The 144,179-nt window shown below is 38.4% G+C and overlaps 2 protein-coding genes across 4 annotated transcripts; both read left to right on the top strand.

The window, feature by feature from the left end:
• The first annotated feature begins 36,915 nt into the window (after window positions 1-36,915).
• On the top strand, window positions 36,916-132,954 carry palm2akap2 (PALM2 and AKAP2 fusion). 3 transcript variants are annotated; one of them, XM_081354812.1, is made up of 13 exons: window positions 36,916-37,014; window positions 37,147-37,192; window positions 52,245-52,325; window positions 56,823-56,953; window positions 67,802-67,916; window positions 69,463-69,484; window positions 70,013-70,114; window positions 71,975-72,640; window positions 82,094-82,176; window positions 119,127-121,266; window positions 124,249-124,442; window positions 125,548-125,571; window positions 127,912-132,954. In XM_081354812.1, exons 1-13 carry the CDS (start codon window positions 36,953-36,955, stop codon window positions 128,029-128,031), a joined length of 3,786 nt encoding a protein of 1,261 aa, XP_081210938.1. In that variant the 5' UTR covers window positions 36,916-36,952; the 3' UTR covers window positions 128,032-132,954. The 3 variants fall into 3 exon arrangements, with proteins under 3 accessions (XP_081210938.1, XP_081210939.1, XP_081210940.1); XM_081354813.1 differs by lacking the exon at window positions 125,548-125,571; XM_081354814.1 differs by lacking the exons at window positions 36,916-37,014; window positions 37,147-37,192; window positions 52,245-52,325; ... (4 more) ...; window positions 71,975-72,640; window positions 82,094-82,176 and adding an exon at window positions 109,766-110,047.
• Window positions 132,955-135,403: 2,449 nt separating this feature from the next.
• On the top strand, window positions 135,404-142,434 carry slc46a2 (solute carrier family 46 member 2). Its single transcript, XM_081354816.1, has 4 exons — window positions 135,404-136,689; window positions 137,893-137,976; window positions 141,373-141,529; window positions 141,627-142,434. The coding sequence occupies exons 1-4, from the start codon at window positions 135,726-135,728 to the stop codon at window positions 141,682-141,684; spliced, it is 1,263 nt and encodes a 420-aa protein (XP_081210942.1). The 5' UTR covers window positions 135,404-135,725; the 3' UTR covers window positions 141,685-142,434.
• The last annotated feature ends 1,745 nt before the right edge of the window (window positions 142,435-144,179 follow it).

Genomic DNA, 144,179 nt, shown 5'->3' with positions numbered 1-144,179 from the left:
GACTTTTTCGAGATTTAGATCTATTACAGTTTTCCCCTGTATATAGTAAGGGAAGTTAGGGAACTATAATTTTTGTAACATTAATTTGTTTTCAGTCAATATTGGAAGACGTACTCAAAAGACATTAAATACAGATATTCATCATATGTTATGTTGTTTCTTTTAGAACGGGGAAAGCTTTGACATCTTTATTGATCATTGTTCTGATAAAATTATTGACTAGCCAACAGTCGGGCACAACCTTCAACGATCAACACCAATGTAGACAACAGTACAGGCGACTGTAAGTCAATCCCCCACAGCCTCATTTTCATTTGTGTCAAATCTAATATGTCACCTACCCTGACTAACGTTCAGTGAATTTTGATATTGACGTGATACAAGCATCTTGCATAATTCATATTGGACTGCAAGGTTCAAAGTTCAAAGCAATTAAGTCAGTTTAATAATTATCTAGTCACATTCATTAAAATGGATAGGGGGAATTCTTGCAAAACACTTATAGAATCTTACACAGGATTCATCAATCAGAATGATTTTATTTAGATCGAAACAAAATTGTCCATGTAAATGTGGCTATTGTTGTCACATGACCTCAGTTTTATATTTAATCAAATTTTGTGTCAAATGTAATCATATTTGACTGTCTGTTCAAAAAATGTCACAAGTAAGAGATATTAAAGCTCCTGGCTGATATTACTTTTGTTCTATTTGTCACACTGGATATGTGAGGTAAGGTCAAGCACATTGCATTGTGGGATACAGTATTACATGTAGTGTGCTCTGCATATTTTGGCAAATGTAGAAGGGTATTCCATGCACTGAAAAATCACACACTGTGCACAATATACATATCCTGCAGAAATAGTATTGTGGTAGGGTGCTGTTTGATTGTTTGCAGTCGGTCTGTGCGTCTGAAGGCATGCGGCATGAAGCAAAGCTCAAACACACACACACACAGGCACACACACACACACACACACACACACACACACACACACACATACTCCTTTATTTAATGGCAATTCCTCCACTGCATTTTCCCATCTTTGTCACCATAGCAACGGAATCTAGCGGGCTGACATTCCCGTCTCCAGGGGCCTGGCCTTGTTCTCCAGCTCACATGCAACACAGCTGTTTCATCCCTCAACAAAGCAATTAACACACAGGGTCAAAACAGAATCTCTCCTCCAAATATCAGCCCGCGGTCAGTCTGACGGAATGTATTGCTCTCTGTCGTAAACGATCTGATCCCACTGGTATCTTGGAGACTGAGGGGGTTATGCTGCAAATGAGATTAAGGAAATCAGGAATATGATAAAACGATCACATTATCTTAAGCAACAGAAAGGCCATGATGCTTGCTTCTTACACATCTGTTTTGCAGTTTGTCACAAATGTCTTCATATTACAGAAAATCAATACACAATCTCCTGTATTACATTCATAATAAAGTTATTTCTTTCCAATCAAGCAGTGCGCTCATCCTTTCTCATGTTGTAGACTTCTTTTTCTGAACCATCTGGCTGAACTCTCTAATTCCTCAACAAAAAAAAAATCCTTCAGGACAGCTTTTAAGTATATCATAATGTAGAACTAATCTTATTGAAGTAGGTCAGTAGCTTCAAAAGTGATGACACAGCAAATAATGAAGGAAAGTAGAAATGTAAATGTAAAATCATTCAAATTCAAATAGTTTCCCAAATAATTCCGCCTTCTGCCATTGGCCAGCCAATCAGATCAGCCAATCAGCCTCGCCCCAAACTCATGACAGTGGTTGGGCCAATGTTGTTGTGTTTGACTGGGATGTGTGTATAACTCATTGCTCATTCATTCATCTACCAGAGATATTAACTAGCTAATCACAATAGTTCACCAAAACCGTATTAACTATACCATTAAGGATATAGATTGTACTGCATATTAGCTTGGTTATTTTGAGAGCTGCAGGCCTGACTCTTTCTTGACCCAAGAAATTATAAAAATGTGTTCTCATCTCGTGCAGAAGTACAGTCAAATGTTGCATGTGTAAATGCATTAGAGGATAATACATGAGTCCGTAAGTTTCATGCTGGCATGTTGAAATACCCTTCAGTTTTTAATGCTTTATTTAACACCACAACAGACATAACAACTGGAATACTATACGGATAAATTTGATTTGACTTCACTTGATATAGACCTACACTATATTGCCAAAAGTATTGGGACACCCCTCCAAATCACATTGAATTCAGGTTCCAATCATGTTGGCCACAGTTGTATAAAATCAAGGCATGCAGACGCTTCTTCAAACATTTGTGAAAGAACGGGTCACTCTCAGGAGCTCAGTGAATTCAAGCGTTGTGCCGTGATAGGTTGCCACCTGTGCAATAAGTCCATTCGTGAAATTTTCTCACTACTGAATATTCCACGGTCAACTGTTAGTAGTATTATAACTAAGTGGAAGCAATTGGGAACAACAGCAACTCAGCCACGAAGTGGTATGCCATGTAAAATACCAGAGCGGGGTCAGCGCATGCTGAGGTTCACAGTGCGCAGAAGACGCCAACTTTCTGCAGAGTCAATAGCTACAGACCTCCAAACTTCGTGTGGCCTTCAGATTAGCTCAAGAACAGTGCATTGAGCTTCATGGAATGGGTTTCCATGGCCGAGGATCTGCATCCAAGCCTTACATCACCAAGTGCAATGCAAAGCGTTGGATGCAGTGGTGTAAAGCGTGAGATGCAGTGGTGTAAAGCGTGGGATGCAGTGGTGTAAAGCGTGGGATGCAGTGGTGTAAAGCACACGTCACTGGACTCTAGAGCAGTGGAGACGTGTTGTCTGGCAATCCGATGGACGAGTCTGGGGTTGGTCAGGTTGCCAGGAGAACGGTACTTGCCTGACTGCATTGTGCCAAGTGTGAAGTTTGGTGGAGGGGTGATTATGGTGTGGGGTAGTTTATCAGGGGTTGGGCTTGGCCCCTTAGTTCCAGTGAAAGGAACTCTTAATGCTTTAGCATACCAAGACATTTTGGACAATTTCATACTCCCAACTTTGTGAGAACAGTTTGGGGATGTTCCTGTTTCAACATGACTGCGCACCAGTGCACAAAGCAAGGTCCATAAAGACCTGGATGAGCGAGTTTGGTGTGGAGGAACTTGACTGGCCTGTACAGAGTCCTGACCTCAACCCGATAGAACACCTTTGGGATGAGTTAGAGCGGAGACTGTGAGCCAGACCTTCTTGTCCAACATCAGTGCCTGACCTCACAAATGCGCTTCAAGAAGAATGGTCAAAAATTCCCATAAACACACTCCTAAACCTTGTGGAAAGCCTTCCCAGAAAAGGGTGGGCCAACTCCATATTAAACCCTATGGATCAGGAATGGGATGTCATTAAAGTTCATGTGCATGTAAGGGCAGACGTCCCAAAACATTTGGCAAAATAGTGTAGGTCTATCCAGCCTATATATCGTGGACACAAATTAAGAATTCATTTCCCAGATTTAGCAGCACGTACTACACAGTGTTCTGCCTGAAGCGACAGGAACAGGAACTTGTACAGGAACTTTATCTAACTTTATTACATGGCTTGGTTGAATTCTAATGTAGAATGTGGTCTGTTATTTCTTGATATCAGACCGCTGCGAAGTATAACACACCGTTGCCATGAAAAACAGCGCGTTGCTATGGACGCAGGATTCTAACCGTAGAGACGGAACGGACTATTTTCTTTAGCGGAAGCAATACAATCGTTTTTAAATCAATATTTTGTGTCAAATTTTTTATTTATTTGGTAGGTAGCCATGTAATAAGCGGGATAATGTAGAGCGAGGCGGTTGTTATAGCGACTACAACCCCTTCAGGCTGATTCAAGCTCTGCTTCGCGTCGGGGTCCTGATCAGGGTTGTATTCGCTATAACAACCGCCTCGCTCTACATTATCCCTTACTTATTCGTATTAAGTTCAACAAAACATTATCCAATCGATCGTTACTGAAATCGCCATGGTTATCACTTAATATTTCTGTAGTACGGCCAAACAGCGTAGTAGATCATTCATCAACTCGTATACAAAGGAATGAGCATGCTCACTGCTCATGCCTCAAGCGTCTACGTCAATAAGAATGCTGTATTAAAAAACCAATTAAATTGGGTGTCGCCCCGCCTTAATGTGTCGCCCCTCTCCAATCGTCCAGGCAGACTGCACTCTGGAGTTACTCAACCTAACTGGGTCAAGCTCCAACCATTCTGCTCTGCAGTGAGCACCACTTTGTCCCCAATATACTTCAAGCAGAATCGAGGAACAAACTGTTGTGACGTCCTTTCAAACAAAATCTGGCAAGTAACACAGCTTAACAAGTCCTTGTGGTGAACAAAGTCTTACATCACACTGGCTGAATTATTAAAACATGGTGATTGACAAATGCCTCTCTGAACCTGCATATACCTGAGCACATGTATCAGTCTGCATATCAAACCTGATCTCTAAAGTGATTTGTAGTTGTCTAATGTATGTCAGCCCACCAAAACATGTGATATACCTATTTTTTTCAATGGCCGAACTGTTGTTGTTGCTTAAAGTAGGATAAGGGGTCTTTCCTAAGAAACTATATAAGGAAAAAAGCTTGCACACTTTGTAGATCCAACTATTTGTTTCTGCATCCTATATTGTGGGATGCAGTAGTTCATATTTTGCATAATATTTAGTATTATACTATTTATGCAAATTAGGCCACAGCAATAGTTTGAAGAAAGTATGACCGTCTAGTATCTTGTTTTGAACACAATAAACTGTGATAATGAACAGTAAAACATTAGTTGGACTCAAAAGGTCAGCGAATTACATGCTGTGAATTATTCAGCTATGCATTCATTTATATTTAATCGCTCCAATAAAAGAAATAAAAATTTGAGATGAAGGGCATTAAAGGTGGCATTCGTTCCATGCCGGTGAAAAGATTGCTCTGTTTATGTGCGCAAATGCAATCAAAACAATAAAATGCGAGGGTGAAGAAAATGATTCAGCATGAGAAATCGATTGCACGTAGCGCTTGTTTTTCTGTGCATGCATGCACTCAGAATGACTGACTGATCTGGCCTGCTGGAGTGTGTGAATCTGGAAAGAAATGAATGCGACAGTTGGCCCATGATGCATCACACGTTACGAAATCACACACACTGTCTGTTTTAGGCTGTAAACCTCCTGAGACGCACAAACATAACTCATTAAACTGAATGCCTTACATTGCTTTTTACTGTGAAGCACATGATTTTCTTTCTTATAACACTGAGCTTTGAATGTAACCCAAGGATGCCCAATCCTGTTCCTGGAGATCTACCTTCCTGCAGACTTCAGCTCCAGCCAGTGGCGGACTGGCACCAAAAAGAGGCCCTGGCAATTTTAGCAGAGAGGCCACATTTGTCTTCTCAAGTCATCTGCAACCAACAAAGAAACACAAACAACACACTCTTCTTCACACGCTTCTTCTCTCTCTTTTTTTCTGCTCCACCCTTTTCTACTCGCCGTTTTCTCATTCCTCGATCCATTTTCTTTCACTCCGTGTTGTTGATATGCTCTCATTACCCATCATTCACTTGTCATTATCTATCATCTCATCAGGTCAATGATTGCAAGAAATTCCACTGACTAAAAACATTCAAAATACCTTATAAATAGAGAGATTACATACATTTAGGCTATTTGTCCTTCACAGGAAAAATAGAAATAAAAAGTCATTATTATTATTTAGTTCATAGGGCTATTATTTTTCAGAGATAGGCCGTGGTGTTTGTTTGTTTGCTTTTTTCCTTGTTTTTTTGTGGCCGCCTGCAGCTCCGCTTAATTTATTATTATTTTATTCATATTTACTTTTACATTTATGCATTTGGCAGACGCTTTTATCCAAAGCGACTTACATTGCATTCAAGGTACACATTTTTACATTTTGTCAGTTCATATACTTAGTCTGTTGATTTGCGACGGCCTATTGTTGCAGACACTCCGCTTTATTTATTTATTTAGCCTTTTTATATGGTTGTGCGCCACAAGTTGTGATGAGCTCGGCGAGCGAGCCGCTGGTGGTGCTGCCGCTTGCAGCCATTGCGCCAATAGGCGGCCGCTTCCTCGCTTTATTTAGCCTATTTATTTGTTTGTGATGCGGCCACAACAAGTGATGAGACCAGGCGGCCGCAGTGGCATTTGCCCACATTGCCCAATGGCCAGTCCGTCACTGGCTCCAGCCCTGATCAAACACAACTGAACCAGCTGACTAAGATCTTCAGGAGCACTGGATAATAAGACAGATGTGTTGGATCGGGGTTGGATCTGAACTCTGCAGGTAAGTAGATCTCCAGGTAGATCTGATGTAAGCAATTGCAATTACAACCAACTAGTTGTGACACACATAGTGATCATAATACATTTAGCTGGGTTTAGGTCGAGTTAAATTTCAAGTTAATTTGCATCAAGCAGTAACTACTGTAGCCTATGTGAGAAGCCACTATCACCAACAAATGGATGCTATTACAGTAGACTCAAGTTTGCGGTTCAAAGCCTGTAATTTGTATAGAAATACTGCCCTCTGCTGTTGTATCATTGAGATTAAAAAAAAAAAACAAAAAAAAAAACGGAATGATATTTCTGTAGACCTAAGTTTTGATCTCTATATAGTGGCATAAGACAAACCTCACAAAATAACATTTTGCTTAAAGAAAATTAAGCTATTTTAGGACATAAAGACGTTCTGCATTGTGACTATTTTGAAATAATAAAAAATAATGAATTATTACAATTATCAATTATTATTAATTAATTCAATATTATATATATATATATATATATATATATATATATATATATATATGATACATATATAGTATTGCATATATAGATATATGTATTACAATATTCGAATTAAAATTGTAATTGTATTACTTAAATAATTTACTGTATTAATTTTAGGCCAAAAAGATGTTGTGCATTGTGACATTATTTTAAACTAATTAAAAAAATGTATTTAAAAAAAAATATATAAAAAAAAAATGTAAATTATTTAATTTGGTATGTACTGTACTGGCTTTGGTAATTAACAAATTATACTGTAATCAAGTTTTGTTTTTTGTTTTTTAGTTATAAGAATCACCATTGAGAATGAAGTAGATGTATTGCAGAAAAGAGAATTTGAACGGATGTCAATTTCACACTCACTAACTACTTAACTAACTAAATACATATTTACATACATACACACATGCATAAAAAAAACTAGGTGAACCATGAATGCTTTGGTGAGATTTACCCACAAGGCCTTAATATTACACAGTCCCATGAATTAGTGAGCAGTCTGAATAATGAAATGTTTAATATTTTATAAGTTAACAATTGCTTTCCTTTTCTGCAGCTTTGTAAGTAATATAGCACTTTAATTTAACACTCTTCTATTAAGACTATAGTACTGTGTAAACTTTGGCACAAGTCCAACAGATATTATCAGTTGCCTGATGTTCTTAAGAGTTTAACCGCTTCTTGTTGGTACACTACACTCGAAGTCGATCTGCAATTGCCTACTGTGGCAGATTTAATGCATTCCAAGCTTTTAACAGTAAGAACTATTGATTTATAACCCCAACGCAATTACAACTTAAACTAGGTTTTATTGAGGGTTTTAAGAGACTGTAAATTACAAAATAGTCAGATATCCTAAAACAATTGGGTTTAAGCATGTTTAGTACAAGATTAGTCCTTTAAATAAGGATTTAAAAGCCAACATGTACAGTAGATTTTTTTGTGTTAGACTGTAATTTTAAACTTTTGCACATATAATCTTTAATCCTTAAAATAACCTATTGTATTTGTAAGGATTATCTTCTTCATCATCATCTTTTTCTGCAATAAAACTATCTGGATGTCAGAGACTATAAGTTATAGACATAACAAACTAGGTGGGATGATCAGAAATCACACACACTACTCAGGCACACAGAAACACATCCGCTGGACACTAGGTGGCGCTATGATAACAACCAAAATTCTTGTTTCATCTGAATCCTTGCTTTGGTCCCATTCAAGATAAAGTCTCATTGGTATGTTTATCTATAAACTTTATCCTCCATTCTAATTTGTAAAAGAAAAAACCTTCTTAAACCTTGCTCTAAACTTACTGTAATTTGCTCAAAACTTGGACATCATCTCCGGAACCTCATGTCAAAAATATATCAAAAGGATTTTGATTTGTCAAAGTGTTCCAAAGACATAAATTAATTTATGGGTCTGGCAATGCCCATTTGCACAAATGTGTCAATTTCTGCTGAAATGTATAGTTTTATAATGTCTAATATCTAATATCTATATCTTATCAGTTTGCAAAGAAAGCTGTGATTGTCACGATCCACACACCAAGGAAAGGGAGAGAAACAGGTGGATCCAAATACAGCGTTTTTATTTGTAGGGCAATCCAATTCGTCGTCATCCATGCAGGTGTCAAAATCCATATTAGCAGTCCAATATAACAAAATAAACAAACAAGGAACAAGAACATAAACCGGAAACACAGGGAACGGAAGTGGTGTGATATATTACAAGGACTCCGTGACACATACTAAAACAGACAGGGTATATATACACAGGGAACACAAGCTAAACAAGATAACAAGGGGGCGTGGTAAACTGAAACACCTGTGAAGACTAATCAACATAACAAGGAACAACTAAACATGACAAGACACATGGCAGGATCACATGACAAGCATGGAATAATATGACAGACACTAACAAGGAACAAGACACAAAACCCACACCGTGACATAACCTCCCCTCTACGGAGCGGCTACCAGACGCTACAAGACGTGACAGACCAAACAAAAATCCAGGCGGGAGGTGGAGTGGTGGAGGATCAGGGGGAGGGAAGGGGGGCCAGGTCCATGGAGGGAAACGGGGACAGGGAGTGACAGTTCATCTGGCGGCCAGGGCGGAGCAGACAGTCCACCGGGCGGCCAGGGCGGAGCAGACAGTCCACCGGGCGGCCAGGGCGGAGCAGACAGTCCATCGGGCGGCCAGGGCGGAGCAGACAGTCCATCGGGCGGCCAGGGCGGAGACTTTGCCTCGGGCGGCCAGGGCGGAGACTCTCCCTCGGGCGGCCAGGGCGGAGACTCTCCCTCGGGCGGCCAGGGCGGAGACTCTCCCTCGGGCGGCCAGGGCGGAGACTGTCCCTCGGGCGGCCAGAGCGGAGACTGTCCCTCGGGCGGCCACGGCGGTGAAGACCCCTCGGGCGGCCAGGGCGGAGACTCTCCCTCGGGCGGCCAGGGCGGAGACTGTCCCTCGGGCGGCCAGGGCGGAGACTGTCCCTCGGGCGGCCAGGGCGGAGACTGTCCCTCGGGCGGCCAGGGCGGAGACTGTCCCTCGGGCGGCCAGGGCGGAGACTGTCCCTCGGGCGGCCAGGGCGGAGACTGTCCCTCGGGCGGCCAGGGCGGAGACTGTCCCTCGGGCGGCCAGGGCGGAGACTGTCCCTCGGGCGGCCAGGGCGGAGACTGTCCCTCGGGCGGCCAGGGCGGAGACTGTCCCTCGGGCGGCCAGGGCGGAGACTCTCCCTCGGGCGGCCAGGGCGGAGACTGTCCCTCGGGCGGCCACGGCGGTGAAGACCCCTCGGGCGGCCAGGTTGGTGAAGACCCCTCGGTCGGCCACGGCGCAGGAACTGGAACAGACACCAATGGCTCAGGAACTGGAACTGGCACCAACGGCTCAGGCACTGGAACTGGCACTGGAACTGGTACCACCCGCTCAGGCACTGGAACTGGCACCACCGGCTCAGGCACTGGAACTACTGGAACTGGCACCACCGGCTCAGGCACTGGAACTACTGGAACTGGCACCACCGGTTCAGGCACTGGAACTGGCACCACCGGCTCAGGCACTGGAACTGGCACCACCGGCTCAGGCACTGGAACTGGCACCACACTGGAACTGGCAGACACAAACACAGACACAGACACAGACACAGGCTCAGACACAGACACAGACCAAGACACAGACACAGACACAGACACAGACACAGACACAGACACAGACACAGACACAGGCTCAGGCTCAGGAACAGACACAGGCTCAGGAACAGACACAGGCTCAGGAACAGACACAGGCTCAGGAACAGACACAGGAACAATCACTGGCTCCGGCTCAGGAACAGGCTCCGGCTCAGGAACAGACACCAGCTCAGGAACAGACACTGGCTCCGGCTCAGGAACAGGCACAGGAACAGACACTGGCTCCGGCTCAGGAACAGACACTGGCTCCGGCTCAGGAACAGACACTGGCTCCGGCTCAGGAACAGACACTGGCTCCGGCTCAGGAACAGACACTGGCTCCGGCTCAGGAACAGACACTGGCTCCGGCTCAGGAACAGACACTGGCTCCGGCTCAGGAACAGACACTGGCTCCGGCTCAGGAACAGACACTGGCTCCGGCTCAGGAACAGACACTGGCTCCGGCTCAGGAACAGACACTGGCTCCGGCTCAGGAACAGACACTGGCTCCGGCTCAGGAACAGACACTGGCTCCGGCTCAGGAACAGACACTGGCTCCGGCTCAGGAACAGACACCACTGGCTCCGGCTCAGGAACAGACACCACTGGCTCCGGCTCAGGAACAGACACCACTGGCTCCGGCTCAGGAACAGACACCACTGGCTCCGGCTCAGGAACAGACACCACTGGCTCCGGCTCAGGAACAGACACCACTGGCTCCGGCTCAGGAACAGACACCACTGGCTCCGGCTCAGGAACAGACACCACTGGCTCCGGCTCAGGAACAGACACCACTGGCTCCGGCTCAGGAACAGACACCACTGGCTCCGGCTCAGGAACAGACACCACTGGCTCCGGCTCAGGAACAGACACCACTGGCTCCGGCTCAGGAACAGGAACAGACACCACCGGCTCCGGCTCAGGAACAGACACCACTGGCTCCGGCTCAGGAACAGACACCACTGGCTCCGGCTCAGGAACAGACACCACTGGCTCCGGCTCAGGAACAGGAACAGACACCACCGGCTCAGGAACAGAAACAGACACCACCGGCTCAGGAACAGAAACAGACACCACCGGCTCAGGAACAGGAACAGACACCACCGGCTCAGGAACAGGAACCGACCCCACCGGCTCAGGAACAGGAACAGACACCACCGGCTCAGGAACAGGAACAGACACCACCGGCTCAGGAACAGACACAGGCTCGACAGCGGCCATCTTGTCAGGGGACACAGGCTCGGCAAACGTGACCTGAACACTCTCGGCGGCGGCCCTCTTGTCCGAAGACACAGGCTCAGCAGGCGTGACGTGAACAGGCTCGGTGGTGGCCATCTTGTCCGAAGACACAGGCTCGGCAGGTGTGACGTGAACAGGCTCGGCGACGGCCATCTTGTCCGAAGACACAGGCTCGGCAGGCGTGACGTGAACAGGCTCGGCGGCGGCCATCTTGTCCGAAGACACAGGCCCGGCAGATGTGACGTGAACAGTCTCTGGCTGGGCAGACGTGACATGAACAGTCTCTGGCTGGGCAGACGTGACGGATCGCTGGGGTGGTGCAGGCAGTGCGAGCAGCTCGGGCGGGGCCAGTAGAGCATGACGTCTGGGTGGTGCGGGCAGAGCAAGACGCCTGGGCGGTACGTCAGGGACGGTAGTCACCTCCGGGATGGTCTCCGTGTTAGGAGCCACCGGACTCGGGATCACTGGAACAGGGACCACCGGAAATGGGATCACCGGAACAGTTACGGAGAGAACCTTTCTCCTCCTCCTGTGTTTTGGTGCCACTTGACTCTGGACCACCGGAACTGGGACCACCGGTACTGGGACCTCCGGCACTGGGACCACCGGCACTGGGACCACCGAATTCGGAACCACCGGAACTGGGACCACCGGAATCGGGACCACCGGAATCGGGACCACCGGAACAGTCACGGAGGAGGTCTTCCTTCTCCTCCTCTGTTTCCGATGGCAATGTGCAGGTTCTGAGCTGGGCGGAATCAGTGGCGAAGGGTGCTTAGGGGAATTCAGCGCCATGGCCTCTTCAGTCTGGCGGGCCCATAAAGCCAGGCCCTGAAAAATGTTCATGCTGCTGGATCCATTGTGTGACGGAGTCCTTCTGTCACGATCCACACACCAAGGAAAGGGAGAGAAACAGGTGGATCCAAATACAGCGTTTTTATTTGTAGGGCAATCCAATTCATCGTCATCCATGCAGGTGTCAAAATCCATATTAGCAGTCCAATATAACAAAATAAACAAACAAGGAACAAGAACATAAACCGGAAACACAGGGAACGGAAGTGGTGTGATATATTACAAGGACTCCGTGACACATACTAAAACAGACAGGGTATATATACACAGGGAACACAAGCTAAACAAGATAACAAGGGGGCGTGGTAAACTGAAACACCTGTGAAGACTAATCAACATAACAAGGAACAACTAAACATGACAAGACACATGGCAGGATCACATGACAAGCATGGAATAATATGACAGACACTAACAAGGAACAAGACACAAAACCCACACCGTGACAGTGATCTCCAAATTACCTTTATTTTTACATATCCTTATGATACTGAAAACATATTTGTCATCTTGCCAGACATGACTGAACGTATTGCTGTCCAATTAAAATGAAGATACATTATTATTTGTGTATTGTAATGTAGTACATTCATACAGAGACACTAAAAGAATCATATTTGAAAAGAGACATGGTCATAAAACTATATTGTAACACGAGCCGTTTGAGATTGGACTCCGACAATCGCAGCTTGTGGCTATTCTTGTGTTTAAGTTTAATCATTAATAGAGTGTCTACACTACAGTTTAAAAGTTGACGTCGGTAAGATTTTTTTATGTTTTTGACTTAAGTCTGTTCACCAAGGCTGCATTTATTTGATCAAAAATACAGTAAAGCATTTATTGTGAAATATTGTTACAATTTCAAATAGCTGGTTTCTATGTGAATATATTGTAAAATGTAATTTATTCCTGTGATCAAAGCTGAATTTTCAGCATCATTACTCCAGTCTTCAGTGTCACATGATCCTTCAGAAATCACTCTGATATGATGAAACATTTCTGATTATTATCAATGTTGAAAACAGTTTTCTATGGTGTATATAACAATGTGGTGATCAACAGGACATTAAAGAAGATGTGAACTAGCTTTCTGGTCTCTAGTGCTGATGCGAGTCATCCTGAACGACCTTAAATAGATTACTGATGAAGTGACAGTGCAAACGGTGACTGCTGAAAGGCCCCTTCACTGCAACTACAACGGAAACATTCCAGAAAGAGCAGTCAACAAAGCTAACATTGTATCAGCGTGTGATATCTGTGGCTCTGTCGCTTACATAAATGACCTTGTCCCCATTTACAGTTTTTTTTTTATGCTGTATAGGAATCTATGCCACTTTTGTGAGAGTGTTTTTGTACTGTGATGTGTTGTGAACATGAGGAGCATGTCCAGTCAAAAGGTCTCAAGGTCTGCCAAAAACTAATCCAACCAAATTAACGGCAAAAGGTACAGCGCACGCTCCTGATACTCCTGGTAAGCCGAGACGGGCCTTGGGAGTCGGGACCACTGCTGTGCCTCCTCGCTGGGCAAACAACTGAGACGGACACTTTCAACTGTCAGCCATCCTAGGAATGCGGAGGGTCATGTAACACTACAGCGCTCGGGGAGAGTGGCTTACTGCAGACCTGAAAGAAGTGAGTATATTAGTATTAGCACCAGCTTTGCTCTTCTCAATTTGGTTATCCTTCACTTGCTTGTGTTGTTTTCTTTGAAGACTGAATTAGACACAGATCTAATCAAGGCTTGGAACATAATCTTGTTTAATTGTTCAAAGGTAGTTTGTTATATTGCTGCCACAGTCTTTCAGAAAATTATATTCAACCATTCAACTTTGAAATGTTATATCAACATAGGAGAGAGTTAAGTGTCAATAGTTCAGTCAAAAATTAAGATTCTGTTATCCTTTACTCATTCTCATGATGTTTCAAACCTGTATGCATGTATGTCTTCTGTGGAACATAAAATAAGATACTTTGAATAATATTTCAATGGTTTTCGTCCATACAATGAAAGGCAAAGTAGTCCAAAAATAAATTTGGACCCCATTGACTTTCATTAAATGGCCAAGAAAGAAAAAATCAGACACATTTTGTCAAATATAATTTACAGAACAAAGACATGTATGCAGGTTCAAAACATTATGAGAGTGAGTAAATAATTTATTTATTTATTTATTTATTTTTTTTTGGGGGGGGGGGGTCTATATCTGTAGTTTGTCTTGTAGAGCTGGGGTTTTTAAACAGGATGCTAGAGGGTCCATGGAAAAACTTAAAGACAAAAAGTGTACAAAATGTTTTTATATTATATATATAATAAAAAAATAACTATTGTACTAAAGAAATAAAATACATAATTATTCAAATAAACATAAATAATACATTTTAAAGTACTAGTGAGTAGGGCTGCACGATTAATCGCAATTTACATAAAATCACACTTTGACCGCAAAGGCTGTGATTAATTTTTATGCGCAGCTTGTCATTGATGTACGGCTCTGTAAACGCTGTTCCATCTGAAATCACTGTGAGTTTGAGTCACTTATAGCGTGCATTTGAAAAAGCGACACGCGTCAAACATCTTTCCAAACATGAGAAGGATTTATGAATTTAGGAAAAAAGAGACAGGTGGGAATTACATTATTCCCTCTTCCAAAAAAGGTGCATCCTTGCACAGTAACAGTCCAACGGAGGAGGGGGCTCTGGTGAATGACTCAGAGCTGGTAGGAGGAGACACCAAGGAGGGATGAGACGAAGAAGGGGGGAGGCAGGGAGTGAGCCCAAGTAGAGCCATAAGGACGTAGGCTCACACTGGAACCAATGAAGGGAAGAGCCATGGTGGAGCCAGGAGCCCGACCGACTGAGGTTGAGCCGAGAGTGGTAGAGACCCAGGCAGAGCAGAAGAGACGAAGGCCCAGGGCGACACCAATGGACTGAATGGCGAAGGCTGAACAGCAGCTCGGCAGGCCGAGGTGGAGCTGGTGGGAGTGAGGGCAACGGTGGAGCCGGAGGGAAGGAAGAGCCCTGTGGAGCCAAAGGAGTGGAGAGACGAGGCATAGCCGGAGGACCGGAAGTCTGTGACTGAACCACACTGTAAAAACTAAAGGAGCCTCAAATATCCTGTCGGATACTCAAGGAACTTCAAAATGTAATTTTGGTGCCTCAAAGCTCTTTCTCCTATAGTAGGGTTACTGGAGGAGCATTGACAATCTTTGAGGTTCTTGCTGGAACTTATGGGATCCTTTAACCCTCTGAGGTCGACAAACGCGCCGGCGCGTTTTGCTGGATTTTCTCCACATTGTAGCACTATAAACTTAAATTTCTCCGTCATTTATGGTCATACAGAAAAAATAAATATAAAAAAAGAATCTGTGGTATTTCTACTTTTGTATGTGTCCACTTCCAATCAAATCAAAACATTGTGCTTTTGTAAAATAAAGAAAATAAACAGTGTGTGCGTTCTGCCTCTCCGTCGCGGTGAACTTTTTTTTCTTGAGCACGTCTATAAACTGAAACAAAACTCAGCGAATACTTGTCACACATTTATGAGCCATACACCTTTATAAACATTTAAGTGTGTACTTTTAAATGATCGGATTCAAAACGAAAACAAATATTCTCTGTTTAAGTAATTTGTATAAAACCAACAAGATTTCCAGCTTCTCAAACGCTTCCTAATTATTTTTAATTCGGCCACGCCCACTCGCGCAAAAGACATTCACATGCAAATCTCCACATGGAACGCGATCGCCCTCATTACCTCAACAACAAAACACTTCACTTCACTTTTCGTCGAGTTTGAAAGACGTGCCTGAGCTTACATTGGATTTACATCAGAAGAAGAAGAACGATATTTGAAGACAAGAAAGATAAGGTAAGTAATTCTTACATATTAGTTTGCTATTGTTGCATAAATTTCACATTGCAGTTGAACTGTTGCTAGATATATGGTGAATATTATAATATTTAGACCCGTGTTTACTGTTACTGTGTTTGTGGATATCTGCTCAAACGTAGATAGGCTATGTATATGGTAGGCCTAACCATAATGTTTTATATTTGATCGCAATCGCGTTTTAATGTATCATATTTTTGATCGCGATCGCGTTTTAATGTATCATATTTTTGATCGTGATCGCGTTTGAATGTATCATATTTTGGAAAAGCAAAACGCTCCAAACGGCTTCATGTTTTTACTATTATCTCATTTCATATCATCATAACGAATGGAAACATTTGAAGTAACATGATAATCAATATATTTTTCTCTAGCTTAGTTGTTACTGAAATCTTTTTGAAAATATATATAGGCTGCTATATTGTTATTATTTTATGCAGCACTGCGCATAGCCTATACCTACAAGGCACAACAAACCTGGTGTTCATTATATGTTGTTGGAAACATTTGTGTGAGTGTGTGTGTGTATTCTGTGAATTTTAAAAAGCAATTTTAACAAGAAAAATCTAAAATGTATTCCCAAAATCGTGCAGGCCTTTCTCTTGATATTAGTATGTTCTTTTTTTTTTTTTTTTCAGGGCCCAGATGCCACTGAGTCCTGCTGACTTAAACATTCACAGTACATGTCTCTGTACATGAACATGGTAAAGTGAAAATCAAACACCTTAGAAAATGAAAGGTATGTACAATGTTTTTAGGAATGGCACAAAGGTCTCTTTCTTCAATAAGTGCTTTTTTGTTGTGTATCTTTGGATTATGTTGTGTTGTAAATAAATCCAAACAATTTTAAAAGCCATTCTTTTTTAAATCTCCTCATTCTTTGTGCAAGGTTGGTCAGAATGATGGGCCCTGATAAGCTCCTAATAGGGCCATTAGGGAGGTTCTTTGTCTTTCTCAGGTGTGGAAAGCTTTCATATTAATGAGGTGATCCGCCCCTTCGCATATTGCTTTCTAACACAAAACACGTCGTAAAATTTTTAAATCAATATATTGTCTTCTCTGAATGAGCAGTCAGGGTGATTCTCACATAGTTTTAGAGCAAATATTCTAGGCTACGTGATACAATTTTCAAAAGTCTTGTGAAGAAATAATCAGTATGGGTTTCATGACCTTATTTCAGTGAGAATTTATTTTTGTATTTTCACAAACCACGCATAAATGTCATTATCTCAAAACTACAAACTTTTACATACATGCTGCTAATATATTATTGTAGCAGAGTTTGTGCTGAATACAGTGTAATTAGACTTTAGCCATGAAAATGTCACAAGTAACAGAAATAAGCACAAATGTCAGAGCATGTCAGAACACCTCCAGGGCCCAGAAAACAGCTCAGACCTCAGAGGGTTAAGCACTTTGTATTTAGTTCAGAGGTTCTGGAGTCACCTTTTCATTACCATGAGACCTCGAAGTGCTTTGGGGGAAAATAGAGGAACTTGAATGCGATAAAAGGGTTATTGGAAGATCTTTTAACATTTAAGTGGTTCCTGGAAGATCTCTTATGTTAAAGCCAGCATCTGGAGGAACCCAATGGTTCAGTGAGGCCAGAATAAGATTATTATTATCCTATTATTATTATTATTATTATTAATATTATTATTATAGGCTATACTTAAGTTTGATTCACTATACATACCCAGGTGAAAAAGACATAGGCCTACTATTAAATGTATTAAAAATGTACTTGAGTGTGTTTTTAGTAGACCTACAATACAAATATACTTTAATGCATTTTTAATACATTTAACAGTAGCCTACGTCTTTTTCACTTGGGTAGCTTACATTTATTTAGTATAAGCCTATTTTATTGAGTAATTTAAACCTTAAACAACAACACTAAATAATAATATTAATAATATGAAGAAGAAGAACCAGGAGAAGAGAAGTTTTATTCTGTCACGAAACTGCTGCTATTCCTCTGCTGTCGTCACTTCAGCGCTGCTCGCGCGCAACAAAGCTCAGCTGATCGACGTCATCGAGTTTGAAAGTAACGGCTCCTCTCTCATCAACGCCTGCCGCAGCTTCCGCCGCTGTTCGGCTCTTCGTTACAAGGTTTGTAAACTCGCCAAATACATATAAATACAGAGTATACTCACTATATATTCAAACACACACATATATAAACTAAATGTATTATACATTACTACGTTTTTACAGTGTTACCACTCGTTTATTGCACAGTATCTGGTATGAAGGTTTTAGCCGCGATGTTAACTACGTTGATCTAACGTTAATGAACAAATGGAAATTACTGACTTATTGTCTTAGATTGATTTAGCCATTCAGTTCAACATATTCTGTAGCCTACAACTGTGTCTTCAAATTGCTGATATAGCCTAACTCATTTATTTCGTCATTGCCGTTTGTTATGAATAACAAAAGCAAGTTTGGTCTGTTTTTGTTTAACCTAACTTTAACTTACTTACTACATGTTCCCTCATTCACTCAAATACCATTTTAAAGCCATTTACTGGTCAATAAATATTTTGCTTTGTTCTTTTGTTTCCCCAGAACAACCATTACATTTCTAAAATAATCTGAACATTTCAGTGGCAACATTAAATTACAGTAAGTTACCTGAACCACATGTCAGTACTATGAACTTTATCTGTGTGAAATTGTATTGTTTGACTGTGTACTTGTGTTTTTTAATCTTTTCTCATGCTCTCAAATCTCATTCATGTTACTCAGAAAAATAATATCACAGGTTTGGTTCACAAATAATGCTATGCATTTTTTCTTATATCTTTATCATTTGCATTTGAATATAAGACATTTTAACTGAATTATAACTTCAAGTTTAGTCTTTTTTGACAAAAAAAAGAAAAAAAAAAGGAAAATGCTATTATATGGCCTCAGAAGACTTACAACACAACCCATAACACATGAGTTGTGAACTCATTGATTATTTTTAGGATCTTTTCTGGGACGTTTTTGGAGCTTAACAATTTTACATAAATTGTTTCATTGAATTGAACTAGACAAGTCTACATAAGAATGGTTTTTATGAATGATTTAAAAAAAAATTCTGCTTGTGTTTCATGCAGTGAAATTGAATGGTGACTGGGGTTGCATTATGCCTGAGATCTGCTTTTGGGTTCCACAGACAGAAAGTCAAACAGGTTTGGAACGTCACAAGGCTGAGAAATTTATTTAAATTTCATAACTATCACTTTAATAACCTTACTAACAGTACATTTTGTACTTTGCAGGGATCTCGGTAAGCTGAAATACAAGTTTGATCAAGAATAAAAATCCTCCTGTAGACCTGAAAATCACTGAAGTGCCTGGACCATCCACCAGAAAAGAGGAAAAACAAACGGAAAACGAATCTGCTGTACCTTTTCACTTTTCTAATTGCTGATCATGTGGATTCTTATTGAAATGACTGGAATTCACCAGTAAACATTCACAGAACAACAGATAATTTTACTGCACCTTAATACTGTTTCCAGGTTGAAGCCTCTACTTCCTCTATCTTGTTTCATGAGAATACTCAACAACCATTTATGAACACTGTTGATTCAAGTCACATATTTAAGCTTTTCAAAAGTCATAGTGTACATTACAGTCTCCAATCTCACGGCATCCCAGACTTCAACATTTTATGATTCAAAATAGCTGAATAACTTACCATCTGAGATTTCGGTATAGAGATAAAGGTTAGGATAATCATTTTCAGGAATATTACAGCACAATGAGTGCATATTAGCACTGTTTGTTTGTTTTTGGCATCTGATAGAGCTTTTGGACTTGGAAACAGTGATGTCAGACTTACCATCGGACTGAAACACAAATGTTTTAAAGTTAAATTTAAGACATTTTTAATTAGTCAAAATGTATTTTTTTACATTGATTTATTTCGTGGAACATATGTGTTTCCATGCATTTTGTTGAGATGTCATTTCTTGTTTATCTATTGTATATACATGGTTGATTATTCATGTTGCTTATGTATTATACTATTTTTTTGTGTATTCATTGATATTAATCTATATTTAGCTTTTTTTCCCATGTGCATGGAAGTGTATGTATAAAAATGAATATCAAATATGTAATAAACAATTCTTATTTTGTATTTGGTTCAATTTGTTTATTATAATAGAAGTCAAAGGTAACCATAGTAACAACATGAAATTAAATATAAAAAAAATGAAATTTGGTTCCTGGAGGCACCCAAAGTGGTTCCACACAGTGCCTAATATAAGAGTTCCTCAGGAAACCTGTGTGGTTCCTCAGAGAACCGCCCCTTTTTAAAGGGTGCCTAGAGGATCTACAGACGGTTCCGCCGGTGTGGCAAAGTGAAGAACCCCAAAAGGTTCCTCCAGGCACCTTTTATTTTTACAGTTCAGGGTGATGACTGACCAAGATAGAGCCAGATGGATGAGGGAGCCTGGTGGAGCCAGAGGGATAACGTACCACAGTGGAGCCAAGGGAACGTGGAGCCAAGATGGAGCCGAAGGGTCGACAGGCCGAGGTGGAGTCCAGGGCTCAGAGGCCCGAGGCGGAGCCAGGGGATCAACACACCAGGGCAGAGCTGGAGACCTGGAAGCCCAAGGAAGATCCGAGCAGCTGGGTGGAGCCAGCGAAGGAAAAGCTAAGGGGTTGGAGGGAGCCTGCGGAGACGGGACAGAGGAGCTGGCTAATATCGATAAAGGAGGAGGGAGTTGGAGGCTGAGTGGGACCATCAGCAATGAAGGAGGCTTGGAACTAGCCAAAGCAGGAGACTTGAAGATGGGCAGAACCATCAGCAAACAAGGAGACTTGGGCGAAACCAGTAGTGACAAAAGACACAACCGACTGGATGGGACCAGCGGAGACTGTAGGGATTGCTCTCACACCTGGTCAGACTCAGCTATAAGCTCGGGCTCTGGGATGAATATAGCATCTGGCATCTACTCAGGTTCAGGCTTCGTGGTGAGCGTGTGCTCGTGTGCTGGGTCTGTGGTGGGCTCTGGCTTAGAGTCAGTCATGCGTGTGGCAGGAGGCTGAATGGACTGTGGGTCCAGGGTGAGTTGAGCTCATTGAATGGCTGGTGAGTTCTTCCTCCACCTCTCCCACGGTGAACGAGGAGATACGTTTTGAGAAAACCAGTTCAACAAAATTCATAACTCGCCTCGAGGTCCATCAACAAGTAAGGGAACAAGTTGTTTAATGTGACTTATTAATCCAGTCCAGTAAAAGGAATTCAGGGCACTGTTGGGGTAGTGGGTATAGAAAGCTAAATCCAGAAACTAACTGGTATGGTCCTCAAGGGAGCGCTATTGATGTTACATATGGCACTGAAGCTTTAAAGCATGTATCAAGTTTGCAGCGCAATTTCTCACGAAGCTCCGTGCCGGAGACGTATTATTTTCAGAGAAACACGTGATCAATGAAAATCAAAGCCTCACTTTCTTTCCAGTAACGTGAATACTTGATTTAGCGTGTCGGAATGTTTGAACCCAGACCACCACTCTACAGGTTTATGGAAGTTAATTTACTAACATTTTGACATATTAGCCTATATCCTATATTTTATTATCATATATTCAGATAAACAGCTAAAAAACATAAAATAACCATTTATACTCTATTATATTTACTCTATTTATTTATTGCCTCAAAGTACTCTGTTGGTATTATTATAATTTGTATCATTATAAGTATTGTTCTTACATTTAATTTATTGCCACACTTTAATGTGTGAATTATATTATCAGAAAACTAAACACATTTAGCGTTCTCAAGCTTTTACTTGTGCTTAAAGGGGGGGTGAAACACTCAGTTTCAGTCAATCTCATGTTAATCTTGAGTACCTATAAAGTAGTACTGCATCCATCATATCTCCAAAAAGTCTTTAGTTTTATTATATTTATAAAAGAAAGATAGGCTGTACCGAGTCTTTCCGGAAAAAAACGAGCGGCTGGAGGCGTGCTGTGTGGGCGGAGCTAAAGAATCACGAGTGCTGTTCACTGTTTACTTGCTGTGCTTACGCGCCGCTAGCTAACAACACACAGACATTTGAAGCAGTTTTACTCACCGCCTGCGGTTCCAACGCACGGCCGTGAACCTTTATCGTTGGGACTGCTCCCTCCTTAAGCATTAGGTCTGCAAATCTGCGGATCTGCAAATCCGGCAAATACTTCCCTAAAGCCGAGCAGAGCGCTTTGATGGGCGTACTGCTTCGCTCTCTCGCTCTGGTCTACGGGTGCGCGCGCGCCCTTCCGGGAGAAGTGCCCTTAGGACCCGTATAAGGAAATTCCGCCCCATCTGACATCACACATGCCCATACTCGAAAAAAACTTTCCGAAACTTGTGACAAACCGGAAGGAGTATTTTTGCCACAGAAATACTCCTTCAAACGTACAACTTTATTTTTGAAACTTTGTCCATGTTTAGCATGGGAATCCAACTCTTTAACAGTGTAAAAAACTCAGTATGCATGAAATAGCATTTCACCCCCCCTTTAATGGATAAAGCAACGAGCTGCGCACTCTGGCTTACTTCAAAGCATTTGTAGCACTTCACCCCATAGCTACCTTTCTGGGAAAAAGTATTCATGTAATTTATATTAAAATGTGTATATTGGCAACTCACCAACGCATGATATAGTCTATATGCTTACCCATGTGCAGTTTGTAGATAGTTCTACAATGACAGGCATTTGTTCTGAATTTTTTTTCAACTGTGCTACTTACAGTAATTACAGTATTATTTACTGTTTTACTGTGCAATGAATTTAAACATTGCCTCTGTGCTGAAATATAAAGTTCTGGCATGAAACTTTAGATGGCTCAGGCTAACAGGTCCTTTTACCTGTTCATAATCATATCATTCTCTATGATTGGTTCCTGCTGTATCAGTAGCCAATGAGCTTGCTGTTCAACATTCAGATTCTTATTATAACATGTGATACCCATTACCATGCCAATGACTCTGAGAGTTGTCATGACAGAATTACTTTTAAGGCCAGATATATACATTTTCACGGACAGTATAAAGACAATTCACACACAGATTGCTGCTACAGATTTAAGCCGCATAGAGTCTTTAAATCTTTTAAAGGTTATGCTTTTCCACTTTTTCAACTTAAGTTAGTAATGTAACTAATAATGTGAGTGTAATGTTGCTGCTTGAGCATAAAAAAGATCTGCAAGGTTACAAAGCTCAAAGTCCACTCCAAAGGGAGATATGTTATTTAACAGAATTGTCACAGTGCGAAAAGGACCCAAAAGCCAAAGCTGGTTATGAACAAACAATGACGACAAAGAAGAGAGAACACGAGATCTAAATAGCAAGAAGATCAGGGCAAAGGGGGAACAGGTGTTAGATGGTGAGCGAGTGCGCGAACGCTGATTGAGATAGTGGACAGCTGTGTGAGAAGTGAGAAGGAAAGCAAGCTGAGAAATCAAACCTGACTCCTGACAAAAATCCCCTTTTCAAGAACTACAAAGAACGGCTCGTTTGGACTACAATGCGTTTTTCAGGATCTCATGAAGTCACAATGTTACTCATTTAAATAATCCGCGCCCACAGAATACGCAAAAAACTGGACGAGGCCTGGTTGACCTGCACTAGAGAACATGAAGAGTGTTGCTGCAATGTCAAAGAGGTGCTTTTTTTCCCACACCGGTTCCAAAACCCCTTTGTTTGGCCGTCTTAAAGCAGACAAACTTAGAGTGGTTAAAAAAATTATTTTAACACTGTTCATTATAACCCAAACATTATAACCCCAACATTTAATATTTTATGGAGAACAGCTTGTTTTCTGTTTCTTTTGTGAGCTCTCGCTTTTGTAAGAAGGTTCACCGCTCCTTAGGAAAGTTAACCATGGTTTTGTGATCGAGTACTGTTTGTATTACCTTAGTTTTCAGACAAATATCACGATATCATCGTATCGGTAATGTATATGAAAATTACAAAAAACATACCACTCTGAAACATCCTGTGAAATCCATGCTTGCAAAGTCTGTGCATGAAATCCGTTCTGCACGGTCCTCTTGTTTATTACCATTGTCAGGGTCTGAATCGAGCTTGAATTGGTTTGAAATTGACGCCATCCTCAATATTTACACTAGAGAAGTTAGTTAAGAACTCGCAGTTATGGAAGGGCGGGACATTTCCTGAACACGCACTAAGCTCTACCAATCATGACACACTGGGCCAGCTAACCAATCACAGTGTATTTCAGAAGGAGGGGCTTCATCGAAATCGGTATGTTCGAGCCAGACTGGAGAGAGAGGTGCAATAATAATGTAAAATATGTGAAGAATAATGTGTTTTTTGGAACAATCAAGTGTGAAAACATATATTCTAGTTCACCCCAAAAACAAAATCAAGACTTCCTATAAGGGCATAATAGGACCCCTTTAAATATATAGTTTTGTAAGCAAGATGCACTAAAAGTATAGCTAGTAAATAAGGCAGCCAAATAAGGCACAAACAACTGAAGTCTACAACAAGCATTCCAGACAGATAGATAACTCAAGGTACTAACTTCACACAATCACAAACATCCAAGTATGTGACACTCAAGCATGCAGATTGCAGAAAGTCTAAACACGTCAGCTGAATGTGACCTTGGTCTTGTCTTTTAAGAGCAGCCCATTTCAATCACACTGTCATAGGGAATATTGCAGCTTTATTCCAATTAAAATGACACTGAATTGACATGCAAAACAAGTTATTTGGTCTTGGTAAATGCTTCCTAGTCAAAGTGATTTATAGACAAAGTGTGCTTTCATTTTCTATACCGACACCTACGCCGATACACTTATTCCTTACTGCCAACAGTTGTTCAACCAGACATCTGGTCAAACTCTTTTGAGCCTCAAATTAACAAGGACAGGTGGCGGGGAACAGTGTATGTAGTATCACTAAGACACTGTAAAATTTATAAAAATAAAGAAAAAAAAACAGTTTTTACAACAAACAAAAACATTACAACTGTGGTTGCCAAAATAACTCTAAAAATACAGTGAAAATGTAAACATAAAAACATCCTGTAAATTTTACAAAAATAAATAAATAAATGTAAATTTAAAGGGACAATATGTAACTTTTGGCTCTCTAGCAGTTAAAAAACGTCTCGGTTACTAATGTAACCCTCGTTCCCTGATGGAGGGAACGGGAGACATAATGTCGACGTGACCACATAATTGCACAAGACCATGCAATCTCCATGGGCCCCTCTCGCCTCACAAATGCAGCCGCCGCTGGAGCTTCCAAAAGAGTGTGCTGGTCCTTCTCATGAACGACCAGTCGTGTCTTTTGGGGCTCCTCCTGACAATCAGATGTCGGTCGCAGCATCGGAGGGGGAGCTTCAGACCTCTGGAGATGAGGATTTGGCTTCGTTACCCCCTTCGGGGAGTGCAGTCCGATCCAGAATGGGCGGATATACTTTCCCTGGCCGCCAAGAAGGTCGGGCTTGAGTGGAACCCTCCACCACGTCCCGAACCTTCTCAGTTGGATGATTGGTTTCTCCTGGAGGTGCATGAGGAGCTCACTAGGTTGTGGTCGGCACCGTATAGTGCCAGACTATGGCCTATTGGCTCCTCCCTCCTCACCACCCTCAACGGTATGTGGATCTCCCGCTGGTGGAGCATGCCGTTGCGATGCAGCTATGTCCAGCGTCTGCATCCTCTTGGTGGGGGAATCCACGCCTCCCATCCAAGGCTTGTAAGATTTTGTCCGGTCTCACGACGAAGACTTACAAAGCCTGTGGACAGGCTGCTTCCGCCCTGCATGCCATGGCGCTCTTGCAGGTCCACCAGGCGCTCATGGACATGCACAAGGGTGTAGGGTCCTCTGGGAGCTCCGTGTGGCAACTGACCTCACCCTCCGGGCGACGAAAGAAATCGCAGGTTCCATCGGTCAGGCGATGTCCACCTTGGTGGTCCAAGAGTGCCACCTTTGGCTCAACCTGGCTGATAGGAGGGACACCGATAAATATTGGTTCCTGGATGCCCCTCTTTCCCAGGTTGGGTTGTTCGGCGATGCGATCGAGAGCTTTGCCCAGCAGTTCTCGGCCGCCCAGAAGCAGACGGAGGCCATCCAACACATCCTGACCCTCCGTCTGCTCGTCGCCAAGGGCAACCTTCTGCGGCGTCCTACGCTCCCACGAAACCTTAACAGCAGCAACCACCTATGTCTCAGCGTGGAGCAAGCTGCAGCAAGTCGACCCCGCCCGTCCAGGCCACTGCCAAACCAGCAGGCAAGCAAAGTCAAGTCAAGTCATCTTCATTTATATAGCGCTTTTAAAAATGTAGATTGTTCCAAAGTGGCTTTACAGTGATAATAGGATAAAAAGTAACAGAGATTATTTGCAATGTGTGCTTGTGCCCGCTTCCTGTTTATACCCACGCTGCGAGGTTGGGTGCATAACGCGATTCACGCACACCAACGTTCATTGGCTCATTCTGTAGATACTCGAAGATGATAAGGCTCCCTGAAGTGATCCCCATTACGTCGTCACGTTGACGTTACGTCGAAAGTGAGCAACTGAAATGGAACTAAACTGCATGCATTTTGTGGAAGAACATTGTTTTGGTTGTGCTTTGGCTCTGCGTGACTATGCGGATATGATTATCCTACAGCTCATTATCAAGCATCGCGTTAGTTCAGGCAGGCCACGTCAGCCAAGCCCGCATCAGCTGTTAGCCAGCTGTTCATGACGTGGTCCAATCCAGTGTCGACATCTATCTCAGCGGCACACATAAATCTCACACTCCTTCAGCATTTCCCACATAGCTTGCTGCTCACATCTAAACTCCCTCCTCCAAACCCAACTCCTCCTAATCAAACCTTCATCTTTCTGATCACTTGTTTTCTTTACAGTGTAATCTTGGCAAATTTTCTATTATGTATTGTATTTTACATGTAATTGCTCATTTCAACTCATGTAATTGAGAATTGTAATCATGCATATACTGGTTCTGTTCTGTACCCCATGGGGGGTTTGCCTTGCTGCTCTCCCGCTCTGTCCAGGCATAGCTGCATGGACAGGCGTGGGAGTTTTGCCCAGAACAGATCCATACCGCCAACACTAACTGTATGCTATATTATTGCAATAAATCTATTTATCCATACTTGGCGAAGTGGTCCTGACTGAAAAACATTCACTACAAGGCTTACGAGATATAACCAGTTTAGATGGAAAGATCTTAAGCTGACTAGATAAAGACATTACTGTACCCATAAATAGACACAGTACTTACTTGAAAATAAATTCCAGCACAGCGCTCCAAAAACCATAATTAAATAATCTCCACAATAGATAATGCTTTACAATCAACTCAGTTAGAGAGCTTCATATGGCAATTTATCTGTTCAATAAAATACCTTACTCACCTCTTGAGTAATAAAAACCCCATCATCTCCGCGTTGCTTTTACAACATTTCAGATCCATCAGTTCTCACCATCTCCGAAAAGTCAGAAAGTCAGCGGGGCAAAGCAAAATTATCTGCCAATGGGGTAAGAAATATAATCTTCTTTATTTCAATTTGAATAAAGATTATTAGAATAATCTTATATATCAGTTTTGCAGTGTAAATTACACGAAATGTAAGGTTGAATCTATTACAGTGTTTTGCATTTTTACAGTATTTTACAATTGCAATTTTTTTAACAATGTATAGCTTTTTAAATATATTAAATTAGTTTTTATTTTTGTATTTTCGGTTCTCATTTAAATGAAAATTTAATTTGATTTGATCAAAGTTTTAGTAAATTTGTTGTTTTTGGCATTTTTATTAGCCTTTGCTTTTTTTTTTAATATGTTATTAATATGTTTTAATATAGGTTTTTGTTTCAGTTTCAGATATTTTAGCACATTAAGTTAAACTAAACGAAGATGAAAAATTTTGTTCTAGCAGCCAGCTGAAATAAAATAAGGCGTTTTATATTGCAGTTTATTTCAGTTGTTATTATTTTATTTAGAGTAACACAAATATTTTTATATGAATTCATTTTAGATAACTATAATAACCATGGGCGGGGGTCATTTAAAATTCAGACAGTTTTAGTCATCCTTGATTATTGTATTTTGTGAAAAGAAATGGATCTTTCAGACACATATGTGCTAAATGTGCCCCTGAATTCATAAAAATTAAATCACAATTTCCACAGACAGACAATCAAACACATTTAAAATAACAATTATATTATGTAAAAAATAGGTATAAAAATTGCAGTGTCATTGTGATCAGAAAATTTAATCTTTTCAGAATGAAAACCCCTCGTGGTGTTAATTTTTTTTTTTTTTTTTTTTTGAAAATGGACAGAACGATGTTTAACACACTCTTTAGGTTTAGGGGTGAATGTTCATGGTTCACAACAAATCATACATTTTCATACTAATCTGATTTGTACTGATTCATACAAGTTGCCAACTCATACAATAAATACAAATTCCCATGAATCTGAGGTTTAAAGCTGCAGTATGGAAGTGTTTATGGTTAAACGTGAACAATTAATATAATCTGTATAATGTGAGCATGTATTTTTACTGTATATTACTGTATAGCAGAGTGAAATGGATTAAATATGGAATCATTAAATCTGACTCTTTCAGTGTGATATATCTGTTACACAGCTTAGGACTTTACAGTATTTAATGACATATCGCTAATCAGATCTGCTGTAATATTACATTCTCAAATTAAAGTTCAAAGAGAAGCCTGTTCTCTACCAATAAAATCAGACGTTAAACAAATGTGACCCTCCCTCCTTTCTCTCTCTCTCTCTCTCTCGTTCTCTCTCATCCTGCAGGCTAGACAGAGCGGAAGCAAGCTGCAAGCATCCAGCATCCATCTGAAATCTCAGGAAAAGCTGGAGAAGATCCATCATTCCCAAGGTGAAGCTGGTAACAGCAGCGGAGAGAAGACGAGGAAAGGAGGAGGAAGAGGGAGAAGACGCGACCATGATGGGCACACCTCTCCGGAGGAAAGACCCGGTATACGAGTGAGTTCTTCCATTTTTCCTCGCCCTCCCTCTGTAGGGTTGGACATCACGGACAGGTTGCCATGGCAACGGCAGCCAGGGCAGCAGGAGGATGATGATGATGATGATGATGCAGCTGCTGTCTGCAGTCATAGACTCCTCCTGAACAGCGCAAATGCATGTATTGTGTCACAGTGTCATTGGCAATGGAATTGTAAGAATAAATGAACATACATTATGATGAGATTGAATTAAGATAATGTAGACTTTCTACTATCTTATCTTTAGGGGTGTTGGCCCTTATTCAATAGTAACTGGATGGGCAATTAATGTCAGACTTGTAAAATAATAGGGACAACCTGGAATATTCTTAAAGTCACAAGGTTGAAATTGCAAGCTCCAAACAGTGTGGCGTTTCCTGAAATTATTGTTAGCCAACTACGGTCGCGAGTCCTGTCATTAGCAACATAGTTCAACGATTCGGTGTTTCCTGAAACCATTCTTTCTATGAACATTCGTGAACAGTACTGCAGCTTTATGCCCGGTACACATTGTATGATTTTGTGCTGTCCCAGATGACAGATGACCAATCGTGGCTCCTAAACGGTGGTCCTACATCGCACAGTTAGAGAGGTTCAAAGACAGCCAATGTCACGGTCTTGCGACCAAAGATAGTCTGCGATCATTTTCTGACAGTGTCATAAATTTAGCATGATCATCTCACAGTGTGTTTGCTGCTACGACCTATGTCTACTGACTCGAACATGAAATGGCTTATTGATCAACAACATGGCGCTAAATTTAAAACTACTTTCCTCAAGCTCCATTTGCTAAATATATTATGACTATTTTCCCTTGACATGACCACATCCATATTCTCCTCTTCGTCTTCTGTGGATTTGAGCGTTACAGAAGTATTAAACAGCAAATTTACTCTAGCCCATAAGCCGATAAAAAGCCAACTATGGCGACTTCTGCTTCTGAGAACCCATTTCGTGAGGTCCATAGTTTGGCAAATTTCAGCTGGTGAAATCCATTCATCCATGTGATCAGGAATTTCACATGAAAACAAAAGAAATTTTTCATCAGGTTCAGTTTGGTCATGTGGATTCATCATGTTGACTAACAGAAAGCTTAGTATGAAACGTGCACTATTGACAACAGACAATGGACCCTTTTTGACCCTTTTCACCAACATTTTGCATATACATCCCAAGTTTTGTTTTAGCAATTTTGAGCTAATAAAACATAATAATAATTACATATTTTCTATGTGTAGCTGTATTCTGTAAATAACCATGTAATTAATGGGTAAAGTACAACCAGTCATCAATCGTGAAAAAAAAAAGAAGTAAACGCCTTCAGGGTGATATGAGAACTACAGTAGTCGCTCTGGGGGGTTATTTTGCGATATTGATCAGCAGACTGTATATTAGTAATAAACAATTACTTACAAATGGTATTCAAAATGTAATGGACAAATGTAATCTCATTTGTAAGTAATTGCTTATTGATTATGCCACATCAGTGCCAATGTGTTCCCTTGAAAACGTCACAACTGCAATGTAACAGAAAAGCTTAAACTAGGCTATGGGCAAGTTTATAACTGTAATTCACGTTAAACTGTCTGAATTTCCATTCAGGAATTTGCACAAACCACTAAAATTAGCAATTTATCTCACCGTGGCTGTGTGACGGTGTTGCAGTCTCGTTTGAGAGTGCTGTCTTGATAATAAAGAAGGCCTGGAGCCATCTCACCAAAGAATGCCTTTGAGTTTGAACTGAGCACTTGTGTGACTGCAGCTGTCACATTCCAGACACATGCAAAATTAGCAGCAGTCACAGCACAGCAACTGGCGGCCTGTAGGATAAACACCACGGACAAATCCTCAGAGCTAAACACCACATTAATCTTATTTATAATGATATATGTGACATATAGCAGTTGTGTTTCCAAGTTGCTGTTCAAGTTATATTACCTGATATAGCAGCCCAATGAATGTCATTACATTAGATTAAACTTGAAGGTGCAGTAAGCGATTTCTGAGAAAGTGGATCAGACCGAGCAGCACAACACACTTGTAGCCAATCAGCAGTAGGGGGCGTGTCCAAACATGTTGGCGGCGGAGAGAGAGTGAGCCAGTCAGCAGTAGGGGGCGTGTCCAAACATGATGGCGGCGGAGAGAGAGTGAGCCAATCAGCAGTAGGGGGTGTGTCTAAACATGATGGGGGCAGAGATAGAGTGAGCCAATCAGCAGTAGGGGGCGTGTCCAAACATGATGGCGGCGGAGAGAGAGTGAGCCAATCAGCAGTAGGGGGTGTGTCTAAACATGATGGGGGCAGAGATAGAGTGAGCCAATCAGCAGTAGGGGGTGTGTCTAAACATGATGGGGGCAGAGAGAGAGACTGAGCCAATCAGCAATAGGGGGTGTGTTCACTCATGCTGAGGGAGCAGAGAGAGTGAGCCAATCAACAGTAGGTGGCGTGTTCACTCATGATGGGGGAGGAGAGAGTGAAGAGAGACTGTAGAAAGAGAGATGGCCGAGAGACATTACAAAAGAGAAAAGGTCAGGGGAATATGGTTATGATCAGGCAAGAGACAAAGAGGCAAGAGACAAACCCGAGACAAAATTAGAAAAGCTTTCCAGCGCTGGAGAGACCTGAGCGGGAAGGCCTGAAAATTGATGTGGAGGTTGCGTTGTTTCTGCTCCATGCGTGAGTAATATTGGTTTTGAGTGTCATTGCTTGTATGGAGCTGCTAGCCACTAATACCGAACACTTGCTTGCATAAACTCTTTTGTACTGAATGTTAATTTTTTTGTTCTTCTTTGTCATTCGTTCATCATCTACGCTTTATTTTTCATGAAGCATTATTTTGCTTCACTTCAGCTATGATGAGGAGACATCCACTCTTGCATTGTGTTCGTGCATTTTGGGGGCGGAGCAATTAAGGGAGGAGTCTGTTTCAGATGTCAACAGGGTTTCTCATGAATCGCTTACTGCACCTTTAAGTGCCATTTATTTGAAAGAAAAACAGCAAAGCGCACTTTTCAAGTGGTTCACAGTAGTCTACAAGAAATGTATTAGGTTTTAAATGATTAAACAACACATGTATTGTTTGAAATGAAAATAATACAATTATACAACCTAGATGCTGCCATCTTTGCTCAGTTTTGAATTGTTTTTGTAACCAGTCACCTGAGTCGGCTCGTAAATGACATTATCATGACGGAACTGCACGCAACACGCATCTCTCTCCATCGTACACAGTGTTCCATTGAGATGAGTTGTAGATATAGACGAGTCTGATTATAGATCTCTTTGGGAGGTACTGGAAAATGACAGTATGACAACACTGACTGGTTGATGGCACCACAAGTCTAAAGCAGCAGACTACAAAAATATCAATTGAGACCTCCAAAAAAATCAAGGAATGGTAAAATATCTGCTATACAATGAAATTATAAAGTTAAAATGTTAATTCACTGAGAGTTAAGTATTATAATCCCAACTGACAGCACACTATTTAAACTGTTCAAAAGAAGCCAGACCAAGAGATGTGACAATCTCCAGAACAACTGCAGCCATAAACACAGAAAACAGCAGGCCACCGTTATCATTACAGGAGACAGACCAGAGTTGCATGTGCTGCTTGCTAAAGTTTTGGAGAAACTACTCTCTCCCATTAACACCATTCCAACAAAGCTAAACTGTTTGCTTACCATCCTCTTGGAAAACAGCCCCTTGTGATTGTTGCTTATATTACACACACACACACACACACACACACACACACACACACACACACAAAAAAAGAAAGAATGAAAAGCTATTTCCTTAAAAGATTTGAAACACATATTTAGGCCTCACAAACTTGTATTCCATTTTTTTTTACTTTTCTGGAATACGCATGGAAAAGCGGTGGCTTGATTTATGATTCATGACAGAAAAACAATTACATACTGAACCACAAACTAAACAAATCATGAATCATATGTGATCACTGTGGATGATGACTGTGTTTTCAATCACTGTTAACGAATGGTAATCATAATCACCCCTAAATCAGTGATTACTGCAGTCTTGACTTATGCAACTTCCAAACCAATATACTGCAAATAAATTACATACATTTTACAAGTACAGTAAATGATTGTAGGTTTAAAAAGTAATATAACTATTAATAAAAATTAATAAATATTGTCAGAGTTAATTAAGTTTACATAATTGTCACGATTTGTTCTCGTCTTGGTCACGTTTCATGTCATTGTCATGTTTCTGTGTCTTGTCATGTGATCCTGCCAAGTGTCTTGTCATTGGTTAATTGTCTGATCATTGTTCACAGGTGTCCCTTGTCTTGTAATTATTCTGTGTATTTAAGCCTTCATGTTTGTCATGTGTCTTTGTCAAGTATTTTTTCATGTAGATCTCTGGTTGTAAGTCTATGTTCATGTTCCTGTCTTCATTTTGAGTTTTCATGCCACGCCATGTTTTTGTTTCATGTTTGATCTTGTTTGTAATAAACTGCACTTGGGTTCTCAATAAGCTTGACTCCAGTGGATCCATTACAATAATACAAAAATGTAAATACATTCCTTAAATGAACAAATAGACTCACATTCGTGTCAGTCCAAACCCATAAGCAGAATGTCCAAGCTGCTCTTTTCCATACAACAAAAGTGAACTGGTTCTCATATTCAGTGTAAAACGTGCTCTGTAGAGTCAGCTAGTTATATAATTGCTAGCTAGTCTACTTATAATTTTGTATGAGGAACAGTTTTATTCTACCTTCATGTTTTTGTCAAAGACTACATCCAGATCGGATTCAGAACGATGATCAAAACACAGATGGAGTAGATCGAGTCCATCAACACCTCCAAAACGTCACAGTCCTAGCTCGTCCTGGGTCGACATTTCATTCAGTAACATTAGGCATTTTGATGCTGTTTAATATTGATGTACATCTGCTTACATATAACATGGCTTGTTTCTGCATCTTCTTCGCATGAGTTTTGATCAGGAAATTCAGGGCTTTTTCAGAGGATGCGTAATAGCGCCCCCTACCGTATAACAGTGAAAACACGGAAAGCCAGAAATTTCCGTCAATGGCGGGGAAATAGTTAAACACCATTGTCAGCCACACTGTACAATCAACTAATTTAACATGTTAAGGAAACAAAGGTTGTATGCACAAGTTTTTTTGGGAAATTTGCGGTCTAAATTTTAGCTCAACCTAATGTAGAACAAAGGCCCTTTTGCTAAAGCCGGATCGGACACTGGCCTTTGGGCAACTCTTACATCAGTGCCCTTGAGAGACAGTTACCAATTTGTCACTTACTTGTGGCTCAAGAAGGTAATTTGCGCCAAATGCCAATGCGAGCTCAGCACTAATGAAGTGCTGTTAGTGAGCTCTCTGAGAGGCTCGTTTGAGTATGTTTGAGAGCCACTAGAAGGCATGTGGAGAAATGACTAGTTCTACAGCTCAGATGCCTATAATTACTTTTTGAACAATAGAAAGGTCTCATACATTTCTTCATGCCCTGTCAGTGTGGGGTCATTACTCATCAAAAACTGATTCAAATATTCTGCATAAGTTAAAAATTTCTCAATATTTTGCAATTATTGCATGAAAGTTGTTCAAAATGCCTATGAATGCTTTATAATGCATTAGTAAATGAGTTATTAATCATTATCAAACATTTAACAAATGAAAAAGTTAATGTAGTGTTACCACGATTTGTTCACTGTTGCACAAAGTAACTAAATACCAAAAAACTATCTATCTGTCTATCTATCTATCTATCTATCTATCTATCTATCTATCTATCTATCTATCTATCTATCTATCTATCTATCTGTCTGTCTGTCTGTCTGTCTGTCTGTCTGTCTGTCTGTCTGTCTAAATATTGCTTTTGTTATCAATAAGTGCTTGAATAAAGCAAGGCAGCCCACTAATAGTGTGTTTCACTTTAAAAGTAATTTGAAAGTAATTTTGCTGCGCCTTTACTAATCTTGGATTCCCAGCGTTTGGACTGCCGCACATCTGGAAGGCATTACTGTGCCTCGCTGGCTCATGGGATGAGGTCACTGTGCCAGAGAAACAATGTTGCTTTTGTCTGTTATGCCGAATGATGACGTTGCAGCCGCTGGTTGGAAATGGAAAAGTAAAGCGTGCGGCGGGGGTGAGAAAGCCTGAGAACTAGTGCTCTGAAGAATATATAGTACTTTTGAGATTGCTATTAATTCTCTCTCAAATGTTGTCTAGCGTAAAATCGTCGACATTGAAAAGTCCGGGTGCAGGAAAGTAACTTCTTAGGTTAAAGAGAGGCCAACATTAAGCGGTTTGGAACTGAAGTCTAAATTAAACTGACAGTCAGATGCTTAGTTTAAAAGAATGGAGTGTAGACTTGTAACACAGAGTGCTACAGTAAACAGACTGGCCCGAATGTTTCACAGACCTCTGTTGAACGATTTATCCTGAACCTCTAGAGCTGGATGAGTCGCACCGCTTCTGAAGTCTGCCGTCTGTGAGCGCCGTGTGTTTTGTGGCTTTAAGCCTATTTCCAGCAGTTACGTGAACTTCCAGGAATTTCCTCCATCTACTGATGTTCACTGCTGCTGTAGGGTTTGATTCTGTATGAATGACTGAGACATCATGTTGAAATTCACCTATGAAGATAACTATTATTTACTGCCTGACAGATAAGAAAACTCAACATTATACTTTACATACAGATACCGGTTTGCAAAGTCTTTCTGTGCATTGCACTGAAACATTTGGAGCGAAGTGCTATTAATTCCACTAGCACAAAATTCACAAGGCATCTGAGATAAACAACATTAAATGGATTATAAGACATGTGTTTTATTTCTATGGTCAGTCTACATCATTGACTGTTGCAGTACAGCTTGTACTTGCATCTTTGCATTTATTTCCTTCAGCTCAGGAAACAGTTGTTTATAACAGCTGATTCATCTTATATACTGTATAGCAGCAGTACTTGTACTGTACAAACTCTGAAGAGTCATTGCGTTTAGTTAAAATTTCATTCACTGAGATTTTTTACAATTCCCTTGAGTTTTCATCTTGCAGAACACTCCAGACTCTGTTAGCTCGGCCTGTTCTCCATATAAGGAGTTTTTGTATCCTGAATGTGAGGTTGGATGAGGGAAAGCGGTTGGACCCCCATGTTCCCATTCCCTACTGCACACTTTGGCTTCACTGGAGAAATAAATTAGAACTAAAGATGTTTAGTACAGACTTTTGCAGAGATAGTAGACATGATTAGAGTCAGCAACTTCTGCAGATGTTTTTATGCTCAGATTTTGTCATGGTCTGAAGAGCAAGGTGAATCATTTTACAGACGGACAGACAGACAGACAGACAGAGATAGATAGATAGATAGATAGATAGATAGATAGATAGATAGATAGATAGATAGATAGATAGATAGATAGATAGATAGATAGATAGATAGATAGATAGATAGATAGATAGATAGATAGATAGATAGATAGATAGATAGATAGATAGATAGATAGATAGATAGATAGATAGATAGATAGATTTCATTTTAAGGGTGAGCTATTCCTTTAACTCGTCAGATGTTATTAAACAATAGCCTAGAATTAGCAGATGCATGTTTTTGAATTTCAAACATGGAGCAGATTTCCTCTAAGCTTGCAGCCTCTCATGTCCCCAGTGTAAGGCACACCTTTATTTTCCATCCCAGCAGGCAGGCACACACACACACACACACACACACACACACAGCAGTCACAGTTAGGTGTGACAGTATTGTCCAACCCTCAGTGACATCTCTCTGCATGCTCGCCTGTAGCTCTCTTCTAAACGCAGGGGGCGGGTTCAAGACCCTGTCATCTGTCTATAACCCGGCCAGTGACAGAGAGGGAGGGATGTAGGAGGAGAGAGAGAGAGAGAGAGAGAGAGAGAGGGGCAGTCTGGCAGACACATGGCCAGTGAATGAGAAGATCTTTCCCTCAGTACACTGTGTCTTTCACTGGCTCAGAGGACCAGGGCAGAGAGTGTGTGTGTGTGTGTGTGTGTGTGTGTGTGTGTCTGTGTCTGTTAACCTGCTCACCCACGCCCCACACACACAAACACGCTTGGGATTACCAATCTCACGGTTACTGAGAATTCTGCCTTTGTTTTTCCAGGATGGCTGAAGCTGAACTTCATAAGGAAAGGCTCCAAGCCCTGGCGGTAAGTTCTGCATTGCTTTGTTCTTACAGTCTCACCAAAAACGTATTTTTTTCTTTTCTTTTCTTTTTTGACACTAACATACATTGTTTATGCGCATAACTGTGCTCCTCTTTGCTATAAAAGCATTTCAGTACTAGAGAACTAGTTTGTTTCAAATCAGTCCCAAACAAACGCATTATGGAAGCTCATAGACCTGATGGTTTTGGTGCTGTTACTTTGCCATTGTTGATGTGTGTTTGTCACAAGTGTGTTCTCATTAAGAGAAGATTTACTATTGATGAATCACCCTATGTGACCCAGAGGGCAAGAATTTGAAATGTGGCTAAAATAGAGACTAAATTTGGCACCAGGGTCAACCCCTCTGCGTAGACTAGAAGTGAGCAACAGATGGAAAACTATTTTGGCTACATTGCTTACATCTTTGTGATTCCATAGAATACACACTGCAAAAATAGTCTGTAGGACCAGCATGTGTTAGTATACACTTGGAACTGTCCTAATAAACTGTTATTGGACTCAGTTCATGAGAAACAGTTTTTTTTCTGAAGAAGTTTTTCTTTGAGTCTATCCAAAACTTACTGCAACAATGCTAGGCCATTCAGGGTGGTTGCTGAGGTGTTCAATGTGGTTGATTAGATATGGTCTCTAGATATGGCCTTCCTTCAATAAAAGTCAATAAGAGCTTTTGCCTGAATTTATAATCCAAGTTAATCCGATGGTTTGTAAAAGTAATAGTACACCTCTCCTCTTTCAAATCACTATAATTTATTAGCAATATAATGATGCTTGCCTTAAGAAACACCACTAATTAAAAGTCTGTCAAGTCTAACAATGAAAATTGATTCTTGGCAGCAAGAACTGCAGCAAGCTAATGCCTTTTGGATGAGGTTTGCTAAATGAAAGGTGAAGTGTTGAGATAGAGGGCCTGTGGTAATGCTGCCTTGCTCAGAAATATAAATAATTAAAGTTATACAGTGTCTGGCTGCATCTCAAGCATTGACGGATGACTGGTTCTCGATACAAATGGAGATAATCTAAATAGTGTCTACTTAATTGCTTTTGCATTGAGAGTTTGTTTGGCAGAATGGCTGTTACCCTCGAATAGCTCAAATTAAAGTAATTATGTGACAATTTTCCCGCATTTTAGCAAGAATTCAGTGCTTTTATCGCATCTGATAGTTGTGAACGTAATATACACATCATTTTCTTGACATCTGTTTTTGGTGCTAAGTTAATGTACATAGTAGTAATGTGAAACAGTCTTGCAGCATTATTACGATGTCAGCCACATGCCTGCAACTGCAAATGTATTCAAACGCTTGAGCACACATGGCAAAGACCTTCTCACAAACCTGGTATTTGGTGTGTTTTGTGTTTGCAGTTGTAACATTTCACAGTTAAGTTGATTCAGGTAGTGCGTCAAGTTACACCAAGTAATTCCCTTCTAGTAATCTATTCCCAAACAGTCAGACAAAGCATTTCATGTATAATAAAAATTACAGAAGCTCTGTGACTGATATCTGACCAGCACAGGCTGAAACAGCATGTGGGTTTCCCCTTTTTTAATACTAGGGAAAAAGACTGACATTAATGAGGTGGTGAAACTTTATTGCGCTGTCTGTTTTGACGGTAGCTCTATGGAAAGCCCTCAAAGTCCCACGCAGTACTTTTACTGTTGTCTGGTAGCTTAACAACTTCAGTCAAATGGTTCAAATCAGCCATCTTTGGCCCATTGTGTTTTAAACAGTTTATTCTCATTTGGTGAGATTTGTAATAGATGTAACGAGTGGTGGTTGCCAGTGCGGAAGTCACGCCACAGTGCTAGAATGTAGTGGGTGATAGCCAAGACATTGTGATGAGATTGCTAAGGTGTTCTCAGGGGTTTCTCATGTTGCTATGTGGACTTCAGGGTGGTTGACAGTGTTACTAGATAGTTTTCAGGGTGTTTTCTGTTGTTGTGTACTGGCTCATGTTGAAAGTAGTGACGTGTGAAGGCCAGCCCGTGGTAACCCATACTCAGAATTTGTCCATCCAAGTTAGTGCACACACATCAAGAGTAGTGAGTAGTGAACACACACACACTGCAAACCGTGGACACACACACACCCTGAGCAGTGGGCAGCCATTCACTGCATCGCCTGGGGATCGATTGGAGGTTAGGAGCCTTGCTCAAGGGCACTTCAGTAATATCCTGCTGGTATTGATAATCAAATCCGCAACCTTCGGGTTAACAGTCTGATTCTTTAACCATTAGGCCACGACTGCTCTGTCGATGACGTTTGGCTTGAGCCAATAAGACTGTCTTCACCATGAACTTAAGTCTAATAGTCAGGATTAGGGCAGGAGTGTCAAATCCTGCTCCTGGAGAGCCATCTTAAGAGTTTCTCCAGCACCATTCTGGAATTTGGTCTGAATATACATACTTTCCAACTATGTATGTGAAAAGCAGTATGTCAAAAGAGTATTCTGCCAGAATGCATAGTATTTGAATAACAGAGATTGTGAAATATGCATCCAGTGGACAATTTACTACCCCATGAGGCCATAGAGCAGGAGTAGGTCACATGACAATGACAACATGGCTGATGTAGTATGCAAGGATTACATTCATAGTGCACACACATGCTCTATATAGAACATAGATTTTAATGTTCACAAACAAAGTTATTTATCAAAGAACAGCTATCACCCTGTAGCCCAAGACTGGTTTCCTACTGAAGCTAAGCAGGGTTGAGCCTGGTTAGTACCTGGATGGGAGACTCCTGGGAAAACCAGGTTGCTGCTGGAAGAGGTGTTAGTGAGGCCATCAGGGGTTACGGCTCACCCTGTGGTCTGTGTGGGTCCTAACGCCCCAGTATAGTGACGGGGACACTATACTGTCAAAAAAGCACCATCCTTCGGATGAGACGTTAAACTGAGGTCCTGACTCTGGTGTCCTTCAAAAAAAAAAAAAAAAAAAAAGCATCCTGGCCAAATTTGCCCCTTGGCCTCTGTCCATTATGGCCTCCTAATCATCCCCATATACTGATTGGCTTCACTCTGTCTCCTCTCCACCAATAAGCTGGTGTGTGGTGGGCGTTCTGGCGCAATATGGCTGCCATCGCATCATCATCAGGTGGTGCTGCACATTGGTGGTGGTTGAGGAAATTTCCCTCTTCCAAATGTGAAGTGCTTTGAGTGCGGAGAAAAGCGTTATATAAATTTAACATCCATTTAAAATGTTTTTTATTAGCGAGTTTCCTTAAAAGCAATGAAAATGTGAATTGCACGTGCAATTTTATTATCAAAACAGACGTCTGGTATTGTGACTGAAACTAGTTTGCTGTTCAAAGATCTTATAATGGTCAGTACTCTGTGTAGGCTGCTCTCGTTAGAAAGCTTTTAATTTGGACTTGCCCTCAAGAAGGAAAGCACCACAGGACTATGCCCGTGGATTTTCAATTTAGGGTTTCTAGTTTCACTCCATATTCATCCAACATCTGTGTTACCCCAACCACATATTTTAAGTCTGTGGGCTGCTCGATGTTGGCCAAGCAGTTGTGTTTTTGAAATGAGCTCAACTAAATGCTATACCTCAAGTAGATTACTGAAATGTAGTGGAGTTTAATGGTTGTTTTATTCAAATCATATGCTGACTTGTTGCACTGAACATTTATAGCTTCATCACTATTTTCTATCATGCTGTTTTGCTGGGAGTGCATTATAAATATCGGTTTCTGTGAGTGGTGTATATAGACTCCCTGCGTCAACAATGCTAACCACAAACTGACTGCATGACTGACAAACCGCTTGAATACCACTTTACTTTTCAATAAACATAGGCTACCATTAAGATATACAGTAGAAGAACTGATTTTTGGGTAATTTTGCCTGACAATTCCTTGTACAGTAAGTGAATCACTCCCATACTGACTGTTTGCTAGCTTGCTATGTTTCTGGTCTATTGCCTCAAACCACAGGCTGCTGCTGCTGCACAGGACAGTCTTTGGGTCCAAATCTGTGGCTTTTCTTTTCAGTCCAACAAGTGAGGGAATGTCGCTAGCTCAAATGAGAAATGGGTTAGCGGTTTGCTAATTGCGGTACACTGGGCGGAGAAGATTGCACGTGGACAGACTTCCCTCTTGACTTAAATGACCCTCCCTGAGCAGTTGTGACTTGTTTACACAGATTCATTTGGTCAAGCTCAGGTCTAGACCTTTGCTATAGGGCTCATTAACACTGTGCTCTTGCTAGCATAGCACTAGTCTGAGCCTCAGACGTTAGACACAACCGCCCGCACTCTGTTCACTGATCATCTGATGCATATGGCACACAAAACTACAATTCTTTCACAAAGGTAAAAGTCTTAAAGCCCGTTCACACCATGGACGATAACTATAACGATAATGCTAAAGATATAGTTCTAAAAATCATTCTAAATATAAACGAATAGTAGAGTCCAGACAACAACTTCAACAATAACAGCAGCTGATGAACGATTAAAACATTGACAGCCAATCAGAATCCATCCTGCTTTAAAGAGCTTGAGCATTTAAAGCGGCAGGCGACAAAACTGGAGCGCGTGGTTATAGTAAACAGAGCGATATTGTGTGTTGGCTTGGATGCTAATATAGTTATCGTTACAGTATCTTTATAGTTATGGTTCTTGGTGTGAATGGGTTAATCTGATTGGCTGACTCCTACAGGTTTTCCAGGACGTTTTTAACGGTCCGCCAGGAAACTTAAGCCGTGTTTACAAGTTCTGATACTGCAAAAATGAACGCTTCAGATGAGTAACTAAAAGCTGAATTTAAAAAAATTGGTTTGTGAAGTTCATGGCATAGAAACTTCAAGACATGAAGCGTTTTGTTTGAGCTGAATTTTAAAGAGATGTTTTCGCATGTTTACCAATGGGAAATGGGAAAAGTATTATTTTGTGAGCTAGGCAAACCCTTGGGATTCCCAAGTGATCCCATTTGATTAATTGTGTGTCCTCTCACATCTATAGTGGAAAATCAGGTGACGAACTTTACTGAGAAGGGAATATCTGCGGCATATTCAGGTAAACATAAAAGTATAGATAGTTTGTAATTGCATCAACATTTACACGCCCCTGAACATGACACTGAGAAAGAAACCTATGATTGGTCACTTTACATATCAGTCAGAAGGCATCTTCCTGACTAAGTGGGCAGTCCTTGGCCAATTCAGTTCGTCAAAGGTCTGGCTACATGACATTAGCTTAGTGCAGGTGTCCATTACTAGCGGGTTAAATTTAGCAGCAGCTGTCTGTGATGATTTGGCTCAGGGTTCACATTTTTCAGGGAGGTGGGGTGATCCTCAGGTGGGTTTGGATCCCCAGAGCTCTCGGGTGTGGTGGCTCAGCTGCATTTCCGAAACAAGTTTTGGGAATTAACTGTGCTGTAACTAAAGCCTTTCGCTAACTAGCACAGATATCAGTGCCAGATAATTCAGATGTTTCATATCTCTGTATTTCTGTGATTTTTAATATGAATAGCGCTCAACTATTCTAAAATGTTTAAAAAGTGTTCACTTACAGGGTCATTTACATTTTTGCTTTCGTTATACTCAGATGTACATCACGATACAAAAGAAAAGATCTGTCGCTCTATCTGATTCATTGCTACTATTTGATCAAATCAGACCATACGACAATGATTGAAAAATATACGAAAACTGAAGTAATAATCTCTGTAAATTTATTACGTTTTGTCATCAGCTTCCTCACTGCATTTTCATCTCTGTAATAGATTTTGTTAATGACAACAAGCTTGATAAATACTTAGCGGAAGCAAAGCAACTTACAGTAACACTAGTTAAAAGTAACAACCTGAGGTTAAGTGTGTCGATCAAGGGCACAGTGGTGACCAGATCTCCCCATGTGGGATTTGAAGCTCCAAACTGTTGGTGGCCCCCACAGATCTTTTAACCAGTACCCTATCCTGTTCTCAAAACAGCTAGCAGCTGTATAGGGGTCGAACCTTGGAATGCAAGTCATGCCACTTACATTCAATCACAAATGTTGAACATTTTTGCTTGACCAGAATATGAAAATAATGTGACCGGTCATCACCTGCTGCTGTTACATGATCCAATTAGCAAGGCTGAAGTAACCACCCTTCAGTTTCCCTCCATTGACAAGTACATGCATTAAATATTAATAGTCAGAGTTTGTGATATGAAGTTTAATGGTGATGTTTGTAATTTCTGTGCCATAAGCATCATCAAAAGTAATTGCAAAAATAATATTTTTTTCCAAAACAAACCCCCTATTTCGATTGGGCGAAGAAAAAGACCAAACTCGTGCCGTTGTTTGGGCCAATGTTGCTATGTCAAAAAACAATCGCACACATATAGTATTTGAAGAGTGTTCAAATTATTGTGACAAGAAATGACAAAGTTCACTTAGAAGTGAAAGAGTCCATCATAACGCAGTCCGTACTGGATGTTCTAACAGCAGGGCGTAGCTCTGCAGACATTGGAGAAAACACAGAGATCTAAAATAGCTTGTGGGCACATGAGAACAGCTATGCACTCATATCAGAGTGTATGTTTCTCTTTAAATATGTTTATAATGTGGACACTGTATTCGTAATTCACTTTAGACAATTTGCAGTATGTGGTTTGCACTAATGAAATGAAACCTGGTTTCATCTGGTTCTTTGCCACCTTGATAGACTTCCTCATCTAGTAATTGAGTGTAGCTTTCTACACATGATGTAATTATGGTTTTATGATTTTTTTTTCACTTTCACAGGATGTTTTCAGGGATAAACAGGAGGGGAACGTAGAAAGAAGGGAGTTATCTTATAAAGTTTACTGTAATTTATGCAGTCATGTTTACTGCTATGTGTGACCTTTTGCAAGAGCAGAAATCGCCACTGAACTTTAACTGTTCCGAACCATCTGTTCTGTTCAGTTCACATTACTATCTTCATATTTGGTGTCCCAGAAATCTCTTCTCTATCAATCTCTCTTATTTTATTTGTTTTATATGTTCTCTTGACCTAGTCAAAAATATTGTTGGAGCTTTAACCTAGGTGTGTGCGATTCTGAGGTATTTGTAAATATTTTTTTAGATTTATGCAGCACTAGTATTTCTGTCGGGATTTTAATTGTTCTTTCTTAGAAAAATTACCTTCAAAATTACCTTCAAAATTGCTGCTTATTCCAGTTTACATCATTGCCAAACAAAATATAGAAATGAAGAGAGGGTGGGAGAAAGCGAGAGAGAGAAAGAGAGAAAGAGAGAGAGCTGTGAAAGTTGTGCCCCTGAACTGAAGCCACAGGCTATTCATCTGCAGCATGGGGGCGTGAGTGAGAAAGTCACACACTCGTGGACACTTGTTGCATTTTTACGTAATTCACAACTAAATTGTGCTATTTTGCCGACAAGCTGGAAGTTCTTCCACACAGTTGAATTTGAAACTGTCATTTTCTGTTACACATGTAAATTTCACTATGATACAAGAGGCAGACATAAGTGTGAGTGCCACCAATACTCACTGATCTGAGCCAATCACAACGTCCTGTTTAAAAAGATATACAAAGTCATAAAAACAAAAGTATCAATTCAGACTACACAGAATTGAGGAACTGCTTATATCTTTACAATTGCATTTATTTATTTATTTTTAAGATTAGCAGTAACACTTTTGAACTCTCTACTAACTATAAGTAACTTTGCAACTACATGTGAACGAACTCTTATTAGAGTATTAGTAGACAGTCTGCTTAATATCTGCTAACTCCTCAACATACATTTTTTGCAACTACATGTCAACTTATTCTACTAACCCAAACCCTACCAGTCTACTAATACTCTACTATCACTATAATGAGAGTTAGTAGACATGCAAATTCACTGTGTTGTCTAACAGAAGCTGTGCTTCATACATCACTACACAATACACAATATATGGACCTTTTTGCCTGCAAAATTTCACTGATATTTTGCTAATGTGACCGCATCTTTAAACTGTATGATTGATGTTGTTGAGTGATTTAACTTTTCTCATTTTAGTATTGGTTATAGATCAGTATTGTTTTTTGTAACACTTTGAACTTCATTATTGTATATTTCATTATCAGTTCATGTTTACCACAAATGTTATCCTTAATGTGAGGCAGGCATCCAGTGTGTTGTGTAAGATTTTCTGCTCAGAATGCTTTATTAATGCAGATCAGGTTTGTCCAGATTAAAAACTGGACAATTTCAGATTTCTGTCTAATTTAAATAATGGACTGCAGACCTTCATATTGATGTCAGGGAATTTTTCGATAAATCACCACTGCCTTAAGCATCCATTACATGTGTTTGGCTGAAATTATTTAGTTTTGGTATACATGTTGATTAAACGCAGTGACTTGTGGTTTAATTGACATGCAAGAGATGCAAAGCATGTTAATAAGGTCAGTTAAAGAATGTTATTAGCAGTATTATACTTTTTAAGACTGTATGATCTATCTAATGCCTTAAAAGTTAATGATGAATTTGAGTCACAGATGAATCGTAACTTTACTCTTTAAGATCATAATTTCAAGACGTTGCATATACACTATGACTACACTAGTATAAAGTGCCTTTTGACTGATTTGGATGCTGATAAAAGGTAGGAAAACTTGGCTCAGGTGCATCCCTGGAAATAACAACATAGCGAATGAAGGTTTTTTGGAAATGCTTCCAGAAGAAAGAGAGATTCAATAAAGCAGTTCCTACAGTTTTTAACAGATTTTCATTTGCCAAGTCTACAGCATATACTGTATGACTCATCCAAACTCTTTTACGTTGTAGCAATTTCATATGAATTTGTACAATGTGATTCGTTCAGAAACATGAGATTTTCAGAAATAAAGTATAAGCATGAAGGTCCACCTTGAAGCAGATCATACGAAAATGAAGAGATGAGAGATACATGTTGAACGACACAATGTGAATACTAAAATATCTTCATAATCCTGAGATCTTCATAATCCTACTATTAATGAGGGAAAAAAGGTGACATAACTTACAAATATTATTGTGGTATTCCTTATGAAGTGTCATCACTTCAAATGAGTTTCGTAATAACTGCCGAAACCAATAGTACAAAGAACTTCTTGAAGACTTCCTTTCCCAAAGTGCTTTCTGGGAAAATGATGTCCAATCTATTTTTGTCTGTCCTCTGGGACAAGACTCTTGATAAAGAGCCATCATCAGTAAAGACATTTTTGGTAGAAAAGCGACACAAAGAATACAAGTGATATAGCTTACACAATTAGTCTGTCTTTGTTATAGAGCATTTCGATCAGAAATGTCAGCATTGCTTGCGTTGGAGGCGTCAGTTGTAGGAGTCAACAGAGACAGACACTGTGGCGGCTCGGGTCATTGGTCACACACAATAGAGGAAATGGACCGTTTCTTGACCTCAGGGAAAGTTTTCAAGTCGTGTCCATCGGCTTAGTTCACAGCATCCCATCTGGTATACTTCACCAGTGTGTACTTCTCTGGTAGTGAGCAAGTAGGCGTACTTGTATGACAGTACATGTTCGCAAATAACAATTTATTTTCAAGTGGAAGCATCTAGTAAAAATCATTACCCTAAAATAAATTATCTTTAAAATGCATTACCTTAAAATGCTTATTTGCCTTTATATTTCCCAGCTTAATATGCAGAAGCAACTACAAGTAAAGCAGTAATAGTTTACTTGCAAGTTTAGTGCAGTACTATCTGTTTGCCCAACCAAATACAAAGTGTTCTGGGAATGTTTTTGACAGAAGTCGCCATTTTTCCTATTCTGGGGTGCGTTTCCCGAACAATGACGTGACTCGCTGTTTAAGAAATCAACTAGTCTAGTCACGACTGTTTCCCGAAACCATACTGTCGCAAATTGGTCGTTCAACCACGTTGGTTAATGATGTCACGCACGTGGTGGAGTAAAAACTTCTTTTAATGAAACTGTTTGAGATCGAATTAACGCTAAATGTTTTGATATAAATTACAGACATGGCATGAGGACTATTTCTCATTTATCTCAGTTATTTTGCTTTATTTCCAGATTCAATCATAGACTCGTTCTTACATAGTCAAGGACGTTCACACATGCCATGTCTTCAAAAATGACACTTTAAATCTCTTGACAAACTAAAAGACGTAAATGACATTTTTATGTATTCTAAATTAAAGACACAAAAGGTTGTACTGAATGTCAGCTTGCTTATTTGGCTCAAGATAAGGATTTATTAAGTCCACGTCATGCAAACTAGAAACTCTGCTTCTAACCACAGGTCGAGAGCTGCCATTCCAAACACACAACTTTGCGATGCTGTTTGCGAATGTTCTTTGGAACGATGGTTTTGGGAAACACTGACTCGTTGAACTACGCTGATAACGACGGAACTTGTGAACATAGTTGGCCAACGATGCTTTTGGGAAACGCACCCCTGGTTGGTACACAGAATTTCAGAGTCAGTGTCAAATAGTTTAAGCTTTTATCATATTTCATCAACCTTATCTTTTTCCTTTCTTTATTTCTTTTTTTCTTTTTTTTTCTTTTTTTTTTGAACACTACTTTTCATTTTAGTTTGGCTTAAAGTTTGGCCAATTTACTTTGTCAATGAAAACATTAGTCATATTTTACTCACATTAAGTAATGCTGCACAAATAATGGTTAAACTTTTAATCACGATTAATTTGTTCCAAATGATATTTGCAATTACTGATCAGAACTGTTGTCGTTGTCATTTGGAAAAATGTTACATTTCTTCAAAATTATTGTACTTTCATGTTTCACAAATTAAGAGAATCTTACCTCATAGACATGCTTTATTTTAGTGTGATTTATTATATTTATCTTATAAATTAACACAATTTCTACATCGAGACAATGGTAAAGTTTCTCTCAAAGAGCTAAAACAGTGAAATTCCTAATATTAATTCCAATGAATCCAAAAACATGTTTCATGATCACACTTTATATTATAGGTGATCATAACTTAGCCATTTGATACATTTTACTTATTAAAAGTGCACATGTTGGTGTATTGTGTATATTAAAGTACTTGCATTTAATTAGGGGCCAAGCGCCGAAGGTGAGTAGGCACCTATTGTATCCTTTGGCGTTCTTATTATTCTTCCATTTCTTCTTCTTCTTCTTTCCCTCTGTCAGCCCATAGAATCGCTTGCGAGAATGTTATGAAATCTTGCACACAGATAGAGGACAGTCTGAGCTGTCAACAGAGCAAATTTGGAGTCTCTAACTCAGCCCCTCTAGCACCACCAACTATCCAAATTTGTACTCCTGTTTATGCTAATAACTTTTGAACGGTAAGGGCTAGAAACAAAATTTGAACCAGATCATCTTAAGACCTTACTGATAAAAAGTCATGGAATTCAAGTCGATTCGTCGTACAGTTCTCGAATAACTCGTGAACGAATTCAATGAAATGCCCGCCAAAATGAATGTGAGGCTTTATCTCTGCAACGCTTTTGCATATTCTGACCAAACTTGGCATGTGTTATGACAACCATGACCTGAGTCTGTCTGCACAGTTTCGGCGAAGTGCCACCAAGTGGTCAGGAGATATGAAAAATGGAAATTTTTGCTCATAACTTCTGAACACTTTGCCCAGATTCGGTGCAGCATGCTGAGTCATGCAATACCCAATTTTCCCATATCGGCCATTTTAGGCATTGGCCATCTTGAATTTTGTTGAAAAATGCTATATTTTACGAAAGCATTGGTGTATCGGAATGTGTCTTCAGCACCATGCCCTGACAGTACTCAAAAAGTTTCGGGGCAGCGCCACCGTAAGGTCAAAGTTATAATGAAATTTCCAAAAATTCGGATAACTTTTGAATAAACCATAACTCAAACTCACTAGCACGTTGTCAAAATCATCCCTGTTTACAGGGATCAGCAAAAATGATTAAAAACGCTGTATTATTCATGCCAGTCACTGGCGCAGTCACTGAACTCTAGTCTGTTGCACACAATCAAGGAGGGGGCTATATTTATCAAATGGGAATGTGGCCTGTGTTTGAGAACATGGCCAAGATTTTCACCCTCTGAACTTGGACTCAGCTATAGTGATTTCCAGTTATTTTTGTCAAGCTTTGGGTCTCTGGGAATCTCTTATATTTTGTCTGTAGCAAAAGAAAAGCTAATCAACTCAAGAAAGGCCCCGGAGTGTTTGGTCTTTGAGGCTTGATGCCATCCGTCAGGATGGAGGGGGTGGCTTCAGTAATGCCATGCAGATGTTTTCCATTTGAGCTGGGAAACAAATCTTCATTGTTTGGGTCTCACCAGCCCAACAGGCTCAACGTCACAACTGAGCATTTTTATTACCTGTTTTAATACTCAACTCACATACCGAATTCTTTACAGATGCTACGGTCTGTCTGGAAATTAGCCTCCACATGAGTGATATTTCAGGATGATTGGGTCACAGATTACGCGTCCGAGGAGCGTCTCTTGCTGCTGGCCTATTTCTGTATGTTACTCTGAGCTCTGGTATGTGTCAGCATTCTTGGTGTGAAATAGATCTGGCTTCAGTATTCTCTCCAGATGAGAGGGACGTGGAGTGTCGTGCCAGTCTTTAGGGCATGTAACCGGTGACGAACCCACTGCCGGTGTAATTACAGCCCTGCGCTCACATGAGAAATTGCTTGCATAGATTCCGAGTTTAAGTTGTTTTGATGCACATTAAATAATCATCTGCAGTTATAAAGGACGCAACCACAATATTCAAAAGGTCATAGAAATATCAACAAGAAATTAGCTTGGCATTTTCCAACTGTTTTGTGGTTTATTGTCACTGTTTTGTATCTACATTTACACATTAAATGTATTCATTTAGCCAACACTTTGAAGAACGTTGATTTGATCATTTTTTTCAGTTGTGTGTTACCTGGAAATCAAACCCTCTATCCTACAAACAGTGTTGGGCAGGTTACTCTACTTACATGTACTTACAATGTATTTACCTGAGAAATTACTGGGTAATAAGGTAACCACATGGGTTAAGGTTAAGGTCAGAGTTAATACCTAGTTATTACACAGTTATAATTACTGTAATAAGTACATAGTATGTACATGGGGAACTGGACTGTAAAATAAAGTGCAACCATTACTAGCTACTAATTACATCTTCAACAGTGTGATTAGATTACTATACTAAAAAGTATTGCATTAGTTATTAAAATTTCTAAATCCCATATTAACCTCGACCAGTTTAACAATACAAGGATAGACATGAAACAGCTCTTTTAATTCTTTCAAATAAATAATATAAAACTGTATAAATTATTCTTTAACTGAACAAAGTATTTTTAGGGAGAAAGTTACATTAAAACAGAAATGTTAACATTACACATTACATTTTGATGTTATATCCACTATTGTTTTATATAAAATTGTTCTATAGTTTACAGTATTAAATGCAATTGCATTAGAAGTAACTGTTATTCAGTTACAGAAAAATTAAGAGTAATCCCTTACTTTACTTTTTAATGAGAAAAGTAATTAAATTATAGTAATTAATTACGTAGTAATGCATTACACCAACACTGCCTACAAAGCATATATACACAGACATTATAAAAAATGTATTAACATTACATATGTTGTTCTAAAAAAATTGTTTTCATATAAGATTTGAAGTTTATTCTTAGTTCAAGTCATAGTGTGTGCACAATATGTACATGAATACCAACCACTACAAATTAAATCACCCATTTGATGGGTTATTTTGCAGAAAGGTATACAGTAAGTGCAAACTTTAGCCATCTTTCAAATAATCCATTCAATTACTCTGCAGTAGAAGGTAATCAGGACTTTCCCCTTATTTTTTCCTTCTCAATATGTCAAAATCAGGGATTATGTTTCAGTTAGCAGACTCAGCTTTTAAAAGAAGACATGAAAATCCTTGTAAGCCATTTCCAGTAGCTTTCGTGTAAAATCCAGTGGTATCATTCACTGACGGATATGTAAGGGTCCGTTTTTAGAGGCACATTTGTTCACATCTGGATAACATATCAGTTTTCCCTCTGTGGAGAGCGCATACTTCCTGCAGCAGTGCTCTGCGCTGGAATGTGCTCGTGAAATGGTGTCGAAGCCAGCCAAGATATTTGAACTCGCTCAAGAACCTGAATAACCTACATATGTGGCTCGGCTTTCCTCTACGCTCATGTAAAGTGAATAAGAAGTAGATAACCTGCAGAGAGGAATGTAAAAAACGTGTGGAGTTCAGGTTATGATGTGATAAGTCATGTTTTCAACCAAACTTTCACGGTGCTTGCCATGTTACACAACCTTAACAATTATTTTGGTCCCTTTGCAACTCACTATAGGAAAATGACTTCCTGTTTTAATCATTTGCCATTCACAGTGAAACAGCTGCTGAAGTATTTAGCTGTGAATAGCTATAAACTATGCTTGCCTTAGCAAATATCACAAACAAAGCTCAAACATCTTTATTTCTAAAAGAAACCCTGAAGATGCTTTTAGATGGGATTATCTTGATGTGAAGCAAAAATACTTGTCAAACAAGCTTCTATTAAAGTCCCCCTGTTGTGAAAATCAAACTTTTAATGTTGTTATGTCTATGGTTTTAATATGCCTATGCTTTAAAATGTCTCAAAAATGCGGTTTGAAATCGCTGGTGTTTCTGATGTCACAAACTACCTTGTAACCAATCAGATCAACGTGTGATCGTCAACGAGTGGATCTCTGAGCTGAGTGAGTGAGTGGAGGCGGGGCTCATTTGCATATTCATAGACCCGCGTATACTAAATGAGGCAATGGTTTCGAGTTACATTCAAGATATTTTAAGGCATGAACAATTTTTTTTTAAGGAAAAAACTTTTAAATATGTCATTTTGGTGATCAAAGATGAGGTTTAAGGCTACAGCGGGACTTTAATGCATTAAAATGGATTGAAACTCACTGCATGCACTAATGAGCTAAATTTATTCACTCTTATTGTCACATAAAATGTATTATTTCTGATTTAAAATCTTTTAAATTACATTACTCTCAGTAGTTTAACACAACATTTCTATTATGTTTTCAGGAAAAACGGAAAAGACAAGCCGAGATAGAGGACAAAAGGAGACAACTCGATGAACTTGTTCTACAACTTCAACATTTCAAGGTAAAAAAAAAAATCTCAAAAAGTTGTCTTATACGTAAATTTCAATGTGGACCATTTGTCCACTCGAGTCCATTTAACATCAAGACTTTGGTTCATGTGCTTGTTTGAAGTGGTTTTCTGAATTTGAGTGTGCTTGAAACTTGCATAAATGAAGCTTCTGCTGATGCCATAACATTTGCATCTTTGTATCTCTGGGTAGTATAACACATAACTCATAATTGCTTGACTCAGAATAAGAGTATAAGACAATAACATTGTGTCTCTTGCAGCAGACAAATGCAAATGTCAATCAGTAGCACCGTTTCCATCCCATGTGTTCAAAATCGTCACTTCCTGGGAATCTAGTGCAAAATATCTGTAATAAAAATGGAAGTTTCTGAAATCTGCAAACTGTGGCTCTATTTTTCTCCATTAGAAATGAGTTGCATCTCTGAGTGCAGACGAAACACAATAAACGCTGTCATGCTCTCTTGCATTCGGCTGCGGATGACTGGTTTATCGTATCCCTATCAGTATGTGTGCATTATTAATTTAGATAGTAGCGTTAGGTAATGATTCAGCTGAAGACAATGCAAAAGACACAGTACCACCATAACACCATCCATGTGAATTTTTATGCACATTTTGGGATTAAAAAAAACGCTGGATGGAAACGCAGAGATTCGCATAAGTTCTAAACATCTGCATAAAAAACTTGTGCTCAATTGAGGTGGATACTGTTTTTTATCCGACAAGAAGACAAGCACATAAACGATGGTGGAAACGCTTTTACCGAATAAATCCCTCGATGTGCAAACAAAATCACGTGACCTTGCCTCAACAGATCATGTGATCAGAAAATGGCAGAGAGCGAAAGGTACTGCATGTTTGGATGGACGATGAGGTCAGAACAGACCATAGTTTTGTAAAACATCAACAAAATGCACAGATTTTCCAAGAACTGCGAGTTGAGATAATCCTTAAAGGATATAAGGGGAGGATATGGAATTAAATTTGGGTTTGAAATCTTAGAGAAGTAATTTCTCTCTTTTTTTCTCTCTACTGGAGTCTGAGTCAGGCCAACATGTCTGACTCTATAACACTTGAGTGTGTTATCAGATAGCCAGAGGTTTGCCTCATTTACAAAGAATTGCTCTGTAGTGTTATCACCCGAATTTTATGGCGGTTCGTTTATACAAATCAACCTCAGTTTAAAGTCACTCATGAAAGAGATTTTGTCTAGGACTCAGGAGAGAAGGACCTGAGGGAAAAGAAACAAAGATCTGATAATGCTCTACTGTGAGACTTTTATAAAGACCGCCGAGAGACTACAAGATAACAGTAATAGCTTATTGTGAACATGTTTCATGAAGGACATGGAGAACACAACAACTAACAAGCCCTGACTAATAGCTAGCTAATCATATGCACAAATTCTGGGTGATCTTGAAAATGAAATGAAAAGGAAGAGAATGTTTTTTCAAAGAGCTGAATTCAAAGTGAAGACTTGACTGAGAAAGAGAAGCACATCCAGGAAGGGAGATGTTTGTTTAGTAGTGGGTGTAAGCAAGTTCTCATAGGAAAGTACAGCTCCAACGACTGTGATGAATGTCGAGATTTTGTGAGAGCCATCCGAAAGATTTGTTTCTCAGTTTATTTTCTCATAGAAGGTTAAAATACTATGTGAAATTCTAAACATAAAAACAAAAAAATGTATGCTGTGCAGATACTAAGCAAAACATTCATTAAAAATATATATAATTATTTAATTCTTTTTTTTAAATACAGTGCAGTCGGGTTCCAGAAGTAACGATCCCTTTAAATATAGAGTAATGGATTAAAAACAGGCCTCATATACTGTATAAAAAAATCTTAATTTAATGTCTTTAAATTAATAGCTTTATATTTCTCTCTTTTTTCAGTTAGTTGACAAATTTTCATGGGATTGTAGTTCTTTTCAATTGTTGTACCATTGAAAATTGTACCATTTTTGTCCAAATACTTTTTTGCTGATGTGATTTATCTCGTAGCTGGTTGGTTCCTGGTGTATAACTCTTTACGGTAGACTTTTTTAAATGCCCATACTATGCTAAAGTGCATAACAAATAAAGTTATTGTCTCCCAAAAAAAGAATGGATTTTGAACTGCCTGAAACTAGTCATCAGTTATCCGAGTCTTCCTGGAAATTTGCATAATGCCAGCCTGTGGTCTTCATTGGCGTTCTGCAAACGACGTCTACTCTGACCTTCAAAAAACACTGTAATTGTAGCTGAGACTGAGTTTGGTTCTTGTTGTTCAACATGACGAGAAGATACTGTTTTCTGTGCTGCTGAAGCAAATCACAACTGACTATTTACTATATATACTAATATAATATACTATTACATTTTCCGTACAGTTAACCGTACAGTTGAGGGAGGATCAATACATGCAAACCTGTGCCATAATGAAGAAGCAACTAAGTATTTATAATTAAAATACACCCTCTGTATGACATCTTTGGAATTAAACATCTCCTTTTATCCAGGCAACCTTTAACTTTTTCAAAGACTCCTTCCCAATTTTTCCCAAGTATTTAAAACCTAATTTCCCCCAACCTAACCCTTCTTCAGGAGGATCTGGTTTCCCACCTGTGTGTTTACCTAATAATAATGTTTCACTTTTTCTCCAGTTTACACTCGCAGAAGATAAACTTTTAAAAATTTTAAGTAAACCTAACAAAAACCTGTATGTCACCAGCCAAAAAATTCCCACTTGGTTGGTCAGGAAGGATCAGGCTTTGTTTCTTCCAGAAAAGGTTTATAATGACTGGCTGACCATACATTATCACGCTTATTAAACGGCTACTTACCAAATAAATTATTATACAGTTATTATATATACATACATGCATATTATACAGTTTATATATTCTTTATATATTTGAGGGCAGAATGCCACAATTGGCCAATCACAATCAATTATCCCAGAGAGCCATGTAATAAAACATAATACAGCTTTCCACAAGCAAACCTTTAAGAATATAATGCGATTGTCAAGTTATGAAATCTTAAATAAAAAAAATGAGTGTTTAAGCACAATGATTTGAACACTACTTTAGAAGCTCTGCCTTGAGTCTTTGAATCAGAACATGTGGGTAGACTTGAAATCTAAGACCGCATGCCTTCAGCAGCTTGTGAAACAGTCCTGAGCGTTCCTGAGTTCCTGCGGTTGACCTTCCTGGAGGTGATGACGAGGCGAAAGAGGTCCTGAGAGACCTCATCGCTCACATAGAGTCAGTTCAACCACAGCTGGTTACTTCCTTAACAGCTGCACATGTTGGACAGGTTTTAAATGTATTCAAGTTTACATAAGAATGTGGCAACACAGGACATTTATATTCTGAACTTAAACGTCAAACAATGCACATAAAAAGAGTTTTCTTTTGGTAAACCACAGTCCACACAATAATGAGCTGACTAAAGCATGAACTAAAATCCTGTTTTAGATTCAGCTGGTATATTTAGGCTACAGTCACCAAGCAGCAGTGCTGTTTGTAGTGCTAAATACGGTGTGTTACGGATTGACGTTCTATAAATGAGTGTTGCTGTCTACTCCAAAGGCTTCAACCAAACATTTGGTCAGAGGGTCTCCCAAGCCCATCCAAAACCCTTTGTCAGCTTTTTGTCAAAGCTGTTTCTTTTTCAGCAGGGCAGTTATAAAATACTGGTTAATTATGAATTGATGGATGAACTTGCACCTCACTTGGACTCATTAATTAGATTATGTTCCTCTTCTAGTGTTGGGTATGATGCCATCTTTGATGCACATTTTAGTGCAGTCAAGACAATTCAAGCCAACTTCATTTATATAGCGCTTTTTACAATACAGATAGTTTCAAAGCAGCTTTACAGTGATAATAGGAAATTAATGCAACAAAGATTGTTTTGGCAGTACAGCAGCTCTAGAAGAATGCCATAGCTTAAGTACGGTTTTGAATGATTCATTTCTATTGTAAAAATAATTACTTGTTAACTTAGAGACACGTAAAAGCTTTTAAAACATCAGGAGTGGGGTAGTACTGATGAATTATGTCAAACAAAATAAAATGTGAAAATATCTTGAGCTTGTGTTTTAGTCATTTAACCAAAAAACCCTCTGATTTGGGTCAATGGAAACAGAAGTCCAAAAATGCTCGTTTCCAGGTGTTTGGACTCATTTCTGCAGAACTCTATTGTCACTATAGCTGCTTTTCCACCATCGGGCCGAACGGTTCTAAGAACGGTAAGGAACGGTTCCTGTTATATACAGTATCCACTTGAGCTTGGTTCGGTTCGGCACGCCACAATTAAAAACCATTCTCAGAACAGAATTATCATCACGGCTGGCTAACCTTGCTGAACCACGCTGGTATTGTGCGTGTAGTGATGTCACCGTTCAGGATTGGTCACTTCCCTGTTGTTAGGCTACCAGTTTCTCTGTAGCCAAGCGCGATCCCAACTGATCTAGACCTGATCAGAACCTTTTTTTTCCTTACAGTCTAAAGCCATGAGGGAGAGATGGCTCCTGCAGGGGTCACCAGCGGTGCCACAAGATGAAGAGGAAGTTCGTAGGAAACAGGTTGAGCAAGATGAACTTCACGTCAAAACACTAGAACACACCATTCACAGGTACAATAACGCTTTTCTGATTATTTACGGGACACTTTTCACTAATCAAATCTTAATAAATAAGCGATGTTTCTTTGGGTTATATGTTTACTTCCTGTAACTGCAACCACTGTCCCAAACACTGGAGTCATTTCCTCCAGACTTCAGTGGGATGTGTATTTCTGCTCAGCTTTGCTTTTAATTATAAGAACTTCAAAGCTGCTCTCTTTAAGCTCATCTGGTAGATGCATTTGAAGCTCTGCAGATGCCAATTTAAGGTTCCTCATATGGGACGCATTGCCAAGCCAATGTGCATTTCAGTTGATTGCTCTGTAGACGTATTATTTTTGAAAATCACTCATTGCTGTTGCTTGAAAACAAGATGTTATGACTTCATGACGTGCTAGAAAACCACTTAAATTGTGGTAGGACTGTTGCACGTGAAACTACATGACTGTGGTGTATAGGTTAATCATTATGACATGCTTGAATCTAATCACAAACAAAACTGGAACGCATTTGGAATTTGATTTACAATCTAATAAGAAAATATGCAAAAACAAGAAACAGATGCACATATAACCATATACTAATAAAATAACTTTCCATGACTGTTGATAAAATGCACATTCTTTTCCATTCATTTGGTGTGGGAGTTCCCATGGCTAAGGCTCTGGAACAGTAAATAATTGAACAATAAATGTTAAAACATTGGAATATTCCAACATAACTGCTGTGAAAATTGGTGCTCTTGGAAACTACGTTGGCTTAATTGAGGTTTACTGTATTAGCATGTGTTTTTTTATTATTAAAGACGGCCTGGGGGGTCTTTTGATTTCTCTCATAATATGTTGAATGCCTCAACTAAGGCCTCTGAATGTTTGATGAAACCAGCAGGAGCAAGTCTAACCCAAAGGTTATCTCAAGAGTTTGAAATGGTATTTGAGGGCTTGCTGGTTTTCTAGTTCTGATGGAATCAATTGTTATTCAGATATTTCAAGTGAGTTGTGTGGGAGTGTTTGGAAGATGTTTGGATTTTGAAAAACTAATATTACATAAGTTATGTGCTACCTTTGGTCCTCAGAGGTGATTATGTAATCAGTTAGTTTGTGATTGAAGTGGATGATGCTCTCACGCTCTATTTGACAGTAATGAAGTACATCATCGAGTTGACTGCGGATTTGCCCTTCCGTGATGTCATTCATGGAAAGTTAACGTCCAGTCCATTGTTTTGATTTTATTAAATCTCTGGGGCGGGCGTCCTCTCTGCACAGGATGTCACCTTAGAATGCCTGTTTGGGATGTTGAATTTTCCCCAAAGTAAACACAGTGGTGTCATGTCTAAAATGAATTTGCATCAGTTATGACACAGGCGAAGTAGGAAGGTGGGATCTTAACAGTTGATGCTGTTGGCCTTAAAATGGGTCATTCTACTAAGGAACTATTATACAGTTTTGTTTTTTTAGGGGGTGGGGGGGTGTAACAATAGTTTACAGTTGGGAAAAAAAGGTGGACCTCGGTCCGTTTCCTAACGAACTCTGCTGTGGTTCGATTGAAATATGAACGAACACGGACCAAAACATCTAAACGAACCAAAAGATGTCACAAGATGCGACCCTTAAAAGGACAGAATGCTCAAGCGTACCTGTTTTTTTCTCGTCGTAGTCACGATTACAGTTCAGTACAGGTGTCAGAACCGCGTCTCCACGCAACAGATCTTCGTTTGTGTGTGTGTGATGGAGGAATTCCTGCTGCTGTTTGTCTCCTTTACACACTTTATAAGCCCTTCATGAGTTCTCAGCTGCTCAAAACACCGTTATGTACAAGCATGTACAAGCGCATTTAGCCCAGAACACAGCATTGTTTTGGATGTTCAGTACTTTACATATCAGTCAGACTGAGTTGGTGGTTCTAAGAAGCCGTTTGGGCCAAACATTTTTGCGATAGTTAAAGTTTGACTATGCAAAACTAGTGGACTGCAGATCCATCCCAGAGACATTGAACTAACCATTAACTGCTAACAGACTTCAACAAATAATTTGAATAATGGACTGGCCAGTTTAACAAAATCGCCAATGTCAGTGGTTTTCAGTGTAGACTTAAACTAATAGAGCATATCTGAGTTCCTAATATTAGCAGGAAGGTTATTTTAAGATTTCATAAGAAGCCTTCTGTAGGTTTGCTCTCCTAGTCACTGGCATTTTACATCATTAAACAGCATCACAATTTGCATTTACTCTCACTTACGGTCATTTAAAAAAGCATACAACTTCCTTGGGCTGTAAGCTCCCATCTGTCATTGAAAGGGCGATTTAGTCAAATGGACAGGGCGAGTGTTCAGAAGATTGTGTGGCTGTACTGGTTGTGGGTGGAAGGTGATATATCCTGGTCTGGTGGGTGTGGGTGACGGGGCAGGGTGCACTCGCACAGAAACCTCTCTGTCAGGACAGCGACAGGAAAGAAGGAATAGAAACGCCTCTGTGGCGAAAGTATGAGATTGAGGGAGTGGCCGGTGGCTATTTCTGTGCCCTGCAGAGGAGATTCTCCTAAATACATGGGTACTCAAGACTTGTTTTCCCAGAGTTGATAAAGAAGAATAAACTTACTGTATAGTTAAAGAAGCGTTACATGTTAAAGAGCCCCTATTCTGCTATTTTAAAGGTTCCTTATTTTGTTTCGGAGGTCCCTACAAAAGGTTTACAAGCAGCCAAGAAAAAAGAAACTCTTAAATTTTCTCATAATATACATTGCAGCATCAGCTCTTTTCTCACAGTGTCTGAAACGGATTGATAAAGGATTTGGTTTCTCTAAACATCTCATTTCTGAGAGCCTAAACTCTGCTCTGATTGGTCAGATGACCCAGTCTGTTGTAATTGGTCTACTCTGCTCTGATTGGTCAGATGGCCCAGTCTGTTGTGATTGGTCTACTCTGCTCTGATTGGTCAGATGGTCCAGTCTGTTGTGATTGGTCTACTCTGCTCTGATTGGTCAGATGACCCAGTCTGTTGTGATTGGTCTGCTCTGCTCTGATTGGTCAGATGACCCAGCATGTTGTGATTGGTCTGCTCTGCTCTGATTGTTCAAATGACCCAGTCTTTTGGGTTTTGGTTTGTGTGTTGGAAACGAAACACTCATTATCATATCTGAATTTCAGCTCCAGGTCTTTCTCAGCTCTTGTATACACAGCAGTATGAACAGTGATGATGGCTTTGGCTTTACCCCTTCTAGTCTCAGCTACAACTATAGTCAAATTAGACACTGTTCGCAGGCAGCCAATCAAGACCATAGGTTGGCATTATGCAAATTTGTTACAAACGGTTAGAGCAAGAAGACTAACATATGAACTTCTATTATCAATGTATTATAGTTTAAATGATTTACTATGGTAATTGACAGCATGTAACAGATGCAGTTGACTGTTGTTTTGCAGTCTAAAAAAGATGGTTTATGAGTGGGACTGTTTGAGACACTTGTAAAAGAATGACTGTCAGCAGATGAAACGCATTATCAACAGATGGCTATAGTTTTGAAATAGGCAAATATTTATCAGCCTAACCAATACATCACTCTATCACATTAAAATGCAAAGCATAAGGTTATGCCTGCCTGTTTTTTTTTTTTTTTTTAAAAAGAGAGAGAAAGAAAGAAACTTAGAAAAGAAAGAAAAATAGAAAAATAATGTCAAAGCATGCAACGAGAACATTAGTGTAACTTGTTTTGGCTGTGGTTCTGGTGGTTTTAACTATAGCCTCGGCTGAACAGCAATGCGTCTCTTGCGAGGGCAGACTTCTCCTAAAAACGTATCACTACAGAAGACAGCCCAGCCACTGAGTCTAAAGTGAAGCTCTAACTACCAGGCTTTCCAGGAAAAATGTGGCGTTGACATGATACTAACTCAGTCATGAAGCTCCCTCCCCAACACATCTGCACACAAACTGTTTATACAACTGAGCAAAATGAGCTCCTAATATGGTGAGAAGAAAGTGTAAGGTCTTTCGTCCTGCACTGGAGTAAAGACAGACAGAAAAATAAACATTACATCAGGCTTTCAGATAAGACTGTCTGTTATTACTATAGTATACCTCTTAATGTACAGTATCAGGAGCTACTGAATTTCAGTCAGCATGGAAGTTTGTGTACCAGCTCAAGAACAGTGTTATTGTACCATTGAGATACCATTATAGTTTTTATTTTAATTCTTTTTTTCTTTTTCTTTTTTTTTATCTATAATAGCCCTGCTTCCGAAAAATGAATATTAACAATTCAAATGTTTTGGTTTGTGTTTTTGGTTTTAGATCAGAGCTATTTTAGCCAGTTACCTGGTGCACTTTCATTTTCTTCAATATTTAGCAGGAGAATATTCAGTTAAATTTATGCAGTATTTTGCTCCACAAAGTCACACATGGATTCATTGTGCCGTAATGAGCGTTGCCCTAGAAACGAGAGGTTTCTGCGTCTGCAAACGCCTCAGAGAAGAATCAAATGTTGTCGTTTCATGATTATGATAAGGACAAACACACAATGTGAACACTGCAGAAGTCCCAGAGATCTGCCTCAGGGTCCTTTACCAGATTTGACATCTGGTAAACTGGACAGGAAGCGCTCCGTCGTGTGTTATCGTGGGAACAGGAGCGGGGGGGTGATGAACTCTGTCTGAGTGCAGGGACATCGCTGGACAATGATGATGAGCTGACTCTAGCCGAGCTTACAGTGAAGATGCTCAGCAGAGATTTTGTAATGATTGCAAATGGGTGAATCTCACAAACAAGAGGCAGAACAACAGAATGAATCAAAATTGAGCCTATTTTAGGACATTATTATTTATATACTATAGCAATTTATAAAATACATAATGTATTTTGTATTTTTAAAATTTAAATAAATGCATGGTTGCAAGTCAGAAATACTGATTTATTGTTTTAAACATTTTAAGTTGCATACATTATTTTGTTTAGTTCTTTTGACATAATAATGCTGATCATGACATTAACTTCATATTGTGTGTATTTTAAACTCAAATTTCTGAGTTAATTGACTTTTTCAAGAATTTAAGTTGTAGGAACTTGTGGATTTCTAGTTCCCAGCATGCTTTGCATAGGACTGGATAAGGAGAATAAATGTTGAATAAATGTTGTTATTTTATTTATTTATTTATTTTTTAGTGAATGGATAGGCCTGTTAGTGTTTATTGCAGTTATGTTTGACATTTAAAAGAGTTTCTGTAATGTTGAAGTTTTTCGCAGTGTGCTGAAGAGTAATGAAGTCATCTAGCAATGACTGCGTTAATGCCGGATCTTACTTGTTCATTAAATATACATGTTAAATAGGTTATTTTAAGCATGTGCTATGATAGCTGTGGATTTGAACTGAAATAGATTAGATGAATTAGTTCCTGGTCTACACCTCAAGTAGTAAGAGCGACTTGCTACAAATTGTTAAGTCCCTTTAACTCAATGTAGTTTGTTGGTTAAATGTACAGTACAGGTCAAAAGTTTGGAAACATTACGTTTTTTTATATTTTTGAAAGAAGTCTCTAATGCTTATCAAGGCTGTGTTTATTTGATCAAAAATACAGAAAAAAAAACAGTAATATTGTGAAATATTATTACAACTTAAAATAATAGTTTTCTATTTGAATATACTTTAAAATGTCATTTATTCCTGTGATGCAAAGCTGAATTTTCAGGATCATTACTCCAGTCTATCACATAATCCTTTAGAAATCATTCTAATATTCTGATTTAATATGAGTGTTGGAAACAGTTCTGCTGCCTAATATATTTGATGAATAAAAGGTAAAAAGAACTGCATTTATTCAAAATAAAAAATATCATATGCAAATTCTTCCAAACAGAGATCAAATTCTGCTGTAAAGCAGCTCTAAAAAGGCAATATTGTCATTATTCAGGTGAGGTCAGTTCGGTGTTGATTCAGTTCAGTTCAAATGAAAATAATTCATTTCAATAAAATGATTTTTATTTAAGAGTGTTGAACACCCTCTGTACAGGCGTGAATTTGCATTTCCTTCAGCCTGATGCTTTTTTATTTCACTTTTGGTGTGAAAGACCCTTATTTGCCAAAATATGTTTGTTTGTTTTATTAAAAAAAAAAAAAGCCTGGGTTATAAAAAGTAACGCTAAAGTAACGTAACATTACTTTCCATAAGAAGTAGTTTTTTTTTTGTTTTTTTTTTTTTTTTTTTAAGGGAGTAACGCAATATTGTAATGAATTACTTTTAAAAGTAACTTTCCCCAAAATTGGTAACGATGTATGAAGAAGTCACTTTCTAACCAATCAGCTTTCTGTTGGTCAGCATGGCAAATTCACATGACCAACTTGAACTTATGGCTGGATCTGAAATGAACTTCACAAAAAATTCACCAAACAACAGTAAATGTGACTGAAGTGTAATGGTTTTATGTAGGCCTACTGTAATTTAATTTATTAATAAAATAATTGAATCATTTATATTACATCATTTTTACTGTGATGCGGTAAAGTAATCTAATAAGAATGATTATAAAACAGTGGGAATCGCTTCTCAGATCCCACAGGAGAGAGTGATGCGGCGTGAGGAATCCTGCAGGAAGTGATGTGTGTGTGAGTGTGAGGCCTGGATGAGCTCATCAGACTCCAGAAGATGCACTCTTGCCCTCTGACTACGCTTCGGGACAAGGAAAATAAGGGAGACACAAAAATCCTGCTTTCTGAATGAGTCATGTGGTTGACACCCATCGTGTACTGGAGCTTACAGGCAGGGTGACACAGGGATCGTTTTGATCCAGTTCTCTATGACTGAACAAATAACATTGAAGTATTGAATAACCGATAAATCCACTTGATAATAATGTGGTTCAAGTCAAGGTTTTCATGCTTATTTCAGTTATTTACACATGGAGGTGCTGCATTAGCAGTTATTAATGAAAACATATAGCAAGTGAAAGGACCTAGTGTATATACAATCACACCTCACAGAGGTCATAGTCATAGTCCATGACTATGACCAGGTCCAGTCATAGTTGCGGATGTTGATGCAGATTTCCTGTTCCTCGTTTTCCAAGTCTTTGTGGCTTTTTTCTGCGTGTGTGTGTGTGTGCGCGCGCGTTTTGTGAATTCTGTACTTTTTTGTGTCCTCCATACTAATATTTCAAACAGAAATCATTGTATTTTGTAATAACTGTTGGCTAAACAAGTGAACACAGTAAAACACAATAAAACCATATTAACAAACAATACTTTTAATGTCAGATTGGGGCAAGTTATTGATTAATGAATCATTTGGTTACACTTTATTTTAAGGTGTCATTGTTACAGTGTAATTATATATTTAAGTACCGAGTAATATTAAGCAACTACATGTATTTACTATAGGGTTAGGGTAGGATTAGGGTTTGGTTGAGGGTTAGTTGCATGTAATTTAGTGTTATTACTATGGTAAGTACAAGTAACATATGTAACAAGGACACTGTAAAATAAAGTGTTACCAATCATTTTTACTATAATTATGTAATCAATTTTTATTAATAAAAACAAAAATTTGTATTTTTATTTTTTGTGTCATTTTTTACTATTCATAAAAGCGATTACGCAGCCTTTAATTCATTTTCAAAACATATATTATGGAATATGGCATTTTTCCTTTAGTGTTTCATATTTCGTCACTGGCAGCAGGTTCTTATTGTGACAACTTCCCCCATACCGCATGTGTTTTATGAACTTATGTCATAAATCTCTTCTTTTTTTTTCTGGTCAATAATCATGTAAAGTTGTATTAACTTAAATAAAGGACTTCAATGTGCCATAACAGAAATCACATTTCAAAAACGAACTTACCCTATGAAATATTCAGTCAAATAAAAAAAACTGGACTTATCCAGTCGCCCTATATGAATCACAAAAATCGAATATATGATTACTGATAATGATATATATGAGTTAAGAATATCCAGTATACAGTCTTGAAAGATGCTTTGGCATGATTCCACCACTAGATGGCCTTGAAGCGCTGGCTCTTTGACTTTCTCTCATATCTTGCCATGACAGCTCCACTCCTGCTCTTCCTGAGTCTCCAGTTTTGCAAGAAAGCAAGTTCCATATTTAGTTGTTCTAATATTTTTTATTATTATTATTGACACTATTTACAAAATAATCTTCTATAGGCAGTGCAGCTAAAATTGTCAACATACAAATTGTAGCAACTTTTAACATTCCCATAAATTAAAGACTCTTTAGATTCATTTGATGATCCAGTTCTTTTTACTTAACTTTTCTATTCATATCTACTTTTCCTATTTACTTTATAATTTTGTTTATTTGTTTGTTTGTTTGTTTGTTTGTTTGTGTTTGTTTGTTTGTTTGTTTGTTTGTTTGTTTGTTTGTTTGTTTGTTTGTTTAAAGGTTAAAGCAATAGTTGTTCATTTTTGGGTTGAAACCCAGACAGCAACATAATCCGGCCCAGATCCGACCTTATGTTGGTGTCTGGAAATGCTCCTTAAAATGAATTACTATTATATATATATTAGGGCTGTCAATCGATTAAAATTTTTAATCGCGATTAATCGCATGATTGTCATGAGTTAACTCGCGATTAATCGCATTTAATCGCACATTTTTTATTTGTTCTAAATATACCTTAAATTAATACTTTTCAAGTTTGTAATACTCTAATCAACGTGGGCATTGATAAATATAGATGCTTTATGCAAATGTATGTTTATTATTGAAACCATAGTCAATATAGCATGCAGACGAGACATGTTTCAAAGGTCATAGATGTTTTTCAAAGAACTTGTTCATGTCTATTAGACACATGTAGAAAGTTACTTCTCTTTCTTTGCACTGAGCAATTTACTAACACAAAAATGTTTATATTTTTGCATGACAGGGCAGCTCTTCTGAAAATGTTAAATGTACATTTAGCATTTATTATTACATTGTAGTTTTTCTCTCTCTGTGCCCATTTTGATGAAGCTAAATTCTCAATACATTCTCAATAAAACGTACTGTTTCTGTTGTCAAACAACGGAATGAATTTGAAATGGTGACTGAAACGCGACCAAATAAACATAACCAGCTCTCCCTTCCAAGACGTTAATCTGCACAAAAAATCTGATAATCGAACCGTCGTCTTGTGAAATCAAATACACATAAACTAAAGACAATATCCGTGCTCTGATTTCGGCTATATTTGTAAAATTAGAGAAGCAACATAATATCTGTGTTTAACTGAATTAAAGCGCTGCTCCTCCGCGTGAGACGCAGAGAGAGAGAGAGAGAGAGAGAGAGAGAGAGAGAGAGAGAGAGAGAGAGGTGCGCGCGCGTGCTGGGAGAGCAGTACCGGCGGTACCGGTAGATTCTCAGAAACTAAATAAGGTTTGGGCGCTTTGTTGAAGGGAAAAAAATCGCTAAAGGGGTCTGCAATGTCGATAAGTTGCCAACACTGTCTATCTCCATTTCTCCAACTAGGTTTTGGGTCACGGGTCAAACAGAAAATACGCGCTGCGTTAATCGTCCGTTAAAAAAATTAGTGCCGTTAATATGATTTTGCGTTAACGCGTTATTAACGCGCTAAATTTGACAGCCCTAATATATATATATATATATATATATATATATATATATATATATATATATATATATATATATATATATATATGTCTATCCTTCTTTCTATCTTTCTGCTCTTTTCCATAAAATTAAAAATAATAATAATAATATACGACACAAATTGTATGGGTTACTCTTGTGATGCTTTTTGTTGGTGTTTTAGGGGGGAGCAGGGTCATGCCGTCTAACATCTCTTTTCCGACTTCCTCAGACTATAGACAAATAAACAGCTTTCTTTAATTGGATTTGATCTTGACGCGTTGTGTACAAATCAAATGAAAAGTTCAGACAGTGCCACATGTTGATGCATTCATGGTCATCCATTATGTTTGTACACATAGATAGCACATGTCTTTATGTAGAAGTGATTTTTGTCAGGAATCGTGGGAAGGCTCCTTCTATTTTGTTATTGCAGACCAGTAACCTCAGTGATGCAAACAATAGCAGGAAATTCTCCTGGGCGGAGGCAGCGCGGCTTCCTCATTGGCTGCCAGCATTCACAATGAGTGAGAATGGAGTCCGCTGGGAAAAGTGGAATATGCGTGGCTTAATTGACACTAAAGGGATATGTGTCTCATTCATTTCCAGAGTGTGTGCACACATCTGTGCATTCCAATGCATGATTTCATTCAGCGGGCAACACGTGTGCATGCTTTGAAAAAGTTCAAAGCGCTGATACAGTCAACAGGTTTTATGTTTCTGATTTTTCTTCAAGAAATAAAGAGCACTGATTTAGTTTCTTTCATGGGGTGCAAAACTACTTTTAGTAGAATGTCTAGACCGCCTTTTTCCGTACAGCATGGTTCAAAAAAACTCCCTCGCAAAGAACACAAACGTTTTGCAAGCGAATGCAAAGTTTATCTGGGGGCCTTTTTTCCATCCATGTCCATTTAGGGGTTATTTTAAATTGTAATAATATTTCACTGCAGCCTTTAAAAAATCTTACCAACCTAAAACTGTTAAATGATAGTGTACTTCAGAGGTTAAAATGCAACCTCTTAGTTGCATTACTGATGCACTTGATCTCCATGTGATCCCTGACAGCAATATGTTGTCGGCCCAGTTCCGGCCCACATCTGGTACCAGTTGAATCCACATGTACCAGATGTGACCCGGATCTGGGCCGACACTATATTGCTGTCTGGGAAACGGTCTCTGCTTTTCTGAGGAATTTATATAGCATGTTATGAATAATTAATTTCAGTAATTTAATGTATTGAATTCAAAAAGAAGAGGATTGTTATGGTTTCTTGTGTTTTGTAGATTGGAATCAGAAATCTGTCTTCTGGAGAACGAAGAATCCCAGATCTCGGCTAAAGAGCAGGTTCTCAGAGAGCGACTGCGGGAAACGGAGAGATCTATTGAAGATCTACAGAAGGCAAGTGATCCTGGAACACAGAGAGAGAGGCCTCGAAAACTGACCTCAGACACAGATAAAATGTCTGAATATCCTTGCAAAATATCAAAGCAAGTATCATTTATTTTAATAGAAGACAGGACAAAAACCCGTTTAAACTGATGGACTACAACTGTGGTTACTCTTGAACTTGAGGGTTACTAATGGTGTGTTCAAGTCCTCAGGGAAAGTTCACATTTATGAGTCATAATTACAGCATCAGATTGGATTCAGATCACAGTGCTGATGAATCTTCTCTTAATTAACTACAAAAAATACAGCAAGAATTTTAAACTCTACTTCTACAAAATAATGAACAAAGAACATGCATCAAGTGTGTTCATGCTTTTTTATGTTTTTAATCAATTTATGAAACTAAATCGTTACATGTTCCATTGTAAATATACAATATTTAGTTCATGCTATACTGACATGCAACCATAGAACTCTGCAGGAACGAGTCCTAAAAGCTGGAAATCAATACGGCAACAGAGGTTGTTGGGGTCATTAAATGTACCAAACAGGAAAATTCATCTACTTGTCTGCTTTTACAGCCTCATTGCGTTTATACTCGCGCTCTTTTCTAACTATTCAAACTTGTGCAAGAATCATAAACTGTTGTCGGTCACAGAGCTTATTTTCTGCAATAATCCTAAAGCCAATGGAAAATGCTACTGGGTTTCTGTCGAGGGAACCAGGGTGAACCAGAGTCTTCAGGGTTGGCCTATAAATAAATACATCAGCTCTATTAATATCTACAATGATTTCTCACGGACACGGAAACTCAGAAATCCTGAGGTTATCACATGACTTGAACGCATATTCATACATCCACTAAAAATCACCTTGAATCCAGTAATTACAAAAATAGCTCAGTCCAAATTAGTTCTCATTTGTTCATGCTAACCACTTCTACAGATTGATATTTTGTTATCTAACATTATGGCATGCAGACATTTTTTAAATGTGAAAGAGAAGTATGTAAAAAAAATTGGACTATCTGTTTTTTTTACCCCTTCCAATAGCAGATGAGGAATAATTCTGGAAACCTGTTTAAAACAGTGGTCATTTTTCCAATTTTTCCATTTTAGTGACTATAAGTAACTTTGCAACTATATGTCAACTATCAATCATAAGGGTATCAGTAGACTGTTACGTTATGGTTAGGTTTTAGGGTTAGTAGAATAAGTTGACATGTAGTTGCAAAGTAACTTATAATGTCTGTTGGGGAGCATCACAATAAAGAGTTATCAGATATTAAGCAGACAGTCGACTAATACTCTAATGAGAGTTAGTTGACATGTAGCTGCAGATTTACTTAGTAGAATGTCTAAAGTGGACCATCAAAATAAAGTGTTACCATACGCTTTGGTCACAATAGTCGTGCAGAAATTACACACTTTGTCTCTAAAAGTCTAAAAAATGTAACAGTAATGCAGTAATTTAGCGGAATGCAGCTATTTAAGAAACACTGGGTAACAAAGCACAAGTATGTTAAGCATCATCTTTTCTTCTTTTTTTTCTACAGAGTCTTCAGAATCAAGATGGAGGTATGGAAGCCATTTGCATCTGTATTCTACTAGATGTGGGTTTTTTTGTCCTGTAGTGCCAAAATCAGTCTCAATACAACATAGACATTTCAGGCCTAGTTCATGGGCATCTCGGTCATTGATGTTACTTCCAAGGTACCAGTGCGATGGTAGACAGTCACTCAAAACATGCTCTTCTCTTGCATCCTTTTGTGGGACAGAGGTTTCCAACATTGGACCATTTCCCTCTTGCCTCAGCTGGACTATTGAACTCCACACATATGGCAATGACTCTGCACTTTGTTTACCTTGATCCACCTATTCACAGGGAATCCCTGTATCCCAGAGCCACCATTGTTTTGCTGTAATTCACTTGCGCTGCTTTTGCTGTCTAAGCAATGAGCTGTTTTACGGGAAAAAAGGGGCGATAGAGAGAGAGAGAGGGGCACTCAGTTTAGTATGGGGTATTGGAAGGGGAGGGAGCAAACTCTGTGGACTTTTGAACACAGGAATCTAGTTTTAGTGTCTCTTCTGCTCTCCACCGGACAGATGCGGTGAATTACAACTGCTCCCAGATCCCGGACCTCCCAGAACTGAACTCCCAAACTCCCGTCTCAGCTTCAGGGGATCAACAACCGCCAAGAAAATCTGGTAGGTGCTTGTTGGGCCTGTGGGAGGGGCTGGGGTTGATCACGGGTTTGGGCCAAGGCCAAAAGTGGGTATGGTAATGTAGATTACAGATGGCGCAGTTACTCGCCATGCGAGGATGGCATATTCCATAATCTATGTACAGTAGGGTAACCGGCCACCAGTTTCAAACACATATCAAAGGCTTAAACTGCTTTTGTTGGGCATGTGCTAATGACCAGTTCAGAGAAGCTCAGCTTACAATAGGCCTGTGATGGAGATGAGTGTAAAAGTCCATTGCCATTACCATTTATTGCATGTCTAGTTCATGTCTCACTCCATCAGTTGCAGAGAAATGGTATGAATGTACAGGGGAGAAATCTGTTCCAGAACAGCTTTGAATAAAATCAAGGCATCAGCTGAAATTCTTCAGGTATACTTCGTCATCCATTCAAGTACTTAATGTCTTTACATATAAGGTTTAGATCAGTGGTTCTCAAATGGTTGTAGACTTTACACTGGACACCAAGTTGTGAAAGTACCACAATTAGTCATCGTTTAAAATGCCAAAGAAAGTATGAAGAACTTCATAAGTATTGCTATGAACTTGGTTCACTGAACTGCATGGGTCCATCAATATGCAAATGTTATTAGCATGACATCGGCTAAATAGGAAAAAGTACATATTTGTAAATGCATAAACAACAGCAGAAGTGTGATTTACCAACAAACACTGGACCAAATTAGTACTCGCCATGCAGTATAACCAATTGGCAGATGAACGTGCAGGAAAAGTTATTGGACATTTAAATGCATGTTAATTGCAATGCATGGAAATGTATTGTAGATTAAATCTATATTAAATGCAATTAGCTGAACTTTAGTGTGCTATTTTTGCCTCACTTAAAGGACTAAAATGCATTGTTATAAGTAATTGCATAATTACTTCTATTGTCTTTGAAATATGGTTAAAGTTGCTGCAGAATGAACTGATGGAAAACTAAAATATACTTTAATGTAATTTCTATTAAACTTGTATGTCATGTTTTTAAATATATTTGCAATTACACATTTGCAATGATGAAGTTGCAATTTAGTACATTTAAAATATATGAATGTTTTTTTATTTAGTTAAAATTATATTACCTGCAAGTGAAGTTTTTAAAAATATATACTTTTAAGATTTGAAGAACAGTGCCAGTGCACTACAGTACAGTTATGCTCACTTCTTTTTAGCAAGGATATTTTTTAGCTGCCCTAACTATGCACAATTACATGGCTAGTTGCATTTTATTATTTGCATTTAGCATTGTTTTTCTTCCCTGAACCACTTAGAACCACTGGTTTTAAGGGGGGGAACACATTCTGTTGTCTATAAGTAACATTGCACCTACAAGTCTACTAACTCTCGTTATAGTGTTAGTAGAGTATTAGTAGAATGGTAGGGTCTTAGAATAAGTTGACATGTAGTTGCAAAGTTACTTGTAGTCAGTATAATGTATGTTGAGGAGCGTCACAATAAAGTGTTAACAGATATTAAGCAGACTAATACTCTAGTTGACAAAGTTACTTATAGTCAACAGAGTTTTCAAAAGGGACCATCAAAATAAAGTGTTACCAATAACTCCAAAGATTGTGTCATCGACTAAGCTTACGTCAGCATACAGCGGTTACTGGCAACAGCGTAATAACAGTGCAAAGGGTAGGTTGAATTTGTTTTCTGCCTTTGTTTTTAATGCCAATTTATGAGACTGTACGAGTATTGCATGGGCATAGTGACGTCACTGAAAATCCCATTAATAATAAGCATGCCACATTTCAGTAATGCATGACAGACCACCCTGAGTAGACATTAACCCACAACCGTCTGCACTCTTCCCCAAGCATTATACGCCATGGAGATCAATGTCGAAAAGGACCGGAAAACGGGTGCCACCAAGATCCTCTCGACCTCAGCAGTCAGTCCACGGGACGCTCACCAGAGGGGCGTCAAAGTCTACGACGACGGCCGCAAGGTGATCTATGAGGTGCGTTCTGGGGGATCTACCACACTGGAGAACGGCACGCACCCCTGGAGTCCCGGACAGGTGGACCAACTGATGCAGCAAGTCGGCCAAACCCAGCAACGAGACGGCGCCGGCCGAGTCACTGTCACTCCGGCAGAGCCACAGCCAAAGGGAGGACAGTTGAGCACCAGAGAGGCCAAGCAAGACACACAACAAACCCCTAGCAAAGGCTACGAAGGCGAGGTCATGGAGACGCCAAAGGCCTCGGCCGACAAACCGGTGACCATGATCTTCATGGGCTACCACAGCATTGAGGACGAGGAGGAATCCAAGAAGCTGCTCGGCTTCGACGGCACCATCAAGGCCGAGATCGTCCTCATCGACGAGGACGACGAGAAATCTCTTCGGGAGAAGACCGTCACCGATATGTCCACCGTCGACGGCAACGCCGCGGACCTCGTGTCGGGTCGGCCTCTGTCCGACACCTCTGAACTGTCCTCAGAAGGCAAAGACGAAAGCTCGACCAAGGAACTGCCACCCACAGGTACTGAAAAGAAAAAACGCTGCCAGTGCTGTGCTGTCATGTGACCTTTCTCCCGCAACTTCTCTTTTCCTGGAGCACATTCACCAAGGCTCTGCCTTCCTTTAAAAAACAAATCTCACCCTGTTACTAACAGCACCTCCACCTCTGTGACGTGAGAGAAGTAAGCTTCTCACTCTTTCTTTTCCACAGATCGTCTGGTTCTCTTGGTGTAAGGTTGCACAACATTTTGAAGACAAGGCGTTGGCCGATAGCGTATCACACACTCTTAAAAATAAAGTTCTTTATCGGAATTGACGCTTCCGTGAAGAACCTTTAACATCCATGGAATCTTTCTATTACACAAAACATTCTTTATAGTGGAAAAAGATTCTTTAGATTGTTTAATGTTCTTCACACTTAGAAAATTACTGTTAATTAAAAGGTTCTTTGGGGAAACAAAAATTCTTCTATGGCATTTTTAGGAGTGTACTTTTGCCCCATAAAAAAAAAAAGTTTTATTATTCTTTATTGTAATTATCGTTTGAGATATTAAAAAAATAGTATGTAAATGTAGAAGACTTCAACCTAGAAGTCCAATATATAAGGTTGGATAATTTCATAGAACTTCATACAATGGTGTAGCATTGATTTTTCAAAAATATTGTCCATAAATGTCCATCCCATTTGATCATTCACATTATGGAAACACAAAGGTAGATCCATTAATAAGCATGTCTCAATATTATTATGTTCTCCAGTAGCCTTACAAAGCCTTCAAATTACTTAACAATTGCCAGAAGCATTGTTTATCAAAGATATTTTTGTTTACACATCCAGATTTATTTTTCCCAACAAATAGAGACAATGTACATATGCTCGCATTCAACTGATCTCATTGAAAGACGTTTGCCTTTCTGTGCCTCTGTATCCTCGTATTTGATGGGATTTTTAATGTTTTCAGCTCCAAAAAAGGAATATTAAACAGACTCACAATAAAAAAGGTTTCAGATTCGACTGCTATCAGATCAGCTGAATCGTTCAAACAGCGTTCAGACAGAACAATATCAAGCTCAGCACTGCCAATGTGTGCATTGATAAAACCTCTCAGAGAATAAAAGCTCTGCCGTGACACAGACAGACACTCGATTACATGCACTATGGAAGTAAACAAGGTGCTAAATATACAGTATTTAGGTCCATTTGCTCTCAATTTCGACACTCAAATTCAAAGCATGCATTAATTCTCTCTGATGTAAAGTGACAGGTTAAGCAGTGAGAGAAATATATAAGAAACAGTACTATGGTCTGAACTATTGTACATGAATATTTTAGAATAATTATTCATAAATCACAGAGATTACGGCTGCATATATCTAATATGCATGTAGATAAAGATTGTACATATATATCCCACTCAAAATGAGTGTTTAATCCACACTTATTTATATTGAAACCTGAAAGTTTATTTAATATATGCACATTGTTTGCATATTCACACTTAGATGCCAAGACTTCTCAGTATGGTCATAAAGGACATATTTTATTTATTTCTAAGTAAATTCTTCTTCTTTCACTAATACCAGCTGCCTTGCTGTTTTCTGCATTCATTTTTCTAAGTCTTGCCACATTACTGAAGAACTTGTTTTAGTGCCATAAAACATCATGTTTTTGTACAAATGATACTCAGATGGGGAAATGAAAAGCCAGCTTACTGTCACTGCTCATATTCACAGTGAACAAATATATGAAATATGGTCAAGATACTGGTAAAACGCTGCCCTTTTTGCCCGTCTTCCAGGCATAACTCACAGTACCTGAAAAATGTTTCACCCAGTCTAAAATGAAGATAAATCTACATTAGTGTGGGTAATATGCATGTACAGAACATGTCATTTAAAAACTAGTTTTTGAGTGCTGAATTATGCTTTTTTTTTTTTGTCTTTAAGATCTGATGTTGATCTTTGATTCATTGATTTCCCAGAAACAAGATTAATCAATAATTGCCTAAATAAGTTAAATATGCAGAATCGATTCATGTGTAATGGCCGATGAAATTCATTATACAATGACATGCTATATAGATAACTTGTTTAAAGTGCCGTGTATTAAGGCCGTAGCTGAAATGATTCTGTAATCAGTGCCAAAACAAAATCACAGTTCACCTTTTTAGGCTTAGAGACCCCATGAAATTGCTTTCATGAGTTGACATTACAGCTAACTAGCTAGTCACAGCCCACCAAAACCAAGGATTCAGGGTCTGACTGGATAGTTTGGGCAATTATCCCCTGCTGGTCGATGCTATAACTGCACCTCCAACCCGATCTCATGAGAATACTTGAATGTTATGACATGGTGATTTTGTATGAATTGATTCTTATGAAAACATGATTTTTTTAGAATAAAACGAACCGTCAGTGAGGCGTAAACAGATTTGCTATTCAGCACCAAAATATTTCTGAACTGCCATAAGAGTGTGTTGAATTTTCCTGCAGCTGTAGAGTAATTAGTTATTGAAAATGTATAGCAGATGTGATTGGCTAAAAAAAAAACATGACGAAACTGACTTCCCGGGTTGCACACTGTATCCGAACATGCGTCAACCGAGGTGAATGGTAGCAATTAGCTATTAAATACATATGGATTTTATTTTATTGTTGTCCAGGCCCCTGTGAACAAGACAAGTCATCAATATTCTTGTTCAGCACATTTTAAATGCATGTATCTGTTAAATGTTAATGTTTTCAAACCTTATGAGCACACACAGATGGTCTCGAAGCGAACTAACTTGGACTTTTTTTAATTCATGGGGTCTTTAAGACTGGCTGAGCATTTCACGTTTGAGTCTGTTTACACAATGTAGTTACGAACAAGCTACTTAAAACATTTATGATCCCAGAATAAGGCTTGTGTCCATGTTGTCTATCAGGATCTTTCAGCCTCAAACTGCCTAACAGTCAATTCAGTTTTGGACTCCGATCTGCCATGAAATTACTGCTGTGCTTCTTAATTGAGATTCTGCTGTATTTTTGTAATCTTGAAGTGTAATTTTAATTGTTCCACTTTGCTTATCTTTTTTAATGATTATAACATTCTCTTTCTGTATCATATCATCCTTTCCCTCTCTCTCTCTCTCTCTCTCACACACACTCTCTCCAGTACGGACTGCCAGCACCGATGCTGTAACATTGGCTTTAATTTATTTATTTTTTCCTTTGTATGGTATACTTAGTCCAATAAACAGCATTTTTTCCAATGTGCCTACCCTCCTGTGTCTGTGCTATGGTTCTTTCTCTAACTAATTTCCCATCATCGGGACATTACTACCACTTCCCTCTATCCGTAATCTCATCCTCCCTCCTCACACATGTTTCTGGGCAGCACTAACTACGGTCTTGAGCTACTCTCTCCAGATGTGAATGAGATGCTGATGTGTCTGTCCCGCTTCACAGATTGCATGAACAGCAAGTTTAACCCTCACCAGATCTGTTCCCTCGCTCACAGTTAAAGCTGAGGAGTTGTGAATTCACTGCAGGTTTGTAAGAGTCATCATATCAGTAGGATTAGAAAACCCTGGACTCTGACAACAGAAGGAGTGTCATATTTGAAATATGTAAATATTAAGTATATTTGTGTTTGTTTTTCAGTAAAAACATCCTTATAACAAGATCATTTTACCTGCTAAAAAAGCTATTTACAATATTATGGACATGGTATATGTAGATACTGTTGAAAATGTTGGGGGTCGGTAAGATGTTTTAATATTTTTCAAATAAGTCTCTTCTGCTCACCAAGGCTGCATTTATTTGATCAAAAATACAGTAAAAAGAGAAATATTGTGAAATATTATTATAATTCAAAATAGCTGCTTTCTATGTGAATGTGTTCAAGTGTAATTTATTCCAGTGATCAAAGCTGAGTTTTAAGCATCTTTGATTTCATGCTCAAGAAACATTTATGATTATTATCAATGTTGAAAACAGTTTTTGGTTCAACAGAAATTACTGACCAAAAACGTTTGCACGGTAGTGTATATAATATAATCTAAAAATAAGCTGATACAGTCTTGCTTAACCAGTAAATCTTTCATGTTTCAATGATGTTTTAGTGGAAAACTGACTCTCATTTAGCTAATCTAATGACTTATACTGAAATAAGCACCAAAGGGCATCGCACACACTCAAGCCTTTAACTATGTACATATTATGTGTTTATAATCAGCATTTCTTTTCATTACAGCCTGATTCTCCATCTTCAGTTTCAATTATTCGCTTAACATATTGCATTGTAGAGAGCAGGGTGGCCAATGAAATGTCAATATATAATTCAATTGAATCTGAAATAAGCATTTTGCACAATATTAACTGTCTGTAACTAGATTTTGGAGCTGACACAACTGGTACAAAACACTGGGACAAAACTATACATGGTTAATTGGCCAGTGCTAATAATCTGGCTAAATATTAGATGATCAACATGGTTTGCCTGAACGGATGATTGATAATTTGAATAACTGTATTTCACAACATACGAAGTTCTGACAGTCTTCCCTCATAACCCCTAAACACCAGCATTCACAAAGACATTAGGATGCACTTTATTCTGATGGTCCACTTTAGACATTCTACTGACTATAAGTAACTTTGCAACTACATGTCAGCTCAGTCATTAGAGTATTAGGTTTGGCTTGTAGTTGCAATGTTACTTATAGTCAGTAGAATGTCTAGGGGGAACATCAAAATAAAGTGTAAGCAGATATTATATACTAGTTGTTTAACGAATGCACAAAATTTATGAAACTTACTAATGTGCATTAATACCCTCCTACGCTTCATGTTTGCTATAACATATTGAATACTATGGGTGTTGTAACTGAGTTGTTAAAGATCTGGGCTGGTAACTGAAAGGTTGTAGGTTCAAACCTTGGGATGATCCACTATTTGTGCTCACCGAAACTCCAGGTTACGTACTGTAAGTTACTTGAGTAAAATCATCAGTTGAGTCTTCAGCTGCCTTCCCTTCAGATACTTTTACAATAAGCACATTTATCAGAAAAGTGCACATGGAAATTGCCGGTAAAATCAAAAGTAACTCACTTCATTCACGTAAATAATAATAATAATAAATATAAATATATATATCACTGAATCAACATACATTAATTTATGCCAACAATTTTTTTTATATGTATTAGATTGCAGGTTACCACTTTGTATACAGTGTAAAAACTACAGATTTTCTCTATATTATGTTGCATTAGTGCAAATCTTCCTGTGTTTGTCAGGTAGTGAATCTCAGATAAATATTAATACATATTGCATAAAAATATCAAATCGCCTAACACATCCACATCCCTTTTTATTCAAATTCACTTGAGTCACAATTTGTTGTAATTACAATTTGAGAGCATCATTAAAGACGTTCAATATAATGTCATTAGTCAGAGAGCCTTCCAAGAATAACAACAGCACAGCTGCAATCCTCCCTCATTTACATAAACCTGTCCAGTGACAAACGGCTTATTTACAGGATTCTTCTTCTTTCTTTCTTTCTTTTTTCAAAAAAGGACTTGCAGTAGTTGAAACACTTGATGATACAATTGATATAGTGATATATATATACAAAATGATAGGGGTACAACTGCTTGTCACTGGGACAGATGTAGCTTATTTACCCAAAAAACTTAATGGTAGTATACATTAAGGGTACATATTACTACTTTAAGGTGCTAAAATGCACCTTATAGCAGTAAATAAGACACAAAGTTGTCCTTTTAAGGTCACTGACAAAGGTACCATTTTATTTTTTCTGACAAGTGTATAAAATATGAAAATGCAGTTCAGTTCACACACCCCTTGCGAAGTCTGTATTATGTTAAGCATTTTTAAACATAATCAAGAGTCCCTCCGCTGTCCTGAGTGGCGAAGCTGGATCTTGATTTCAAGAACTGTAGGAAATAATCCCATGTGTGGAGCGGAAACATGAGTGGAAGAGTTGCAGGACCTGGAGGACTTTCTAAAACAGCTTCACTGCTCAAGACAAACAGGCACTCATGACCAGTTAAAGATACGAGAGTGGAAAACAGAATATTGGGGTAAATATCGTCATCATGACCAGTACTAAAAATAATAATAATTAGTATTTATCAGTTATGTCTGAACTAAACTCTCTGACTTGATTACAAACAGGCTTTGAGAGAATATACTAGAACGAGAAGATGCCGATTAAATCTATCTAACTTATAAAAGCTCCTCCATTATAGAGTGTGTTTGAACAAACATGATCATGTAGGATTAAAGGGTTAGTTAATTCAGTCATCATTTACTCACCCTCACGTCATTCCAAACCCATAAGTCTTCCGTTCATCTAGATAAAAGCCTGAATTAAATCTCTTCATTGTATAAGGATTCAACACCTCCAAGACCCTTTTGGACCTTAATATCTTAATTTGGGTTTGGTTTTGAAGAATCAAAGTCTTATGGGATTGGTATGACGTGTGTGTGTGCGTGCGTGCGTGCGTGCGTGCGTGTGTGTGTGTGTGTGTGTGTGTTACACATAGCATATTTAGCATTTCGAAACCCGCCACATTATCTTGACCTTTGACCCTAAGCCTGTGTGTGTGGGCTGCTATAATAAACACATGTGCTGTGACCTTACATCCTCCTCTCTAAATACTTCGGTTACACTTAGTGCTGTTGTTACAGTGTAATTATACAAATGAGTACTGAGTAATATTAATTAACAACATGTACTTACCATATAATTAGTGTTAGAGTTTGGTTTAGGGTTAGTTGCATGTAATTATGCATAATTGTATGTTATCACTATAGTAATTACATGTAATATGGGTAACGGACATTAAAATGAAGTGTTACCATAGCATCAATTTACTTCTATTGCGCACAAATAATCAGTGTTGGGGGAAACGCAAATAACTCTATACTTTATGCAAGTATAAAATATACTTGATCTCACTTTATAAACCAATATTTTTGCAGTTGACTTCAATGATCCAATTCAACCTTACGAATACGCAAAAGGACTGTAGATAAACATCACATTTCTGTTTCATTTATTTGTTTTATTGCTGGACAGTGTTGAACTTTATTCTCCTGCATCCTACTCTTCTGCAACACAGAATGACTAGTACTGTACCGGTGTGATCTACTGTACTGGTGTAAATCTGCACTTCTTTCAGCCCGAGGCTCATTCATATTCAATACATTTGCCAAAAATATAACGGTAACACTTTAGAATACTGTATCTTACTTACTGCATAACTAATAAGGAATTATTGAGGAACTAATAGATAATTATTTATTAACACTTAAGTCACTACTGTTAACTACTAAGGAAGATGTGTTAACTAATTAGTATGTAATAGAATTGTATGATTGTGTTAAGTTTCAGTTAGTTAATCAATAACTAATGAATTATGTCATAACTCTTGAAGAACTATTATTAATTATCTATTAATTAATGTGCAAGAAAAATAACTAAGAAGTAACTACTAATGAACAGTCATACACAGTGGTTACTACAATAAACCGTTTTATTTTAGCAGTGGAGTGGTGGATGAAGTACACAAATCAAGTACTTGAGTAAAAGTACAGATAACCCAATAAAATATTACTCCAGTAAAATGATAAACTATTGGCCTATTCATTTTCAAAATTACCTTAGTAAATATATAAAGGTAATTACTTGAAAAGTAAAAAGCACTGATCAATGTTTTTTATTTCATTTTCTAGCTAGTTTTAGTCATTCTTCAGCACTAATAAGAAATATAAGTGCAGACATTTACTAGGCTATATATTGATCTGCAAATAAGCAAACTTTTTATTTAATTAGCTAAATGTATCATAATGTATGATAACTTATCTATTTTACAAAGGTTTAGATAATACCGTTAATAATGTGTTTTTTACAGTAAGTTTAATTTGAGTCAGAAGTATGTGGTAATTCTGTATTAATTACTAATGAGTTCCCTATATTCTCACTTTAGAATACTGTTCCAGGTTCCAAGTAATTCCTGAAGAATTATCTAATAATTATTTGTTAATTACCAATTAATTTCCTTATATGTTCACTTTAGAATGCTGTTTCAGGTTATAAGTAGCCTAATTCCTGGATAATTATTTGATAATTACTAATGAGTTCCCTATATTCTCACTTTAGAATACTGTTCCAGGTTCCAAGTAATTCCTGAAGAATTGTCTAATAGTTATTTGTTAATTACCAATTAATTTCCTTATATGTTCACTTTAGAATACTGTTTCAGGTTATAAGTAGCCTAATTCCTGGATAATTATTTATTAATTACTAATGAGTTCCCTATATTCTCACTTTAGAATACTGTTCCAGGTTCTAAGTAATTCCTGCAGAATTATTTGATAATTATTTATGAATTACTAATAAGTTCTCTATATTTTCAGTTTCCCTCAGTCATTGCCTCAAACATGAATTTACTCAATGGCATTCTATGCTGAGGAAAACAGACACACACAGTACTGTATATAAAATATAAAAACTAATCTGAGGTTAGTTTTGTATGACTGTTCATTAGTAGTTACTTCTTAGTTATTTTTCTTGAACCTTATTTAGTAGATAATTAGTAGTAGTTCTTCAAGAGTTATGACAGAATTCATTATTTATTGATTAACTAACTGTTACTTAACACAATCATAAAAATATATTACATACTGATTAGTTAACACATCTTCCTTAGTAGTTAACAGTAGTGAAGAAGTAGTTAATGAATAATTACCTATTCGTTCTTCAATAATTACTTATTAGTTATGCAGTAAGTAAGATACAGTATTCTAAAGTGTTACCAATATAACTTTTTTTATTTTTTTATTATTATTATTATTATTATTATTATTATAAAACAAGCAAGCAAGCCCAGCCCAGGTAAGAAAAAGTAATGCAAAAGTAACATGACATTACTTTCCATAAAAAGTAACGGTTACCTTTTATGTTAAGGTGTCTTTGTTACACTGTAATTATACATGTAAATACTGGGTAATATTAATTAACTTACTTAATTCATCATACCATAGGGTTAGGATTAGGGTTTGGTTTGGTTTAGGGTTAGTTTGCATGTAATTATGCATAATATATAGTTATTATTATAGTAACTACATGTAAAATTTGTTACAATGAAACAATGTAAAATAAAGTGTTACAAAAGTAACTAAGTAACAGTTACTTTTTAGAGAGTAACGCAATATTGTCAAGCATTACTTTTAAAAGTAACTTTCCCCAACACTGATAATAACTCAAAAAAAGTTAGTTATAACTCAATAACTTGTTTTATATCTCGGCATGATTCCAGTAGAAGCCTACAGTAAATGGATTAAGTTGTTTTAATCCGGATTCTCCGCTAAAACCTGCAGGAGAAAGATGGATGGATGGTTGTTTTGAGTTATGATAATGCGCTTCATAAATGAGTGATTGTGTGATGTTTTGTTGCAGGCGGTGAAAAGGCGCGATCAGTGTTGCTGACGGCAGAGAATGGACTGTATCCTGCAGCCACTGCAAGATCTTCAGACCCTCTGGTGAGTCTGATCACATTCACAGGGCCACCTGTAATATACATTCAGGATGTCATTTTGATGCATCTTTCACATGCATTAAACCTTAGGATGCGAATGGGTTTGTTTGCATCTGGGCAGTATTCCTGACGCTGGGTATACTGGTAAACTGCACTGTAAAAAAAAACTGTAAATTTACAGGAAACAGTCTGTATTTTTTAACAGAATTTTGTCGTTTTGTCATTATACAGTGAATACCTGTTATTTTACAGATATTTGTTGTAATTTAAAGGTCCACTATTAAATTTACAGGTAATTGCTTTTATTTTGGTTTTACATTAATTTTACGTTTTTTAAAGGAAATTCTCTGTAATTTTATAGGGTTATGTGTAATTTTACATAAAAAATTAAGTAATATTTTACAGATTATTTCTGTGGAATTAGAAAACAAAGAAAATAAGGTATAACTGCAGAAATCAGCAGTCACTAAACATGTTTTCCTTAAAGATTATTAAGCATGTGGGGGTTAAAGTGAGTTTTAAGATTTGTACACACATTAGGCAAGCCTATTTAATTATTTATAGTCTTTTAATTTTGTCTTGCAAATAGATGTTCATTTTGATCATCATTTGTAGGCTATTTGCCCGAAAAATTCATTTAGGCCTATATTTTATGTCTTTTATTAATCGTTTTTCCAAATCTGCGTGGCTTTGTGTGCGTTTGTATGTGTGTGTGTGTGTGTGTGTGTGTGTGTGTGTGCCCGCGCGCGCGCGCGCAGATTGAAATTATCCGCCATTACGGTTCGTTGCTGCTAGTCCCTCCCACAACAGTTAGCTACAGATCTGTCTCTGTCGTCGATCTGTGTCAAGGGCAAGCGGGAGATTTGAAGTTTCAGTCTACGCTCGTGAAGTAGTCGTGGATTGTGATCACAGTGGTTCAAAGCTATAATCGTATTCGACAGAAGCAGCCAGCCGTGAGCAGGAGCGCTGAACACATATTAGTTGTTTGTAGTCTGGGTGTCAGTCCAGAAATAACGCGCCCGGTGGCCTGGTTCGTCGTCACAGCAGACCTCATCCCGACCGATCAACGGCTGAGGTAAGAGTCTCATACTACATGTGTGTACGATATTTTATATTACATTTGTGTTAAGTGGTTAGACAGTTTCCATGCTAACGTTAGCATTCTTAAATGATGTTCAGTTATAACTGGGTCAGGGCAAAACACTGAAAATGCAGCATGCGTTTTTAATTATCGATCTGTGTTAAGAAAGATCAGTTGAACCCAACCCACATCTCTACTTGTTAACTTAAAGACCTAAAACAATCTTTAGTAGACTTGTTATTCATATTAAAGTCCATAATTGTGTATAAAATCTTCGTTATGATAGTCAGTAACATTAAACCAATAAATGGCGGGATATTTTGAAACACTGTCTGGAAGCTGAAAACTTTTCTCTTAAAAAACATACTTTATTTTATTATAATAAAATTGTAGTAAACACGTTTTTAGCTTATTTTTTACCATTCTAATAGCCACAGTTTTACTAAAAATAGGCCTACCGTGTTTCTTTTGTTTATTTCGTAATAGTTAACATGACTAACTTTATTAAGACCGTTAAGAAATCGAAATACTGTAACTTAACGTACTTGTTGATGATACAGGACTACTAGAATATGAATACAACATGATGAACCCCTAGGACCTAGGTGTGCAGCTTGGTCACAGTAAATCATATTCATTTAACATTACTTTCTATAAATGTAACTTAGCTAAAATCACATGGCAGCTCAAAATATTACTGTTAGCCTTTCCAGCTCAGCTTCAAGATCATAGTCATTTGAGTTTTTGCATTGTCCCAATGGAACATATTCTGACATGTGTAAATCTAATACTGAGTTTTAAAATAACTTGTGTGTGTGTGTGTGTGTGTGTGTGTGTGTGTGTGTGTGTGTGTGTGTGTGTGTGTGATTTCAGGTCACGTGGAAAGCAGATGATCATGGCAAACAAGGTATGGGAAGAATTCATTAAAACATAAAAATCATAACGGTTCTGATTCCATATGTTCATAATTCCATATGATTGCACTAAAAGTATGCACAAGGTTTGGATTTTCTACAGCAAGATTACGATTGTGTTAGATTCCACCCATCTTTCTTTCTTTTTTAAATTTTTTTAACTACCCACTAAGCAAAATGATGTCCGAAAGACTTCTTTTCAATGTCTTTGTTACAAAAATCAGACGTTGAAATGCCGTCCACTGAGGAGCCAGAATGAAAGTTATGACGTCTTTTTTTGACGTGTTCTGCACGTCCGATATAGACGTTCATCGAACCTTCGTACAAGGTTAAAACTAGTTCAGATGTGGCCATTGTGGACATATTTCAACATCATTTATGGTCTCATTTAGACATAATTACTTTGACTATTGCTGTCTTATGATCTTACTGAGAATTAACAGAGGTTTAGATGTTGATATTAGTTTAATTTGAAGTGTCACCATTGTGGCGATCTGTGTTTGCTTTAGTTGGGCTCTTGGTTCCCGTTCCTTTTATTTTAACTTTTCTTTGGCTGCTGTAACAGTGTGTTTGTGTAACACAATTGTTGTGGCAGAGAAAGCCTAGAAAAAGTTTGAGGTGTTATCAGTTCAATGTTGATGATGACATAATTATCACAAAATGGGCCTTTAATATTGTGTTTAAAGTTTTGTGTTTATATTTGCCATTAATAACCACCAACCTTTTGGAACTGCATTATTGGTGAAGGTGTATTTATTTGAAGGTGTATAAAAAGCATGTGCACATTATGTTTTGAGCAAGAGTATCATACAGTCACACACAGACATCAAGACTTTGGATATGAATCACAACAACGATGACAACCAAAAAAAGCTTGGGAATTAAGGATGAGTTTTGTACTTTTTTTAAATTGTCACCATTGTTGGAAATCATATGCACAATCTTGATGTCTGTGTGTGACTGTATGATACTCATGCTCAAAACATCATGTGCACATGCTTTTTATACACCTTCAAATAAGTGATCATTTTAATGTTTTTGGCACCAATAATGCAGTTCCACAAGGTTGTTGGTTATTAATGGCAAATATAAACACAAAACTTTAAACACAATATTAAAGGCCCATTTTTGTGATAATTATGTCATCATCAACATTGAACTGATAACACCTCAAACTTTTTCTTGGCTTTCTCTGCCACAACAATTGTGTTACACAAACACACTGTTACAGCAGCCAAAGAAAAGTTAAAGTAAAAGGAACGGGAACCAAGAGCCCAACTAAAGCAAACACGGATCGCCACAATGGTGACACTTCAAATTAAACTAATATCAACATCTAAACCTCTGTTCATTCTCCCTAAGATCATCTGACAGCAATAATCAAAGTAATTATGTCTAAATGAGACCATAAATGATGTTGAAATATGTCCACAATGGCCACATCTGAACTAGTTTTAACCTTGTACGAAGGTTCGATGAACGTCTATATCGGACGTGCAGAACACGTCAAAAAAAGACGTCATAACTTTCATTCTGGCTCCTCAGTGGACGGCATTTCAACCTTTGATTTTTGTAACAAAGACATTGAAAGGAAGTCTTTCGGACATCATTTTGCTTATTGGGGCTCTGTCATTTAGAAACATGACTTTTCCTATCACTACTATCTTAATGACACATATCTTTTAATCCAGCTAGATGATCTGACGGTTGCTGCTCGCATCTCAGCCTACCTGATGGAAAATTCTTGCTGGATGAATGACCTTCCCCTTTAAATCAGCCTTGCCAAGACAGAACTGCTTATGGTTCAGCTTTCAGCCAAAACATACTTGCTGTGATCCTGCTGATTTGCCTTATCATTAGGAGGATCAGGCCCTTCCTATCGGAGCTACACAACTCTCTTGTTCTATCCAGACTGGGCTATTGTAATGCTCTCCTGGCAGCTCTTCCAGTGTCAGTCAAACCTCTGCAACTGATCCAGATGCTGCAGCAAGAGTTGTCTTTAAAGGTAGCCCTATGCCTAAACTCACTGCTTCCGATCTATGTGTCCTCCAGAAGCTTGTGCTCTGCAAGTAAACGGCGCCTTGTGGTGCCATCATCCCAAAGAGACACAAAACCACTTTCACTGACATTTACCTGGACTGTTTCCTGGTGGTGGAATGACCGGCGCAACGCAACACATTTTCAAGAAACTGCTAAAGATCCATCTTTTTCATAAACACTTCACCCAATAATACTAAATCTTTGTAAAAAAAAAAAAAAAAAAACACCTTTCTATGTGTACTGTACTAGACTAACTGGGACTTGTCACTGCACTTGTTGCTTTTTATTATCTTTAATTATTATCTTAATTGGTTAGTCACTTTGGATAAAATGTAATTGTAAATGTTAAAATAAGTTATACTGTAAAGGTATACGGTAATTGCTTTTTATTGTGGATATTTTTACATGTTCTAAATTATATACTAAGCTTCTATTTCCTATCAATCACTTATCTTGATGTTTAGTGTTTGTTCAATTACTAATACTGTAAATATGCAGGTAATTTGTACTCATACATTTAGTTAATTTAAAAGAAATTGACTGTACATTTGCTATTATTAAGTACTTAATTAGAGATGTTGTGAAATTGGATCTGTACAAATAAAAAATAAAACTGTAAATTTACAAACATTTGTATTTGAATTTATGTACTTGTGTGCATTTTTTATACATAATTTCATTGTTATTTTACACATAAAAACTATATTAAAAGAAAATTACTGTAGATAGACAGCATTATTATATAAAATAATTTTATAAAACCTTAAATTTACAGTATTTAATTGTTTTAAATGTGTATATGACTTTTTAAAACATTAAAAATCCCAATAATTACATAAGATTTAATGTAATATTAAAGATATAATCTGTTATTTAATTATGGAAAATTACTGTATTTTAACGAGATTGTTTTTTGCCGTTATTTTACGGTAATTTTCTGGCGCCCCAGCTGCCGGAATAATACCGTTTTTTTACAGATTTTTTTTTTACAGTGTGGACAATCTGTTTCCTCCTGGAATAGCAGCATTGTGCGCCTCTACAGGAAATTAGTGCACTTCCCTATATATATATTTACATATATTAAATATATAAAATTACATATAAGTATAGTTCAAATATGAATGCATGATCATTTGTATTCGAAGTTATACTGTATTTGTGTCATGCATCATGGCTGGATCTCACGAAAACATGCCTAGTTCATATTTCACCTCATAATCAAACATAAGAAAATAATAAATTATAGGCTATTTTGCGTGAATTCAAGCATATGAGTAAGACATAAATATTGTTTGCATTGTGACATTATTTTCATGACAATTTCCTCATTTTATTCTAAATGTGTATTCTACTTATTGTCTCACTACTGTAATGCGTTCATTAATATTATTTATTTAACTTTATTTCTTATTATTTTTGAGATTCACTCTCTCGTCATTTGCAAACACCGCGCATTAATTAAAGTCATTTCAAACCACACGTCTGTGATAAATCGCTGAGGGGGAATGTTCTGATTACACCAGACATGCGAGATGAAGACATTCTTCAGATTCTTTGAAGGCTTGTAACTTTTCCTCTAACGAGTCCGCAGCGGGACATAGTTGCGCAACTTAATTGTTCTAGAGAATGTCCACTCACAAAAAAAAATGCCATCGGCTTTCAATATTTCACTGTTGACCCCCTGCGTTTTTTGTTTGCTGGAGTGGAAACAAAGGCAGGATGAGGGCCTGACTGAATAGGAGAGCTGTAACCCGAGCAAAGCGCTCGACTCATTGTGATCAGTTCCTGATTGCACTAGAACGAGAGAGAAACGTCCACGCGGCTCCAGTGCTGCTTTAATCATTCATTATTCAGCGGGCGCGTGCTCAGCGCGAGAGAGAGAGACTAGCGCGCGAGAGAGAGAGTGTGTGTGTGTGTGTGTGCGCGCGCGCGCGCGAGCGAGCGAGAGAGAGAGAGAGAGAGAGAGAGAGAGAGAGAGACTAGCGCGAGAGAGAGAGTGTGTGTGTGTGTGTGTGTGTGCGAGCGAGCGAGCGAGCGAGAGAGAGAGAGAGAGAGAGAGAGAGAGAGATGTCATAACGCTCCACGCGAGTGCGTTAAAGCAGCAAGCGCTCAATGTCAAAGTTGCTGCAGCAGCGCGTGCATCTGAGAGAGGTGATGCACTGACGCACTGACTCTTCCGTATCACAATATTCGCACAGTGACGGTTTCATCTTACAACCTACAGCCGAGGAACTGATACACACTTCATGCTGTCCACTGGTAAAAGGTAACCTTGCTTTCTATATCATTACAAACATGTCAATAACAACAAATGATACTGGCATAAGAGACCTGGCATCAATTGCTACACGTTACGGACCTGGTTGTTCATGTGCTGTATGTGTCTTTTGTCTATAAATATTAATAAGTGTGTTGCTTAAATCAAAATCTGAAAGAGGCAGCTGCAGTGGTCCATATCACTTGTCCCAGTCCAGGTGACCTCTTTTTTTGTATTGCATGCAAGATTGCACCTGTTATAGAGGTGAATATCGGTCACTGTGTCTTGTGTGAATAAAGTGCATGTGAAACAGACACATTTGCATATTATTCGCCAGATAATTAATCATGCACATCTGTTCAAAGAACACACAGATTTGTGCCTGCATGTGAACTATGATGCATGCTGTAATTCTATAGCAACTGGCCTAATTCATATTGGCTGTTTACTTTAGCAGTTCAGTTAGCATTAGATACACTGTCTGATGGACGCATGCGTTTGAGATGCGAATGCACTCTGATGGGACTTTATTGATTATAGTGGCACTGAGATGTCATTTGAAGGATTCTCAGAAAGGCAAGTCTGTTATCTAATCAGTAATTGTTTTTTTTTTTTTTTGTTGTTGTTGTTGTTTTTTTTCTGGAAGGGCCTATAAATAGCTGGATTTTAATATAACATATTAATCTGCTCAGTTTGTACATGGAATATAAAAGAGAAGCAGGTTGTATGCAAATTCTCATATGGTCAGCATTCCTGAGACACTGTGATCCATGAGCGACGCTTACAGTGCACCACAGTCTAGCACAGATGTGATTCAGACTCACTGTGTGAAGAAACTGATAGAAAGATCAACGATGATTTAGCGTTTCCCGAAAGCATAGTTCTAAGCAACATTCGCAAACAGCATCGCAAACTTACATGGTGAGCTCCAGCTCTCCAGCTGTGCTTAGAAACATAGTTTCTAGTTAACTCTTTCCCCGCCCTTATTTTTAATCATTTTCACAAAAGTTTTATGGCCCCCAGAATATTTTGTTATGTGAATATCTGAAAATGCAATATGTCAAAAGAAAGAACAGACTTTCAAACAAAAAAACAGTTGTTGTTTTTTTTTAGCTTAATGCATTCCTTTTTATCAACACTTTAATATGGGTAAGTTTAAATGAACAAAAGCACAAAAAAAAGCGTAGCTCGTCCTGGGTCGACATTTCATTCAGTAACATTATGCATCTGCTTACATAAGATATCACTTGTTTCTGCTTCTTCTTCGCCTGTGTTTTGATCAGGAGATTCATCCCTCTATCAGAAGATGTGTTATAGCGCCCCCTACCGTATAACAGTGAAAACACAGAAAACCGTAAAATTTCGTCAATGGCGAGGAAACAGTTAAATGGATTTAAATTGATCATGTTTTTGGGCACAATAAGCAAGCTAACATTCAGTATGTTCTATGTCTTTCATTCTATTTAAATATACATTTTTATCTATATAATGTAACTAATACTCTAATGAGAGTTAGTTGACATGTTGGAGCAATGTTAATTATAGTCAAAGGAATGTCTAAAGGGAAACAAAGTGTAACCCAAACATCAAATAGAGTGAAATCGACATGAATCAAAAACAGTGAAGTTGTCATTAGGTGCCATGTTCACTACAGCATCATCTCGGAGATCTTGAATAGTTATTACTCAACTACATGCATGTGAAGCCATTAATGACAGTCCTATATTGTTGGACCAATGTGGTTCAAACGACAGAGGCGTGACCATGATACTGTAGTTTTGGGAAACAGTTGTGACTCAATGGTTAGTTTCTCCAGCTATGCATACTATGGTAGTTAATCAGAGAGTTAAATCATAATGAAACTCACTCAGCTGAAAACTCAGCTTTTCCTGGCCAAGAACTTAGTAATACATATGGTATTCAGATAATGATGCAGCTGGTCCATCTACAACGGGCTGTGCAGAATACACAGATTGCAGAAGTCCATCCACCAAATCCATGTCATTTCTGCATGCAATTTGCTTTGGGTGGTTTGTAAACTGTAGACTTTGGTTGATCTTTAGGCACACGTTTAGTAGAAAACATGTAATCAAGAACATACTATTTGTAACAATGCTGACAGATATTTAAGATGCAGATTCATTTAGAGAACAAAAGTTAAGAGTGCAGGCACGAATCCAAATGTAGAAGAAGTTCAATCATCCAAAGCTCACATCCAGAACCAGAAACACCAGGGAAACAACAAACACAGCATAACACACACAATATATCTCTAAGATTTGATGGCACAAAATGTATTAGCACTAAAAATGCACATCCAACAGTTTCATGACAAATTCATAACTGTTTTATGTTTTGGCAAACTGGTGACAAATTCATACGTTTTCGTATGGCGTGCGCATAACCCGCTAAGGGTCACAGCTGGCACTTTATGCTTACTTTTTGAATTACAAATCATGAGCTCTATTAATCTATTAATCACATCGTACAAAATTACAACGTTGCAAAATACGTTTCCTCATGAAATCAAGATGCTGCACCTTAACTTCTGGAAATTGTGTAGTAACTATGTAATAATATAGTTATATCAAGTCTTACCATTTTTGTGTGTAATTTTCATTAGACAGAATTATGAACGATTCTGCCACGTAAATAACATTACAAACCGCTGAAACTGGGGATGAATGAGAAGAGTATATTCTCTCTACCAGAGATCTACTATCACTTCATGGCAGCTATTTTCCTCTCAATCCAGAATCGTATTGATTGAAAGTGGCCTTTAGTTTCAACACTTACAACAGGTCAACTCACTTGCTAATTACTGAATGAGAATATAGGAAAGAACGCTCCCTTACACTCCCTTAACCTCTTCTTCTAAATGAGGTTAGACAAATATGACCTCTGAAAAACCATATCCTGAAATGTGGATCCAAATGTTAAAAGGAAAGCCATCACTGGACACTGACCCAATGCTTGTGAAATTCCATCTAAACATTTATGAAAATATGAAAGTTGTGGGTGGCGTGAATTGCATCCAGGAAACCGAGCAAAGATTCCAAGAAAAACTAGTTCTTTGAAATTGTGAAATTCTGTTAGCACCAGTTACAGTATCTATCCTTGGATCTCTTTAAACTGTGATTCCAGGAAATCATATTGCGTTTGTGAACATATAAAGAGTATCTATCATACACCTGTCCTAGACTTAGTTTTCAAAGGAGAACTATTCCCGAGACACTGCATCATCTCCCTCATGGTTTTGGCCTTAGATTACACTTACATTAACTATACCATTCACAACTGTATTTGCTATAAATTATCCATCCATATCCTGTTGCTTGTAAATGAAACAAGAATTCAGCTATCTGCACATAATCATCAACAGGTGAAGTGGTGTTGTGTTCTGACATTATATCTTAATGGGAAGTACTGCAGAAAGCATGTTAGCGGCTTGGCGATTTCCCTGCTGTGTAATGGAAGCATTGTCGGATAGATGTGAGCCGAGGGGTATCATTTACGCTGTGGTTAGAAACCAGGACAGTTGAACCCATGGGGTATATTCCACTTTGTTGTCCTGTTGTCCACTGAAGTCTATGGAACTGAATTACATTGTTTATGTAGCTTTTACCCAGAGCCCTAGAGGTGCCAGCTGACCATCAGCTGTGTTTGCTGCTTTATTTTCCTCTCACCTGCGACTCAATTTCCAGGAAAAAAGGTTGCACAACACTAATATTTCTTGTCTTCTTGTTGCTCATTGTCTTTTGCAGTTAAGCAACAACACAATATCTGTCCTAGGAAAGCATCCACCCTCTTATTTTCAGAGTAAATACTCTCTCAGTGATAAGAATTCTAATCTCTGCGACTGTTTCCCCAAACAAAGTAAATTCCACTTGTCTTCTAATCACAGCACACTTTCAGCCCATCATTCAATCATTCCAGGATAATTTAAAGTGCCACTATTATGTTTTTTCGGAAATTATTTTTCATGTAGTGTGTAATATAGCTGTTTCTGCATGTAAAAGGTCTGCAAAGTTTAAAAGATCATAGTGTATGACAAATAAAGTTATTGTCTTCTAAATGAAAGAGTGATTCTGAACTGCCTGAAACGAATCGTCAGTAATACCAGTCTTACTGTAAAGTCTTCCTGACCAGTCTTACTAAAATTCAGATATGATAATGGGCATTTGGTTTCCGACACGTGCTGTAAATGGTAGACCAATCACAACAGACTGGGCCATCTGACCAATCAGAGCAGAGTAGACCAATCACAATAGACTGGGCCATCTGACCAACCAGAGCAGAGTAGACCAATCACAACAGACTGGATCATCTGACCAATCAGAGCAGAGTAGACCAATCACCACAGTCCGGGTCATCTGACCAATCAGAGCAGAGTAGACCAATCACAACTTGGGTTTCAGGAACCTTTAAACAGCATAATAGGGGTACTTTAACATGTTTTTATTGTTTAAAATAATTTGTTAGCAAAAATGCCTAGTGTATGGTGCTACCCATATTTTTTGTGCATTTTAGAAAGAAATATCAAGAAGACTTTATTCTGCTGAGAAGTGAGAATACACACAAGGACACATACAAAATAATCAACAATACTAAAGGCCTTTGTCATCATTTGTTAAATTTAGCCGACAGAAATGGTGGAAAATCATTGATCTTTCTAGCCATGCCTCATGGGACTGAATCTGTGAGGGAATGTTCAATACAAGTTAAACTCTGTCAATGGCATTTGTGACACAATGTCATTTAGTTTTAAAAGAAACTTTACAATAATACCCTTACAATGGAAGTCTTTGAACGTTGTAATGGAAGTCCACACTGTATAACAACATTATGTGTGCTAACATGAGACTTGATTGTTAACCTTGCCTGTGTAAAGTTACGTTCATTATTCTAACACCTGTCAAAGATGGTAAACCTAATAACGTCTGTGTGATATGTATAAAGGGACATGATGAAACTATCCACACAAGTATTGTACATATAGATAAATCCACCCACACTGGAAACACAAAACCAAGAATTCTCGAGGTTAACCTGTTTTGCTCCCGGAACATTCCCTGTAGCCCTGTTGATTTATCCGTGGAATTGTTATCGATTATTGAGGAATTTAGCATTGTCTATCAAATTCTACCATGTGACGAAATTCCATGAAGATGAGAAATGAAATACTGGATTGTTGTAGGTGTGGTCGGAGAGCTTAAAGTAGAACCAAACGGTGATGCAGAGTGCCTGAAAATAGCTTTTGACTTCACTTTTTGTGTTGAAACTTCCCCTCCCAACTAGCCAGCTGTAATACCAAGCAATATAAAGTCTCATATAAGGTAGTCAATGCAATCTATACACCATATTCCAACCGCCGGTTACTAAAATACACTTTCTTTTATAACTAGGGTTTTCATAAGGGGTTTTTATAAGTCCTTTGATGAACACACTGAAATAAAAGTTATTCACTCACTCAAGTATTGCACTCAACTGCTGCTCCCAAATCAAATAGCTATTTTTATTTTACTCATTGATCACAATATGTCAAGTTTAACGTCAGTGACATCCAACTTTATTGGTTGGCATGTGTCTCATGAGCAAATGTCCTTCTAGCGCCATATTGTATATGAGAGCTACAGCAGGGGAAGATTTTCAGTGAATAATAATTCAAATTCTGTCTTGTGTGGCTCGAGAAAAGTGGGAATAAATAGCGCAAAAACAACATAGACACATTTTAAAAGACTTTGTTATTGTGACGAACCCAGTGCCCTTCACATTAGTTCTATGGAAAATTTGGTGACACTTTACAATAAGGTTCCATTTAGTTAAAGTACAACTGTTCATTGTTAGTTCATGTTAGCTCAGGTCATGTTAGTTCAACTTTTAATTTTGGGTCAATATCTCATTATTCCTCCTGAGATACATAGTCGTTTTATGACACACAAAATAAAACATTAATAAGTAAAAAGCCAAACTATCTACAGTGCCTGACCATGTTGAATATCGATTCCAAATGGAGAGAGTGAGAGAATGGATTGGCAGTGGAGGCAATGAAGGCCCAGGGCTTATTCACACCGTCTAAATAAAGCAGGGTAATCAGGAGCTGGAAATAGGATTGTGGGATGTGGTGATTATCTGTCTGTCGCATGTTACGCTCTCACAAGAACCAGTGGCACTATTTATTTCCACACAGCTTTGCAGTGTATGCATCTACAGGGTGTTGCTGAAGGCAGCCCTGCGGACAGACTGACAGACAAGCGCTAATCGAGTTTGCAATGCTGTCATTGGCCGCTGATGCCGATGAAAGCCGGGTCACGGCTAGGAGTTGCGCTCAGGAGTCAATAGGCAAGAGTGACGATCACGCAAATGGGATTAATCTATATGTGCGACTGTTTTGACCAGGTCATGTCTAAGGTCGTCTCACAGGGATTTCAGTGACACTACAGGTAATGGTCTCATTCGTTTAGGATTATTTGCTGATGATTCCATAAAGTCAGTATTTCATGGATACAAATCAGTCACTTATTTGCTGGCTTATCCCATGTTCTAACTGATATAGTATTACAGGAGTTGAAAGTTGAAGATGTCCAACTTCCAGTCGTTATTTACAAGTTTGGAACGTAGAATTAGACAGCAGCTCTTGATGTAATCCATCGACAGCACGACAGCTCACTAGTTTCTGGAAAAGATCGAGTGTCACACCAGATTGTGGATTGCATGTGTTGACATGAATACACCTGTGCTAACAGACTCTGAATGAGGGAAAAAACCTCCGATTGAAATCGTGGTGGACGTTCACAGCGTCTCTCATCGGGAAGCTTTCATTCACATCTGTCGTCCAGATCAGAGAGAAACTCATTATCAGCTGTTATCAGGGCTCAGATCAAAACCATGGCGACAGACGTGTGCCGTATGATGAGGAAGAGGGCAGAGGTGCAGTGCACTGTGGGAAACCAGGCTAATCTCCATTCGTCAGCATCAAAATTAAGCCTTCTGCTCTCAGTGTCAATGTTACATGACAAGCATAATGAGAACAAATGCTGTATGCTTTGATGTCCGTTCTTTTTAGTTAATCAGTTTGTTAGGACTTCACGATTTGAGTCCCAGCGTAACATTAGCTATGTTTCAAATCAAAGTTGCGAATTGAACTTATGCATAAAATGTATTGCATAAAACATTTGGGAATAAAGCGCCATTTCCATCATCACTTCCTGGGAAATTGGAGGTTGCTGCAATTGTGGAAGAAACTGTGGCTCTTTTTCCCTCCATCGTAAATGAGTTGCGTCTCAGACGAAACACAATAACCGCTGTCACGTTCTCTTGCGTTCGGATGCTGGTGTTTGGGAACGCAAACGTGTGAGACGCTTTGGGAGGGAATTAAACCAAATCATTCTGATGACAGACTTGGACTGTTTGGTGTTTCAGAACGTCCAAACCAACATTGGAGATGCTGTGATGCGATTGGTCTGCTGGTTAATCCAGTTATCCAATCACATCCTCTGTTGAGGCAAAGTCCTGCAAGTTTTTTTGTTGTGCATCGAGGGATTCATTCGGTAAATGTGTTTCCATCGATGCTTGAGGCCTCAATTGAGCGAATACATTTTTTTTTACATTTTTAGGTAACACCCACTTTTCAGGGTCCAATCAAGTTTCGTCCTACATTTTTTTAGAATATGCTTTTACTTGGCTATACATCAGATTTCTGAAGTAAAACAGGTTGCAAACAGCATTTCACCTTGATTCTTAGGTTGTTTGTTTTGCTGGGAGTGTGCCATGCTGACGACAGCACATAAGACAGACCAATAGCCCTGAATGCGCACTAACAAGAAACCTTCCTCCTCGTGTGCTCATTTTGCTCAGTTTTCTCAGTGAAGTAGTGTTCAGTGTCCCTGTGTGCATAGTGGAACATATGTGTGATTTCTGTTTGTATTGTATCGCACATTTGTGGAAAGATTTGTTTTATATAGACTTAACTTGCAGGATCACGATTCATTGCATTGTGAGTGATGTCCATAAGCGGATGCAAATGATTCTGAGCCGGAATGCGTCTAGAATCTCATGCACAGAGTCTTTCTTTTCATGTCTCCCCAGCATTCAGCCTTTTGTTGAGCTGCCTGTTTATAAAGAGAGAGAGCGAGCGAGCGAGACCCATGTTGCCATGACTGTTGCCAACGTAGAGTCCATCTTAGTGTGTTTCCCAGTTAAATCAACAGATCAACAAGAAATACTACCGGCATGGTTTCATTTTGGATGATATTTTCTGCCTTTTTGGTAGGTGAATTTTTTTTTTAAATGCTCATTTACACTTTTTATATACATCTACAATTATAATTTGGTTCTTTTAAGATGCTTGTTTTATGCTCTTGATTTAATTTATTTAGTTTTAGATTATTTGTTTTATTTAGAAAGTTTGCTATTTAAGGAAATGTAGGTTTTTGTACAACATATGGTTTTACGTTGCTTTAACTCATCAGAATTTGAGCAATTTTCAGCTTTTTTTAAGGGTAGGGTTAGGGTTAGGTTAACTCATTTTTTAAGTCAGTTTAATGCAATTTAAGTTGAAGTGACTTCAACATTCAAGTTGATTGTACTTAAAAATTTAACAGAAACTTTTTTTTACAGTGAAATGAGACTAGTATAACCTTTTGTCTGCTTTTCTTTTTTTATTTCTGAACAATTACAGATACTGCAGAATAAATGTATGCATTAGTTTCAGCAGGGTTTCCCAAAATGGGTGTTTGTGAAGAACATGAACTCCAACTTCTACGTATAGTCGGTATATTCAGTCAGTACGTAGTTCAGTTCCCTATGTAGGTAGGGTAACTTGTTTAGGTAAATTAGGTAAATGTTTCACAGATGAACTAATGGAGCATATTATCGCTCTTACTTAAGTCTTCTGAGAAAATCTCTTTGAAAGAAGACTAGGGGTGTGGTTTTAAGTTTTTAATGTCCTTCCAAGTTTGAAATGCGGATAAATGTCAAAATAACGGTAATATCTTACACTAGAGTTGTATGGGGTGTGGGTAAATTGAGCGCGATCTGCTATGACGTCACAATCATGTCGCATTGTGGTCTATAGATTTGCCTGAAGTGTACATGTTGAGCAGACTCGCTCCCTTTGTCAAAATCGAGGGCTCGAGGGTCTGTCGAAATAAACTTCCCTCGCCCACTTGACAAAGTTGAACGCACTTCAAAATCCAAGAGGGGAAGTTCCCGAGCGTATGTCTTGGTGAGTTTAGTGATGCCCTCATCCTGAGCACATGACCTGTGGTAATCCCGACATCCATTGACATCACTTTAGTAATAACTACATATGACCTATTTGAATCCTTAAATTAAATGGCAAACGTCCCCTGTTAATAATGGTTACTCCAGTGTCCTTTGAAAAACGATTCCATCTGGTTAGTGCTTTTAAATCTTTATTCTATTGTGGGATATGTTTTAAAAGTATATGAGTTTTTGCTATGAGCTCATGTTGTGACGTTGTGCTCACTCAGCAACATAAGCATTTAGAGAAATATTAATAAAGGAAAGCAAAAATGACCCGGCAGCAGACATCTGGGTATAGAACAACATTATCCAAATCCTCTTCTTTAAAAGCAGCCAAAGAGCTCTCATTAACTCCAAGGCTATCTCTAAGCCAAAGCATTTGGAAGTGTAAATGTTATGGCGGGAATATGGCGCTTTTTCCTTTGACCTTTGATTGAGTTGTTCGGGGTTTGTCCTTGGAATGGTTTTGGGTTTTTCCTGTCTGGCTTGACCTCTCACATTGTGCTGAAGGCATAAACAAATCAGCTGCTTCCTCCCGTTGAAGTTTGTCATCCGTTTAAAGCAGTTAAAGGACAGCTGGTTTCAGTATTGCTTGAGGTATAACTGTGCACTGCACAATATTTCTTTAACCTGCCAAGAGTGTGAATGGCAGAGAATTTCTTCTGATCGAATCACACTGTCACATGGTCTTCCATTCTGTGTTTACTGTATATAAAATGTAGATTGTTGAAGGGAAATGATCCCTGTTGACAGCCATCTAAAGCTTCAGAGAGAGATGCCCAAAATTAGATGAAATGAAAAGGATTCTTTGCATTTAGATTCCTGGAAAAAGAGAGAAACGGTGTCAGCTTCGCTGTGTGAATCTGGGTCGCATTTGGCAAGGACGAGCAGACTGGTGCACTACATACAGAACCAGCCGAGTACGAGAGTCCTTTGCTGCTGCTGCAGAGCAAGTACAGGACTTGGTACTGCCAATACATACACGTAAGCCAATACAGCAAGACATGCTGTTGCTATACAATATAACATACATGAATTACCCGTAGCAGATCTAGACAGGTGGAGCTGGGGAGGGTGGAGGGTTTCTGAAAGCGCACTGCACTGCTATAGCAAATGCTGACCGAGTATTTGAAGGTTGAGCAGCTCATTGGCTACTGAGACAGCAGGAACCAATCAGCTGTGCTCTACAGAGAATGATGTGATTGCAAGCAGATTGAGTTAAGGACCTGTGCTCTATCTAGAGTTTCATGACAGAACTTTGTATTTTAACATGACCAACATGTTGGCAGGAACCCAAAATCTGCTGTTTATGAACTTCAGGGTGTAATATTCTAAACTGCAATAAAGAAATGATTTGATGTTTTGGTCTATTCATTTGTGGAGGCTTGGTTATTGGTTCAAATTAGTAGCTGTTCAAATTAGTTGGGTTGAATGGAGCTATTCTTCTGCTGCCACATGAAGTCAATGTGAAACCCTGTTCACAACCCATTTGATTTCCAAATGACATTAATATGTTGGGCAGAGCTTGAGTTTATCCATTTGGAATAGAGTGCATTCGTGCCCGCCCAAGTATTTTTTTTACCATTCTTTGTTCCCATAAAGATTTTTTTTTTAATCATTAAAGGCAAGTATTTTAAAATCAGACAATGGTCCAAGACTGTGTACTTAACGGTTTCGATCTGGGAAAGAACTATAATCCTTTAAAGCATTGTAAATAACATTTACTTAAAAACAATAGAGAAATATAAAAGTATTGATTTAAAGATGATGATTATACATTTAGAAACAAAATATTTTATATTTATTGCAAAATATGAAATATACACACATATTTAAAGTCCCCCTGTAGTCAATAATTTTATCTCTTAAAACTAATGTTTGATCACCAAAATTACATATTATTTTTTTTTTCATGAAAATACATTTCTTCATGCCTTAAAATAGCACCCTTGCCTCATTTAGTATACGCAGTTCTATGAATATGCAAATGAGCCTCACCTCCACTCACTCACTCAGCTCAGAGATCCACTCGTTGACGATCACACGTTGACCTGATTGGTTACAAGGTAGTTTGTGACGTCAGAAACACCAGCGATTTCAAACCGTGTTTTTGAGACTGTCTTTGGTTCACTGCAGTTTTAAGAAAAAGAAAATACAAACTCAGCAATGGTGTCGACTTATGAATTTGCACATGGTTTGTCTTAAAAGTATATTAAAAACACCACCTGGACATTTGTAGTTTTTCTGTAAATGTGTGTAAAAGGACTTTAAGTAGTTTGAGAATGTAGGGAAACGGCGTTATTTACGTCATTGGCTTCATGGAGGTGGGCGGAGCTAAAGCGTTTTGGTGTGATTAGCTTGTCATGATTCTCTGATTGGTCAAAATGAATGGGATTTTTACTTCCAGAACCCGACTGTCGCATTCTGTTGATTCCATTGTTAAAAGTGGACATTACATATCGATACATTGTTACATTATGTGATTATGATGATGAACTACTTTAGTTGGAATAATGAGCACTGATTAATTTTAAACAGTATGGCCAGGAACATGCATTATAAAGTAAATGTAATAAATACAGATTTAATGTTGACTTAATTTAACCTTGTTTTGCTTTGTTCAGGTAGGCAGTGCTATAGGGTTAAACTGCGTCAAGAATGAGGTTAATGATTCTGCTGTTTTTTTGCAGTTCTGATCAAACACTGCTGAACTTTGACTTGCATAAATTCTGTGTCATCACAATTTCTTGAGAGAGTTATCGAGTGCACTTACACAACAGCTTCATGAACAAATGGATAGAAGAAACTGACTGCTCTCACCTATCAGACAGGAGACCCATATTGGTTCTGATGCTAAGCTCATTTTCAGATCAAAAGCCCTCCGGGATGAGATGACTTTGCTGGGATGTGCTGCTGAAGTCGGCAGTCGTGAGGAATGTTACTCCCTGTGCGGTGGCTTCCGTTCTTATTTATTTTTTTCCCAAATGAACTTTGAGGAGGTCTCAGGCCATAATTAAGGGGGAGTAAGCATCTAATGAAGGAATGTTGGACCAGTGGTTTCTGTTTTACTGTGTAGTCTAGTGAATCGAGACATCGTTGACCATGCTGAAATACACGGCACCTTGGCAGGTTCTCTGCCTCACTTTGGAAAAGAGCCAAAAGGTAAGACATTATTATTTCAGAGCTTAACATGGATTTTGAGCTGTCCTTCCAGGATTTTGTGCTCTTTGAAGATTATTTTGAGGTGCACGAATCAGCTGAGGGTTGTTGTTGAGAAGGATTGCAACTGTATAGTGATAGTCAAATTATTTTCCATCAAATAAGTAAGATGTAAGGACAAAAATAATGATAAGGAGCAAGAAACACTATTTATACACTTTTACAGCAGAAGAAAAAATAATAATAAACTTATAATGACATTTCTGTCTAGTATCTTTTTGTCAACTGTACAGCAATGCCAATAACACTTTATTTCCCTTTCCCACTTTAGACATTCTACTAATTGACCCTAACCCATGTCAACTAACTCTAATTAAATCATTAGTAGACTGTCTGCTAATAGTTATTTAAACTTAAATTAAAATCTGCTAATACTTTATTTTAATGGTCCCCCAACAGACGAACTTCTGACTTTAAGTAACTTTGCAAGTGTCAACTTATTATTGATATATACTTTTATTGAGTTGTAGTTTTAAATTAATTACAGTTAGTTGACATGTAGTTGCAAAGCTACTAATAGTTAGTAGAATGTCTAAAGTGGACCATCGAAATAAAGTGTTACCGCAGTTTGATGATGTATTCTTGCTGGTTAACTAAGCTTGGTCAACGAAGCAAGCATGACATAGTGTTCATTGAGTGTCACTCTTGTCTATTTTAGTTGGCATCATAAAAACATTTAGATATATAATTAAGTTGAAAGTGTAGCCTAGCTGTTTCTTTTTCTGGAGAACTTCTCCCAAACACAAAGCAGGGTTTACCAGAGTACATTACAGTGCTGCCTGCAACCTGGATGCTAATTTTAGAGTAGAAGATGTGCTCTATTTCTCTTCTCCCGCTGGACTTGGAAAGCAGGTTAACCAAGAGTTTGATGGCCACGCTGGAAAAGCCATGCTCTCTCTCTAAGACGAGCTTTATTGAGTTGTGTATGAAAAGTAATATTTGGTAACACTTTGCATCATTGACACTGTTATTGAACTGAACTGAATCAACACTGAACCGAATTGAGCTGGATAATGACACTATTGTCTTCTGTAGAGCTGCTTTACAGCTGAATAGAAATTTTCTTAATTGATGAACTTTGCAACTTTGACTACGTTTGCATGTGCAACAGTAATGCGATTGTTTCCAATAATCAGAGTAAGAACTCAATTGCAGTATGATGATCATGACTCGAGTAAAGATTTAACAAGTCATTGTTAGACACTAATGAGAGTTCGTTGACATGTAGGTGCAAAGTTACTTATAGAATGTCTAAAGTGGACCATCGAAATAAAGTGTTACCCTATTAGAGCTGCTTAATGAAAAATAAAGGCATTGGCTGGTCTTTTTTTGACGGTCCTTATTCTTTAAACCCATAAGCCAATGTGCATTAGCCAAACCATCCTGAAAATGATTTTAGCTTGATTTGAAACGAAAGTTTACTAAATATTTTTTTGATGTTTCAGTTATTCAGTCAGAGATTTCATACTCGATATGTTTAGAACGGAGCTGCTTGGGGTTGTTATCGTGGCCATTGAATGGATTAACAAAGTTTGTTATAGTCTAGAAGATTTTAGAATGCAGTTAGTATTTCTGCCCAGTCACTATTAGCCTGGTTGTAAGTCAATTATGTTCCTTTGACCTTTATACCATGATGTCTCGAGGTGTGTAAGTGTCAGTGTACTCACAGCCCCTCAGTAATGCACATAAGCCTTTAAGCCACTGTAATTCAGTTTTCACTAACTGGGGTTGGTGCCATTTTTAATGGCTCTTAAGCCAGGTTAAGTTGAAACAAGTTGTGTTCCAACCAGCTCTAGTAGTTATAAGTACTAAGGCTAATTGAAATAGTTCTACAATGACTTTTAGCCTTTTATAGTAGGCAACGCATTCACAAAACAATATTTTGATTGGGCTTCTGGGACAAGGCCATCCTTGTTTTCGTGTGTTTAGGGCAGGGGTCGGCAACCTTTTTGTCATAAAGTGCCATTTTTAAGTTTCCGAGTTCATCACTGTGCCACAACACACACATAGCCTATATATAGCCTATATATATACACACACACACACACACTCATATAAATACACAAACATTTTACATTTTCATAAGAAATAGTACAGAAATTTTAATATTTCTCTTGAAATTTGTTTTAGATTTAAATAGACAATTTAATAGTATTTATAACTCCTAACCAAAGATGCACCAATTTTCTATTTTTACAATTTTCTAGGCCGATTCCGATTTTTCATTGAGTTTGACCTGCCCATACCCGATTCCGATTTCATTTTTTCGAACCACTTTACAGCACACACAAATATTTATTTTCTATATATATATATATATATATATATTTTTTTTTATAAAATACCATATCCTTTTACCCAAACTAAATAATAAGAACAAGTTTAAATGGGTAAATTTTATATAATATTTTTGAGTTTTCATTTTCTTTTCTGACATAACCTAATCCAGTTCTTGTTAAAACACACTATGCACATTCTGTGCATTTTGGGCACTTTTGTTTGAAATCATATTTATTTTGTCCATCAAAAGTGTGAATTCACTTTAATTGAGCGTGAGCAGCGCAGACAAGATAGACTCGGCGGCAAAATCCCCGCTTCACTGCTGCTCACGCGCTGCTCCTGCTCCCGGTGTGAATGCACTCATTGATTAACATGCACGCCGAAAAAAATATGCGTGAAACGGCCGTAATTCACGAGGTTTCCTATATGTGCGTTCCGTGTGCACGTGTGATGCTGATATTGCGCGATGTTAATCATGGGGAGCCCGAGTGCATTTGACCAGCATAAAATCGGCGTATGTCAGACTGACCGGCCGGTCGCCGGTTATGGCCGCTCACGTGAAAATCGGCCAATTCCGGTCACCAGCGGATCAATCGGTGCATCTCTACTCCTAACTTAATAAAATAAGCTTTTTTTTTACTATGAGGAATTATTACATCAAAATGTAGATCTGTGTGCAGGTAGACTACTTTATCTGAATGAAATACATACACTTCTCTCGCATTTGCTTGCGTGCCAGCGATTAACCCTCCGCGTGCCAGTGTTGGCACGCGTGCCTTAGGTTGCCTACCCCTGGTTTAGGGTGTTGATGTTTCCCATTTTTCCCCGGCTGACAACATCCAGATGAGCCTCTTCTACATGTCTTCCCGTAGATTAGAGGTCATATTTTAGGCAAGGCGGTGACAGGGTGTTAAGCACAATGTCCTGCGTTTATTCTCTTCTTCACCTCCTTGTCTCTAAATGTGTTGTCTCTTCTAAAAGCTGACTTAATTTCTTTCTTTCTCAAAGAGGTTTTTGTTGTATTTTGTATTAGCATGTTCTTCACAAACACAACTTTAATTATTTTAGAAGTGAAGACGGTCGGCAGTATTTGCCAAAGCATAAAGTGTTCATAAACCTCAGCTGCTCTCTCTCTCTCTCTCTCTCTCTCTCTCTCTCTCTCTCTCTCTCTCTCTCTCTCTCTCTCTCTCTCTCTCTCTCTCTCTCTCTCTCTCTCTGTGAGTTCTGCAAGTGTGTCTCTCTTCAAACATGAAAATATGTGCGTGGAACACAAAAGGAGAAATTCTGAAGACTGTGCTTGTTGCTTCTTTTCAAGCATCTGGGGGCTCAGGACCCTATTTTGAGGATCTAAGCACATGTCTAAAGTGCACAGCACAAGTGCACTTAGGTCGTGTCAGAATCCACTTTTGCTAGTTTAACGACAGGAAAAATGGTCGGTGCTCCCGGCGCATGGTCTAAAAGGGCTGTCCCTATTCTCTTAATGAGTAATGGGTGTGTTTTAATGAGTAAGTTGTGCTCGCGCCATGGCGGATTCACTATTTACATGGCAAAATTTGCAAGCGGAAAAACTGAACGCTTCTCTAGCGTGGAAACGGATCGGCTCGTGTGCAAGGTTAAAGCGCAAGCAGACCATCTACAGGAAAAAGTGTGGACCCGCCTATAAGCGCACATTACTAACACGCTCTTTAAATAACAAAAAAAAATTTGCGCCTGAACATACCTAATTTTCAGACCAGCAGCCCATGAGCGCACAAATGGGCGCAAATGCATTTGCTATTTAAACAACGTGGCGCAGGACATGAAAATGATAACTACGTCGGGCTGAAACTAGCAAAACACACTTGTGTCGCACCTGACGCTGCATTGCACCAGGTGTATAATAGGGCCCTGAAGCTTTCTAGTTCTATTATGGTTCTATTGTCAGTCTCAGTCTATTGATGTGTTTGGTGGACTTATTGATTGATTTGGCTTCATTTCTACAGTCCCCTATTCTTCCTTTAAAAGCCACAATGTATTTCTCTCTCACTGTGTAAACTGCCCTTTGAGAATGATTTAAAATGACATATTCTTGCTTGGTCTTCAAGCTATAAATAGGTAATAATTCCTAGTATGTGTGAGGTTTGAATTGCTTGGGTTTGAGTTTGGGATGATTGTATTCATTTAATAGTACTTTATTAGGCTCACTCAAGGAGGTGTGTTATATCTGAAGAGCTGCCTTTCATCTGACAGCTGCTTGGCACACCTGGAACACATGACCTCCATTTGGCCATCTTTGCTAGTTGGCACTACGTTATGCGTGGTATTTTTCAAGCATGGCCAGTATTGGCAAGTAATAAAAAGCATTTCATTTAATAGTAGAGTGACAACAGATTTTTCAATATCTTCTAGTTTTTCCAGGAACAAGCTGTATTCAACAATTAGCTTTTATACTGTGACAAAAGACTACATTGCTTAATTTTGTCACAGTGTTAAATGAAATTACAGCATCTTGTTTTGATTATATATCTCATACTTTTATTCTGATATTTAAATGAGGGTTTTTGAGTTTTAGTTCTTCCTAAATAATATGGAAGCCCATTTCAACCACATGAGAAAAAATATGATTTGGTCAATCAAAATTATAACATTAATATACATAAATATAACATCAGAAATTTATTTATATATCATATATTATTTTATATCATAATTATGTTTTATATCATAATTTCAATTTAGTATTACACAATTACAACTTTGTATGTCAATTTCGACTTCAATTTCATAAATTAAAAGAAAAATTCTGTGACTTAGTAATAATTTCAAATTTTGTGATTATCTGTTTTATCTCATAATTTCTCATTTTTGTCAATTTCAAGTTTGCATATAATAAAAGTGACTTAGTATATCATAATTTCAACTTTTTATGTCATAATATCTGTTTTATCTCATAATTTAGTATCTCATTATTTCAACGTTTGTCAATTTCAACTTTGTATGCTTAATTCATAATTCCGAGCTTTTGTCATAATTTCAACTTTTCATCTAATAAATATGATATAGCCTAGTATATAATGATTTTGACTTCTGACTATTTTTTATATCATAAGTTCAATTTAGTTCAATTTAGTCACAATTTCAACTTTTTTATATAAATTTCATCGTCCATTTCATAAATTTGACAGTATATCCTAATTTCAACTGTCATAGTGATCTGTGTTATCACATAATTTATTATCGCATAATTTAGACTTTTTGACTTTTGTCAATTTTGACCTTTTATGTCATAATTTCACCTTTTAATCTGACAAATATGATTTTAGTATCTCATATTTGACTTTTATGTAAATGACAAATATGATGACATCATTATGACTTAATTTCATCTTTTTATGTAATCATTATGACTTTTTATGGGATTCCACATGTAAAGCACTTTCGTGAAAAAGGTAGCTTGACTACAGCTAAAATACACCAAGACACATTATCAGATCTGATAATGTATTATCAGAAGCCTGTAAGATAATAAAGCACAGTCTGACAGTAGCCTCCCCAGCACTGCTTTATTATTATTCCTGATGCACAGTGACACACAGATTGTGGGCGGAAGGATCTCTCTAGCAGAGGATGACACACCCCATCCCACTGCTGTCAACATCCTCCATTAAAACACACTGCCTTCAAACTCCAGAGAAGGAGAAGTTTCCAACAACCCACAACTTCACTCATTTGGGCACCAACAACATTTTTAAACCTTTTTCAAAGTGTTTGGAGGATATGTGAAGGATATTGAGGACACGCTAATGAAACAGCAGTAGAAACACTCTTTTACTAAGCAGTCTCAGTCAGTCTATCATGTGAAGTGTTGGTTGACATGAAGGTTATACTGAGGTCTTTGTGTATCTCAGTAAAGAAGACGCGAGTGTGTGGTGTTATTATTAGCACAAAGACTCTTTAACAGCCTTGTATGACTGAGTGGCTTTCAGTTCTCACAGCGATCTTGCCTGGATCTCTTCTGCTCTTATCTGTAATTCTATTGTGGTCCCATTTAAAAAAGATACTTGTTGTCGCAAGGACATTATGGTCTTACCACAGCGAAATCTCGTCAGGGACGTACTATACCAACGTCTATTTTGAGGTTTCAATGAAAACAATATCTAGACATCTATTTAATCATCTAACCAATTTCACAATGTGTACTTCATGACCTGATAAGATGGTATTCAAATATGGGATGGGATACAAATATTACACCATAGCTTTTGTGAGGAAATTCCTGAAAAGAGTACTGATTAGAGCCTGATTAGACGAACACAAATCACATTGTAGTTATTCAAACTGTTTATGGGACCGGTCGGTTACTGTGAATGAGTTAGCAGATAGTATCAGTATTATCATAACTGGTAGTATAGAGCAATGCCGTAACCACTATTTATAAAACGGTTAGTTCCAGTTCTTGATTATGATCGGTCAATAGCTGTATTTTATTCACGATTAAACACGACTATGACCGCTTCACCAAACGGTTCTATGTATCACTACACAACACCCCTAGCAACCACTCTTAGCAACGTAAACATACATTCTCATTTGATATTGTTCTTTGAAGCTCATAGAGTAGATTATTGTGAGAGATTGAGTAAGCGAGTGTACCTGCATTTACAGTAGATATAGCATTTTCCTTATTATTTCCTTATTTTCCTTATCCTTATGTTATTTCTTGATATCAGACCGCTGCTAAGTATAACCAAAGTCCTTTTAGGCAAGTCGTGCCACTCGGCCGCCATCTTGGCAACGCCTCCGGGCAGCTATTTCGGACTAACAAGACCAGGCTCCTATCTAAATGAATGGGCAGAGAGTCAGAACTTTACTTTCACTGGTCACTGGGACATAAAAAATGCATGTATAGAAACAGCAGTAAAATATGATAAAAATCGCTGAAAAAGTTTGATGACTTTGCCCCAAAATAAGGTTTAAAATGCCCTTTTCCCCACAGGTTATACCTTTACTACGCATGCGCAAGGGTTCACGTTCAGGACACCAAACTTCATTTACGTCTCTATCCAGAATGCCGGTGTTGTGCCAAGCACTTAAACAATTATATGTATTTAAATGTCTGAAACCTAAAATAAACATTATGTGGTTAAAACACTGAACAGTTGTGATAGATGACAAGCGCTGAGTGCGTCCATCTTTGGCTCAGCGCCAGCCACAGCGCGAAAGCACAGGTTGAATATGGCAGTTATGTCACGTCACTGTACATTCGCTCCTTAGTGGTCAGCTGCTGACTGTTAAAAGGAGATGATTGGCTTTCCAGCGGGAGGGGCGGGACATGTGCATACAACCGCCATCTTTGCCGTTACGGGTTTTCCTTATATAGTTGTATTGAGGATTGAGGAAGTGGCATGTCTCATATAAATTGTCTCTGGTATAACACACCGTTGCCATGAAAAACAGAGCGTTGCTATGGACGCAGAATTCTAACCGTAGAGACGGAACGGACTATTTTCTTTAGCGGAAGCAATACAATCGTTTTTTAAATCAATAAACTCCTTTTTAAATCAATTTTTTTTGTCAAATTATTGATTTATTTGGTAGGTAGCCATGGAATAAGTGGGATAATGTAGAGCGAGGCGGTTGTTATAGCGACTACAACTCCTTCAAGCTGATTCCCGATCAGCCTGTCGGGGTTGTATTCGCTATAACAACCGCCTCGCTCTACATTATCCCTTACATAAAATATCCGTTTGAATGTCCGCTGCAATATCTTGTCTTTTTAACAGTTAATGGGTTTTCCCGTGCCCTGACACGCTAGTCATTTGTCAGTTGCGTCCAGGTTGTGTCTTCTCCGTGTTCACAACTTTCAGTCCTTTCAATATAGAAGTCTTCTTTACTTACTGACTCACTCATAAAGACAGTCTTTGCCACCATCTTACAGCGAAATAATATAACTTGTTGCTGTTCACGGGTCAGGGACTATTTTTTCCAGCGGAAGGAAGGCTTTTAGTGATTTTACTTATTTTACATATTATTTTTTTGGCTTTAATATTAGTATTCTGTGGCAACCGTTTTATAAAAGCAATAAGGTGCTCGAGGCTAGTGCTGTATCTAATATTAACAACGCCCTTCAGCTGTGACTTATTCACGATACAGCACAGCCTCTCGTTCCTTATTGCTTACATAGCCTATCCACTGTAGACATTGAGCAGGACATGTCCACAGTTCTTTGTTACTAGTCTATATAACTATTATAAAGTGTTTCCCATAATTGTATTGTGCTGTGGTGAAATTTCACTTGTATCAGCTTCTGTGTGAACGTATCCAGTGTGAGTAAGAGAATCCAGACCGCATGTTTTGAGTCAGTGGTGAACAGTGTTGCTCACCCAGACGCCCTGCGCCTTTCCTTGTAAGGTGTCTCTAGAGGAGTTACTCCCTCGGCCCGGGTCGGCTCTGACAGAGTGCTTCTTTGTGTGAGGACAGGAGGAGACCACACCCCTCACTTTTAAACCAGACCCCCTCTGCATGACATCACAAGAGTCCTGACTGCAGGACAGACAGAAGAGAGAGAGGCATTGTAGGAGAGCGGACGGAAACGAGTGTTGCGGGGTGAGTGAAGCACACATGAGGAAGAGGGGCGGGGGTGGGAAGAAGTGGGAAGAAGTCGCCCCGGGACGGCTCCTCAAAGCCTTATAGTGTGAGGAGGACTCTTTCTCACATTACAGATTTGACAACAGGACACTCAGGACTTCTAGTATTTGCTGGGTTTTCGTTTTTCTTTTAAAGGAGCTTTAATTTCATGGCAGAAGTCTGTTAAGAAAATTGGAAAAGTATGAAAAAGGTAGGAGGCAAATCACTCTTTGGAATTCGGTTTTGGGCTAAATATGGGAGTCCTATAGTTTCAAATTTTCATTTTGAGTCTGAGAGAAGTAATTGATCAAAAAGTTACATGTTCATAGCTCAGGAGATTTATTTGAGGTCTTTAGTTTCGTTTCATCGATATATCTGCTTTGTGTGAGATGTTTCTCCTAAAATCCATAAGGCAGAGTAAAAATGATGATTGTTGAGTAATTTGATTTTGGGATTTGGTCAGACTTCATATTATAGTTGATCTTAACTGCTACTGTATGTACTTAATCATTCAATACAGTTTACTTATTAATGTACATGTCGGTGCATTGTAAGTACATTTAAAGTACTTGCTTTTAATTAACATTATTAACTTACATTATTACTTAACAAACTGTACTTATACTATTAACTCACCCATAACAGTAACCACAAAACCCCTGACCCTACCTTTACTCCTAAACCCAACCACACCTCAAACTCATCAGCAATAAATGCATTATCCAGAACAACATGCAGTAAATCTATAGTTTGTGGGTATTTAATGTTAGTAGTAGTTTAGGCCACCTAATATAAAGTATGTATGTTAATATAAGTATCCATAATGAGATCTCTGATATTTGACAGCAGACTTTGGTATCGAAGTAGAATTTGATGAGATATTGTTAAGATCTCTTCTTAAACTCCAAGAAGCACTTGCCTTAAGCAAAAGTCTCAGTTTGCGATCCACTGGATCCAATTGAGAAATGATTGGGATTGTTTCATGTTTTGAAGTCCTGTGTTCTCAGTCTGCGCTGGTAGAGTTGATAATCCTATTTCAGGAGTCTTTCATCAGCGGTGTGGTCTGATGGGTCTGTCCTTATGAGCTGCTGAAAGTCATGCTAGACACAGGCATCTTGCATAACCGTTAAAATTGAAGAATTTTTCTGTTCTTTGTCTTAATCTGAGGCCCGAAAACATATTTTGAACACTTAAACCACACTGGAGATTTCCTTTCATTATAATCTAAAAAAAATGCTGGGTTGTTTCAACCCATGTTTGTGTCCAATATGGACAAACCCAACCCAATTTTACATTAAAATTGTAACCCAACGGTTGGGTTTGTCTATATTTGGACCAAACATGGGTTGAAACAACCCAGCATTTTTTAGAGTAATCAAAATATCAAACCAAGTGGCTTTTGTTTAAAAGAAGGATTTCTTTTAGGTTTTAAATGACAAAATAAACTATTTCTGATTGTCAAACAGTGGTAGAACATATTTGATATAATGATCTACACCTGTCTGTACCTCCATTAAATATCGCCTGGAGAACACTTACAAGTCAATGCAAAAATGGCTCAGAAACACTCATACATTCCTAAACATGGCTTAAGTGCCCAAATACTTTTTGGGGCCACTCCTATTGAAAGAGAAAGTAGGGCCCAAATGGTGTCTGTCTGACTAAACACTTCCAGATGCTGTGAGGGCAACAACATGCAGAGCGCAACGTAAACAGAGGCACCAATAAACCCGTTTCAGAGTAAGAAGACTAATGTGAGGCACTGTGCCCATGAACACATTAACTTACAAGTTGTATAAATATACAAGGAGTTTATCTCCATTCATCTTGTTCTTTTGTAGGTTTATACACATTCAAGACCATGCATAAACCCCTACACACACACACACAGTTTAATGACGTGAGGCAGGGCTGCGTATCCTTCATCACTTCTATTAGACTGCCGGAGCCTGGAAGACAGCTGAACTATGCCGGGAATGTCAGAGGGGGTTTAGAGGAACATCCGTGGAGAGCGTCTGTTCCTCAGAGGACACACTGATGTCCCTTCACTTCTGACTGCTCACGGCCACTGACTCCGGGGAATACAGATTTAATGCACAGCCACTGCAAAAACAGCTGAGGATGGCTTATGGTTATTGAATAGAAAAAAACGAGGATTGCTAGAGGTTGCTCTTTCACTGTTCAAGAGACTTCATGGATTTATGTTTTGTTTAATGAATCAGCTTGGCCTTGCTAAAAAAATGTATCATTTTAAGGGCACATTTACACGACAATGATGTACTAAAAACAGACAAGTTTTTCCTTCGCGTTTCCCGCATACTGGCGACAACTATGTCAAAACGATCCTCGTTTACATGGATCCACGAAAACGACAAAAAAACGCTGTATTATTCATGCCAGGCCAGTAGTTGGCGATGTTACTTTGTAAAGAAACACTATGGACTGAATAGGTAATACACATGCGCATGACGTCACCGTTTTCACATATTTGCATTTTTGTTGTTTACATGTCTTTAGTAAATCCTGTCCCCGTTAGTAAATCTGACCCTAAGTCTTTGTCTTTTTCTACAACTTTCGAATACTTTAGTTGAGAATCAAAGGTTGTGATTCATGTCAAACTCTTTACTGAAGATACGTGCATGGTCACTGTTGTTTTTTACTTGATCTTGGAAGAATTTGATGAGAAATTATTAAGTTCATATTAAAATTACAGTCTTTAGTATATCTTGAGAAATCTGAGCACAATTTGAGATTCTGTTGAGATCTCTTGACAAGCAGGAGTGTTTGATCTCTTATTAGAACTCATTGCTGAGGACTAATTGAGATATAAAAGAGATTGCATTTGTGATTTCTTCTTATGTGTGAGAGTTGTTTGGAAGGAAGAGAGGGAAACGCCATGTGTTGTGCTCTTAATGCTTGACTGGATGTTCGCCCGCTGTGGGAAGTGCTGAACAGGACACATGAGACTGTGGTAAAAACACGTGGCGCTTCTCATGAAACCTTTTATCAACACATCCCGGTCAGATTTGACAGTTCTCACACGGTGATGTCAAACAATTTCCAACCACTAGATCATCACTCGTTTTGGCATGAGGGAAGGAGTGGCCTCATGCAGACTAGATTAACATTTTATAATGGCTTTGTTTCAGAACTGATGAGTTGATTAAGTGTTTTGTAGTGCTCAACTCAACACTCTGTATGTAAATCTGTCCTAGGCTGTTGGCTTGAGGGAAATTCACATGACTTCCTTGTGTCATTATTTGGTGAGAGTTTGGGCTGGTGAACACCCTGAAGGGAAGGGTGGTCTGTGTGACTGAAGAAAGGGGTCTTATTGAGCTCATGCCACATTAAAGACACATGTGACACTGCCTGCTACTCAGACCCAGAACAGCTTGAGACAAGAAGGAAGTTATTAACACTGTTTGATCTAAATTAAATCTGCAGATTGACTTAAACAGCTTTTTTAGATCAAGCCCTCTTACATACTTTGGAAAAATCTGGTAATATTAGTTATGTATGTTAATTTGGCACATATATAAATTAATACTTTAATAATTTTTTGATTCATATATTTTATCATATTGTTGTTATGATTAAAATGAAGGTTCTTTATTGGAATCATTGGTTACATGAAGAACCTTTAACATCCATGGAATCTTTCCATTGAACAAAAGGTTCTTTAAAGTGGTTTATTAGAAATTCTTCACACTAAGAAAAAAAAATGGTTATCTTAATAACTACACATTGAAAGCTTCTTTGGGGAGCCAAAAATGGTTCTTCTAAAGTGGAGTGTAAATTTAAATTGTTTTGAAATATTGTTCCATTAAGGATTTGCTCAGGGATATTTATTTGCTCATAAAGAAATTTTGGTTAAAAGTGTATTAGAATCCCAGTTCTAATTATGTAATATAGATTTTGTTCCACCCAGTGTTAAAACAGGAATAGGTTTACTTTATGTGGCAATGGACACACCATCACCTGAAACAGCACATGACTTTGAGCTGAAAATAAAGTTATTTCAAAACAAATTCCTCTTTTCTAGGCTGTAAAAATAACATCTCTATGCTGCTCTCCCACTAGCTTATTATGCTTTTCCATTTATGGCAGGTTATATTACCGTTATTTTCTTTACAGGTCTCTGACTAGCCTTTTCAGGAACACCAACTTTCAAACAACAGCAAACAACTGAAATTGCTCAGGCATGCACACTCGCCTCTAAAACATAAATGCTGAGCAAAGAAACAGAATTCCTGCAATGGCCTCTGTTTACCAGAGAATACAGCACTATAGCTGTTTGGCTCAGTAAAACTGCACTCTAGACAGGACTTAATAGCAATAACACTTTCACGTTTTAGTATCTTGTATGGATGCAGTGGTTTTGTATGTTGTTAAAGGTTTGCTAAAGTTTGCTAGGGCACTGTTTACTTGCTTTGGTTTGTGGCATCCTGTGGTTTCCAAACTTGGAACCAATATCAGCAGAAGAATTTCAGTTGGAACAGCATACCCAATTTGTAGCCAATATTAAACAAGAAAGCATTCAATATAAACTTGCATACACTAATAATATTAAAGAAAAATGTAGAACACATTTTAGCAAGCTTGTCATTCCACAAAAAATATTTGAAAATTACCTAAGACAAAAAAAAAAAGAAAGAAAGCTCTGTCAGATTTTTTCATTTAAAAAGAGCTGTCCCATCTGGTGAATGAGTAGCAATGAAAGCAAAGCTCAGTGTAATAAGTGGTATTTTCCCCTGAGGAGACTTTACTGTGCTTCATTCTCCAAATGCATCTCAACAATCTCCCACAGGGTTACTAGACCACTTATAGGTAATAGTACCAGATCCATGCAATAGAACACCCCCCCCCCCCCCCCCCCCCCGCAATTATTCATCTGAAAATAAAGTGTCTACATAGTCTAGACATCGGTGTTTTCTTTTGGTAAATACCTAGGATCTATTACCCACTCACACCCATTTGACATAGAGATGGAGGGGCATAAGGAAAACTAGGGCATGCAAAACCTTTCCTTTTATGTGTTTCTTTAGTGTTTTCTTCAAATTAGCCTGTGTTTGGTTTGTTTCTCATGAGTTGAGCTGAACATAAATCATTACAACCTTGCTTATCTTATGATGTTCCTGTAGCTTATGAAAGGTCAAGGGTTTGATATGCAGGGAAACAGATGTAAGTTGCTTTGGATGAATGCTCTGCCAAATCCACAAATGAAAATCCTTCAAGCAAACAGAAGAAACTGAAACAGAAAATATATTTACTTTATGTTCCATTGCAGGTCAATGGTATTTTCCAAAAAGTTATGCATGAATTCCTATCATCTGATGTGGGTGTGTTACAGTTTTTCTCGATTGCTTAAACACTATAACCAGGCTTTTGAACTAAAATTTCAAAACCATAACGCCATTTATCAAAAAGCACACCCATTTCACTAAACTATAAACACTATTCCCTGTTTTGACACATGAGTCAGATTTGTTGAACTGTCACTGCAAAACTCTACACACAAATCCCTTCATTTCTCATTGCTTAGACCATGTTGTCATTTAGAAAGCACTAGCATTCAATATTGTTCACTCAAGTCAGCACAGCTTCAGCTCAGTTAGCACACAATTACCCAGGTGGAAACACTAAGAGTCAAAATTTAACACACATCAATCAGAACCTTCAATAGATATATAAAAGGGCCCAAATCAGTTTATTGCATTTTGGAACAATGGATCCAGAAAGACATGAAGGAAGAGGGATAAGAATGAGGAGGAGGAAGGGCAAGGACAAGAAGACAAGCAGTCTCAGATGAAATTCAAGCCACTCTAGTTGCCCATGTCTTTATCAGTGGTATGACTATGAGGGAGGCTGGGCTACGAGTAAAGCCTGGAACACACCAAGCCGACGCCGACGAACTAGCGCTGATGAAAGCCGACTGTGTTGTCGCCTCGCGTCGGGGTAAAAAGTGCACTTGAACACACCGAGAGAACTCCTGCCGACTGTCAGCTAGAAAGCGGGTTCTGCGCCTGCGTGTAAATGAGACAACTGTCTACTTTTGCAGATATATTCGTCTATATTCGTTATTCAAAAAGGGAAAAGGACGCTGCCAGCTGCAAATACACAAACGTAAACAAAGCAGTGCGTGCTTACCGTTTTGAATATCACACCTGCTAAACACTTTCTGGATTCCACTCCGTTCGTGTTAATATTGAAATATTCGCCAAGGAACACTCAGGTAAGATGACGTAACATTAGAACAGCCTTTTATCTGTACCGTTTTGACTTTGCTTGCTGTGTTGCTATTATTCTCGTGCACTGCCTCCTTCACAAAGCTGAACAGCCAATCAGAGTTCCCTCTTTCACCGACGGCCCGACGCCGATTCAACATGTCAAGTCGGCCGTTACAAAGCCGACGAGGACCAATTTCAGCCGACGGAGGGGAACACACCGAGAAGATTTAGTCGGCCGACACACGGAAACTGCCCGACGGCCGACCGTCAGCTTGGTGTGTTCCAGGCTTTAGGCCAAATTTGAGTCGCTTTACCGTCACCTCGAGAGCCTTCAGGGAGGAGTGGTGGCAAGCAAAATTCTATCTCTGAATAAGAGACAAACATTTCCAATAGTCTTTGATGAGGTTTATTTTCTTGCAAGAAAAGGCCAGCAGTCGTACAGTCACACAGAGTGGCTGCAGAGAGTGACAGTGAAGGGAGGGCATCCTTTCTCCTTTATAGTCTTGACTCCCAGAATGTTATCTTTCTAGGCCAATGATGGTATTTCAACCATATGTGGAACATTCTTAGACGTGTCCATCATATTTTATCCTTGGGTGGAGGCCCTCCTGTTACGTCCCAACACTCTTTACCATTCCAATACAATTCGAATTCCATATTAGAATATGGTTTTGTGTGTGCTCTTTTACTGTCATATGTTGGTCACACACATCTTACTGTAAGTAAATATTAAAAAAAAAAATAGACGAGGGAGTAAAAAAAAAGAGTAAAACAGGAAAAAAAAAATGTGTGTATGTGTTTTCTGTGTATGAATAAAAATGTGCCAATGTATCCACTGGTTGTGTCTTTTGTGTTCATCATGTGAAAATGTTTGTGAGGGGGGAACCACAAGCAACATAACTTACCAGTTTTGGAAATGTTGTTTTGAATTTATTGCACCAGTGTCTTAGACTATGTTGTAGTGTGTGTGATTTTGAGGGCTTGTGTGTCCTGTCCGAGGGCAAAGTTTGGTTTTTCAACAAGAGTGAATAGTTTTGAGTGTAGAGCTTCATTTTGACCTGAAAATAGGATGTTTGGGGAATTGGGTGAGACGTTATGGATTTGTGTTTATAGTTTTGAGAAGCATAGTTAGGCATAGTTCGAGGCATAGTTTCAAGAAATGTGTTTAAGCAATCGAGAAAAACTGTAATGGGTATACCAAGGTGAAAGTCCCATGTTTTCCTCTCACTTGAGACTTGTGCAACTCCATTATACCACTGAGTAGACCTGGAGAAGAGACCTTAAATTATTAAAACTCAGGATCAGATAGCAGAGGTCAGAGTTCAACAAACTCATTATCCTCCACATCTTATCACAGTCCACCTATATTATGCATGATGGCATACCTGTCAACATTTGGATACCAAAATACGGGAAATCTGAACGCGGGGGGGGGGGGGGGGGTTAGAGGCAGGCTAAATAGACATTAATTGCGCAGATATTAACATAAATAAATACATACATACTATTCAATTAAAATAAACAAAAGACTTATTCATGTTTCTTTCTTTATTTTTATCAATTGCAACAATTAACTACATTAATTAATCACGATTAATTGCCATTAAAAAACTTACATTTTATAATGTAATAATTTCACAATTAATCTCCAAATTAATGTAGAAAAACATAAAACAGTATATTTTAAATATTTGTCTAACAGGTAGGAAAAATATACAGAAATTGAAGTTATCAAACAGTTTGCACTGCATACAATTTAAATTGTACATAGATTAATCCTTATTAAAGTAAAAAAAGATCTTTAGTCAAGAGCAGTGAGTGCTTTTCTCTGTTACCTTAACCTTTGTTCTTTGATTAACTTTACTGACAGAAAGCTTTATTGGCTACTGTCTCTTTAAAAACAGCCGCTGACGGATCTCACACGCGTCTCATTCTCTCACAACTCTTTACTTTCATTTACGACTTTTTTTTTTTTTAACTAATAGACTGCTCAGACTGTTCTTATGAGGATACTCGACAAAACGGACATTTTGACATAATTGCGTGTGTTAATGCCATCTCTCTCATGTTCACCCATCCTCGGATGCTGCTGTTCTTTGCGCGATTTTTCCCCCCAAACTACTTCAGTGGAAATCCCGCCCTGCAGCCGATTCTAAAGATTTTATTGGTCATGTGAATCACAGTACTGATTGCCTACACCAAACACTGACCCCTAAACCTACCCGTCATTGTAACCTTAACCAATGAAATTAGCTGTAGGGCGGGATTTCCGCTTAACTGGTTTGCGCCCTTTGGGATTTTTTTAAAAAAAATTATAGAAAGATTAAAAATACGGGAGAAATACGGGAAATTATTTAAACGGGATGATAGCGGGATAGCAATGTAAAATACGGGAGAATCCCGGGAAAAACGGGAGGGTTGACAGGTATGCATGATGGTCACATGCAATATTTCCTTTGGGATGTTGCTTTGGTCTCTGATGTTCACACAGTTGGTGGTGTAGCAACCAATATAATTGGGGTTCACTTAGTTTGGGAAATTTCTGATAATCTGCACACAAAAACAACTGAAGTACTCTGCAGATAAATAAACCAAGTACTTTTGGTTTGGGGCAGGGGTCCATCTATGCACATATTTGGCCATTGCATCATATATTACGTTATTTTCAACGTTGCATTTTTGCATGCAAAGACACAAAGTCTACATAATCAAGAGCGGTTCACTTCTGCAATTTCTCTTATATCAGCAGCAAGAGTTCACAGACACTGCACCACAGAACACCTTCTTGATTAGACTCAAGTGCGATTTACATGTGTGCACCCAAGTTCAGAAATAGTGTTCAGGTCATCAAACAAACCCAGTTTTGCACTAAATGTGTTACCGTATAGCTGCTGAATTTCAAAGGTGTGAAAGGTCTGAAAGTTAGAAAAAAGTCATGTCATGCAATTATGTATTTGCATGAGCGACCATAATGCTCATACCTAATGCAGTGTAAATTGTGAATAAAAAGAATTGCATGAATGCATGTTTGAACTAATGTGATCTCTGTCTTTATTTCCCTAGAAGTCCCCTGTACTCTCAGAGGATGACAGTGAGCTGAAAAGAGAGAGAAGCCTGAAGACTGTAAGTTTTTTCGATTCAGTGAGTGTGATATCCACTGGTGAGAGCAGTATGGAGCTTGAAGTTCAGACTAAGACCCAGCAAAGTTATGTGAGCAGTGGGCAAAACAGCGTGAGACATGGGGGAGAAGGACTGGACAGCGAAGTTGCCAAGGAAATCCTGTACCTGGATCAGGTCCTTGAGGACAACTGTTGTGACCCCAGGGCCGAAATGACTTCAAATGGGACAAGTTCTCCAGAGATTAACTCAATTAGAGTTCATGGAGCTGGACCATCTGTGCATACCATTGACACATCACCCTTGCACAACCATGAAGTTGTTTTAGAAGGGAAAAAACAGACCACTTTTGTTGATGATAACTTTAACACTAAACCCAATGGTCATTCAGCGATGATAGGAAACGACTGTACAAGGTCACCTGAGTCCCCTAGGACAGCAATCAAGAAAGAGGCACGTTTTGAGCTCCGACCATTTCATGAAGAGAAGAAACCATCAAAACTATTTGACAACCCAACTGAGAAAGAAGTCCGGGTGAAGAAAGTCAGACCCACGGAGGAGATTGCAGAGCTGGAGAGGGAAAGGCTGGAACTCATTCGGGGTCAGGCAGTCAAGAAAAATCCTGGAATTGCAGCAAAATGGTGGAATCCACCTCAGGAAAAGCCACTGGAAGAGGAGCTGGAGCCAGAGCAGCTGGAGTCTCTTCGAAGATATGAGGAGAGGAAGCAGAGGAAGCCAGAAACCAACCGTATGCCACAAGCTGCACCCAGACAGACAATCTCCTTCATCCAACCTGAAACAGGAAACAAGGAGGATGTTGTCATGGAAGAGATTGACTTTTCTGCAGCACGCAAGCAATTTCTGCAGATGGATCATAGCAAGCAGCCCACAGCCCCTAAGAGGAACGTGGCACCGCAGCTTTACTCTGCCAAACCTTTCTTCAGGACTCCCGAGGTCACGCATGTAGAGAGGCCATGCGGTTCTGTCACAGTTGCCAATCAAGAAGGGGTCACATTCTATGACGGAAGTGAAGTTACTACAGTCAAAGCTGAAAAGATTTACTGCAGCTCCGGAGAATCTGTCATACCACCCAAAGATGGTTTGGCTCAGAACGAGTTTAAAGATGATGATTTTACTTGTGCCCGGGCAGTGATGACCATTGTGAAGGAAGAGGATTCTGATTTTTGTCAACAATCTTTGAACAGCTCCTACCATACGGAAGAAATTGACTCCGGGTTAGATGACCTATCCCTGCGGTCTCAGGACACCACTGTACTCGAGACGCTCTCCAATGACTTCAGTATGGACAACATAAGTGACAGTGGTGCATCAAATGAGACCATGAGTGTCTATTTGGAAAACTCTCTTGGGGAGTACTCTTTTCCCTCAACTCCAATGGCCACTACACCAATCAATGGGAAACATGAAAGTGGTATCAAATCTCTAGGTGAACAGAGTGGGTCTTATCATGGAGAAGGCTTGACGGAAGAAGAGCTGGAATACCATGCTGGTATTCTTGTCCAAAATGCTATCCAGCAAGCCATTGCTCAGCAGAATGACAAATGGGAGCCTCTTCAGGCCACACAACATTCGTCCCCTATCCCTGAGAGACATGTGGAAAGCATTCAACCCCAACCCCTAGTGGAGAGATCTACTGTCACACCGCCTCCCAAAGTGCCATCTCCTCCAGAGGAGAGGAGAACAATTGCTCCTCAAATAACTGTAGTTCAAGCCGCCCCAGTTATCCCAGTCAACACTTACAAACCGCCCAGTCCCTCTCCACCACCAGTGGAGAAACCAGAATTCAGCTATTTCAGTAAGTACTCTGAGGCAGCAGAGCTCAGGAGCACAGCGGCTGTCACTCGTCCTCAGGACACAGAAGTCACCTCAGGGCCGTTCAAGCTGCGCTCACGCAAACAGAGAACCCTGTCCATGATCGAAGAGGAGATCCGGGCAGCCCAGGAGCGTGAGGAAGAGTTGAAGAGACAACGACAAGCGAGACAAACATTGCACCCGCCCCGTACGCAGAAGCTGAAGGCCAGCAACCAGCCAAACAAGCTGGTCCTTACTGGGAAGACAGCACCAGGTATGAGTATATCCAGCCAATGTGTGCAATCATGGCAGCAGTAACTGAACACTTAGGTGCAGAACTTTATTTGAGGGCTTTTATTTGAAGGGTCACTTATCCAACAATTAATAGCCCTTTAGTATAAACCATACAATATCCTAATTAGTACTCATAATCATATTTAAGATGCTCTTTGTGCAGTTTTTCATAGAATACACCAGAACTTAATTAATTATTTCCATACTTCAATTACTCAGTCTGATGGTCAATGTGTTGACACCTGTTTCACAAGTTCACACTTACAAATAAGTCAGATAAATGGTAGTGGTTGGAACAAGCCAAGAGTGAGGAGTCGGGGTGGTGGTGGGATGCTGAAAACTGTCGAGGAACGTAAGTGAGACAACTGTGTGTGTATAGGCTTCCTCTCATGCTGATAGGATTAGACGTAATAATTGCTGATGACATGTTGATTGGATAGATCATTTGAACCTGCTCCTCCCAAACTTTGTTAATGAAACATCATTTAAAGAAATGTTTGACTACTAATGCAAACCATCAGCTATAACTGAAGGCTGATATATATCTGTCTCTGTAACTCGAGATTTGATGTTAATTACCTGGTGATTGTCAGTCATATCACTGGGATCCTGGAGGTTCTCTTCATCGAGCTACTTTAGTTTACATTCCTTGCACGCTGTGTCCTTTGGGTCTGAACCCGCTGTTCAGCCTGAGTCACTTTTGCAAGCTGTGCTTTTTGAAGAGGGTTTTAAGAAAACTGCAGCATAGTGCCTGATTTGTTTTTCACTGTATGAGCTTGATGACTACTTTGAACAATTGACCAGATAATGCTATATGGGTAATATAATATATGTAAAAGCTTTCAGTTCTAGCGACCACCAACAGTTTCAAATTATGTTGGTTTGATGTTAAAAATTATTAGAACATAGCAGTACGTACTTTATATGTTCTGTTTACGTATGTTTGGTTTTGGTGATGTAACACTCACCAAAATCTGTGACTGTAATACTCACCAGATACTGTGACAATGGCACAGTATTTAATGGCAGAGTGTGCTTTTCCTTTTGACAACAGTGTCTTATTCATGATGATGTCCTGTACTTGAGAAGTTTATGTCTGCCCTCTAGTGGTGTCATAGGGAATGCATAGGGAGTCCTTTCTTTTAGCTTGCTTTTAGCTATTATGCTAAATCCCATAGTATTGGAATGTATCTTGTGTGATCAGTATCAGTGATTGACCTCTCATTAATGACAGTAGTTTTGAGAGGACAAATATAGACTTTCTGTGAAGAGGCACAGATTTTCTACAGCAAATTTTCATTTAAAGCTTTGCAAAAAAGACTCGAGTTGCCAACGTCAGCAGGATAAAATAAGAGTGCTTTCAGTTTCTGAGAAAATCAACACACTATTTATCAAATACGTGACAAACTACAACATATTTCCCAGTTCCTTATAGCCCACATCTCAAAAATAGGGACATAATCTGATTTCCACATCTGTAAAATAAGTCTTTTTACAAGCATCATGCAGAGTGAAATGACCTGTGTTTGATACTTACTACAAAAAGCATTGCAAGTCCAATGCAAGGCTCAAGCTCCAGATCAATAGAATGTGCTTCAGAAAGAAATTTAAATTCTGACATTTTACACTTATCACAGAGTGGAGAAAGTTTTGATTTAGAATAATGAAACCTGTGAATTACCGTGAACTGAATCAAATTGTGTCTAGCATTCACAGAACATGTATGTGCATCTCTCAAGCACTCATCCCACATGTTTTCATGAATATTAAAACCAATTTCCTCTTCCCAGTCCTGTTTTATTTTTCCTGTGTTGTTGTCCACCTTTTCTAGGAGTAATTTGTAAAAGTTTGACACACCACTCATACCAGGGTGTACATTAACAATTCTCTCTAAGGTGGGATTCAAAACTTCAAAATCTGGAAAATAAATCTACAATATCATGTACAATGTATTAATCTAAGGCAGAAACAATGAGCTCATTGAAGTAATTTTTACAAGCTGTGAACATAATGATTACAATAGATAGAAAATGTAGCATTGGTGCATGTTGATTCAGAGTGTGCATCATCTGAAGTCCTCGCAGGAGTTGGAGACTGAAAGCATCTCTTCACTGGTGTTGGGGCATCTGAAGTCTTCATAAGATGCTGGATCCAAACTGGAGCTGACGTACTCTAGTTACATTAGGATGGGCATCTTGAGAAAAACAGAAAAACAAATGGAAAGTAACTAGCCTAGCTGCTGTTCATAACATTAAGCAAAGATAACCATGTGCATTTGATCTGATTTAACTGGAGTACAAGGTTATGAGATCCATTATGTGAATGCTTGGCTAAAGAGATGCATCTTTAATCTAGATTTAAACTGGGAGAGTGAGTCCGAGCACCGAACATTATCAGGAAGGCTATTCCAGAGTTTAGGAGCCAAATGTGAAAATGCTCTCCCTCCTTTAGTGGACTTATATATCCTAGGTACTACCAGAAGCCCCTAGTTTTGTGATCTTAAAGAGCATGATGAATTGAAGGGCGATAGAAGATCAGTTAAATACACAGGAGTTGAACCGTTTAGGGCCTTAGAGGTCAGTGGCAATACTTTAAAATCGATAGGTCACCAGTTTAGAGATGATAAAATTGGTGTTATATGATCATATTTTCTTGACCTGGTAAGAACTCTAGCAGCTGCATTTTGGACTAATTGTAGATTGTTCATTGAGGATGCTGGACAACCAGCTTGTAATGCATTACAGTAATCTAGTCTAGAGGTCATGAATGCATGAACTAACTTTTCTGCATCAGAAACAGATCACATGTTCCGGAGCTTAGCAACGTTTCTGAGGAGGAAGACATGAAATATGATTTTCAAAAGACAAGTTGCTGTCAAATATAACACCCAGGTCTTTTACTGTGGTAGAGCAATGATTTATAATGGTGTGTATAAGTGTGTTATGTATTGGTGTGTCTGCAGGTAAGATTGAGAAGGTCCGTCCGGTTCCTCCAGTATCGCCCTGCTCCTCAGAAGGAGCTCTGCCCTCGCCTCTGTCTGATCTGGGCAGCGACGACTCTGGAGGAGGACAGCGGACCAAGAACTTCATGCAGACTCTGATGGAGGACTTCGAGACTCACAAAGTCAAGCGCAGAGAGAAAGCTGAGGACAGCAGTGTAAGTCTCTTATGGTCAGCTTAGAGTGTGATATTTTATGGCCTAATGAATTGTCTGTGGACTCTTCTTGCACTAAATCTCTCAGACATCCATCTGCATACCATTTACAATCAAAACGTTGAATTTCACTTTAATGGTCTGTTTGGAATTAGTGATTCCTAACTGCTGAAATACCATAGCTATGACTTGCATCCGAAACATAGTTCGTCTTTTTCATCTCATGCTAAGAAAGTGAGAAAAGGGACTTTCCAGCTCATTTAGAAACTGAATTCATAAAGATGTGTGCCACATGACAAACCGCCATCAAATGCCTATTGAGGACTCACTGTTTCATATCAACCACAGTCTTTCCCTTTTTGCTTTCTCAGATATCAACAACACATTTCCTCTAAAAGCTATTATTTGGAGAACAAACAACTAAGTGCGGGTCTTTTGCAACTTGGCTGCACTGACAGTATCACATTCTGTTATTATAATGCAGACTAAGTAAAACACAATGGCTTTGGAACCACAGTAGTGGTAACAATTTTGGTCTCTGACCATTGTGAAATAAATCCATGACAATGGTGCACTTGTAAGTTTGCCAAGTAAAATAACCAAATATTTATAAATTGGATATTTCCTCAAGGCCTTACAAATTACCGATAAAACAATACAAATTCATGCTTATTTTAACTTAGGGAAGGGTGTAACCAAATATTTGAGGTAGGGGTGGACCAAATATATTAAGCTTCAGAATGCGCCATTGACAAAAAGAAATAAAAAAAAATCTAAATGTTAAAATTGGTTAACCACAAATCTAAATATAGGAATACATGTGTCAGTTGTAGTAAACTCTAAACTCAGGAAACAAAAGCCTGTAATAGTCAATAAATGAAATATATATATATAGTTCATGCTCTTTGAAAAATACCAGTTATTTCAAGTGCAGTCAGCAATAAGCACACAGTATTGAGCCAATATGATCTGTATATAGTATATAAAAAGTAAAATATATGAACATGACCAGTATTCATATGGAAGTTGATCTACTTTCACAAGCTGTTCTCTACACAATAGCAAGTGTTTGCACATTGACTAATTCTTCCTCTTTCCCTCTTGTTAGTATGTCCGCTCAGTTACAACTGAGGTACTTGTACAATGCTTGCTTCAAAGTTCATTGTGCCTTCATTTGTGTTGTTGCATGTTTTAATGTGGGGGAGTTGTAGCAGTGCCGAATACTTTGACACATATAATGTGTTTCCAAGAAATAATTGTCTTTTGTGTCGAATCATTGCGTCATTCATTACATATGGATTCACATTTTGAACTAGTCAAAGTATTTGCACCTACATGATCAGTGCAGTGCCACTATCAATTCACATGAATCTCGTGTCAAAGAACTACGAACTTACAATGTCCAGTCTTCATTTGAGCATTTTACCACCTCCATTCAGAGTCCTAATTTTCAGCTCTTTGTATTGTATATTTGACATAATATTCAAGTTATTTGAGAACTTCGGATTGGACATTTAGGTTCGTTGGAATAAGACACAATGGGTGTAACACTTGGCACCAGTTTTTACTTTTGAAACAGCATGACTGTTCTCTTTTCTGCTTTATTGTTTCTGCTTTCATGCTGTGTTTGCACTTGTATTGTGTGTTGTGGTGTTTATATCTAAAGCTGTTTTGGACAGTCAGACCCAAACCCAGCATGAAACTGTTTGGAACAGGTGGGGTCTAAAACGGTCCATCTGATGTGTATGTTTGCACATGCGTATTGATATATTTTGTTAAAGCTCTTAACTAAATCATTGATATTGGCTTTACTCTTTTTTTTTTTTTTTTGTTCTCAGTGTAAATAATGTAGTCTGCTTATCTAACATGGTATAGTATGGTAAAGTAAAATCCCATATCTCCCTGCCCTTCTACAACATACTTTACATTTTAGAGCTCAGATCACATATTTTCTAAGAAAAATCATGATTCAAGTTATAATATAAAGATAAAACTGTCACACTTTATGTAAGGTGTCATTAACTACAAATTACTTACATCGAAAAAAAATCGATGTTTTTGGTGCATTGTACTTATTGTGTTGCAAAACACATGTATTGCAAAACACTTTTGCTGCTATTGAGTTGGTATAGGTGTAAGATTAAGGATAGGTTTGGTGGTGTGGGTTAAGGTGTAAGGGAAGGTCAACGGTGTAATTATAGATGTAAGTGCATGAAGGTATTTTTAAATATAAGCACAGTGTGAAATCGTATACCAGAGCATTGTATCAAATGATTAATTTAAATGTAGGTACATAGTAGTTAAAGACACTCAATATAAAGTGGGACTGATAAAACAACATTATAAGTTAACACAAGTAAATGTTGATGAAACAAGGGAAATTTGGTTACACTATTTCGAGGGTCCATGTAAGACATTCTACTAACTGTAAGTACTTTGCAACTACATGTCAACTAACTCTCAGAGTATTAGTAGACTGTTTGGTTAGGGTTAGAATAAGCTGACATGTAGTTGCAAAGTTACTTATAGTCAGTATAATGTCTGTTGGGGAGCGTCACAATAAAGAGTTAGCAGATATTAAGCAGACAGTCTACTAATACTCTAATCGAGTCAGGCCCTGTTTACTCCTGGTATTAAGATACGTTTTGGTCGATCGGATCACAAGTGGACGACGCTAATACAGGTGTAAACAGGGTCTAAAATGCTTTGAGCTTGTCCACTTACGACCACTTCCAGAGGGAGTTGAAAACACATTCGACCGGATTGCTTTCATAGTGTAAACACTCATGTGGTCGAATGTGTTCAAACATCCACTATAGACCGTCTTCTCTCCATCTACTGGCCTAACGCGTGAACATTATGGGAAGAGCTCTAGCCAGACGGGACTTAAACTTTGACGGTTGAAGACCCAAGTTTGGTTTGATGATGAAAAACAAACCAAGCACAATGTTCTCTCATCATTCCTGATTTCTAACACACACTCACAGCGTTCGGCTGGTCTTCGGCTGTCAGAGCAGAAACCAAATCTGCGGCTCTCCGTGTGTTTCTCTCTCATCTCCGGTTGCGTTCATTTGTAAATTGCGTGAGCTTATTTTGTCCATTAGATGAAAAGATCTGAAAAAAAAAGCCCATACATTGACCTGCCCATAGACCCTCTCCTCGAAGAAATCAGGACAGAAAGTGATTGAAAGTGGACAAAAGAGACGGATTAAAACACCAGGTGTAAACGGATATGTGTCTCCCTCGTCCACTTGTGATCCGATCGACCAAACGCATCTTAATACCAGGAGTAAACAGGGTCTTAGTTGACATGTAGTTGCAAAGCTACTTAAAGTTAGTAGAGTGTTTCTGAAGTGGACCATATTACCGGGAAACTTCTTCTTAACATGTTTTCTATTATCACTGTGGTGAAAATATCATTATAACATATGAAACAACTTTGAATAGCAGACATTTTTATGTTTATCTTCAGGTTCTGGAGGCAACGCGTGTCACTCGCAGAAAAAGTAACATGGCCCTCCGGTGGGAAGCAGGAATCTACGCCAACCAAGATGAGGCTGAGGAAGATGAGGAGGAGGAGGAGGAAGAGTAAACTAAACCTTCTTTCTATACCGAAAAGAAAATGAGAAAGAGAGAAAACAGAGGGAAAATGTGCAACAGGACAAACACAAGTATTTATTGGGAATTCACCCCTCTCTGAAGATTTGTTCTTTCTGTTTCTGGAGAACAAACGGGACATAACTTTCTCTCGACAGTGAAGACCAGAGATACTATAACACTTTACATTTCCACTACCAAGATATAGCTTTTTTCTTTTGTGCTGATACGTTTTAAGAAAGTGGAATGTGCAAAGACAAGTATCACATTTTTTGAGACTTTGGGATTTTTGGCATTAATGTTGCAACTTAGCAAATCAGATTAGTGTGAAGACCACATTGCATTTATACTTCCCAAACATAAAGATGTTACCGTGCAGCTAAGGACATGAAAAAAATTGGATAATATTTTGTTATTAGTTGAAGGAGATTGGATGAATCTGATTTCATGCTAGATTATTGACATTTCAAATTTACACAATGTGTCTTGCAGTGTCCGAAAGGGCAAAATACTGCTTTTCGGTTTCCTGTTAATTACATTTTCACATGATCTCGATTGCAGCCTATAGAGATAGGAACTCAAATCATTCTCCTAATATTGCCATATTGTTCAGAGAGAAACTTTAATGAGGTGGACAAATGAAAGTAGGGCACAGACATATAACCTTGAAAGACTTGAGATCTGTAACTCTTCACCCAGACCAACATAACAATCCATCGAAGCAGAGGTGGTAATAACTTGCAGAGGTGGTCATGGCTTTTTATAGGCAGCGGGTGAATTCTCCGTTGACAAAACACAGGAAATGTATGTGAAGGAAGCTTTGGGATGTTATTGCTGTTTGCAGTTGAAGGCACCTGTGTTTGGCTTGAAGTAATAGCATCAGACATAGTGTGGTGCAGAACATTTAATGGATTATGTAGATTTGTTGGGGAATGTTTATGTTGTGTTGTGTTATGTGTAGGGCAGAACAGCAAAAGCAGTGCCTTTAAAGTGCCCCTGCTGTGTTCTTTTAAAGGTTCCTAATCTTGTTTTGGACGTCTCCTACAACAGGTTTACTTGCATCAAAGGTCAAAAAACACTTTAATCTTTCATTTTCTCTTAATATACATTTCAGTACCTGCTCTTTTCTCACAATGTCGGCAATGGTTCGATAAAGGATTCAGACTCTCTAGACCCCTCTTTCTGAGACTCTACTCTGCTCTGATTGGTCAGATGGCCCAGTCTGTTGTGATTGGTCTACTCTGCTCTGATTGGTCAGATGGCCCAGTCGACTGTGATTGGTCTACTCTGCTCTGATTGGTCAGATGGTCCAGTCTGTTGTGATTGGTCTACTCTGCTCTGATTGGTCAGATGGCCCAGTCGACTGTGATTGGTCTACTCTGCTCTGATTGGTCAGATGGTCCAGTCTGTTGTGATTGGTCTACTCTGCTCTGATTGGACAGATGACCCAGTCTGTTGTGATTGGTCGACAGCTTACAGCCAAACATTCATTATCATATCTGAACTATAGTGTTTGAGGGTCAAAGTAGATGTTGTTCAAGTAGCCAATGAAGAGCATAGCCTGGCATTATGCAAATATGTTACAACCCTACATAGGTTTGAGCAGTAATTAAGACTGGAATTACTGACGACTCGTTTCAGGCAGTTCAGAATCATTTCATTTGGGAGACAATAACTTTATTTATCGGCACTTTGATCTTTGAAACTTTGCAGACCTTTTACAGTCACAAACAGTGATATCACACACTACATGAAAGGTAATATCTGAAAAAAGCATAGTAGGGGTACTTTAATGCAAAAATGAAGAAAAGAACAATAATATGAATGATAAAGATAGCTTAAATATGCAAGACTTCACTGTGCTTAATTGCTTAGTTGATTTTTAAATTAATCATAATTTCTCTTTTTGGCATTTTTAAAGCCATTACCAGCAGGAATTGTAAACACAATACCATTATTTAACACAGTTAAAAATATATTGCTACAAATGTACAAATTAATGTCTGAAATGTTGGATTTTTTTATTTTATTTTTTTTTGGCAATATAAAGGATGTTAGGTGCAAGAACAAGCATCTATAGGCCTACAGGTCACTGACATCAGTGATGGACATGCAGCGTGAAGGAAACAAAGAGGACTAAAACATGAACACTTACTCTTCTAGATTTAATCTTTGACTTTTCATTTTTGCCTTCGGCCTGATGCATTTATCAAGCCATAAATGAAGACAATCCCACAAGCATCATACAACAACGTGGCTTTGATGTTTTGTATACTCCACATATAATATATATAGTATTACAAAGAAAAAAGTATTTAATGGACTGCTGTCCTTTAATGAGTACATGAAGTATTTGTAGTCTCTGGTTAAGAGTGGTATATATTGCATAGTTTCTCAAATTGCAGGCAAAAAAAAAAGACAAACTAGAAACTCTATAAGAGTTATGCATTATTATAATGTGTGGGTGTCATATAAAGTTACACCTATTCAGAATTATAAATGTTCCTGCAGAAGGTGCATCAACTTTATTTAATGGATGAAAACAGATGTTTGTTGATCTCTGGATACTGACTTTCTTAGGTGTCCATTTGTTTTGATGCTTAATGTGAGATTGTGTGAAGACCATCAGTTTTACTCAGAGCAGGATGATGGATTTTTACTTGGACTCTTTGATATGAGATGATTATTGTTGGTGAACAAATAATTTGAATTTTATAAGGGGGAAATATTTTTATTTGAGCAGTGAGATATATGCAGTGTTCCTATAAATGGAAAATAGTTTTGAAAAAAAAATGACTGGTGTTTAGTACTATTACTGCACATTTATTCATATATACTGTGTTGTGTGTATTTGAGGGCCAAGTATGCCATATGATATTATATGCATTTTCAGAGGTTTTCATTAGTTTGTTTAGGTGCTATAGGTGACATTTCTAGCACAAACTAGTTAAAGTATTGACCGTGATGCTGACAGGTTTTGCATCACGAAATGTGCAGCATTCAAATGAAATGTAAAGCCAGCTTTAGTTCACTAAAGATGGCATGCTTTTGTACTATAATGTATGGGAAATGGACAAAAATGGTTGTTTTACCTCATGAAGTTAAGTTATAAGAAACAAGCCAATGTTCAAATCTGCAACATAACAGGATTCCTACGGCATAGGATGGTGGCCAAAATTGCTTTCAATGTACAATACCAGAGGAAAAAGGAACCATTAGGAATTGAGCAGTTGTTGATGTGTAAAGCATCAGCCTTTGAGGACATCTGGGGAAAGCATTGCGATCATACTAGTGAAATTTCGACAAAATTGTCGATTGTTTATTGTCAATAGTGTAGTGATACAGAAGTCAATTTCAAACCAAGCAGATTTCTGTTGGTAAATGCGGTGAATTCGTGACCAGTTTGAACCCGTTGCAAATTCTCGATTGTGTAAATTCTTATTGAAATGACTGAGATTTTAGTCACACCTTTACCGTTGTTCAGCGAAATTTCCTACCGGATCTTACAGGAAAACATAGCTATTTTACGGGGTGGTGATTTCGTATGAATTTGTACGTTTGAATCAACAAAAATTTAGCATTTTTAAAGGAAACTCATTATGAAGGACCACCCCTAACCCGCCCCTAAACTTAACCGCCATTGGCGTTTAAATATCGTATGAATTAGCCACCAATTACGTAAAATAGTTATGAATTTGTGAAATTGTGTCATGTCTGATATAGCCTACAGTCTTTCGAATAGGAATAGATTGTGTGGAAGCTTGTTTCAGTTACGGAATACTAAAGTTGCGAGTTTATATCGCACAACTTTTTATTCTCAGAATTGTGAGAATGACTCGCTAATTGCCAGAAAAATGTCAGAATTGTGAGCTTTTTTCGATAGGCCTATAAATTTGTGAGGAGAAAAACAATTGTGAGGGGAAAAAATTCCAGAATTTACTAACTTTATATCTCACAGTTCAGATTTGTTTCTACGAATTGTGAGATATAAACCCGCATTTGCGAGTTATAAAGTCCGAAATATCAGATAGCCTATAAACTTGCAATTCTGAGTAGGAAAAAAAATCTGAATTGTGAAATTGTGAGTAATTTTTTTTATTTGTAGCCTATATATTGTAAGATAAAATGTTGTTACCGCAATTACGTTTTTATTTGTATTGTGTGGCAAACAAGCTTCCATAGTAGCCTATAGGGAGCTTTGCATTAGGAAGAAAAATTTCCACATGCAGATTTTATTCGCTTTTACGCTATGCAAATTCAGTTATGCAACAGAAAGTGACTTCTGTTTGAGCGGGTGCTTTGTGTATTGCCTCACTATTGACGATATACAGTTTAGCTTGTGAAATTTAATTTTCTTTTTTTTTTCTTTTTTTGTATCGCTAATGTGACCGCAAATGTGTTCAACAACAAATATATGCCTTCTTTAGACTTCTAGTCAAGCGTTTGCCAGTGACCATGTGCATGATAATTACTGCATCTGTTGCAATAGATTTTTAGTTTCATTGTGAGTTTCACAAAATACAGTCTGTTCTTTAAAAAAAAAAAATAACTTGCCTTCCATGAAATCACAAGTATTGCTTTTTTTCCACAGTTTGAACCAAGTAAACAGTGTTTTTTACTTTTACCTTTGAAGTAACACCAAAAATATGTTTGCTCTTGTTGTTTAAATAGTTAGTTATTACAAATCCATTTGCAATTGCTTTCTTAAAAGGTTAAATGAGTGTTCTACTTCCCTTTGGGAGAAACCAAGGGAATATTGATATGGTGTGATAATGCAATCATGCTTTCAAAAGCCCTCTTTTGACATGTTAACCACTTATTGTATGTTAATATTCTGCTTATATTGTTTTATAGTAATTGTAAGTCTCGCTCTTACACACATATATAATTATTTTCTCATTAAAAAGAAAATGTGTTAAACGTCTCTATTCCTTCCTTGACTTCTAAATGTATCAAAATATGTGACAATGTAATAGCATAATAATTTAAGCTGTAACCATTCAAATTCTATTATGAAATTCGTAAAGAGGTGATTTCTGTTGGATTTTTATGTATGTCCACCTACACAAATCAAAATTAGTGAGAAGGTGAGCATATGGCATATACTTGCAAATGCCTTAGACTACACACATGAGTGCAGCCTTTTATATGTTCACACTTTAAATCTGCTCTAGGCCAGTGGATCTCAACTCCAGTCCTCGGGATCCGCTGCTCTGCACATTTTGTATGTCTCTCTTATCTGACACACTCAAATCAGTTCATGGAGTCTCTCCTAACGAGCTGATGATCTGGTTCAGGTGTGTTAAATAAGGGAGACATACAAAATGTGCAGAGCAGTGGGTCCCGAGGACAGGAGTTGAGAACCACTGCTCTAGCCTACCTAAAACAATATTTACTGGTGGGTTTTAAAAGTAAAACACTTAAATGTTCAATTTCAATTTGTTCCTTTCTCACACAAAACTAGTGTATGACTTCAGAAGACATGCACTATGACACATACATGCCATGGACTATTATGGAGATTTTATGTTGCATTTTGTCCAACTTGAAGCTTCACTTTTAAAGAAGAGCAGCACCAACATTCTTCAGAATAAAAGTCAATAGTATCTTCATATGTGGTAGATTATGACCATTATTATTATTGTTATTATTATTAGGGGGGCTATCTCTTTAAAGGTGCCATGTGTAAGAATTGAGGTAAAAATATCCAAAAAATGAGCTACACGCATCAAAAGAATGAGAAGAAATAAGGGCGATGATGTCATTAAAAAAATGTCAAGTTATAGTGCTGCAGAGATATCAACCTGAATTAGCATTAGCATTACTAGCCACGGCCCGACAGGTGTCGTAATACCAGTTTCGGCCATGGGAGGCGGTATGCGGGCAACATAACCACCAGCCAAACTGCAGTACGCGATAGAGATGCGCGGATGGGCTATTATTTCATCCGCAACCGCATCACAAAACTCATCATCCGTCCGCCATCCATCCGCACCAACGTTTTTGACCAATTTTCAAAACCGCACCCGCCCGCCATCCGCTGATTGTATGTATACATATATTTTTCATTTGATTAGTTCAACCGCCCGATCCGCCCGATCCGCGGAGTCCGCGGCTGTAACCGCCAACCGCGCATCTCTAGTACGCGAATAACTCGCACGGCTTGTGGGCGTACTTGAACCTGATGTCAATCGTGTGGAAAGTAGCCTACTGTCCACTACTACATTCAAATAAAATCTGATAAAAAAAAAAAGGAACAGAACCAGAGTAAACATTGGCACTGCTTTCCATCGCTGGAGACAACTAATGGACATGAAAGAAATGAGGTTCGACTCCGAACTTGCAACATTTCTTTTGGATTGGTAAGTAAGATGCTGTTAGTATTTCGTTAGAAGTTTGTTTTATATGTTTGTGTAGTTTTTTCGGGAAGTTATAACATAGAAATGTATCGAAGGCTGTTCGATAAACGTATAACGTACATAAATATAGTATTGTAATAGTACACATATATAGCACAATCTCTATAGCTCTTTTTTTCTTGCCAACTACGTGACCTATATTATGTTTATTAAATGGCTTTCCTGAGGTAAATCTAACATAATTGTTCTCCAACTGTGTTATTGACCTCTTCACGCTGATAAAAAACACTGATTGGTCGATATTATGTATGAGGAATACATTTTGGTAAGTTGTAGCCTACTGTATCTTTCAACAGTGTTCGTGTTTTTTTACTATTAGTAGAGATGATCGGTTCACGTGCGCTAGGGATCTGTCGTGTAACATTTACAAGCGCCAAAACGGTATTGTTTGAATTGCGTAATAAAATTGACAGAATCTGAGAGCTGAGATTTTTTATATCATAACTAACCTGCTCTGTCTAGTCTGTCGGTCTCCGTGTCGTCTTTGCTTTGCGATTTTTCTGTGCGTGAGAAAATTGATGTGTGGCGTGAGAGCGTGTGAAAAGTGTCAATTGCGTGTGTCTCACTGTGAATGCGTGAGAGATTGAAGCTCTGGTTACGTTGGCGCTAGCTTGGTCAACATCAGCGAATGCTGTCTGCCAAATTAATGTAATTCAAACTAACAATAAAAATGTAATATGAGCAAAACGAATATGAACATATTCACTGGTAAAGGTGAAGGGGAGTAGCTTGAAGATGTCATATTCATACTCTAGAGTAGACCAACTCACTTTCTGGAGGTATACTGCTCCCATCTGGTATGGAATGTGGAGTGTGATTTTTTTTTTTTTTTTTTGACACAAGGCACCTTTAAGAAAAAAATCCCTCATGACATGAAATGAGTTCACATTGACTAATCCTCTACTTGAGATCTTGTTTGACTGGTTCACACAAACCCAAACAGGTATTGCATCATTTGGTGATGCAATGGTAATTTATCTTTCAACAAATGTTCTCCTTTTTGGACTTTTTAAGAAGCAAATATAAGCAGGCTAACGTCATAGCTATAAAACAAATCTTTATGTCCTCATTAATCAGACAGTAATTTTTTATTAATAAAGTGTGCTATTGTGTGGTTGAAACGTGACTACCCACTGAAATTATTTCAGAGTGCAACTTCCCTGTAGCAGAATGACGCGATGAGCTTCACCAGACAGTTTGAGCTCTTGTAGTGTATCGACTCTGCTCAAACACGTTTTTGTTAGTTTTTATTATCTTCATCAACTTTAGGATGTCCTTTCGTAAATACATCGCGCCTCTAGTATTCTGTGCCCAAGTGGCCAGCTCGTTTTTTGACACCGCTCTCCAAATGGTCGTTAAAGAGCGATGCGCAAACGCCACGGGTCCGGACGGCGAGCAGAAAGCGATTACCAACTTCAACATGACCTTTAATATGCTGCTCAAGTTCATGCCGATCGTGCCAGCGATCATTCTGGCAAAGGTTGGAGACAGAGGTTACAGGAAAGTGCCAATAGCTGTTCCTCTGGCGGGTTACTTCGTGTCCAGGGCTTTGCTCCTGTTGGACATCGCGCTGGGATGGCCACTCCAGGTGTTGTACGCGGTGCCGGTGATCTACGGGCTGTGCGGCGGGTTCGCGTCCTACTGGGCCGGAGTGATGGCCCTGGTGTCGGTGAGCTCGGGGGAGGAGGACCGGTCCGTGCGCATCATGAGGACCGAGCTGGTGTACGGGATCGCAGGGTTCATTGGCAGTCTGGCTTCTGGTCACTTATTTAACCTCTATAATGTAGATCTCAAACACGGAGTGATTTTATCTGCTTTGAGTGTGCTGCTGTATTTAATCTGCCTGCTCTATGCGATATTTATCCTGCGGGTCGATCATGCCTCAGAAAGGCAGGAGCGACGGGAAAGTGTTGGGATCTTAAACCAGGAAGCCCGTGATAAAATAAACATCGCCTTGCTGTTCGCCAGTGGGATCTTGTATGATATCGCAGTGGCGGGAGGGATGGAGATGTTGGCCGCGTACGTGCTGAAAGACCCGCTGAACTGGGGCGCGACTGAGGTGGGCTATGGGAACGCGGCTGGGTCCCTTCTCTTCATCACCAGCTTTGTGGGTGTGAAGATGTTCACAAGATGTTCTGTTAAAGATGAAAGCATGATCATGGTCGGGATGGTGTCTTTCGCAGTTGGGATTTATTTCATGGCATTTGTGACCACAACTCCAATGTACTTTTTGGGTAAGTTACAGCCTACATTCAGCTACTTGATGCTATAGGCAACCTGAGCTTCACGGAATCCCTGTAAAAAATAAAAAATAATAATAATAAAAAAAAAAAGTGTTCAGTTCACTTAATTAATCATTTTACGGCAACGCGTTTACCTTCTTCTTTTTTTTTTTTTTCTTTTTTTTGGTATAAACTTATTGCTTAATTAAAAAAAAAAGTAGGCTTATGTGAATTTGACAATTCGATTAATAGAAACAGCTAATGTAGCCTTATGCATGCTAATGAGCAACTAGTTAATAGTGAGAATTAACCCCTACACTAAAGTGTTACCACTGTTTTATAAAAGTTTTATAAAAATCTAAAAATCAAACAGACCATGTTGGGTTACTTCAATAAAAGCAAATAAGCAATCACTAAGAGTCAGAAAAGGTCAATCTGGAAACAGTGCACATGCTCAGGTGTTAAGGTGTATTACATTTTTAATATAAAAAGCCACAAAAGCATGAGATTTTCCTGACAACAAAGTATAAAGGCTTTATATAAAATAGATAAGCATTTTAAAACATGAAATGTAATCAGTAATAATGTATACCTTAAATATGATTACAAGAATCAAAGTTTCATGACATTTCTAACTATATTGACTAAAGATCTTTTGAGCATGATGTAATAATATTGTTAATAATAATAATAATAATAATATAAATGTCGCTGTCCCACTTTATATTAGGTTGGGATATACGGTTGGGGTTAGATTAAAGGGTCTGTTTAGTGTTGGGGTACGGTCTAGTTTAATACACACATGTAATTACTTTAAATGTAAATACAATGTAACAACAGTTACCTAACAATACCTAAATAACAAAGTATAGTCTATCGATTTTAGTTCGAGACATCTAATATAAATTGGGTCCAATGTTAAGTGTTGATTGTGTGAACATTGTATACTAATTGTTGAGTCTCTTACTACAGAGTAAATTTCTAAAGTTTACTTACAACACAGCTAGAGTATTATTAAAGCACATTAACATAGTCAGACTCAGAATACACCACATTATCAAAAGCACATTTAAACTGGAATCCAATAATAATTCTTTAAAGGAAGAATTTACATTAAGTGTAAAATTGCTAAAACCAGGAAGTCTCTATAAATAGCTTTATTGCAGTGACTTGGTATTGTCGTCTGATCTGAGGTTTTGTTCTTGTCTTCTTTAGCTCGCTCTGTCACTCTGTTCGCTCTGATTCCAATGCCCACCATTCGCTCGCTGCTCTCCAAACAGGTCAAGGGAAGCTCATATGGTAGGTCTCCGTTCTTTATTCTGTCAGTAAGAGTTGTGAGTCTGCAAACGTTTTCTAAAATGTAAACTCAGACCTCAGTGTACCCTTGTCACATTTCAAATGTTCATGTAGCTGTGCTGTGAAGCCTATCTGATCTGATGTGTTCAGAAAATGAAGTGAAAACAAAACAGCCAAAAATAGAGAAGTGAAACTGTGTCACTGTGTTCACAGGTGGAGGCCATAAGAATATTTGTAATTCTTTCTTGTGTTAACAATCAGTAGCTTTACAGGCAAGTGTAAAGTGTTTATTTCTGCCCTGGTTGTTTTCTGGTGGTCGTTGAGATGTTGTCAGTGTTCTGACTGACCCAGCTGGTGTTAGTATTATCATTGATTACAGTTGTACACACAATTGATAGTTTGAGGTAAATTAATAAACTGGCTGAGGAGTTCTGTCTTTGACAGGTTGAGAGTTTGATAGATCAATACAGTAGGGGGCCAAGCACCGAACCCTGAGGCACTCCAGTGGTAAGCTAATGGGATAATGATGATTTTTCTCAAAGCACTTGAAACACCACAGGCTACTGGTAAAAGGCATGGTGTAAATGTAATGAAAACTCAGTCCAAACATGTTTAATGACACCTTTTACTAACCAAAGGCAAAATGTTTTGTACCAAGGTTCGAAACATAATATAAAAATATTGCATCGGAACCATCCTACATTTAATCTTATGATAATTTCTCAAATGTGCATACGTGTGTTTCAGAGAATAAATGTACGCACAAAAAAGACATGTACATGCCTGTCTTCCAGAAGTGAAATTTATAAATCGCAAATTATCTTGAAATTGTACACAGCTGAATGGTGTGAGATCTCAGCTTTATAAACGCAGCCTAATTAATCTCATTATCGTTAAAAGAAACCAGTCAACGTCCAAATCCTTTACTTGAGAATCAAGTAAAAGTGTGTTCTCTCCTCAGACCCTGACGTGACACCAAAGACTATAGAAGTACCAAGAGGCGAAACTCCGTTGCAGTTTTGACTACAATCGCTAGATGTCTCGCTGTCGCCATTTTGGGCTGAACCAACGGCTTTACCGTTAGCACAACTACCGTATACAGCATTAACATTATGTCTGGAAATAATTGGAAACAAAGAAAACAGTGTTCTGCCATCAACTGCAACAACTACCAGTGTAACCAATCAACTAGCATTTCATTGATTCCCCAAAGATCCAGAGAGGTAAAGTAGAAAAGGTTTTTATTAACATTAAAGTGAGCTAATGTCAACGATAACAGGTTCTACATTAAAGGAGAACTCCGGTCAATTTTAACATTGAGCTGATTTTTTTGTAAATTTGGAGTGCTGTCAATACAGAGAACAACCACAAAAATCGTGTTATCCTCTTTTTAAAATTTGCACCCTGTTGACTTCAATGGGGCAAGTTTTAAACCACCTTTCAGCCTCTTAACATCCTTGATATGTCATTACAAGTGCCCAGATCAGAGTGATCACGGGTGAATCTGACTGCAGTAGATGTGAAAGATATTAATAAAAATGATGTTTCAGCCAGCGCAAATACCTGTGTTTACATCCTGTTTTCGGTCGAAGTCCATAGTAATCGATTGTCGAGTTCACACGCATAGGTTTAGTTATCTATGATCACGCGCGTGAACTCGGCAATCGATTACTATGGACTTCGACCGAAAACAGGATGTAAATACAGGTATTTGCGCTGGCTGAAATAACATCATTTTTATTAATATCTTTCACATCTACTGCAGTCAGATTCACCCGTGATCACTCAGAAGGAATCACTCACAATGGCTGGTGCACTTGTAATGACACATCAAGGATGTTAAGAGCCTAAAAGCAGGTTTAATACTTGCCCCATTGAAGTCAACAGGGTGCAAATTTTAAAAAGAGGATAACACGGTGTAGGCAACACCGATTTTTGTCGTTGTTCTCTGTACTGACAGCACTCCAAATTTACAAAAAAATGAGCTCAATGTTAAAATTGACCGGAGTTCTCCTTTAATGTATCCCATAACCGCAGTAACAGTTTGCTAACGTTATGTATGATATATGCACACCTAACCTCAACCTGGCAAATGACCGCTTTATTAATTCATTGTTATCACTAAATTAACCCTTTAACTTTATATTTTATATAAAATATATAATAACACAATATATTTTACTCTATAACTGCAAGAAAATGAAAGCAAAAAATCTGAACAAGTTGTGTTCCACATTTTAGGTTGATATATCTCTCGCTCCCTCACCCTTTCTGCCGTGTGCTCTACATGGTTTGGAGCTGCGCGATCTCGCTCGCTCGCTCTAGATTCCGGGAGATTTTAGCTAATTTGCGGGCATCAGGGAGCCGCTATCAATATGCGGGAGACTCCCGGAACTTCCAGGAGACTTGGGATGTCTGCTATAGAGATATTAAAAACTAGAAACTACTATTTAGTTCCCTTAACCGCTTTTGAATTGGAACCGGTATCGTTCAGTCCAAGATGGCGGAGCTGCAGCTCTGCGCATGGGTGCGTTTGTTGCAATGGAACGTTCTATTGAGTTTCGCCTCTTGGGCTTGGCGACGTGACGTCACGGCTCTAGCGCCGCGGTGGCTGATGGGTAGTGCCGCCATTTTGTGAGGCCATCGCCGTTCCGCTGTTAATCTGTCAATCTGTCAGACGCGAATCCGGACCGCTAATATAAAAAGTATACATTGACATTTCGATTAATTTTAAAGTTATGGGAAGAACTATTTTGTATAATGACAAATAAACAACCTTGTAGGCCTAATACCATTGTAACGTTGCCGGTTATAGAAAAATGCTAAAAGAAAGAAAGCTGGTAACTTACCTTTGTTCGGACGACAGTGTTTTCACCATTGACAGGCTTAAAACTCTCCAGGTCATGTACCCAACCATTGGTAAACTGAACGTGGGCTTCCAGAGACTTATAATTGCGAAACTGCTCAGCGGTATAGGCACTGTCACCACAAACAAAATAAGTAAAAATATCAGGAAATGTGACGGGAGGTAAGGCGTCAGGGTCGCGGATCCACTCGTCTTTTGGGACTTCATAAGGATCGACATTTCCAATTAAGTTGATTTTTTCAACATAGCGTTTCTGTATCATACTGTTCAAATCCCATCAGCAAACTATATTGGAGTGCCTCAGGGCTCAGTGCTTGGCCCCCTACTCTTCTGATATATCACACCCACAGACCTCACCAGCCCTGTTGGCACCGAACCCATGTAACTGATATGTAGAAGAGATTAAAATAAAGCCATGGTGGTGATGGGATGCCAAGCTGAACAAGCTGCTCTCAAACTTTGCTTTGGATCTCCACAGCTTAGTGAAACATGTCTTTGGAAATTTTCACGGATTGTTGCTTTTCATCCCACAGGCATAACCTTTGTCATGCTCCAGTTGTCCTTCAAACTTGCAAGCTTGGTCACCACACCCATCTACACTAAGATCTATCAGGCCACACTTGACACCTTCCCAGGGTTTGTCTTCATGCTGTCCAGCATCTTCACTGTTCTTTCCATGATACCCATTAGGTAAGCTGAGATTTTTTTTGTCACCCTTTGATATATCATTAAATTCTGATTATAGTTCAGAGAATAGTAAACATTTCTATTGTTTTTTTATGCCAAGTATTGTAGGATGTCGCTCTGCAAGACATAATGGATATGAGAGAATTCAAGGGAACTGACAGCATTCAGCCCCATCAAAGGAGAGACTAAGTCTCTCTCAGAAATGGACACATTATCAAGATATGTATATTTGCACTGTAGATAATTTGTAGGTTTAAATGTATGTTACAACAGAAAATATCAGCTTTTTTATCATTCAGTTGACTAGAAGTCAGTTTGAATAATTTAATAGATAGGCCTAATATTATCTGCTGGAATAGATAATGTTACTTCCTGTTGCACTGTGGTTGAACTTTGCATTTGTGGTAATGCAATCTCTATAGCGTCATGTAGAACACATGACTAATAATGCTGACAATATTTCGTTTTTAGATATTTCAGTAACACTTAAGTTTCCAAATGTTAACATTAGACACCTACATCAGTTAACATGAACACGAAACCTTGAAAATGAGTTGAAGTTTGAAGATGAAGTTTATTCATCTTATTTAATGTTAATTTCAACATTTACTACATTATTAAAATCAAGAGTTCTATCTGTAAACATTTAATGGACCTGATCTAACATGAACAGCTGTATTTTTATTAACCAACATTAACAAAATGTTAAATACTGTAACATACGCACATACTCATTGTTAGTTAATGAATAAACTAATGGGATCAATATTTCTGCACTGCATTGTCTATTTAAAATGGATGACATCTTTTATTTAGATTTGTATTGAACAGTTTTTACAATAAATCATTTTTATGTATTTCTGTGTATGGATCTTATTAAATATATGCACTGTTTTACACAAAGTCTCTGATGAGTGTATTATGAATCATCATTCTTTAATGGCAGTTCACATAGTTTAGTTCTGCTTGTGCAAAGGCACAAAAACACATCAAAGGAAAATATATATCTTATTAGTATATTCGTTTAATTATTTTATCACAAATGTCCAATATTAAAAATCCTTTGAGGTAAAGGGTAACAGGACTGATCCGTAAGTAAACATAAGACACTTCATGCTACACGTGATTTATATTTGACAAAAACAAACAAAAAAAAAACATTAAGCATGTAACATGACAGATTAATGGACCACAATTATTGCAGATTCTGCAGACAATCAGTTGAACGTCATATAATCACTCTACGTTTAACCTGTTCTTGTGTAAACTGAATTTAATCATTTCCAGTATTAACAGTATTTTACATCAAAATGTACAGCATGCATTAAAGCAACAAAAAGTCATATAGCTGCCTTTATAACAAAACGTATTAAATTGAAAATCAATTCAACTCAACTTAAAGAGACAAAAGTATAAGGCTGACTGGATGATGGGTGAAGCTTCAGGACGTGTCTTCACTAAAATTATATGAACTACTAGACCACAGAAAAACTACAGACATGTAGAAAAGAGCCTAAGCTGCGAGACAGAACATCATGACGGTGAAAGAGAAGTTCAATAAAACAAGGCAATGAGAAGAGACCTGGTAAGAGAAGAGCCTCTGCAGGAACTGATCTACCAGCAGGTTTCCACACCGTGCTGAACCAGCGGTCAAACACTAGAGGGCCAGATCTGGTTCAGACTGCTCAATGCTACTGATTTCAACATTCATGGAGAACTCACTTCAAATGACAAAAAAACTAAACAAAATTGTTACATCAAATGACAAAAAAACTAAACAAAATTGTTACAGATTCCCCCCCCCCAACTGTGAGAAATGACAAAGTTCAGAGCAGTCCTGACTCTCTGTTCACGAAGTTTGCTTTAAAGGGTTAGTTCACCCAAAAATGGAAATTTAGTCATCATTTACTCACCCACATGTCGTTCCAAACCCGTCTTTTTAATGAAATCTGAGATTTTGGTCACTCCATTGACAGCCTACGCAACTACCACTTCGACGCTTGAAAAAGTTCATAAAGAGATCTAAAACTAATCTATACGCGGTTTACTCCAAACTCCAAAGAGACTCGATCGCTTTATATGATGAACAGATTTAATTCAGGCTTTTATTTCCATTTTTGGGTGAACTAAAACCCTTTAAAGTAAACTACCTCACAAAGAGGACAGGAGAACTTTAATATACATCACAGTAAACTGATTCGTTTTTTTATCATTTCTTTTAAAATTATATATAATTTTATCATTTATGTGATTAATTCTATGATAGAGGTGAATCCCACAGAATGTCTGGTCATTAAAGACAAAGGGAGAAAATGCAAAAAGAAAATTAAGCCTGTTTTCCAGACCATTTGCAGCAACATTATCCTTAATCTTCATGATAAAGCAATTCATTTCCTCCTGTGACTTTTACTGAAATAAATTCTCTGTATTGTACTGATGTGTGTGTGATATTATATACACATATATATATGAAATGATATACATATGTATATATATACTGTATATATGTGTATACATGTATATCTATATACATACAACATATACATATATTATATACATATGTAAAAATGATACTATTTGACAATATTACTGCTTTCAATATATTTGATCAAATGCAGCTTTTCAGACTTCAATAAACATTAAAAATGTTACT

Source organism: Scardinius erythrophthalmus (genome assembly GCF_964197995.2).
Source record: "Scardinius erythrophthalmus genome assembly, chromosome: 23".
Classification (NCBI taxonomy): Eukaryota; Metazoa; Chordata; class Actinopteri; order Cypriniformes; family Leuciscidae; genus Scardinius; species Scardinius erythrophthalmus.
The sequence above is the reverse complement of the archived record's forward strand: the minus strand, read 5'-3'. Positions and strand labels throughout refer to the sequence as shown.

Excerpts from the sequence above, each read along its gene's own strand:
- palm2akap2 (XM_081354812.1), top strand. The coding sequence starts at position 36,953 with ATGAGAAGATCTTTCCCTCAGTACACTGTGTCTTTCACTGGCTCAGAG. Across the intron at positions 69,485-70,012 it reads TCTTCAGAATCAAGATGGAG|ATGCGGTGAATTACAACTGC; the intron begins GTATGGAAGCCA and ends TCCACCGGACAG. Across the intron at positions 82,177-119,126 it reads CAAGATCTTCAGACCCTCTG|AAGTCCCCTGTACTCTCAGA; the intron begins GTGAGTCTGATC and ends TTATTTCCCTAG.
- slc46a2 (XM_081354816.1), top strand. The coding sequence starts at position 135,726 with ATGTCCTTTCGTAAATACATCGCGCCTCTAGTATTCTGTGCCCAAGTG. Across the intron at positions 136,690-137,892 it reads AACTCCAATGTACTTTTTGG|CTCGCTCTGTCACTCTGTTC; the intron begins GTAAGTTACAGC and ends TGTCTTCTTTAG. Across the intron at positions 141,530-141,626 it reads CTTTCCATGATACCCATTAG|TATTGTAGGATGTCGCTCTG; the intron begins GTAAGCTGAGAT and ends TTTTATGCCAAG.